At 43.1% G+C, this 143,504-nt stretch overlaps 5 protein-coding genes and 7 long non-coding RNA genes across 18 annotated transcripts; 9 read left to right on the top strand and 3 right to left on the bottom strand.

Moving 5' to 3' along the window:
• Positions 1–50,104: 50,104 nt before the first annotated feature.
• LOC115252211 (uncharacterized) lies at positions 50,105–51,199 on the bottom strand. The gene is made up of 2 exons (XR_003890626.1): positions 51,134–51,199; positions 50,105–50,316 (listed from the first exon to the last, which is right to left on the bottom strand). It is a non-coding gene; the product is annotated as an uncharacterized lncRNA (long non-coding RNA).
• Positions 51,200–52,332: 1,133 nt separating this feature from the next.
• On the top strand, positions 52,333–53,723 carry LOC115252213 (uncharacterized). Its single transcript, XR_003890628.1, has 3 exons — positions 52,333–52,517; positions 52,929–53,417; positions 53,485–53,723. It is a non-coding gene; the product is annotated as an uncharacterized lncRNA (long non-coding RNA).
• Positions 53,724–54,882: 1,159 nt separating this feature from the next.
• On the top strand, positions 54,883–58,380 carry chst1 (carbohydrate (keratan sulfate Gal-6) sulfotransferase 1). Its single transcript, XM_003969619.3, has 2 exons — positions 54,883–55,220; positions 56,319–58,380. The coding sequence occupies exon 2, from the start codon at positions 56,365–56,367 to the stop codon at positions 57,649–57,651; it is 1,287 nt and encodes a 428-aa protein (XP_003969668.2). The 5' UTR covers positions 54,883–55,220; positions 56,319–56,364; the 3' UTR covers positions 57,652–58,380.
• Positions 58,381–77,710: 19,330 nt separating this feature from the next.
• LOC115252216 (uncharacterized) lies at positions 77,711–79,072 on the top strand. The gene is made up of 2 exons (XR_003890631.1): positions 77,711–77,824; positions 78,710–79,072. It is a non-coding gene; the product is annotated as an uncharacterized lncRNA (long non-coding RNA).
• Positions 79,073–86,801: 7,729 nt separating this feature from the next.
• Positions 86,802–90,656, top strand: LOC115252217 (uncharacterized). 2 transcript variants are annotated; one of them, XR_003890632.1, is made up of 3 exons: positions 86,802–87,311; positions 89,943–90,231; positions 90,513–90,656. It is a non-coding gene; the product is annotated as an uncharacterized lncRNA (long non-coding RNA). The 2 variants fall into 2 exon arrangements; XR_003890633.1 differs by lacking the exon at positions 86,802–87,311 and adding an exon at positions 89,723–89,801.
• Positions 90,657–91,912: 1,256 nt separating this feature from the next.
• LOC115252212 (uncharacterized) lies at positions 91,913–92,818 on the top strand. The gene is made up of 3 exons (XR_003890627.1): positions 91,913–92,106; positions 92,189–92,250; positions 92,336–92,818. It is a non-coding gene; the product is annotated as an uncharacterized lncRNA (long non-coding RNA).
• Positions 92,819–93,103: 285 nt separating this feature from the next.
• LOC101070449 (guanylyl cyclase-activating protein 2-like) lies at positions 93,104–96,379 on the top strand. 2 transcript variants are annotated; one of them, XM_029846777.1, is made up of 5 exons: positions 93,104–93,160; positions 95,147–95,386; positions 95,460–95,609; positions 95,811–95,904; positions 96,021–96,379. In XM_029846777.1, exons 2-5 carry the CDS (start codon positions 95,189–95,191, stop codon positions 96,146–96,148), a joined length of 570 nt encoding a protein of 189 aa, XP_029702637.1. In that variant the 5' UTR covers positions 93,104–93,160; positions 95,147–95,188; the 3' UTR covers positions 96,149–96,379. The 2 variants fall into 2 exon arrangements, with proteins under 2 accessions (XP_029702637.1, XP_003969667.1); XM_003969618.3 differs by lacking the exon at positions 93,104–93,160 and having other exon boundaries at positions 94,869–95,386.
• A 634-nt stretch (positions 96,380–97,013) lies between these two features.
• Positions 97,014–122,030, top strand: LOC101068706 (C-Jun-amino-terminal kinase-interacting protein 1). Of its 2 annotated transcripts, none has more exons than XM_011609882.2 (12): positions 97,014–97,171; positions 107,043–107,154; positions 111,709–111,966; positions 114,494–114,575; positions 115,337–116,440; positions 117,227–117,302; positions 118,182–118,354; positions 118,525–118,628; positions 118,797–118,913; positions 119,230–119,300; positions 119,506–119,604; positions 119,735–122,030. In XM_011609882.2, the coding sequence occupies exons 1-12, from the start codon at positions 97,095–97,097 to the stop codon at positions 119,805–119,807; spliced, it is 2,346 nt and encodes a 781-aa protein (XP_011608184.1). In that variant the 5' UTR covers positions 97,014–97,094; the 3' UTR covers positions 119,808–122,030. The 2 variants fall into 2 exon arrangements, with proteins under 2 accessions (XP_011608184.1, XP_011608187.1); XM_011609885.2 differs by lacking the exon at positions 97,014–97,171 and adding an exon at positions 97,215–97,473.
• On the top strand, positions 97,897–101,172 carry LOC115252210 (golgin subfamily A member 6-like protein 6). Its single transcript, XM_029846772.1, has 2 exons — positions 97,897–98,998; positions 99,090–101,172. Exons 1-2 carry the CDS (start codon positions 98,862–98,864, stop codon positions 100,444–100,446), a joined length of 1,494 nt encoding a protein of 497 aa, XP_029702632.1. The 5' UTR covers positions 97,897–98,861; the 3' UTR covers positions 100,447–101,172.
• LOC115252214 (uncharacterized) lies at positions 102,167–102,884 on the bottom strand. The gene is made up of 2 exons (XR_003890629.1): positions 102,806–102,884; positions 102,167–102,705 (listed from the first exon to the last, which is right to left on the bottom strand). It is a non-coding gene; the product is annotated as an uncharacterized lncRNA (long non-coding RNA).
• Positions 122,031–122,035: 5 nt separating the features above from the next.
• On the bottom strand, positions 122,036–141,457 carry LOC105417262 (uncharacterized). 3 transcript variants are annotated; one of them, XR_003890625.1, is made up of 4 exons: positions 141,440–141,457; positions 122,472–122,580; positions 122,333–122,397; positions 122,036–122,262 (listed from the first exon to the last, which is right to left on the bottom strand). It is a non-coding gene; the product is annotated as an uncharacterized lncRNA (long non-coding RNA). The 3 variants fall into 3 exon arrangements; XR_003890624.1 differs by lacking the exon at positions 141,440–141,457 and adding an exon at positions 122,899–122,931; XR_965015.2 differs by lacking the exon at positions 141,440–141,457 and having other exon boundaries at positions 122,472–122,690.
• On the top strand, positions 123,610–130,966 carry LOC101068483 (N-acetyllactosaminide alpha-1,3-galactosyltransferase-like). 2 transcript variants are annotated; one of them, XM_003969777.3, is made up of 6 exons: positions 123,653–123,800; positions 125,041–125,105; positions 125,186–125,257; positions 125,341–125,433; positions 126,188–126,325; positions 126,434–130,966. In XM_003969777.3, exons 2-6 carry the CDS (start codon positions 125,101–125,103, stop codon positions 127,116–127,118), a joined length of 993 nt encoding a protein of 330 aa, XP_003969826.3. In that variant the 5' UTR covers positions 123,653–123,800; positions 125,041–125,100; the 3' UTR covers positions 127,119–130,966. The 2 variants fall into 2 exon arrangements, with proteins under 2 accessions (XP_029702633.1, XP_003969826.3); XM_029846773.1 differs by lacking the exon at positions 125,041–125,105 and having other exon boundaries at positions 123,610–123,800.
• Positions 141,458–143,504: the final 2,047 nt, after the last annotated feature.

The following is a 143,504-nucleotide window of genomic DNA, read 5'->3' as shown; positions in this document are numbered from 1 at the left end:
AGATTTGGCACGTCAAGAAATCATCATTTCTAATTACCAGTAAATGTTATGAATAAATAAAATGTAAATACATTTTACTGCAGCATTGTATTTTAATGTCAGTAAAACATGAGAAACAGGAATGAAAAGGGTTCTGTAAATGCTTGACAGGTTCAGTAGAAAGTCTCGAATACGGACTTTAAGCTGCCAAATGAGGTTGATGAGGATCTGCAGATGCTTTCAAATTCATGGAGGTGGGTAAAGGCTGCAGCCCTGCTCACAAACTGAACACCCGCAGGCACAGTTTTAGCATGTGTCTGCTAAAGACGCTCACCTGAAAAGGCATTCACATGCTAGCAAAATAAAGAGTGCTTCTGTGGTTGCCTCAGAGGATACGAATCAAAATTCCATTTCAGAGCTTTTAAAAGATATTGTCTTCCCAGTAAAGGGGTCTGGAGACCCTAAATGCGTCTCCAGTCAATTTGCTGACATTTAATCCCCCCCACAAGAACAAAAAGAGGAAAGGATGGACTTCATTGCAGTAGAAGAGCAAAACAGTTCATGGATTTGGTTTGCTGGACCATCCATCTTCCAATTCCTTAGATTATTTATATTTTTCTTTTTCCTTTCATGAGCAAGTTTAAGACTGCTAAACTTTACAGAGATGAACCTCTTGGCAGCAGATTCTGTTTCTTTCTGACAGGTGTAAAGATGTGTGGTAAGTGTGGAAAACATGAAAAGACATCATGTATGACCTTTAAAATATGTGTCGAATGGTTTTAAACCTCCTGACACTTACACTGGAAACGGAACGCAGCCTAGCCCCTCCCCGCTCTGCTGTGGCGCCGCGGCCTGTATCCCGCCAGGGTTTAATTGCTCGGCAGGGTAATCATAGCATTCAGAGGTTACGTTTAACAAGATGGCCAATTAATGCAGAATACTAATCAAGCAATAATGAACTGTCACAATGACAGCAATAATTCCAGGCTGATCCACAAATAATGACAAACGCGCAGTAAAACTGGAGCCGTCCCTCATCAGCTTCAGGATTTAAATGAGATGGGGCCCTCTTTGTGGGAAGAACTCTCTTCTATCATATTTTCATCCATATTTAGTCTTGTTTTGCCCTCCATCTGATCAGATCATGGCCATCATTAGATGTCAACACTGCACATTCTAATGCAAACCAGCAACTCACAAACCAGAAGACGTCTACAGCAAGGTTGGGCGAGACAGGCTGGGCGAGATGGGCAGGATCAGGCAACAGTGGGAGAGCTGCAAGAACAAACACCGTGAACACAGGGAAGGGAAACAGGAACAACCAGACACACGAGCCACTAAGCTGTTTCCGCTGAGGGAAGAACAACGAATCGGTAAAGATGGACACGTGGAGCAGCCTTTTAAAACAGGAGGCAGGTGAAGTTGATTGTCTGGAGGTGAGCAGCAGGTGTTTCCATCGTATGATGGGAGTGAACCAGGAAGCAGCCCTGCCCCGCCTGGAAATAGACAAACTGGGGAAAGACAGAAGAAACAGAAGGGAGGAGAAGGTAAACACTCGGGACAACTCTTAACACTCCTAGAGAGTCATCAAATTACACAGAGATACTGAAGACTATGATATAAGCGGGATCGTAGCTTTCAATTCAAATTCAATTATGTTAGGAAAAAAATACTTATTTAGTGATTTGTCCCCGGGAGGCAATTAAAAGCAGCAAATAAATGATGTAAATACTGTAACAGGAAACAGGGGACAGAAAACAGACAGCATGGAATGCAGTCAGTAATTGCACATGAAATTAGGATAATGTTTAAAATGCTTAAACACTAAATCCAGCAAAATTAACAATACCAGGGGAAAAAATGGATTTAATAAATAATTTAGTAAAGAAACCAGATAAAGAAAGCAATTCAGTCGAAACAGTTATTCTATAATATTCTGCAGCGATACCTTTCCACCAATACTCGTGTATACGTGTTTTTATTTCCCCCCTTAATTTTAACCCTGGAAAATGGATTATACATGACAGGAGACAGCAGCTCTATTGAAAACTAGTTGGCAATGCTGTTTCTCATTATTATTTGTATGTACACATTTACAGAATGTTCTCGTTCCACGTTGTTCAAATGCTAACGTGTAAGCTTAGGTCTGATGGAGAAGGTACCCTTTATTATTACTTTAAGAGACATTTGTGAGTGTTAGAACATTGGATGACAGCATCTATACTTCTCTGACCAGGTTTCCAAATTCACTTGGCTGAAATTGCTGTCAGGAGTCAGGAGTCTTTCAGTCAGGTCACAACAGGGCACGCTTTTCTGAGCTAATGCACACTTAGTTGCAACGAGTGCACAAAAACAGATTCTTTTTGCCGCGTGTTCGCGTTAGAAAATGCCATCAAAAAAGGAACTAAAGTGACGGCAGAAAACCCAACAACATGTCAGCACACTTCAGTTACCATCACATCCTCATATTTCTTCCTAAACAATGATCATGGGATGAAAAATTAGCAAGGAAAAGCATTGCAAAGCAGAAAATAAGCTTGCTGCTGTATGAACTCTTCTTTTTTTCCATGACATCCAGAATTGTGAGCTGCTTCATTTCATTTGCCCACAATAGCAACCGGAAGTGCAAACAAGAGGGGGTATAATCCCTCTTAAGAGCCCTCCACCCACAAATATGTATGATTTCCATGATTGGCTAATATCCATTTGTGCTTTTCATTTTCAGAAATGTCACTTCTCAAGGAGCCTAAAGCGGAAGTGCGGCAGCATCCGTCACGACTGTCCACTTGCATTTATAAATAGAATGATTACATTTTTGTTTCCAAACTGCAGGGTCAGAATTCCATTTTAAATGTGCAGTTTATCCTGTGCAGAAGAGCAATAATGAAGTTAATTACTGTCCTTTCCTGTCTTTGATGTAGGAGAGAAATTTTATTATTTCACCTGCTCACAAAAATGTCTTCCTGAAGCAAAAGTGCTGAACCATTTTATTAGCACGCGTAAGATGAAGCTTCTGACAGATAATGGGTGACATTTAAAGATCAAAGTGTGACTTTTTCCCACACAATAAAGCTGGATTTTCAGTGCTATTAATGCCGGGTGGGTGAATGTTATCTTGAGATGGCATCGTGGAACATCAAAAGCACCAAAGGACCTTTTCTTTGCCGCCAATTTTGGCGTTTGTTTTAAAATAGATGGCACTGCATTCCTGCCATTAAAAAGAAGTAATTAAATGTCATTAGCTTTAATGGAAAAAATCCTGGTGCTCATCCATTTTGTACTCCAGAGCCACATGAATGAGTTAATACACTGCTGTTGTTGGAGCCCAATTTCTTTTCTGCTGCAGTATTTGTTAAAGGATAGAGAGGGAGGAGAGGGGCAGGAGAAGGGAGTGATGCATTATTCATCTAAATTAGATGCTGCTACTCTGGTGTAAATCAGCATCCTGCTAAAGGAAATGTAGAGAGACAGGGAGATGGGAAATGCAATGTCCACTCCTCCCACTGGGCCCCAGCATCTGTCTCTGAACCGGCTGTGCTGCCAGTTCACCAAACATGAAGCATGTGCAGGGTCTTATCTGGTTCGCCTCTGATGGGCTGCCAAAACGCGGGGCTATTGGGATGGTGAGGCAACCATGCATCACCTCCCTGACTGCACACAGACCTCCTCCTTTACCAAAGCAACTGGACGGCTGCTGATATGGGCCGCAATTTCCTGTCAGGATACACACACGTGCACTTTTGGTTAGTGCAGAACATGGGCCTCACACATGGGCCCCTTTTTATCTCCAACTGCCTGCTGCAATCTCAGAAACGGGGGGATTTTCCATGTTGTGGCAGCTCCACTGGATTATTCTGCGCACACGCAGCTCCCGCACGCTGATATCTCTTCTCGGTCCAGCATCCACGCGACTCACTGGTGTCTCCCGCACTCGTTTCCATGCCGGCATTATCACTATCATCCTCTGGTCAATTATCAACATGCCACAGAGGTTATCAGCAGAAATGGCTGTGAGACGATGTGAAGCACCGCTGCTGTGGCCGTTCACACTCTAAAGGTGGAAGACACCTTTGACATCATCAAATGGTGAGGCGACACAGGGAAAAGTCATCCCCATGGGTTGCAAATAGCAGCGTCGCACATTTCTGGGATGTGCCTCTACTCGCACTATTCTATTTCACTAAGCTCACCTGCCGAGAAAATTCCCCCCACAACATTGTAAATCCAGGGAGCGAAATCCTTATCGCTCCCCACAGGCTTCAAACAGACCTTCTACAATGACTTTTCTCTCAAGAGGTGAATCAGATGACGGACAGCAATTAATCCAAAAATATACATACAGGGCATGTTCCAAAACCCAGGCACTGAGCAAAAACAATGCCCTGTTAGTCATATTTCAGAGGTACCCTTGAGCAAGGTACCAAACCCACAATTACTCACATATGGCCCAGCAGGGGTGATAGACTCCACTACCCTCCCAGCACCCTCCCTATGACCCCAAAAGGGATAAAGCGGTCGAGAAAATGAAATGCAGCATCCTACTGGCCTACTGACTGAGACTGTAACAGCAGAAACTTTCATTGAACCTGCAGGAAGGGAACATCAACAGTCACAGAAATCTGATGTATTTCTAAACAGAACACATTGCAAGGCTGATGATTGAGTGACTGCAGGGGGCAGCTTATTCATAAGGGAAGTAACCTATATGGGCGGCACAAGCAGATGAACTTTTACTAAATGTACGGGTGAGTTTTCGCTCCGCTACACATCATGCCTGTGCATTGACATTAACGGCTGATTGGTGTGGAGAAACACCCACACGGCTTCTCGCAGCCCCATTAAAGCCCACGAAAAAGCCTCCATTACTGGTTCTGACCTGCAGAGGCAGGGGATTTAGTCTCATGGTAAAATACTGCTGGGCTTCTCCCAACATCAGACACACACAACAATTTATAACAAATTCTGTTTGAGACAGTGAGAGAAAATCTGACAGAATTTGGTACCTGGGGCTGACTTACCAAACCAGGTACCGAACTCTGTATTTCTGGAGAGATCTTCAGTAATCTTGCAATAGATCCAGACTTCTTTTCAGGGTGAGTTCCCAGTTTTTTCTAAGTGTTCAAGTTGTTGATCTGACACCGCAACTTCTATGTGTGGAAGCTCTGAATCTCACTGCAGGTCACTGCCTCATCACACCCCCAGCAGACACGACTCCCTGCAAGAGCAGCACTCAGTGTGTACAAAAGCTCAGCTCCATGCTGGTGGAGTAGAACCTCCAAGCACAGCAAGCATCGCGGGCGAGAAGTGTAGCGAGTCGGAACGTAACGAAATGGAGGTGACAGACGAGCTGCTTTAGTAGGTGGCCTATAGCTTCGAGAGAACGGGCACTTGCACTGGTTCAAGGTTGGATGTGACAATCACAGCCAATAAAAACACAGTTTAGATTCCATTTCACATTCTGTCTCTCATGCAGCATAGCAAGCAAACAAATAAAAACAGATGTTTTGGAATATTTCAATTCCAAAACAAATGCCCTGTATGATTTCACTTCACTTCACATTTTCCTCACATACACAAATGAGTTTGTTATCCTAGAGTACAAGAACACATACTTTGTTAGTTGCTTTTTAAGACAAGACCGATGCAACATCTTTAATATTTTAAAATCCACTGTATAGAAATATCATGCATTCAATCATTAGCCTCTGCTGGAAAGCTAATGGGACCGTGAAGGTTACATGAAGGCATCTTTTTTTCCCTTTCATGAGATCCGATTGGTTGATTGGTTAATTGCATGCTTACACTTGTAACAGGAGTGTTAGGAGTGTTTACACAGGAGTGGACCCAAAAGCAAGCAAGAACGCAGTGATAAAAGAAAGTCCAAAAACTCGTTTTTAATTCAACAAACTCAAAATGGCAGTCCTCCTGGACCGCAAGCAGGCACTTGTTCAAGCTTCCAGGGCGCACAGAGCAGTGCAGAACCAACATGGGAGTTGGGTTCTTGCCCCCTGCAGGAAAAACCAAACACAACCCGGAACCCAGGACCCCAACAAGGAGCAGCTAATTTTTTTGAAGGGGGTTAAGGTTTGGTCGCAATGCAACCTTGTAACCTTGCTTCTGCACCCTCTTTATTACAGGATCAGGTTTGTATACATAACATTTCATATCTTCAGGAACCATGTCATGATATCTATATCATTTATATTACACTGGCTTTCAGCTTATCCGAGGTGCATTGAAGATCAGCTTTAGAAATGGGGTTTTAATATAAATGTTAGCCAGGAAATACCCAAGGCGATAGTTTATCCCTGCTGCAGCTACAATAACACCTCTACGTATTAAACAATCTGATAATAAAGTTAAATGATAACTCACAGCAGTGGGTATGGAATACCCCCGTGCATCCATGAGAGGCAGCATTTGCGGATCAAGTCCAGGTTAGTTCAACCCACACAGTGCTGATATTTACACCGATAAATGTGGCTGTTCGTGATGTATGCGGCTAATTCAGTCAGCCAACACGTCTAGATTTTATTAGCCTTTGCTGTCAAACTGCAGCTCAGAAAATACATTTAAGTCCATCTCTCCAGGGAAATATGGAGCCTGAACTGCAAATACAGCTTTTCCTTTTAAAACTGGTCCTCGCCTGTGCTGCCACGCCATTAGAATGAAGAGAGGACCATGATGTATTTACAACAGCCTCATCACGGCGGATCTTTGTTATCACTTGAAGGCAGCGTCAAGCAGAGTAACAATGCTATGCATCTGTTATTGCTGCAGTCTGGTGCAGCCTTATCAATTATGTAAATGAATAGCACTCATCCAAAAAAATCAATCTGGGTTTCTACCACGCAGAGTCAGAGACTTCCTTTTCTTATCAAAGCACACAAAGCCAAATAATGAAGAGTTTGCATTTCATGAAAGAAAACATACTTTACGCATGAATGCAAACCACTTGTTTCCCCTCCATATGAGAGAAGTTGTCAATTGCCTTAAAAGCATCTTTCCAACAGAATAACACAAAAGTCAACCATCAGCCCTTTCTCACAACAAATAAGGTATCCTGAAGTTTCACGGCAGTAACAGGGCAAAACCAGCAGCAGCGAATGGGAATCGCAGTGTTGCTGCACACATAAATTGCTTCTTCATTAAGGGACAATACACATAGTGTGTCCATTAGCAGTCAGAATAACATGCAGGTCAGAAGACTTTGACACACAGTGCAAGGTGACTGAATTCCTGCATTAGTTATTGGCCATGAACACATCATCCATAAGGAACCAGATCCAAAGACAGAAAATTAAAGCTATATGTTTACGTCTTCGATGAGATTTTCTATTCTGATGGTCTATTATCAAAGCTCCATTGGAATCTTCTCCAGCCAAACTCTGATGGGTAAGCAGCTGTAAAAAAAAACAGCAGAAGGCTCAGATCTTCTACCAACACTGGGGATGCTTTGACGAACACAGAGTGCGTCAGTGTCCCACCCATTGTAAATAATGACGATATCAGTTGGAGGCAGAATCTATGCAACCAAAAAGCAGAGTGATGACCCACTGACCCACCCACTTATCAGGAACAGAGCTTAGCTGGCATCATCATCAATAAGTATTTAAAACCAAAGAGGAAAAATCAGCAATCATGCGGTCTTGTATGCTGATGGGTTCACACATCACCACACCGTTGACTTCGCTCGATACATCTGCTGTCAGTAAATAGGTGAGAGAATCACGTCGTGACTGACGGCAGGCCTTATTTCTGTACAGCTGATGAGGTCTCCGTTGTAACCGTTCACCGCTGTGGCACGCTTGTCAACACAATTATTCAAATGAGGTGTTTAGGAGCGCAGCTGGTCACATGTTTTGTGGTCGTAGAGCAGACCTGTCAACGTGTTGCTGTGTTTTGTGAGATCCTTAATATTGCAATGGAATGGCCAGACTGAACGTGCAGGTGATAATCACACCTGTAACAGGATTACTTTTAGCTTTCCTTGTGGATACTGACACCCCCCACCACAACCCCACCCCACCCCCAACTACAACTGCCGTCTATGACAAAACTCAAGTGGAAATGTCAGTACCCTAAGAGGAATACACACAAAATCCATCACACATCCATGTACACACAGGCACACCATGTACAACGGTGACGATGAGTTCAAACTGGCCAGAGCTTATTAGGCCACAGGAACCTTAAGGAAAATGTTTTGAAGTATTCAAGCTATCTAAAGTGGTGAACAATTGGCTGTGGTTGAGCACTTGAAACCCTAACAAAAATCACAATTTGCACAGCGGCTTCAATGACGCTGCCTGTTGCAAACTTGTCAGCCTCAGCTGTTTTAATGACATCAGCTGCTTGGCTCAGCAGTTGCCATGGCAATGCAAGGAAAGGTTACCTAGGAGTGGCGGTGTGTCATCAGTTAAACCCATGACCCAGGATCGCAGTGTCACATTTGAAAGGCTTCAGGGTCCTGTTCTGCTCCCTCCTCGCTGTCTTCTAATCTCCAGAAATAAATCACAGTCTACTCCCTTTTCTCTGCCCTGAATTATACGATGGATCCTTTGGCTTTGCAGTGTCTGAAAAACAAAGGCGTGTGGATCACAATCTTATGAATAATGAAAACATTCTGCGGAAGAATTGCGTAAAATACAGAGGGGGGAAAAAGGAAATTCAAATATTGAATTTGTGTTCCTCAGCACAACGGCAGATGTTTGATCCATCCACGTTCTCCCAGTGAGATGAGGATCAGGGTAATTCGCAGAGATCGAGATGTTTGGCATGCTCATAAACAAGGAGGCGAGGCTATTCATCCGTCTGTGGGGGAGTCGAGGGAGTATCTGACCAAAGAGAGCGGGTGAGGAGCTCTGCTGCCCACTCCTGAAGCAGAGCCACACATCCGATCTAAATGCACTCTCAGAAACGAGCAAATCCGCTACGAGTTTATTTATCTGTGGAATACCTTAGAATTATACGTAGCTTTAAGAAAATGCTGTGGTGTAATTTATTTTGTATAATATATTGATTACCAGCAAGAATCCAGGAAAGCATTTTGTGGTTAAATCATCCGAAAATGCTAAAAATGTGGAAATGTAGAGCCAGGTGCATGTGCTTTGTCTCCATTAGGAGACCTAAAGATTTATGGGAGGACAATTCAGTTTGAGTTTTCAGTTCACCTGGTCATTTTCTCGTGTCCCACTTGAGAGAGAAGCACAAAGCAGAGCACTTTATCTTAAAAGTGTTAAGGTTACTATAGTCTATCCTCACACTTGGACTAGAACTGCACAGCAGTCTCTCTCTGGGGACGGTTTAAAGGAGCAACGTAGCTTAATTGGAAAGAGATTATATTTAAGGTCATTTGTCAGGTTTTCACTATTCAAATAGGTCAAGATTAAGGTAAATAAATGTCATTCATCTTGTTGGGACTGGTGCCATGGAGAGAAGCCTCTGTGCAATTGTTCAACATTCCAAGCTTTAGCGCCCCCTACAGCTTGTAGGTCAGGCGGTAATCACAGTTAAAAGCAAGAGGTATGATTCCAAAGCAACAGAAACCATTCTAGCCTGGGAGGGCAGTCTGATAGCTTATGAAAAGGTCAACTGTAACTCCAGACCTGCCTATTATCCTTCTCTAATTGAAGAAAAAGAAAAGAACTCCAGGTTTGTTTTCAGCACTATTCCTTCACTCTCTGATGTGAAGACTTTACTTATTTAGCATTTTCACTAATACAATCGGAAATGTTTAGATAAAAACGAGATGGGACACCTTAAGACCTGCTGAGGGCAGTCTCTGTGCTTCCAGGGTTTCCTCAGACCTTGCTGCATATAGAAGTTGTTAAAGCTACTCTTGGTATTCTCGAAGCTTCAGGCAGGGGTCTCCATAGTTATTTAACTGGACCTCAATGCTGCCTTTGATACAGCTGATCAGAGCATTGTGTCACTGGGATAAAAGGGACAGCACTGGGCTGCTTCACAGCATATTCATCCATTAAATCCACCAATGAGGTGCCCACTGAAAGCTCTTCTGAGGTTTTTTATAGAACAAAGAAATCTCTTTTTTCCCTCCTCTGCTGGACATCAAACACTTGGTAAAAAGCTAAAACAGAAAAGGAAACACAGTAAATATAGGTAAAGGAGGTGGATAACGGTGATAGGGTAGGGGGGAGGACGGAGAGAGGAGACAAACAAAACCAGTCAGCATAATGCAAATGCATTAGTTTGTTATCCTGTATTTGTAATGGGGCGTTTAGCTTTAACACTAATAATTTAGCTTAAAAGGAGTCTAATTAGGATATTTCATATCTCTTTGGGACCCGCCTATCTGTCTCTTCTACATCAACCGATTTGTTTTAAACTCATTTCAACTAATAACCATCATGACCACATTTTAATGAACAGAAATTAACATCAAGACTCCAAAGTGAGGTTTGTTGATTATGCGTCTTATCTGGAAAGCTCCTGAACAGATTGCAGTTTTGGTAGCTGATTATGTTTTCATCCCACACTTTGTGGCCTCATTGTTCAGGCTGTTTTTTTTTATCCATTTGGGAGGACAATTACACACAGAATAATTAAAACAATTTGGGTCTTTCTAAATGATTCCTAAATATAGCCTCCATTCAGACTAGGTCTCTCCAATTCTTTTGCTCAGAAATGGAAACGAACAAGAAAAGCCCAGCAGGCCCATGAAGTTCCACCAAATGGGAGGAAAAGGAATATTCTGGTTTGCATCAGGCCTGAGGGCCCCCAACTCACTGAATTCCTGTTTACCTGATTACCCCTCATTCACCTGGGCTACAGCCTGTCAGGGATCGCATCCTTGTTTCAGCCTGCCGAGCTGTTTAGCTATTGTGTAAGAGATATTGTCTGATTTTTTCTTATTGATTTTGAATGTAATCTGGGGATTCTCTTCCCTCCCAATGGTGCCATTCATCAGATTTTAATTAAAACTGTTTGGGAGACAACCCCATCAGGGAGCCAATCGCCCCACCTGCCTCTCAGAGGGCTTCTCTGTACACTTCCACTTCGCTGACTGGCTTTGTGCGCCTGTTTATATCAGATAACGTGTCAGGCAATGTGGCTGCCTGAACATGAGTAAAATCTCCTCATCTGAAGAGCGGGGCTTTCTGTCTTCTCTTCTAATCTCTCTCCACAAGTCGTGCACCAAGCTCCTTGTCTTACTTCATTACTCATGCAGACATGCAGTAGAGACGACCGGCTGTATCGCTCATTGACTTCCCCCGACGGTCGAACACAGAGGTCGCAAAGTGTGGATAAACCACTGAACCCTGCTGTAGCAACCTGCGCCTGACTCCTGTTTGTTCTATACACCGTCTGTTGATGAAGTTTCAGGAAACTCGCCAGTGGCAACAAACTCTACAAAGCACTCCAAGGGGGAATATCCGTCGCTTAAAATTGCATCGTGTTTCCGTCGGCTCTTTTAAAGATTAAATCAACTTCTCAGCATGAAGGGTTTTCTTTTTTTTGACTCCCTGCACCAGGAAAGATGAGGCTACCTCAGGGAAGAAAACATCCCCACTTCCACTTCGAGTCTAGCAAACGGCCTTTTATTACTCTCGAACTCTGGCCTCCTCCTTTGAGTCAACATCCTAATTTTACCCAAGTGGGCATTGAAACACATTTAGGAGTGGGGATACTGTAACACAACCCGGAGCCCTTTGTTCATGATATCGTGCTTATCTTAGTCACTTTGACATTGACAGAGTTGACTGCACTCGGGTTGAAAGTCGGAACGTTTTTAGTATCCTTCGAGAGAAGCTTTGGGTGTTGCATTTGTATCGTGAAACCAGGCTGTACAAACATAATCTTTCATAGAGATGATTCTTTTTGGTTCCATTGAAATCTTACCTGGTCCCCTTCTGTATAAATCAGTGTAAAAGCAACCGTGAGTGACCAAAGCCCAGGGGGAGACACAAGTGACATTTTCAGTCCTGTTCCAGTCCAGCCAATCTCCCCTCACAGAAGGTCAAGCTGCCACAACCGTTACCTTCTGAGGGTCATCAAGAAGTAATAAATACCTGCTGCCTGCTGAGTGTCACTGCTAAACAGGCAACATGTGGCCTGTTTAGCTTTGGATGTTATGTGAGGATTGCTTACTTTCCCTTTGAGAGAATTAACCGGATGCAGGCGATGAGCACTCGGGATTTTCTGCATTCTGGGAACCTTCAAATTGGCCGTGAAAGCAAAAATCAAAGACAGTGAGGGTCTCAAATTAGAATGATGGCCTTTTAGTCAGTGGCCTTTAGCACATCCTTGGTGATATCTTCCCTATGAGAGCATGGATGTCCATTTTGTTGCACGCTGGGAAAGTGCATCTCTTTGTGTTCGGCTGTTTATACAAGAAATGACAATATACCCGCTGAAAGCTGTACTGAGGGTTTACTAGAACAAAGGCATCTTTTTTTCCTCCTCTACTGGACATCAAAGCATTAGGAGAAACTAGAATCCCTGAAAAAACAGTATCGGTAGAACAAAGATTACCATGCCGGGGCTGTTTTTCAGTTGTGGTGACCTTGAAAGATCTGGTTGCTGTGACATCTTTTGAGGGTCCATTAGCTAATGGCAAATGGTTGTGCGATCTAATGGGTTTATCTGTTGCCTCCTTCCTTCGTGATTCAGTCCACCACAATTTGTTCAGCTTTTATTTTTAGGAGGACAAATTCATTCAAAAATAACCAAATCATTAAAATTTCCCATTTTTGGAAATGAAGTCAATGAATACTGTCTATATACTGTGACTAAATGTGTAAAAACTTGCAGTTACTATTGCTGGACTAATGTCTAAATATTGGAAGAGAGAGGCAGGGTGGGGGAAAAAAAGTGAAGTAATACATTTTTAGTTGTGAAGGTGGTTATATTAATGCTGGTATCGTGTTCCCAAAGCAATAAAGAAGAGCTGAGAGACTGAAATTTATCTAAAGTTACAGAGTAAGACAAGTTAGAACTTTTGCTGATTTTATTGGAGAATTTCACATTTAAACCTCATTCTGCTCTTCCCACCTATATTTTTCTTTATCTTTGCAGATCTCTCTACATAATGATGATCCACTTAATGGATGAGAGAATTCAGTAGATTTGATAGGGTAAATAAAGTTTATTTTAGGTTTCATTTACACTGTTGATGTTCGGTGAATCTGGAAAGAATCATTTTGAGCACATACTGAATCACCTTTAAATGAGTTTCCTCCATATTCAGAAAAATAAGGATTTAGTAACGTCACCAGCCTCATACTAAGATCAAACTCCCCATCAAGCACTGATTCAAACCAAGTTTCCACAGAGAGAGATCCATCCTCACTGGAAATGAGCAAACTGGGAGTTAAATTGTACAGATTTTAGTTGAGATGATAACGACAGTTCTGCCTTTGTTATCGTAGATATAAAGTGTTGGTTGTAAATCAGATGAATGCACTGAAGAGAACTGGACTGCTGATTGTGTCAATTGATTGGCTGCAGACCAATTTGAGCTGCTGAGAACAAGACAGATTAGAGACAAGCAGTCAAACAGTGGCAGACAGTGACGGAGGAGGAGAGTGAAGTTGAATGTTCATGAAACAAGAATTAATTGTCCATGAAAATTGTTTGTTGGTGTGTTTGTTTAAACCTCACATCGTTAACACTTATTAGCATGAACCAATTAAACTGCATCCAATTTGAAGGGACACATTATGTTTGTGTTCTCAATTAAGTGTTCACTATTGGCGTTTCCAATGCTGCTGACAGGCATGTCAAACTCGGTCCTCGAGGACCACGATCCTGCCGGGTTTTCTATCCCACTGAATGCATTTTCAGCCTGGTAGGACAGAAAACCTGGCAGGATCGTGGTCCTCGAGGACTGAGTTTGACACATGTGCTCCAGAACCAGTTTCTCTCTCTAATAAATGTCTAAATAGAATATTTTGGAAGATCTGGATTCAATTATCCGGAACAATTTAACACGAAACACTATCATCTGGCTGACATTTGAGAACCTGGAGGAGAGAACAAGTGTGCATTCAATCAACCCTTTATGGTAGCTTTACAAAGACGGGCTGATAAAGACATTTCCACAATCAATTTGCTTAGAATGTATATAAGTGAGAGATGTTTTACGCTTCGATGATGACTAATGAATGACCTTTCAACTGAGGTAATTTACTAGATCCAAATGTTATCTAAAATCACATGAATAAATGATGCACAGCACAGGGTGATTCACAACATCAGAATATATCCATGTTATTTGTGAAGAGTGCACTTGTTCAAATGTCTATTTGTGTGAAATGATAACCAAGGACGCAGCTGCAGCAATTGTTATACGCTCAATAGGAAAGAAGAACCTTAATTGTTCAATTTTGTTCTATTCAGAGGATCGCGACGATGGCAGACATAAAAACAACCATCCTTTATTTTGGCCGAGATGATGAATAATAAGCCACCAGTGTTTGTCAGAGGAATACTGATATTTCTTTTATGGATGAATTATAAATAATTCCTCTAAAAGCCAGTGATGAGTCCTTTGACAGTAAAACATTGACACATAGCAGTCCTCAGAGCCTGCAGTTGATATCAAATAAAACTGGCACTGAATGTGAAAGGTCCTTAAGCAAATATACACAAGGATGGCAGGTTCACTGGATCTGCTGGCAAGTCAAAAACAAACTCCATTTAGTTTTCTTCCTCTAGTTGTAGAAAGTCCTTTTAAACAGAATAACAACTGTTGCTGATGGCAAAAAATATGAATATTAGAACGAAACCATGATGTAAGTTGTATATACTTTGATCTTTATTACTATTACATTTTGAAAGACAGTCAGATTAAAGTGGATCAAAAGGAAATATAAGATAAAGGATATCTGTGAGATCCACAGTAGAGGCAGAATAAAGCAGCGAAGATCAAATTAAAGAAGTAAGAGTCTATATCTATATCTATCTAAGCACATGCTTACCTTCCATTTCCTGCTCCCGTTCTCAGTGCTGTTTAGTGCCATCACCTCTACTATCTCCCAGAGTCACAGCATGATCAAAGGAGCACATGTCCATGTTCCACTCATTTGTGTATAGCTACCGCTGTGGGTTTGGGACGTCCACATTGGGTCCAAACCGAAGTTAATGTATATTCTAATGTTTCTGGGGTTAAAACAAACAAACAAACAAAAATGCTTCTTGAATGATAAATTGTACTTAGATGATGAATCAAAATAGAATAATATATTTCCATTTTTGGGACTGTTTAAAGGGGCAGGGCTAATGGGGTTGTCCAGTTCTTATGGGAACCACTTTTATATACGGTATAAAATTACCAGTGACGGCTGTGATTCTAAAACAATAAAAAATATCAAAGATGTCCAATATTCTCTTAAATACTTATACAGTCATTCATCTTCATATTTCAGTCTCATACATCGTCCCCTGCCTGTTTGCCATTACCTGATTCTGACATTATCTGAATAACATCTCACTCTTGAGTAAAAGGCTCAATTCTTTTTCTTTTTTCGCAGGAAAGGTTGAAGTTGTACCAGAATTTATGAGAAACTGTGACAGTGTGCCAGCGATCAGCTGAGCTGAGCGTTGCCTCAGGACTGGAACTCTAAGACAGATGACACACTTTTCTGCACTTGAAACCGTCTCATTGCTGCTCCTTCATTCCTCATCAGCAGACCCAGAGCTTTTAAAACACCACCCATAGAGGCTGAGCCTCTGCTTCCTTATCCCTCAGCAGTCTTTATCTGATAATACTGACCTAAATGTGGGAGGCGCTCTCGACTCCTCCACTGCGTGGCCCTGTCTGCTTCACTGGTTATTAGACAGCGACAAATAGCTCTGGCCTCCTACTCACATGCACAGACTTCTAATGTGGAGGTGGATCACACATGGGGGCTCCAGAGGCTGACCATCAGGGCTACAGAATGCAGGATTTCTGTCCTTGCTGTTTTTTGTTTTTTTGTTTTTTCTTGTCAGAATAGGATTTCCACTGCTTTGCTAATGGTAGTGCAACAAAAAGTCCGGATCTCAACTCCACGTAACGATCAAAAATTAAAATTAATAGCGCAAGCTCTGTATTTAAAAGTATTCAAGGCGTGTTTTTTTCATTGCCGACAGGCTACCATTTCAAGGGTAGTAACACTAAAGCAGTGCTCAGCAGAGAGCATCCTTCTTAGTTTAGCATTAGAGACATTAAAGCGTGTCCCAAATACACAGAAACCAAGAGAAAGTGCTGAAGGAAAAGGGGCTGAAAGCAGAGAGCATCTCCACATAATCAGGATTCTGCAAACAATAAACCAGGTTGGACGGGGGCAGAAACATGAAAAGGAAGCTAAAGGCCTCTGAGAGTGAATGAAGAGCATGGGGGCAGAGCTGAGAGGGGGCCCTGAATTAGTAATTAAAGAGAACAAGCATTTGTGGATTGTCAGTGTTGTGTTTTAAGATCACGGCCTCAGAATATCTGAATTACTCTTTTATCTTCAACAACCTTAAGCTTCACACTTGCGCATGTTGAGACTGATATGTATAAATTCAAACCTACGTATGCTTCCCGCTTGGGTATAGAATAGAGTCGGTATAGGTTGCACTGGCTTATATTATCGGTAACGTGACAAAATGAAGGCAAATGGAGGAAACTAGCCAAAAAAATGAACACCTGCATGTTAGAGGTCTGTGTACGAATCACACACAGGAATCACTGATGGAGGGTCTCAGATGATTGAGGTAATTACCTCATTCTGACTTTGGCAGAACTAATTTCCCTGATGATTTGAAGAGGGCCCTATAAATGGAATCTTGTCTCCGAGGTCAACAGTTCACTGGGTTAATGACGGTGACTCTGACCTTGAGAGGATGATAAATTGAGATAGAAGAAATGGCGGGATATATTAAAATGACTTTAAAAAGTGGGGCTTTTAACGCACGCCGTGCACAATGCTTCCACATGACTCGGCCGTCAATTGCAATAAACTGTCGAGCTTTTAATGGAATTGATCATCGAGTTCTGTGCCTGGTGAGTTTCTTGAGGTCTTCAAGGACAAGGCCCAAACTGCCAAAATAAAGTATCAAATCAAGGATAAAACACGCAGAAACTAAATGTGCGAAACAATAAAACTGTCTAAAATGGAAATACATTTGGGAAATGATCTGCATTTGCATTCCATTTTACACTTAGAAGAGATATGAAAAGCTATAATTCTATCACTTTTTTGGACTTTTGTTGCATGAATATTGCACGTTCTCTGAGAAATGGAGCAAATTTTCTCATTTTCTTTTATATTGAGTCTACTCTGGTCAAAATCTGAGGCTCTTTAGGATCTGTAATTGATGCGTAGGTGGGTCTGTTCTTCCAGACAAGGCTGTTATTACATTAACAATGTTGGATTTATTTTCTCTTTCTGTCTTTTCTGTCGAGATTCTTCGGAACATTTAAAAACATCCCTTCTGAACTGAAGGATGAGAAAATTAGATGTCTGTTTGATACTGAGCCTTGTGCTTTCTGAAGCTGACAAAGTTAAAAAGCAGTTTGGCAGTTTTGATTTTAGCTTTTGGTGATATCGAAGCAGACTTTTTTGTATTTTTATGCTACAATATCCTCCCCTGGAGATGTTTTCCTCTGGCTGTTCTTGTTTAATTTGGTTTTCCTGCAGTAGTTTGCATGAAGCAACATAAAAAACCCAAACTCCCCCAGGGACCGCTCTTATCTGATGACAGAAGGATTTAATGATGTTATTTTTCTCTCGTACTTTCCTGGGAATTCAATAAAAGGAAGCTACTCCAACATGAACACGTATCGGTCAAATTACAACAAAACAGCTGACTCTGAAATGGGGTCTGCAGATTTCAAAAGTTCAAAGAGGAAGAGTTCCTTTTTACACAAACTCAGCAGTTGTAAATAAAATAAAAAAATGTCTTTAGGGGAAGTTATCCAGTCACTTGGCGTGAAATAAGAAACTCTGTCACATTTCAAAAATGGTTTATCTAACAACTATGAACAACTGTGCAATCCAAAAATTAAACCGTAAATTGTCAATTTGACACGTCATAATGAAAAGGCTCGTCTGGTCTGTGGGTCCGATCCTGAAATTTACATTCCTGGGTGGGGAATGTTCAGATGGTAATTCTGGGTATTTGGCTGGGAAGGAGACGGATGTAAATCTTGACAGAGTTTACAATTGAATCACTCACAGACGAACCAAAACACACAGAACCAAAGTTTTGTGGGCTGGCCATTAAACCTACAGCCTTAACTTACCTGAACATTTAAATGCAAGTGGCCCTTATTTTGCTAGATGGTTGCTGAAGGCACCAATCGATTACGGTAGTTAATCTGTATCACCATGAAGGTCAACTTGTTTGTATAAGAAAATTTGTCTTCGATAAAGACGAGTGGCCTGCATTTTATAACCTGAGCAGCCAGAGATCAACCAAAATATGATCAACGTTAGCAACATTCGAGGCAGATATTGATCAAGTTCAAGCAGCAGCTGTTAGCATATGGCATCATGCTAAAATGCCCTGCCCATGAATGGGGAAGATCATGTGTAATTACGTGTGTACAGTACGCATTCATGCACGCTGTTCTGTGCATGTCGAGGGCTGTAACGTGTCAGATGTAACTCTGGCTGATAAATTGAGCCCAGATGTGTGTGAGTGTGTGTGAGGCTTATCTCTGGCACTGAGGAATATTGGCCCTCGCTGCTACTTCATCACGGACTGGCAGCTGTGAGAAAAACCCTGACACAGAAACCGCTCCTCCAAAGGAAGCGTGGACAGCTCGGGCGTAATTAGAATTAATGCACAGACTTCGGAATAAGGAAATGAGCCATCACAATGCAGATCGACTCTTCATTTCAATTTTATGCTTCACTCGTTGAATTTCATGGGTAATAATGGATAGACCGCGCTGCCGTTCACCGCTGTTCCAGATGACAGATGTGTACACAGGCTCACCACTCTTTTGCAGGCAGAACAATGAGAGAGGGGTGGTGGGGCAATAAAGTAAGAAAGGGGGACAGGCGTATGTTGAACGGAGAGAGAAGTTTATTGTTTATTGCTGTGGTAGTTCTTTATTTTATTTAAACAAAATAAAGTTACAGATATCAAAATCCTGCAGCTAATGATAGACAAATATAGTATAATGTCAGGGCTAATTCTGTTTCAAACACTTCAAGAAGCTGCTTCAGTTGATGAAGCCGCTTCTCCCAGTTGTTGTTTGAGGAGGTTCATGGGTCTGGTCAGGATTCCTCCCAGAGGCCTACCTGGGGAGATGTTCCAGGCATGTACATCCGGGAGAAGACCCCGAGGCAGACCTGGGGCAAGCTGGACTAATTACGGTACATCTCTCAGCCTCCTTGGAAAGGCCTTGGGATGATGCCGATGGAAGTGACGGAGAGAGGAGAGCTTGGGTCTCCCTGATGAGGCTGCGACAACCACGACCTGGACCCGGAAAAGATACTTCAGTGGTAAGTGTCGGGGATTAAAGGGTTCAAACATACATTATATTCAACCTAAAGATTCGGAAGGATCTGTCCTGACCTCAAGCCTTATAATCCAGACACAGCAGGAGACATTTCCCTCACCCCCACCCCCCACCCCAACTGACTAGTCATTTTTGCTTAATGTTGCTCCTTTAATGCAACATGATTTATTACATGCCATTAGCACGCATATCTGCTCATGCTAAACATAGGTGTACACCTCCAGTGTGCCTTGGCTGTTCACAATTACATGAGTAATTCGAGTAAATGATTTTAAGTTTCAATTGTCTCTTCTTGTATCAGGGTCTCCACTCTCATCCATATTTAGCTTATTGTGGAGGTACCACATGTCGTTATAAGAGGCCATATTAGTGAGGCTCAGGAGGCAGCGTGGGCTGTGCAATAATGTGAGAGCGCGTGGGTGAACAAGTGGCAAATTGTAAAAACACTTTTGATAAAAGTGTTAGATTTTAAATCGGTGAAAACATGCAGTAGATACATTAAAACAAGGACCACTTATTTGTCTTTAAACTGTTGCTGTTGGAAATTCCTGAGTGCTCTGCAGTGGTTGTTGAGGCTGCATTGCACCAGATGCATTGCTCTGGAATGCATCTCTGCTGACAATAATTGTGGGTTTTCACGGGCACCTGTGAAAGCCCTGTTGGAGCGAATGAAAAACTTGATGGGGAGAAGGTTCACCCTCCAACATGACAAGCACCCTAAGGTCACAACACACGAGCGTCCCAGGTTCCACTCTGTGAAGGTCCTTGAGAGGAACAGGTGAAACAGTGACGCAAACCCAGTCACCATCTGTGGAGAGCATAGAACCACAACAAAACAAAATGTGATAAAAGGGTCTAAAAGATCTTAGCTGGCCTTTCTGATCATCAGCTAAGGATAGAGCTAAAAAGCTCCCATTCATGTTGTAAGGATGACAAGAAATCCAGAAATGAAAACCTTTTCCCTCTTATGGCGGGCTGCACTAATGGAATGGGTTGTGTTCCGCCTCTCTGTTTAGGGATCCGATCCCAACCTGAAAACAAGCATGACTGACTCTCTGAACCAGGAAGGATGGTTGCACTAGATGTCCTTCATGGCTCTGACCCTGGGGGAGCAAATTAAGATCTTTGCTGAGATCTTAATGTAGCACTTCCCAGTCCTACAGTAACAGCCGGTGAGATTTAAGTTGTCGGAGCGCGAGTCATGCGACATGAACGAGGCCTGAAATAGAGACGGAACTGGGAGCTCTGACTATTCCAGATAACACAATAATTTAATTTACCGTCCCTCAGTGCAGCACGCTGAATGGAGCTCATCTAAATTAAATGAGCAGCCTTCACACAGAGAGTAGAATGACAATACTGAAATATTCCTCAATAGAGCCCAGATTTCCATACTGTGCCTTACTAATGCGCCCGCATTCTACCCACGCCTGAGAAATGTGGAGGGTTTGCTTTTATTGGCTTTTTAAATATATCACAGGAGTGCTCAGGGTGGGTTTTTCTACTAAACAAAAAAAAGGTGCCCACGTTTCACATTTCCAACCCTAAATTTAAACCGGTCTGAAACCAGTATGCATTATGGGAAAGAGGGTGACACATGTGCCAGATGATGCATTATAATGCTGCAGATTTCTGTGTAATGGAGAGCAAACTTTCACACCGAAAGAGAATTTGAAACACGGATCTGATCACACAACTCTGACAAGCTCAAAAAAAGCCATGGAAATCCACATAAAACCCACAATTGTGCTTCAGGAAGGTGTCAAGTACATAGCGAGCTCATACAGGGCTCGGATTTTACCGGTTAAATTGATTCACAGTACCTGGTTTAATCCGGTTAATCACAATAATTGGCTCGTATTAATATTTACCACGGCTCCCTCAGCTCTATAAAGTTTGATTGCCTCTGTTTCGTGCCGTTCTCGATGTCAGCGTGACTTATCGTTTAAAGAGTTCCCCTCGAGGGTTCGGGTGGAGATTTTCTCAAAGATTGGAAAGAAAAAAAATGCTTGCATTTATTTCAGATGTGCCACAGCATGTGCACGTGATCCAACCAAAGTGTCTAATCTTGAAGAACTCACTCCAGGAAAGAAACATTTTCAGAAGTTTATCTCCTCATGAAAGAACAATTTCTACACTGCAAATTGGCTGTTTGGGTCCGTGAATGACAACAACCTTAAAAAATGCAATAATAGCATTTTGACAATGATGACATCATGTTCACTGTGGGTAAATATACCTTCATACAGTGTAACTCTTTATGAGACACAGGCTTCTTGAAAGAAACAGATGAATAATACAAGACATTGTTAAAAGAATGCATTTGATTTAGTTATTTGGGGAGTTTGTGTTCAGCCTTGACCACCATCACCAAAATATCCAGGTCTTATTGGGAGAACTGGTTCTGCAAATTGAGAGCTGAGCTTGTCCTCTGCAGGAAAAACTGTCCATTAAGTAGCGCGCCTCACACAACCGGAACCACTCCGCCAGCTTTTTAGGAAACCCGCTCACGTACCGCACCATCATGCAAATCAGGAGAGGTGAAGTCTGTTCATACGCTCAGGTTTGAAATAACAAATGATGAGTGCAGGCCTCAACATTCATAGAATCCTCTCTGAGAGCAAACTCAGATGCTGTTTTCCTCAGAAATATTTCAAACTGTGTTTAAAGATGAGCTAATGCTTTTGTAGTTTTTTGTTCTTCCTCCCCCTCATTTACTGCTGCTCCCGCCACTGCTTCTGAGGGAGCTCTACAGGCTTTGCAGTGGAACACTGGCCTAACCCACCCAGAGCTTCCACCCTGATGAAGGAACAAGTCCCCAACATCCATCTTCCATGGGGAGCAGGCTCTACGCTTTCAACTCTGACGGTCCACCACTGTTCTGAACCTTCTGAGGGTGAGGAGCCACTTTTCATTGACATGCTCCGTCTCCCACATCCTCCCAAAGCACCTCCAGCTCCAGAAATCCTTATTTTGCTTCCCCTCCAATGCATGTTCAGGTGGGTATATTGTTATTTTCTTTGCTGCGGGACAAAAAGATTCCTGCTTTGTGTTCAGTGTCGATTGGAAAGTAAATCCAGTGCCTCAGAACATATAGATGGTATGTTTTTATTACAGTAAGGCTCAGGATCTGGGCCTTTTGTCTGTTCTCCTGTATGTGTTTTTTCTTCACACAGTGCAAAAACATGCACATTAGCCTGAGGCTGTAAATTACCAATGAAGCAAAAAAACAGGTGACAGTGGATCTCCATTTTTTCACTCCTTTCTCCAATCTCTTTTTTTTACTCATTGATTCAAGGCTTTGTTTTTACTATTTATGTGACGTTTGTCACACCTTCTTTGGCATCGCCTCGTCTAATATGACCAATACAAGGAACCATTCACCAACCACAGAGCGACAAGGTCTTACAAATGCAACCCCCCCCCCCAAAAAAAAACAGTGCTTGAGAAATCAAGCTGCACTGAATCGGTGTATTTGGTACCTGAAGCTGTGTGATTGTTTATGATGGTCAAATTGTGACTCTAAACCCTTTTTGAACTCTCCCCATTTTAAATTTAGAGGTTCAGTCACTTTTTTAAGCTATGTTACACGACATTATTCTTTTTACTCAACAGTTCAACGTTTTTGTGGTGTTGTAGCCCTTGGGAATAAAGCCTTTTCTGTCCATGTTTAACCATGTAGAGCCTTCATTCATCCAGCTTGAGCATTTGTTCCAGTTCCACTAAAACCATTATTACTCTGTCCTTCAGGAGCAACAAAGGGTATCATTTAGCAAAAGTTCACAGCCACAGAGAAAGATGGAGGTGGAGTAAAGCAGTGAAACCTTTTAAATTGCTTAGATCCAGGGTCTGACAAGTCTTCTAAAATCTGGAGATGAGATTCATCGTCATCTGATCATTTTATGTTCTTCTTACAATCATTTTATAGAATTGATTGGGGGGGAAAACACAAAATACATAGGACTGGTTGACTAAATTAATTCAAACATTACATATGGTTAAATTGCCATTCTATATATGTACCTACACCACTAATATTAAAAAAAAATACTCTTTTTGACTGTTTGCCCTGTCTAAAATGGAGAGAAACACACACCTGCACCTACCCACACACAGATTACTTAAACACAACATTACTGATGACCATCTGCACACAGATCTTAGTATTCCAAGCATGTGGGCAGTGACTGGTCTTATTAACAACGAAGCCCACAGGGCTTACACTAGCTGGATTTCTCTGCGAGTCCTTTATCTCCTGTTGAGAGCTGCCAAGCGTGGATGCTGTGAAATAAAAAGACTCATATACCTACCTGCTGCTAAGCCCCAGTGGCTATCATCGCCCTGACTGAAAAAGACATCTCCGCAGCGAATGAAAGCAGATCAGCAGGAGGTGGGGGGGTGGGGTGGGGTGGGGGGGTGGACAGGAGCAGAACCCGAAGAAACAGCGCTTGGCCATATAATTAGATGCTGTCTATAATCTGTATCTATAATCTATAAAAAATAAGGTGGAATAAAGGGGAAGAAACATGAATAATAGCCCGTGCCTTCTTTTGTGGCCAGCGTGTGGCCTTCGGATTGGTTTTCAGTCACATGGGTGTCGCACGTGTGCACGCTATCAGGAGTGTTACATACAGCCCTCCTCGGTGACAACAGACAAAGCTTTATTTGATGTGGCTCAGGGGGCCAAATAATTAATCTTAGTGAGATAATAATCCAAGAAGTGACGCCACAGGTACCCCTATAGGAAATATTTAAGGGCCACTTTGATGGACATAATCTCCACCACTCAACCAACTGTTGGGTAACCTGCAGGTTTGTAATTATAACCAACAGAATGTTGATTTTTGAAGCCTGGCTGCACGCATTCGCACACTGAAGCGTTGGCCTTGTACCTAAACCCAAGGTGTCATCTGACCAAGCTTCTGCATTGGGTGAATTTAAAGTAGGAACGTGTTGCTAGGAGAATTATTTTGCGCAGTGTGTATTTACGGTGAAACGCCTTTAGATTTTTAAAACATCCCAGTATGAACTGGTGCGCGGGTGTGACTAAACTAGCAAAATAGCTCATGCTTCCAACAAAATTGCACCCTGCTTTGCTGTGACGATTGCATCTGCTAAAAGGCTACATGTAGTGCCGGATTGATCTGACCATCAGTAAATCAATTGTTATTTTTTGTGCACTATGTTCCTGCAGTCAAATCGTCTGTGGCGTGAATATCAACAGGTCATGTGAGGAAAGAAAAGACAGGAAGTTGCATTCTACATGAATTTGCGCGCTACAAGTCACATATAAACTTCAGACTTTGTCACTGTGAGCGTTTGATGCATCTGATGGTTTATGGCTGTAGGCTGCTAATCTGTCTGTGAGAGTTCGGCGCTCGCTGCTGCATCCCTGCTCTCTCAGATGATCTCCCCACTGTTTGTAATCTGGAGTTGATTCTGACCTTGTTTGACAGCTGAATGCAATTAACCACCCAGCGACAGAGGGAACCAGAACTTCTGTGTACCCTCGGGACTAGAATTACGAAGCACTTTATACTCTGATCAAAACAAGCCTAATGTAGCGTACAGACAGTTCTGGAGTATGGAGACAGTGAGGAGAAGCTGCACCGCAGATTTGTCACACTCCTCTCACTCCGGTGATAATGCATTTTTAATTGATTTCACGATTAACAGCCATTTCTTTCACGCATCCCTAGCAATAGCATCCACCATGCATCCAACGTCAAGCGCTTCCTGCTACCCCCTTTTCCAAATTTGCATTGAAATTTGACTTGTAAAAGCAAACTGACGGGAGACTGGAGGTTAGACTGGGGATTCAAATCTATAAAAATTTAGGTTAGATCCTGATCTGTCACCATGCCCGTGTGGCGCGTACGGCGTTGAAGTGATTTTTTCAATGCTCAACGTGCAGCACTTGCAATTCTGCAGTGGCGGTTTCTTGACCTCCGAATCATTAAATGCAACGTTCGGCTCAGCTGCCGAGGGAGGAGAGGTGATGTCAAAAGTTGAATCAGAAAATCACCAGCAGTCCAAAAGGGTGTGTTCCCTCACTTTCGTACGCACCGGAGACTGCTGAAATGTAGAAGCACACATATCACCTTCTCTTTATTACCTCACGGTTTGTGATACGCCATTAAACTCCCTCTCATTAATTATCATTTCGCTGGAGTACAGGTTCAACAGTTTGGTTCAAGAGGGTTTTAAGTGTCCCATAATTGAAATGCACTCTCCCTCTTATTTTAGAAATAGACTGAATGGTGCACGTAAACCGATCATGCTATACTGTAAAGATCCTCTCTGTACTCCATACAACCTGCTCATGCTTGACGGAGATATCAATTTAGAATCCAATTAATGATCATTTTGAAAGGACTGTTTTCTAATGCTCTGCTGTATGCGAATGCGCATCATTTGAAATTTAAAGTCTTATTTCGTCTCCAGGGATCCATTTATTGATACAGTGGACTGCAGCAGAGGGTCCTAGATGACGATTCCACCATTGTTAAATGTTTTTTACGCATTCCAGACATTTCTATTGACAAAACTACAATGGCTGCTCGTGTTGTTGTCCCCTGTTTGGTTGGAGGAGCGAGTCCAGAAAATAGAGAAAAATGTACAGTGAACAGTGTAACGGCTTATATTAACACCCAGAGCTCCCAATAAGAATCATTTAGATGCTTCGGCATATGTTAAAAAGTCTTTTGCAGATATGTAATTGGCTCACTTTGATGCATTAATCCATCAAATGCACTTCTTAAAATGGGTCAGTGATGAATAAAAAAACCCAAATCTTATCAACAGAGCAAAGCTTTAATGCTTTAACACTTTAACACTTTAATTTAATGCTTGTGCTGGAACCAAATCACACCTGAGGGAACTTGTTATGAACGACTTTATATTTGGCCTCTGCACAATGACAGCACAAGGGTGACTTTGAGGACATTGTAGCTGTCATGGACAACTGCAGCATGTCCAAAGTAAAAAATATGTAGTGACTTTTAAGACCAATCTACAAATGCCTAGCCCTTGAGAGTAACCTGTGACTGTGACTTCTTCCCTTCACCGGTTGAAGTGTAGCAAAAAACACTTGAAATGTCGACTGAAGGTTGCAGTGAGGGCCACAACTTTGATAGATAGACATGTTGCGTCTCCTTTAGATGCACCTACAACATTTGGGAGCTGTGGTCAGGGAATATGTTGAGGAGTCCGAAATGCAGGCATGTACTGGGCCGGGAGGGTGCACTGGCAGATGGAAACATGCCCCTAATGTTTCCTCAGCAGCAAGTATGGAGTGCTGTTTAGCGTTAGCATGACTGCACTAGTCTTACGGTGAGCTAATCCCACCATTGTGTCAGACCGTTGCTGACCCTGGGACAGAGTTACCGGTTCAATGAACTGAACTGACAGGTTACCAGAGTTCAGTGAGACACCAAGATGTTAACCTGATGTCCAGATACATGACCAGTCCAGTTGCTTTAATGGAAGAGAACGTCTGACCGGGTCTCGGGCATCAAAGTGTGATTTGATCTCAGGTGACAAACCAAGGTGTCAGAACGTCACGGGGAGTGCACGGACAGTGTGAGTTCAGAGAGTGGCCATCAGAGAGTGAGCTGTGTGCATGTCATTTAACGTCGCAGTGTACCACCCCGGGGCTCTCATCCGACTACTACATCTTTACATTCAAACCAGATAAAAGAAATCTGATTTGTTCTTCCAAGGTTTATGAAAAAGATTCTGAGCGATATGATACATTCAGCAAGGCCTCAGTGGTGCACCGATCTTCTTTAAGATCTCATTACCTCCTTCTGGAACTAATCTAAGTGCTTGTTATTTTTAAATACAGCATTTTATGGCACACAATTACGGCCTATTTGTGACTAAATGTGTTTGGTTACCATAGCAACATCACTTAGCTGAAGTTTAATGGTCTAGTACACATTCAGCGGAAGCGATATAAGCTGTCTTTATGCTACATCTACATCTACATCTTCCTTTATGCTTCCAGTCCTGTTTGGCTGCATCTCATCTTAATCCAGAGTCCAAAAAGACCACTTTCCTAATTCAACAAGCAAATGAACAAAAATGATGTGATATACTGAGGGATATCGTAGCTCGGTTTCATACAATTAGCACATAATTCCTTATGGCCAGCAATCATATGGATTTCTGCTGGTGGAGCCAACAGGGGAAACAAACTGTGATGAGGTTTTATTTGTAAATATGTGTATGCAGACACATACAGTCAAAAAAAAGAGTTATTAAAAAAAAAAAAAGAGTTATATTGCACATGATAGATTTAGCTTTTGTTAAAAAGAACAAAAGAGATGAGCAAAGTGTGCTCGTAGGCCATGATCTGAGCATAATGAGAGTGGGCTTTACATTAATCTAGCGTGAATGTGTAATCCTCTCTGAGATAATACAGTAGAAGATGGAAGTGGAACAACACACACACACACACACACACACACACACACACACACACACACACACACACACACAAACAGAATCAAACAGTTCCAGCTGTTCGGCCTTCATCATCCACCTACTCCTTTAATATACAGAAGGTCAAAGATAAAAACAAGGCACTCTGAATTACAAACAGATAGATTTTATTGCATCATATAGGATTCTTTTTGCTTTAGAAAGCGATGCTGAAGGGGTCCTTAAACTGCCTAGGAGAGACCAAAGCCACATTTACAACATTCGAATCTCTGATCCCTCGATCCAAGCTTGGATCATGCTAATCACATTTTAATCGAGCTTAGTTCTGAGGAACAGATCAAAGTATTTGTTTTATGTCGAAGCTCTTCCTAGCAAAGCATGAGGGCTACCACCTAGAAAAGACGAAAGCGGCATCAACACAAAGACAAAAATCCCTAATTAATGCTCTATGATTCAATCTAATGTTTATAATTTGTTTTTACACCATGTTTTATTAATCTCAGTGTGTGTATGTGTTTGTGTGTCTGCTCTTATGTATTTGTGACGGATTGATTACCAAAATCCTCATTTTACTAACAAGTGAGGATATTTTATGGAAGTGAGGACATTTTGGCTGGTCCAACTCCAAAAACCTTTTGAGGATTAAGAAGTGCTTTTAATTTTGAGGTTAGAATTGGGTTTTGGCTGGAATTAGGGGTGGGGGGTGAGTTGTAACGTTACAGGTAATTAGCTTTATGGGTAAAGCATTATGTCTGTGAAGGTCCTCACAAAGCTAGAAGTATGAGGATGTGTGTTCTAGGCTGGACAGTTGTTTGAAGTATGAGCTTGATCACTTAAGGTGCTATAAACGGCTTATTTTTTCCACAACTTGGCGAAATAAACTCATTCAACAAAAACTTATCCAAATATCTAGGACCTTCATGCGGAAAACTGGGAACACTATGGGTAATTTCATGGTTAGAAATGATTGTCGCCACACAAGCGTCATCAGCAGCTGTTAAAGGCAAATTTTGAACCCTCAGGAGCTCATCATCACCACAGATCTCCAAGGATCACGCTGCTCTCCATCGATTTCTTTGATCCATTCTTCTGCAGGATGATCGGGAGCCGAAAACCCATCAAAATAATTGATTAACACAAGAGTGAGCGACCCAACGATTTGACCCCAAGGTCAGATTTATGCCACCATCACGTGCAAAAACCCAATTTCAGAAGTCCCAGCTGACGTGTCAAACATTGAAAGTTACAGCAAATCTCTGAAAAAGGCTGAAAAGGTAAATAACCATATTGACCCGAAACTGATTGAAATTACCTTAAAAAGAGCCGTTTCCAAACGAGTGCCCGCTTTAATAAATAAGGTATTAAGGTATTTGGTGAGCTGGTCCAGTTTCTTAGACCGTTGCATTTTACAACGATTTTGATTCAAACCCCATCAACATGCAGCGTGCGGTATTAACCCTTTACCTCCGCCCCCATTCTCCACTTTGCCCTTTAGACTTTTAACGAAGCTCTTCAATTTCCGCCCGCGGTCCTTTTCGTCTGTGTGACTTTTACCTGACGCCAGTCACAAACACTGAAACAAAGGCCAGCCTCTGTTGATGCACTTATTTCCTCACGGGCATTTGTCTGTCAGTTCCAGCCCCAGCGATCGAGGCTGCTCATTGACCGAGAACCCAAGAAAATCTTCAACACATCAAAAGTGCCCGCAAGGCATCTCTTCCCTCTCACCGGGACCTCGTGCAGATCGGAAAACACATTAACCGCAATCTTGGAAAACACGAAAGAGATGCATTTATGGAAACGGCTTAGCATTTTACCCCCCAAACAAGAGTTCTGATTGATTTTGTCCGTAACCCACTTTCTATTTTGTGTACCACATGAGAGGCTTTGGTTTAAAAAAAAAAAAGCTATATATAAGTGAACTATATACTGTACAATTTATTCAAGCCAGCGACACCAGAACATTGCTGTGTTACAAAGTCAGGGGATTTTGCTCCGTCTGACTCACTTATATTCAGGATTCAGTGTTATTCTAGCAGCTGATTCCAGTAGATCAGTCTCTGTCTTACTGCTAGTGGGGGAACACTCAGGCCTTCCGTCCCCCCCCCACACACACACACACTCCTCTTTCTTTACCCAGCCGTCTATCAACCCAAGGCTCCACCCTCAGCCTAGCGAGCTCAGGGTTTCTTCCTGTTAAAATAACTTTTTTTCCCTGCCACTGATGCTTGTTTCAGGATCAGACTTTGGGTTTAAAGGGCCCAGAGATGATCTAGACGGTAACAGACGCTGTATAAATATAGCCGAATTGAACTGAATTGAAAGAGATTGCCGCACCTTCTTGCCCTCCATGTGGATGAAAATAAATAAATGTTGACTAATACTGTGAGAAAAATGTCTCTCAGTATTTACCTAATGAATAAATGAGTGTTACTTTATTGATCTGGGCAGGAAATTACTTTGTTACAGCAGGGCCCAGACATCGTACAAGCCCAACACGTGCTCAGGACTGCAGTGCACTGCTCTGGGGGTAGATTAAAACATCAGGAAGTGCATGTGTTATGAAACGAGGAAGTGGCAACTGCAAGAAATGGTAAAACTACAAAGATCGTTGAAAATGACTGGCTGTCTCACAAATCCATTTATAAGTCCCTTCTGTGGATAGGTCAGGTGATTAGTGACAAATCAATGCAGATCTGTGGATTATGATTAAAATTTAATGGGAATATTCATGTGGTATGCTTTAGGCGTTCTCTAGCATAAGACTGACAGTAGCTGGGAGAAAAATCTATGTGCACATTAAGTGCCAGACACAAATTCAATATTTACATAATATCTTTAAAATAAATGACTTCATCTTCTACATTCTCTGCATTTAAAACAGCCCCAGATATCATAAACTTGGGAACTTTGCAACCAGAACACGAAACTCTCCAAAGAAACTGATCACACGTGTATTTGGGTAAAAATATACGTTTTAATGATCACCTTTCACACCTTACCAATTTTTCTTTTTTAAATCGCAAAAAAAAAAGAACAAACACTCTTCATATATGCACTGGTAAACAAGTAGTGACTGTCTGTAGGCGTGTGAATATTAATTTGTTGCTCAATTAGCATCACGCCACCATTTCCTTCCCTGTGGTCCCTGAATCACCAGACCCTCACAATTACTTCTCTTCTTCTAATTCAGATATTAGAATCTTGTATTTTTAGTTATTTTCTTCACCCTTTTCCTAGAAATTCATTCTCCTGTTACTTTTCTGCTAAATCAAGAAGCAGCAGAAGCTGCCCTGAAGGTCCTCATGAAAATTCAATTATATATTTGCCGTAAATCACTTTATTTCTCCGAACTGCTTTGCACCTCTGGTAATGCAAGCTGATATCAACTCAAATCTCCTCTGAGTTTGTCTTAATCCATGGCCGTTATCACGTTGCGCTACTTTTTGCTCCCTCTGGATTGATTTGCTGCTGTGAAATAAGAAAACAATAATGAGAGGGAAAGCTAAAACACTACTGAACGCTCACATTAATGCAGCCACCGTTGTGAATTATTTTTAAAGACAGTTTGTGGGATTCTGCCCGTTACACCCTTAATTCCTGTGGTCGCTGATAAGATTCTTCTCAATCCAGTTTTTATTGTGAAGGAGTGCGACCAGGAACTGGTTCTCCAATGAGCGACGAAGATAAATGAAGTGACCGGGCCTCGTGACAACACCTCAATGACATCAGCTACACATCAGTGAGCAGTGGTTACAGAGTATATACCTGATCTTCAGAGTACAGTCTCTCCAAAGCGTATGTATTAGCACGCAGGCTTCTTCACATTTTATTTCATCACAATACAAAAGCTCTGCAAAGAAGGTTTGAGGGAAAAAAAGAGGTCAGAACTTCATTATCCATCGACCTTGTTCAAGAGTGAAAAATAAACATGTTCTGCTGCTCCCGCTGCAGTACAGATGGTGTTGTGAAAAAAGGAAACTGTATGTAAGTATATAATACAGCAACATCTCTTTGCACAAACACAAAGCATCAAAATTTGCTTTTTGCTGAGCAGAAAACTGAGGTGAAAGCACAGCAGACCTCAAATGAATGGATTTAGCTCTCAGGATCGAGTCTACTTAATAATAGCAGTGACTTGTAAGTGTTCCGAGAAACATCCATTCAACTTTAATTATGTTCTTGGCAAATTAATCCAAGAATAATCGCACCACAAATAGACAATTCACACCAGAGCTGGCGTGTGGGTGTGGATAAAACTAGTGGCGGGCCGTGCGTTTCATATCTAGGCCCTCAGTGACGTCCTACTTAGTCTTACCTAAACCTCATAATAGCATCAACATGACACCACAGCTTGAGAACCCACAACGAATCAAACAACATCTTAATCTACAATTTAATTACAGCATCACTTATTTGTTGTAGCATTAAAATATAATAGGCTCGCATTTAAAAAGACGATTTTAAAAGAGAACAAAGTCCACCAAAAGTACGCTATGTGTTTTTAAACGTGTAAACAGCAACGAGATGGTCGGATATAACAACAGTCCAAGAAACACGAAGGTAAACAGAGCATTTGTTTCTGAGAATATGTAGCTGCAAAACAACTGAACATGTTGGCTGTAACTGAAGTCATATACTCACGAAACCAAAGGAAAAAAACACATTTATTCTTAAAAAATCAAAAATAAATGTTTGCACTGACCAACACAGATCTCCACCACAACTTGTGCTTATTGGAAAATGAAAAATGTCCTTTCTCCTGTTCACTTGCAGGACAGGAGAGCTTCTTTTTTTGATTTTTTTTAGAGGCTGACGAAACAAGCTAGCTAAAATATGATACGAAGAGAACAGACTATTTTATCGACAATTGTTTAACAAAATGTATTTACTTTTCTGAGTATGTTTAGGCCAGCAAGGAAGGTCTTGTTCACCTTAAAGTTTCACACCAAAATACCAAAGTTTTTTGTTTTTTTTTTAACTTTTATACAGTGCAAACTAATCTTGACCAGCTCAATGCAACTGCAACGCGAGATGTTGCCTTGAGAGGAGTCAACGTTGCTCTTTCAACTGGCTGCAGGTGGCTGAGAAAGAGCAAAAACATTCTGCACCAACTGATGGTAAGAAACAGTCTGGCTGTGGACAGAAATCTATCTTGACTTGACTGGCATAATATCTAGTGCTGCGTCTCTTAAACATCCCATATCATCCACGAAGATCAATCTGTGGACTATTTAAGTCAATATAAGTGAGAGTCTATTTAAGAAGGTCTCCAGGGATACGTCACCACAGGACTAAAACCATCTATCAAAAATCCCAGTGATTTATTTTACATTAGGTTTTTCCAATGATCATGTTCAGGAAAATCTGTCCTCATTGAGCAGTTTGTAACTGGTCAGGACTGGTGCCGTTTAAACTATAAGGTGGCAGGGGGCAGAAATACTTAAAATACAAGAACTTAAACCAACACGGTTAAATCAAATATTCAGTGTGTTGATTAAGAAATGATTTGATTTTCCTCCCAGAATATAACTGGCACGGCTGTCTGGGTGCTCAATGATGCAGCTCCGTCATTAGTGTCGTTACCATCTGTCTAAGAGCCAAATTCCAGAGTAGATCCAGGTGTATTTTTCCCAATGAATCAAAGGATTTCACGAGCCTGTCTCTTGGTTCCAACGTGAGTTGATGGATCATGTCACCATGTTTGAGTTCAGCTAATGTACAAGCGAACGAGTTCGCAGTGGAAGCAGTTTCCCCATTATGAAAGTAACTAAGATCTAAAAATACACGCGCTTCCTCTGCCATCGCACCATTGACTGTAGCTCATTTTCCCCTCAGCTCTTTGGGGACATCAAAATTGATGTGTTTCACACCTGATCCATCACAGGGCCGCTTGCTTCACCACAGAAAATCACAGCGCATGAGACAGAACATTATGTATTTATTCTTTTAACTCTTTAATGCCCGCAGTGCTTATTCCATACGGCCCTGGAGCCGTTTTGGTCACATGCCGTAGATGCTTGGAGAATGATTTATTGGATTAATTAAAGCAAGCGATCAACTTGAAGGTAGGACCTTGTGAATATTTTATATCCACTGTTATATAACAGAAAAGCTTTGAGTTGGTTTACTGTCCCAAAACCTTCTTCCTGTGATCAAAGGACCTTGGACCAATTTGAGATTTCTGTTTAATCAGGATTATTTTCTCTTTTTTTTCCTCTTTTTAAATGCCTCAGACATTTTTAGTCCTTCCCAGTAACAGAAGCTTCGCTACAGGCCTTCAACTCTGCTGGATCTGAATTCATGCTGGCTCAATCTCGGCTCCTTCTGACTCACCTCAGTAATTGGTTTCACTGTGATCTACCGTGGCTGTTGAGCTATTCATAAAGGGGGTGCTGGCAGAGCTGCGGGGAGGCCTGACCGAGCAGCAGACCGCGGCGACTGGCCCCGGCCTCTGATGCCTCACTTCAAAATTAAAAACGAGAAAAAGAAAAAAAAAAAGGATAATTTCCGCTCATGAATGGGAAAGAGTTTCTATCTGTGGACGCAGAGGTGAGATGTTCATCCAATGTTGGATTTTGGTGCAACAGAAAATGCTTTCATAGCATTGTGTTGAAGTTTGACCAGATTTGGCTCCATAGATAACGTGGCTTCATATTCAACCGCGAAAACAAATTATACTTATACTTACCTTTAATATATCTTGGGGAAGAAATGGGCCAAATCAGAAAACACGTGTGAATCTTTCGTTAAAGCTTCAGTTTTAAAGATCAGGGTTGAAACATCCAGGATCTGGTTGGTCCCTCCCACAGGTCAGATCCGTCGGTCCCCTGGCGTCACGACATTACCACTGTCCTTAACATGACCCTGGGAGGCTTTGGCATCTGATTCCTGACATAGGAACAGAAATCATTGAGTCACCACTGATGCACCAACATTTCACTGGCGCTCGCGACGCCCTGTTGAATTGATTCTGTACCAAACGAGCATATTATGCATTTGCCATTATGAATTTTTAATCTAGTGCGGCACAATTATCGCTGACGGCCCGGCCTTCATCCCTCGGACAGTTAACGTCCTTGGACATCGTTGCTTCCCTCTGGCCGTAATTTCATCATAATGTCACAGTGATCTTTTGTAGTCATTATTTCCCTCATCCCAAGTTTGAGAGGAAGAATAAATTTGGGCTCATCAGAAGGTTTTTCTGTATTTGTTTCTTTTTATAACAGTTTTTTTATCGCTCCCTCTGCTGAGGCCCAAAACTTGCGGCTCTCATGTGTTGTCACAGCGTCCTTCTGGAGATGCCGAGCCAACCAGAGCAGGCTGAATGAACAGTCCTGGTGTTGCACGCGCAGTAATGAGTGGGGGGATGTCAAAAGCAAGAGAGGCTTGTCCTGATGTGCTGTCACATAGGATATTCTCAAGGCCTGATCAGCCTCCTCTGCAGGCTAGACACTCATACAGAAACATCAAGGGACACAAGTGCACACACACTGATGCAGACACACATTCCACCCGGATAACGTCCACGAGGCACAAACAGAGGCGCACAGCCCGTTTTCAAAAAGAGGGGTGACTTCACTGCTGAAGATCCTGGGGGCCTTGCATATGTCACCACGGTCCATCATTTGTCACTGTGCTGCTGACAAGGTCACAGTCTTCAGAGCAGCGTGTTAGCTTGTGCCAAGTGCACTTTTCTCTGGAAAGCGCTGCCTCATCCAATTAAGCCTCTCAAACCGTATTTGACTGACAAGTGGAAATGATAAACATCTCTAAACAGCCATTAACACCCTCCAAAGTATTGAAGTGAGGCCTCATGTGCAGCATTTCTTATTTTGAGCTGACTGAAATCTAAAAAAAAAAAAAAAAGATGGTAATATCCCACATCCAAATTTAAGCATTCATGTTGTTGACCTTGGACGTTTTACATGCACCAAACAGCAAGGCTGCAGTAAATTTCTGAGCATCTCGTTCATGCTACCTGATCAATAATAACAACTTACAGACGTAATGATTCATGGTGTTCCACATCAGCTCAAATAAGCAACAAAAGGCCAATAGAAATGCAATTTAGTCAGAGGTGCAAATTAAAGGAAGATCAATCAGGGCTTGAAATTGAAAATCCAACATCCTTCATCTATTACATCCATATTTTCCTGCACATGACTGGATCACATTTACGATAGATCAGCGGGAAGAACCGCTGTCTTGAAATTGTTAATCGTGGATTCATAAATAGGCCAATCATTTAACAATTTCATAATGTTAAATTAACATTGCCTCTGCAGAGCAGGAGGTGAATTCACCTTCTTCTATCTCTCCCTCACCAAACTCTGTCTTACAGGCTCCCGTCACGGCCTTAAAAACCACCATTCAAAACTACAAGCAGTCAGTCGTGTAGGTCAACTGCAGAGCTCCTCCTCGCCCCGCATGGCAGTAGATCACACTGGAGAGGCGCTGCAGCGGGTCCGGCCCCCGTGGAAGTGGAGCAGAACTTTGAAAGTATAAAAGAGTGATGAGGTTTCAGCATAACAGGAACAGTCACAGCCTGCAGTCAGAACCAACCATGCGCGGAGCGCTGCAGGTTGTCTCGTGCCTGCTCTTGCAACAGAGGAGCTGGAGTGACCTTTACTCATTTGTGGTACTTTCAGCGACTCAGTAGCTGCGTCTATGAGCCTGCGATGCAATTTTACTGTAAATAATGCAACTTGTTGCATTTGTTTGCCCAGAGTTTCAGTTATTTGAATGCTACAGATTAGGGATATTGCCTTTGTACTCACCAAATGTCGCTTAATACTTACTCATATGAGCCACTGATTTTTTTTTTCCTTTTGTCATTCATTTACCTCCATCAGTGGAAAAAATCTACAACTTCCCTGGAAAAGAACTGCTGCTCAAAAACAAAACCTAATTGTCTTCAGTGGTTTAATCAACCATCCAACCTGAGCTAATCACAGAGCAACAACAGGAATCGCAGCACGCTTCCAGGCCAGCGGTTATTTACACTATGATGACAACAGCGTTTCACTTTTGAATCCCTGCAAACTGTTATGAAGCTAATTTGACTTAGGCAGGAAGACATTTCTCTGACCCATCTCATCAAAATACACGTTTAATGTTACTTTAATGATGGTTGCTGTCATTTAATGCAAAGAGGATCACGGGGATCTCTACAGCGTACGACGATCTTTCATTTTTAATTATTCTACTGATGTCAGCTCATTAAAATGTAAAGAGTTGAAATGTAACGGATCAGCTCAACTCAATGGCTCCTCTGGCAGGTGCCATATACAGTATTGGCGTCTAAGCGAGTGACGGCAGGATCAAAGAAACAAAAATCAAAAAGAGGCAGAATATTTTATTTATGTTTTTTCCCTTATCACAGAAAGACAGAAAAGGAGAAAAGTAAATGTTATTCCCAAGCAAAGATCGATATCAACAGGTTTGCCCAGTAGGACTTTTTTGACGCGGGGAAGTTCAAGGCTGTTTTCTGACAATAGAGCTGCCCTGAAGCCTTCACTGACCTCTGAGTCCATATCTGGCAGCACAGCTTTCAGAGATGCTCGTCAGGATGAAGAGTAGGAGGGAGAGGAGAGGAGAGGAGAGGAGAGGAGAGGAGAGGAGAGGGAGGAAAGCATCTGTGAGAGTGACTTCTCTCAATCTCTGGCTGCCAGTGGAACAGGAACTGTCCTCCCACACAGTCCTATTGTTCGCAGGAGTGCAAACCAGAGACTTGAGGTCACGTCTCACTCAAGAATAGCAGAGGCATATGGAGCGTTTTCCGCAGTACAGAGGGAGCTGAGTCATTTGAGTGCCATTGTTCTATACATTCACAGCAGGTGCAAAGTGCTCTACTTCACTTTCAAAGCACTTGCGCTTTCATCAGTTCTCTTAGTCTCTGCTTCCTGTCATGGTACGAAATCACCAAATCAGTGTTGCTGAGTACAGAAGAAAGAGGAAATCATTTTGACCTTGCTCAATTGTCTGCATGTTGTTTTCATTTTTATTAACCCCGCCAAGGAGGTTATATGATGGACGGCGTTTGTCTGTTCGCTTGTGAACAAAATGACTGAAAAAGTTAAGAACGGATTTTGAAAACATTTTCAGGAAATGGTAAAATGGACCGGATGATTATCTGGGAGAACTTTGACCTGTGATCTTCCAGCCTATATATTTGTATACGACAGGTGTGCATCACAATTTGTGGGGAAATGAGCTGCATAACAGATATGCTCTCACTATCCTTCTTTTAGGCAAAATCTGTCATGAATAACAGCCACCGATGACATCTACACATTGCAGTGTTGCGAAACTTTCAGGCTTGTGGACTTTGCTGATGCAGCAATGTGCCACTGAGTGTGTCTCATTTTGGGATTTCCACAACTCATTTGTCTGACTGAGTGATGTAGGTGCACTAAAACTTGCTTTTGTGTTGCCTGGTGGACAATCTTTGGACTAAACTGGTACCACTAGAAAGGAGTCATGCTTGAAATGCTCCTCTCTGGATCTGATTTACATTTGCTGTATCTTTGTCCTAATTTATGCTGGTGGGTTGTTTTGTTTGTGAGATTTGGCAACTCTCCTGCAAAACTAAGTTTTACCCAGAAATCCCACTATTGCTCCTGTAACTAAGACCGTCATAGAACCGGGATTGCCTGTGGAATATCTTAGCAACCATTGCAAGTGTAGTACAGCTTCTATAGCGTTCCTATAGCACACAGATCCGAAAAATAGATCTGAAATATTGACGTCCATGAAAAAGCACAACTCTGTCCAACGTACATCTGTGCAGGGTGAGATCCTCTTACTAAGTTAAATGAATTTAAAATAATAAACCATCAATAATGACAATTTGTAAATCATTTTAAAAAGAGGAAGGCACAGCAGAATCTTATTTGCCACAGAGGCACCGAATGAGTTTGTGTGACAGCAAACGCCACCAAACCCATGAGGACTGAAATATTTATAGCCCGACATAATCCTGTTATGGGGACAAATCAAATAAACCTAGAAACTAATATTCTCATTACTGTCTGCGTCCTCTTTCAGAAGTTCTTCTCAAAAACTCTACTTATGTTGCTGCAAAACACACCGTGAGGTCAGAGAACCGTCTGTCATTGCTTGTATTGTTTGGCTGGGTGGAGCTGCCTGCCCTGCCCCCGCAGTGATACCTCGCAGGTGTAGGAACGCTAGTGTCAGTTTTCTTTCTTTGTGTATTTAGTCAACCACGCATTTCAGTCCTTGATCATCTGAAGGGTTTGAAGCATCACTCTAAACAACTTGTGCTAAAGCTGGATGCTATTTACTGTTTATGAGGGAGATGACAAGAAACACGTGAGTAAATTGCATCAATTCATATGTATACATGTGTATGAGTGCGTGTGCTCATCATTCATATGTCTGAGAATAAGCTTACAAAATTATACATGATACATTTTCTCTACGTTTCTTTCATATAAAAGTCAATTATCCACATAAATAGAATCTAAAGACTATTTAAAAAGATGTCTCAAGTCATACACCTATGACAGGTCTCACACCATCATATAACTTTGATTTAATAATTCAAGATTTAAGATTCAAGATTCCTTTATTTGTCCCACAATTGTGAAATTTATGGCACAATGAAACAGCTTTGTCGTCATTTGTCTTTGATGTCAAAACAGAGAAATTTACAGGGCCAAAGTTCAGCAGCTGGAAGAGGAAAAGCATCAACTGATCCTGAAAAGTGAGTTGGAGCAGCAACTCAAGGAACTGGCAACAACAGTTGAAAAGAGTGAGAGGTTAGTCCAGCAGTTGGAGGAGCCCCATGAGAAAGTGACCCAGGAACAATTAAGTTATGAGTAAAAAATGCTCCAACTTGAGGATCAAAACACCGTTTTGACTATGGCAAAAGCAACGTACAATACAGGGAACCAGCAGTTGGAGGAAAACCTGGCGATACTGTCAGAGAATGTACAGGTGATGGAGAGAAGCTCAGATCAGCTGAAGAAACAGCAGAAGGAGCTGAAGGACATCTGCCAGCAGCTGATTAAAAAGAAAAAGAAGCCATTCCGAGAGCAATGAGAAAGAAACTGCGGCCGATGAGACCTGCAGACGCACAAAGGAGGAGGCCAGAAGAAGAAGAGGGGGGGACTGGTGAAGGGGATTCAATGGGTTCAAAAGACCTGCGTCAGCCATCCTTCTTTCTTTTAATTATTTTTTGCTCCAGATGAAATAAATTAAAAATTCTATAAGAATAATAAAAAAAAATCATTCTTTGTTCTGTATTTTTCATTTGACTCAGCCAGCTAGTTGGAAGAGGACTGTCATCAGTGGAGGAGCTAACAGGAGCTCTACATGCTGGTTGACTACAGGAGTTAGTCTTTGGTCCAAACGATCAACCCAAGCTCAGAGTTCAATTCAGCTTTGGATACATTAGCACAAACCTCTTGAGATTACGTGAGCCGATCGGGTCAAGACGCATCATTTGTGAGATTTGTAAATCGATCTGTCAGTAACAAATGCAAACAAAACCCCAAAAACAAGTGTCCAATGCCATTTGCGTTCGAGATCTCAGCATTTCAGAGATTTCATTCTTAATTTATGGCTGCCAGATGTTTTCTAGGGCTGATGGTAGAGAAACAGCAGAGCCATAACTGCATTATCCAGCACCAGTTGACCTCTCTGGAACAGCATCTCTCCACCCTCGCTGTGTGAAGGAGAGGTATCGCACATCTTTCCTGCTGCTGTCAGACTGCACAATAAACATAACGCCCGCTAGCACAATCTGAATATTATATATTCTGATATGTATATTGTATTCACCCTCTGTACTATGTACAGGTATACAGGGGATGAGTATCCATTTATCTGGATTATTGTAAATATACATCCTCTTTGTATACTCCAAATTCTATTATATTCGATTTTATCTTATTTTTCTCTGCATGCTCTGCTGTTGTTGCACTGTAAATTTCTGAATCTGAATCTCTAGAATATGTCCCAGTTTTTGTTTCCCATGGTTTCATCATTTAGGTATCAACAAAGAAAGAAACACTCACTTTATGTTTAAAGGGTCGTTGACCTTTCCAGTGTTCTAAAATGTTGTACTGCTTGTGATTTATTTCTAATGAATTCACCTTAAAAAGTAAAAGTGGATTACCCCCATTCTCACATACATAATAAGAAGCCATCAGACCACTTGGTTGGGCTGTCTCTGTAGAGCTTATAATATCTTTTATCTAAAACCCCAAAAGACCCGTTTGACGAGGATAATTTAGAATTTTGCTTCTGCACATGATTAAAAAGTTGGTAAATGCCAAATAAGATGTTGGTGTCACAACATGTGTATTTATTTATGCACGCTACTAGCGTGTTGTGCAATAGCAGGATTTACCTATAGTTGGAGTGAGTGGAAACTAAACAGCTGCAACCCTGTTCTTCTTCAACTAAAGACAAATGGAGTTGTTCTATTGATTCCTTCTAATGTTGCCCTACCAACAAATGGCAACAAACATACAAAACATGGGGTGACATCTGCAGCCACATCCTCCAGATTCAGCCTCAGCAGGATTATTAGGAACATCTTGACCTATGAGTCTCAAATCCAAATAGACATTAATTGCAACCCTCTTTCCGCATATATCTTTTCCTGCATCCTAGTTCTGTCATGAAAAGAACTCATGATGAGTAAAACTGTTCAAAGGGGGGAATAAGGTGGCTGTTCTTCCGAAATGTCGCATTAAACAGCATCTCTAATGAGGGTGGTAGCTGTCTCAGACAGGTCAGGTGTCACTCGGCTATAGAAACCATTGATAGAATTGATCAGTAACCCATTATCATCGTAGGTCATCAGATACCTGCTTCACGCTCTGTCTGCATCTAATTCAGATGCACAAAGTCTATTAAAGTCAGTTGTCACTGTGGAGCAGCTGTGTTTTCTTTAGGTTGTGGATGTGAGGAGCAACATGCTAGTGTGCCCTAATCTACTTTCATTCTCAGAACCTAAAGCCAGAATGAGCTTATTTCATGCAAATTTTGGAACACACAAATCCAGTTTTGAGTGAATAGGAGATTCACTTGTGACTGAATGGAGAAGAGAGTCACACTTGTAATAAATGTGTTGTCATTTCATTGTGATGAAGCTCACTTTGAAACCCACTCCCAGCACCCTGTATCTTCACTTGTACACATTTGTGCAAATGATTGTTATTTAAGTGCAAGTCTGCTGTATAGGAGAGACATTAAATACAACATGGCCTCCTTTTGTTGCTGACTACCCTAAACACACATGGATTATTCATATAAAGAGATGTCCAAGGATCTTCCTTTCAACCTTACACCATTTGAAAGGCTTCCATTCAGTCAGTGCAAGGCTCCAATGAGGCATGAAACATGGCACAGCTGCAGAGAAAACCTTTACACTGAATTAAGTGGAAAAGGAAATATAAAGGCCCTATAGGCCATGTCTTGGTTGCTCCTTGTACATGTAAATGATACACTCTGAGTGGCCGCCTGAGTACATCCTCGCATTCATGCTGCTGCTGCTGAGCTGAATGTATTTCCCAAGGAAGGGGAGGGGTGATGAACTGCACATGGAGAGGTAGGGGTCTCAAAGGTTTATAGAGGGAGGCTGTTGGGTAAAAGGAGATGGTGTTCTGGCCAGGGATTGGCTAGAAGCTGGCAACATCCTGGGTTTATTTCCCTTCAGAAGACCACCATCCTTCCATTTGACTCCCCTACCAATAGCATTCCTTTTCACTCTTGTTTCAGCTCCTCAATAAAATGGGTTTGGGGTGGGCTAGCCCATATTTGTGTGAAAGGAAGAGGAACAAAGGACTGGTGGCAGCTATTGGACACCTGACTCGGCTCTCTCAAAGCTGGTTGTAGCTGATACAATTCACCCCCATCCTTGAAGACATTCCTCCTCTATCAAGACCATAGTTCAGTAGAACAGGATCTGACAGGTGATCACAGTCTTCTCTTAACCTTTGATATGTGTCACTTTATACATTATTTTTAGTTGAGTCAGCTTCAGTAGGTATGTGCAGGCATAAGCCTTTGCTACCTCACAAAAGTCAGTTCTGGAACATTAAATTAATCAGCACTCCGTAAAATGAACTGCTGAAAATCTTTTAGGACTGAAAAAAATGTTGTTTTTATCTCATCGTTTCTCCTAGCACATTTAACATTATGTGAACAAAAATTCACATTATAAAAGAATTCAACACACATATTTTAGCAGCGTCCGGTTTTCATAAGCCTCACCTTCAACAACATCCGTTATTGCCAAAGTGGGACGAATCCACATTTAAGCAGGTGTGTCCCATGCCTTTGGATAATCACTTGTAAGCAACAACAAAGAATAAGGAATGGGCCTTCAAGATGTGACATCATCAGTCAGCCGCCATCTCTGAGTAGAGCCGCACTTTTCACCCTGAATGGACATTGATGGACCTTAACTTGTCTCGCGCTCAAGAACCTAGCAACAGATTTGTGTACGAGTAGTGCGTTTACACAGCCGGGCTTCATGGGGTTGTCTTGCGCAAAGTAAACAAGACTTTGGAAGATCCCATCACATTTATAAATGGGAGTTTTTCAGTCTGTTTGTGTGGGTACATATTAATCTTGTACTCCCACAATATTTAATGTAATCTCACCAAAATTCATACAAATGCATTTTAAAGACTCTGGGCTCCAACAGGCACAATAATATTAGACATTTTTAAGTGGTTGAAATAAGCGTTTAAATACGGATGCGATTTAATGCTCTGTAATGTGTGCGTAGCTATACTGCTGGAATGGAGCGGCAACAGGGGACACTGGACGCTGCTCTGTGGTTGTCTCCTGACCCACGTTGTTTCATGTCAGGGATTTTAACCTCAATTAGTCTTCTGGTACTGATGGAGCCATGTGTTTCACTGCATGCATCGGGCACGTCTCTGAAAGTAGGCGTATCTTAGCAACACTGACTACTTTCTACTGGTCAAGAGATGCTACAGCATAACTCTGCCTCACTGGTCAATGAGAAGCTCATTCCAGACAGGTAAGAAACGGCAGTCATTTATTATTATAAAAGTCTTTTAACAATCGTTTAGTGTCAAATAAGGGGACTGTTGAGTTCTTGAAGGGGTGACAAAACCTATGATGGCAAACTAACTGAAGGTGAATTATCACCTTAAATTAGCATTATTAGCCATGATTATTTTAATTCAGAGTCACCAGAGAGGCTCAGTTCAGAAAAGTTGAGTGACAAGAATTATTTTTATTTGAACTAGAGCTTCAATTGATGACGTTCTTTGATTGACAGTGTCTAGTGATTAATAGCATTATTCCCAGGTTAGCTTGTACTCATAATGATAAGGTGACAGCAAAGTTGATAAGCTCACAACAGAAAAAGTATTCGATCTTTTTTCTTCTCGTCCTCTTTACCATCCGGTCCTCAGTGGGAAATATATTGACAACAGCTTTAAAGAAGAATGCATGATTACTCTGCTGCTAAGGGACAGGCTCCTGGAACGCAACACGATGGAGGTTTGCAAGGATTATAAACTAGATTTAGTGGAGTTAAAACCTTATATGTTCAGAAGGGAAATAACCTCAGTGTTCTCTTTTCACATTTGATCCATTTCACCTCCCATCAAAACATCAGACAAATCAGCCGATTTAAGCATTTAAGATGCCTTGAGTTGTCCAACAAAAAATGACAAGAAGTTTTTTTTTTTAGAGACATATTAAATGCTTTAAGGACAAGTTGTCTCATTGTCTTAACATCCCTGAACTTGTGAAACAATGTCTGTTGGCATATCTGGGTCAGGCAGTGGCCAATACAAAACATCCTTAAGTAGCTGTTTGCACCAGTGGGTTTCAGCTGAAGGGAAAACTGCTCAAGCATCAAAGTTTACACGACTTTCTGCAGACCTACTTTTGGGCTGAGAGCTTTAAACGCCCCTTTCGTCTGCTGATCACGTTATTCTTCCTTCAGCATAAAATAATCGCTCAACATTATGACTGAGGGTTTCTTTGTATGGCTGGAAGTTACCGCGGGACAACTGAAATGCCTCCGTCGACAACGTGTTTACTTGCAACTGCTCCAACACTAAAACCTACTGACTTCCACCACCACTAAATATAGCTGAGATATTCATGGCTGCATCCTTCGTGGCAAAGTTAAAGTTGAACGGCCTTCTTTTGGAGAAACGTGTAAAGTCCTGCTTACTGTTCATTTAAAAAGCACTTATTGATCAGCAACCTTGTTCTTTGTCATCCTAGCTTGAATAGAGCTTCAGCAACCCATTCATCTGAACAAAATAGTAATTTTTACTCTACTCTTAGTAAGTCTACAACAAGGACTCCAATATAATAGAATAGCGTTCTTTAGTATGAAACCTTCCTCACTTTGTTCAATTTAGAAGCTGAGGCTCGTACTATTAAGCAGCCTACGTGTGTCACTGTAAATGAAGGAAAACACCAGCGTGTCTTAAGATTCAAGGTTAATAATAAATAGAATGTGAGGATGCGGATAAAATAAATGCTTCATGTGTAGAAAGACATAAATATAGTGGAGCACATTTAGCCAGTCATTCTATGTTGTGGAATAAAGCTGTTTTGCTGCACAGGGTTGGGTTTTTAATCAAAATCGCAGGAAGGAATTTTATCTCTTCGCTCCCAGCATTCATAAAATCTATTTCACGTCCCAGAAGAGGTGTTTTGTTTGTTTTCCATTTCATTTAAAGAGAATAAGGACCAGTGCCAGACGCTGATTTAAAGCATCTCACATAATGTGTCACGATAATGCACATCCACCCATCCATCCACTCTCCAACGGGCTTGCAGGGACCCAGATTTTAGTCCGCTGCATTAGTCAGGTCAATAAGAGCAGAGCCCTTGAATTTCCCTTATCTCCATAATTACACATAATCTCCTCGTCTGTCGGTGTCTACGATAAAAATAACAGGGTTTGACAGGTATCCTGCGGAGAGAGAATTATTTAACTGGAAGGATTTTCATTCCCTTTCAGTTGTTTCAGATAAGGCCCAGTTCTCTAATCTAGCATTTAGGACGTCAGTCACACGGAAATGAGGCATTTCAAAAGCACATTACATGCCAGTCAGAGAGGCGTCATTCTGAAGCCTGTGCTTCTCGTGGCAACATTTAAAATGCTTTAAAACACACTCTCTCCCTCCAAAAATAGCATTAACCCATGCAGTATAATAGTTTGCTGTACTATATATACTGTATAGAGCCCATGCATGACGTGAGAATGATTCTTCTATTTTGGATCAGAAACTGTAAAGGATGTGTGTAGGCATTAATCCAAGCGGGTAATTAATCCAGTGATTATGAGAGAGATGTTGTTGAGATGTGAGGTAGTTCTTCCATACTCAGTTTGAGAATTTTCTTTTCCCTGCCAAAGACGACAGTTTAATCACAGTTTGTAAAGAACACTGGATGAATTACAGAGTGGGAATGTGGGGAACACAATGTGGATGCAGCGTTGTTTCCAAGGATTGTAATTCCAGGAGGCTGTTGGCATAGTTCTGGTCCATTCTAGTCAATCAGTTTTTCCTCACTTGGAATATGAAAAAGTAAGTGCATGGACATCACCATTTGGCAAAAGAAGAGACGTAATGAATTTCACCGGCTCTAAAAATCCCAGACACAACACTGTCATCTTGAAATAACTGTTTTACGTGCTATTTAATGACCACTTTAAAGCAAGTGCATAGGGGGAGCAAGGGACTGCTGAATGCATGTATGTATTTATATGATTGAAATTTGAATGAAATCGGTCTCTTTGGTATGACAAAAACTCCCAATTAAAATCAACAACCTCCTCCATGCTCTGCGTTATTTCATTTATGACTTCATGTGAGTTCAGCGTGTTAGTGTGCCACAACAGTTTTCAATGGGGTCAGCAAGGCTGGCTGTGCACTGTTTATGGGTACGAACGCACGCACAGCCAGGTAACGGTGTTCGTACCCTCCAGTGGAAGAGCAGGAAAAACATTTTCTGACACCAAACCGAGCATCTGGTACGCGTTAATAGACCCGTGTTTATGTTCGCAGTTGTTTATGTTCAGATCCTTTCACAAGCATTCACATGGGAAACGTGCAGAGACAGCCCAAGTGGCATTGTCTGGATGGCAGCGTATGTTGGTCCAAAGCCCATATGGAACATCAAGCATTAACGGTGCCATCACAGATGTGCGACTTACCCTTGCCATGGACATGAATAAACCCTCGCACCATCAAGGTAGCTGACTCTGAAGCTTTGTGCAAGTGCAATACAGGGCACCTCTTGCATGGTATTAAACACTGTAATTTGGACACATCAGCAAAAGAATATAATAAAAAATTAAACAACACGTGGGTTAAATTAACATTAGTATTTGTTGAATAAAGCATCTGTACTGTGTTGTCTCCAGGGTATTAACACATGCAAAGTCACAGTCAGAGCCAGAATAAAACCTATTCCAAGCATCAGGTGCTAAAAACACAAGATTGCTTGACTTCCAGACATGAGCTTCCTCCAGGACAATAAGAACACCTGTAGAATAACAATTGGAGTCCAAGGTGGCAACCAAATACATATTTATATATAGTTTTTATGACTTTCGAAAATCATGAGCAATTTTCCTTTTAAAGCCAAGTCCATGCTGCTGCAAGATTTACAGTTAAAAGCACATAAATCTTTTACGTACAGTATGTTTCTGGTACTGCTGGATTCTTCTGGGACGGTCATCCAGACAGCAGCAGCTGTATCAACACACCAGCCAACTGTGTGATGTTCAGTCCCCTGAATGATTAAGGGCAGAGGATAAGGATAAAGATGGACCAGACCCATCTAAAGCTCCAGTTAATCTTCTGTTGGCACTGCAGATTGTATTGCATTAGCTTTATTACAACGTGCATCATCTGGTTAAGAGGAAGAAAAATTCTCCTCATCTATTCCTGAGCTAGCTTGGATGAAGTATTCTGTGGGACTAATATTAACTTGACTACAGTCATCCCAACTGTATGAGTGGTCCAAATACAAAACTGGATCAGAATTCTGACACTTCCTGTGATGTTATGATGTAAAATAAAAAAAACGGGGTTCAACACTGCTGACATCCTGTCTGGATGTAGCATAAGTATTTTTCTTTGTTACACCTTCATTTCTTTCTTGATCACCAGCTCATCCTCCAAATAAAAATTCTTTACCTTTAACAAATGTTCCCAGTGAGTCCGATCGGACTTCCAGGCATTTCTTTCCCCCCCATGCAGCGAATGGCTGAGATAATGTTTCTGTGTTGTTGATCCATCTTTTCCAGCAGCGTGTGCCTAACAACTGGAAAACCTTCAATACTGCCAGACACCGCAATTCTCTACACAACTCAGATGAATAAACCATACTATCCTTCCTCCAACCCTTCGCTGTTGGGGGACTGGGCTGAGAAATGGAGGGTTACTGGTTCAAGCTCTGGTGTGGACAAAACATGGTCAGCATTCTATTAGTAAAGGAAGGCTTCAGAACACCTTCAGAGCACTGCTGAGGCGCCCTTGAGCAAGGTACTGAACCCACAAATGATGCGATGAACTGCGAATCCATCTAAGGTTGTACCTGGGTGGCTCCCCGTATGTGTACCCTCCCTGTGACCCAAAAGGGTAAAAGCGGCTAAGACACAAGGCAAAAAGTCTTTCCTCGCCACTAAGGTTGACGCTTTCCAACGGTGTGATTTAATTGGATGAGAACAGTGATTTATTAAATACCCGGTTGCATAGTGTCAATGCCCGCCATTCTTGCTAGATCCCTGGAACAGTGTGGCCACAAAAAAAAAGGAGAATGCATATCAGGCTATTCACCGCTGCCTTTGCCTATAATAAGTCTGAATAGAAAAAGAAAACAACACTGAATTTCAAATGCCGGAAGATTATTGTAATTGTGGTGAAAGAGGTTTTCATGCTACACCTGTTTGTCTCTCCAAACAGCATATTGTCATTGGTAGCCATTTATAAAATATAGGACCGTATAGATATGAATGCATGGACAGATTGATTATATAGTGTCTATCCGATTAAGCCGACCTTTGACTAAAGCAGTCAGCAAAGTAAACTGACAGTCAATGGTGTGTGTGTGTGGGCTCATGTTGCATAAATCTCCTCCCGAGGGACCAAAATCTAGTTGGAATTTCAAGCAGTGTGTAGGATACTCAATGGTACCGTTGCTGCTGGAGCACTGATGAGATGGGAGCCTTTCCGGGTCACTTACATATTCAGCAGAGGGGAGGAAGATAGGGTTGTTTTTGTTTGTGCAGCATGCCAAAGAGTAGCCCCAAACTTGCTCTTTTTCAATGGATCAGCTCTTCTGAAAACTGACAATGAGCTGAACGTCCACCAAATCTATAGTTGTTTGGGAAACCACTGCAATTTTGCGAAACCCCATTGAACGATCTTTTCAACTGATGCAAACCCAACTGCTCTATTTATCTACGCTTTAAAATGCATACAGGAGTTGGAGCATCAATTTTACAGAACAGGTACGCAATTATGGAAGTATAATGGGAAACTTAAATTGAAAACCATAATTACAAAAGCTAGCCAGTACACAGAGACACTCAGAGACGCTAGGCTTATCAATGAAGAAGCCATTTATAACACCATTACCAGAAACCCTGGTGTAATAATAATCACTGCCCTGTGGAATTAAAATACATGTCATTACCTCATTTATCCTGTTATAATTTTATCACATTGTTGCTAATTGCTACTTCCTGACGTCCACCTGTGAGCTGAAAAGAGGGCAGCCTGATGAGGCAGAGTTAGCCTCATCTGAGCCTCGCAGGCCTCGGTTGACTACTCTTTCAAAAACCTATTGATGAGAACAAATGAAGCACATTTTATAAATCAATGTTGTGCTTTTTTTGCAGTAACGTCATTGACATTTTAATGGGAACCCTGACTGGACCTGTAGACCTGGTGCAGCTATAAACATGTGAAATTATTTCATGAACCGTTCACGTCTACTTTGCATTTTGGGTAATGACATCAAGCGGTTGGTCTTGGGCACATTAAACTGTCTTTTGTTCAGCTTGTTCAGTCTGAACTGGAAGGACAGAGAAAACAATCATGAAGAAACCCATGATGATCAAAAGGGGCGAGGAAGCGAGAATGAGACAAACTTGTTGGTGTTTGAGCGGCAACCAGTTGCTGGCAACAGGTCTTTCTGTCTCCAGCTGTTCACAACAATCACAAAAACCAAGTGTGTAGTCTTTTATTCATTCAGGAGTCTCCATCCAGATGCTTTGCCTCATCAGCCTCCCAACCGGGTTGGTGATGACTGACCGAATCAGCCCCAAGTCGCTGATAGTGTCGAGACCAAAGTTCCTTGGGAAGATGTGTTCATCCACAGACTCTCGCTCATTCAGCTCTCCTCTTCTTATCTATCAGAAGCCGTGACGATGTTGTCGCCTTTAGATTGATAAATGCAACAAGAATCAGCAGAGTCTGGCCCATCACAGTCCTCCCTGGTCGTCTCCACCCACTGACTCTGCAGAGTGCATCATTTAGCTCTGACCCAGCCACCAACTTTAATCAGAGAACAGATGATATTCAGCCATGAACCGTGCGATCCCCCCCGGCGAGGAACCTTTAGCACAAGGCTGTTATATCTCCTTGTATGTGTTTGTTCTCTCATGCGGTTAATCTTTCACCCGTCCTCTTTTGTCTTAATGTCACAGCACTCGTGCCTCGTCTTGTCAAGCACTTCCTGTTTTATTTTGAAAGATAACCTCTTCTCACCCTCCTTTACCCTCTGCCAACTATGAGTTGGGCAACCATAGGGTGGGAAAGAGACCAGGCATCAGTTATATCAATTACCTTTACTTAAGTTTGGACGATTCTGTCTAAGACTATTTCACTCTTATGCCTGTGGATACATTACTTCTGCATGCAAAACAATGATGGCCAATATTCCCATTTTACATTGATGTTTTGTTTGTTTCAGCAGTGATTTATATCATAGGTTGTGTTGATATTTCCTTTTGCATTGCAATAAACAAGGTTGTAGTAACTCTTCAATGAAAGGCTGTACAGCTCAACACCTTTTTCCAACCCTGTTACTACAATACCGTAAAAAGCACAACACATTTATCACAAGACATCATCTAAAGACGGCATTTGGGTCTAATACTGGAAATAAAAGCACTGAATACATTTACTGTAAAGCTGCATGTCACAGCCAAATATGCTAATACTAGGGATTATCAACTTATTAATTCATAATTACTTCGCTTATGACCTCATCCCACGAGGTCATGTGACAGCCAACATTGGCTTTTGTTTTCAAAATAACCCAAAAATGTTAATTTTATTGAAATATTCAGGAAATGGGTCAGGGAAGATCTCATTAAATTTTGCTGATGTTCCAGATTCTGGGAGGACATTGACCTTTGATCTTACACAGCCAAGGGGCTTTGATCATAAAGTAACCTACTAGCTTATGTAACCTTGTATTACTACTGCATAAATATATCCTATACTAGAGGCCTAAGAAATTAGCAGCGGTGTTTCTGGTTTGAAGTAGTACTGACTTTGTTTTTGTTATATTGACTTATTTTGTTGGAGTTTGATAAAAAAGTAACTGGATTTTCTAGGAAACCTTTTATATTCACAGGCAAAAATTAGTCACTAGACAGCAACTAAAGCAGTAACAAGTCCAAGAATATGCAAAACGAGTGCAGAAGTAGAATCTCTTTTGTAATGCCTTGAAAACGTGTGCACATCTGCAGTGTTGTGTTGAATAAATTACACTTCAGATTGATGCACATGAGTTTTTACTCACAAGTTTTTTTCCACTTTGAAGTGTTTGTTCATCCACTTTTTCCCCCAAACAGAACAAAGTAATCTCTAAAAGTCCTTGCAAACCATCCCAGCTTGTGAATGAAGTAAACCAAACAAAAAAAAAAGCTTGCACCATGTGTAGATTGGCATAAAGATGAAGGGCAGACAGGCAAAGCCAGCCCTCCTCTACACACATTATTTAGCCTGACGTGTTATGAATCTATTAGAAATTCTTTTATAGCATGCTCAAATAGAATAGCCTAACACCATAATGTGCTGAAAGGCTATCACAACGCAGCAGATGCAAGGCTTCAGTCTGCCTCCGTGTCCCTTGGCAAGGTTGCCTCTAAGCTGGGTTCATTGTCATCAGTGGTTTATTGGAGAGCAATGGAATCTTTGGAGCCTGCTGCCTTTTTCTTTAGCTGTAGCAGCGACTGTGTGAGCACAGCTCCAGTGTTCTGTGAGATTATATTCCTCCTAGAATCCCATCAATTTTCAAGAGGACTGCGATGTGAAAGTGACTGATAAACAATGAAGTCACATGATTAGACGTATGGCACATTTCAGGCTGTACGTACAGACAACCATTTTTTAAAAAGTGATGCGACACCGACAGCATTACTCTCTTACATGTTAATAATCTGGCACATCGGGAAGGACAATGGGCCGACGCCAGTTTTGAATTCAACCTGCGGGTACCCTCGCAGCAGAAAGATCAGTCACCAAGCCGGCGTCATCAATATATCACCGCAGGCCTCCTGAGAGAAAGATTGCCCACCCATGATCTAAAATGTGCATTCTAAATAGTTCTTCAGAAGGGTCAGGGGTTGGTGAGTCAATTCATCTCTAAACCATCTATTACGTTTTATTGATTTGGCCGGCTTACTGTGACAGGCTAATTTAGTTCTCTGAGTGTCAAACAGTTCTTGAGATGGACGACCGAGATGATAATTCCCCAGTCATCAAGCTGCAGCCCTCCTGATTGGTGGCTTACCGCTGGGTTGGAGTTTCTGCCGTCAAATATCCTTTTTGAAACCCGCAACGAAAAAAAAATGGGTGTGATTTCCAGAGTAAATGTCGAGGAGAATGTATCATTAATCAGGGGGTGTGCGAGGATGTTATAGATAGCAGGCAGTATCTGCAGTATATACATAGAGCTCACCCCACCACCCCCCCCCACCCCTTTTTTTGTGGCCACCCACTCAGAAATGAAGCAAATGCTGCCACTTACCCTTTTCCAGACAGTCTGGTTCATTGTGATCAGAGGTGAACCCGAAAACATCCGCGCACACAGTCCAAGCTGAGCTCATCACCGCCTTCCTGCTGCTACTCTGGCCGGCTGCCTACCACAGCTCCGATGTCGTCTCTCAGAGCGCGTGTTGTGTTTTCCACTTTAATATTGTCTCAGGAGACTCAAGACAGCTGTCGCTGGTTACTTCCCCGGCGAGGAAAACCTTGTATTTGACCTTGTTAACGTGTCCATATGGTGATTTTTTAAAAAGATACTAACACGTACAAAGAGCAACACAGGCAGCCAAGGAGCTATAGTCCGCGTGAAAATCACCAAAGAACCAATCCTGGCGGCACGTACGGACAGGCATTGCTGCAAATTGAACTCCCATTTCCACCCACCAGGCTCACTTTTTTTATTGGGGCTGCAGGGTAAAATACCAGTAGGCCTTGGAAGTCTCCAGGTGGTGTACGGAATACCTAATCTAGATTGTTGGCAGGTAAATTTACATTTCACATGCATGTATTATCAAATTACTCTTATCTCATTTTCATAATTTTCTATAGACCTATTGACGATGACATTTCAATGCAACGGCCAACTATCGAGGACTTTTCGAGGAGGAAGGTTGGATTGATGATGGGCAGATAGCACGAATAGACCTATTTTCCTGCAATCAAGCCTTTATAATTCAAATAGATCATCTACTTTAGATGCTACAAACAGCAATAGTGGCATCTGCGCAAGGTTAATCACTTTCATCAGAGTGAAATTGTGTTCAGTGCACACAAAGCTGCAATTATAGTCTAACACAATTTTGATTAAACACAACTGAGGTTTGTAGCAAATGATTATTGTGCTGAATAACCATCAAGACTCACTAAACTGTTACTGACTGAGATGTCAAGCGCATTAGGAGATGCTGCTGAAGTTACCGAGAACGTCCGTGGAGAGCCTCGATTCAAACAACACAGAAATGTGGTCATGTGACCTGGCCAGATGTTCTAGTTTGTGTGAATAAAGAACAGCTTCAAATGTTTTCTTAAACAATGAGCCAGTTAGTACATCACAATTTCACCTTTATATAAAGCCAACAGAATAATATGATTCAAATACAATGTATTTAACATAGTAATAGATACATCAAACTATAAGAAGAACATTAAAAGTGTCACAAGAGAAAAAGGAACCTCAAAGCAAAAATAAGGAACTATTAAGATGTAAGTTCTAGGCACTGGCCCCGCAACTGCAAGGTTATGCTAAGCTAGTCAGAGTTGTGCGTCATCTTAGCAGAGTTATTAGTAAAACATAACATATTTCCATGGTCCATGGTTTAGTGTGTGTCTATTTTTATTATTTTACATTATGTTGCATAGCTAAAACTATCATTATAGAGATTGGTCTGGAGAAGGAAACTCAATTCTGTTGTTCTATTAGGATTTTTTCAGTGAATGACCTTCACAAACATCCCATTTATTTCAACACAGGTTATTATTCCGTGTTTATTTGATATTTATGTTCTTCAGTCCAAAAACAAAGAAAAATGGAAGGTATTACCATCAAGTTGCCATGGTGCCATCGACCAGTGTCTGTGAATCCAAAATTCAAAAACTTAATTACATCATTTTTTTCACCTTGTGTCGAAATCTGGGTTGTCAACTGTGAGGCAATGTTTCTCGAGTTCACGTCAGAAGCAGCACACCCACACACACACACACACACCCTCGTCAACAGGAAACGTTAATTTAACGTAGTGCAACGTTCTAAAATAGCGTAAATTCAACGGTCTGAGCCCTGCTGCGCAATGGGTTCGAATTGGTTTGAGACGAAGAAGATGGAAGATTAGGGTTGGTGTGGGTGTGTGTGCGTGTGTGTGTGTGTGTGTGTGAGAGAGAGAGAGAGAGAGAGAGAGAGAGAGGAGGGGGGAGGCAGGTGGGAAGGGGGAGGGGTTTAGGCTGGTCCAGACAGTCGGTCCTTGTGTTGGCTCCCTCACGCATTCGTCTTTGCGCATCATTTAAGGGGAGCCTCTCCGCCGCTTCCCCGCTCAGCCTCACAGCCCGGCGGCTTTTACAACCACACAGCTGCATCACTTTCCCCCTCGTTTCCTCTCATTTTCTCCACTTTCTGTCCGAAAACCCTCGTCTCAAAGCGAGTCCTTCCATGGAAACGCGGCTCTCGCTGACGCGGTTCGGGTCGGTTTCTGCGTCGTATGCGCGCCGTGGAAACCGTTTGAGGATAGAAGAAAGGCAGCGGTGATTCACCCGGACGTTCAGCGCATCATGACACTAGAGCCACTGACAAGGTACGCGTTACCCACAGATTATTTAGCAAGGCTTCATCAGATATTTAGCGTTTTTGGAACACTTCTCATTTGTGCCACGGCGTCTTGCGTTGCGCTGAAGATGCGTGCACAGTGGAGAATGTTAGAAATCCGCAGTGTGGAATATTCCAAATGTTAATTTATGCTCTCTTTACACAAGTGCGTTAACATCCGGTGTTTGATCAGAGTGAGAATCAGCCTGTCGGCTCGGTGACAGGCAGAAATCGGTGGTCTCTCCTCGTAGTCAGCCGATTTCATTACACCAGCTGGCGCATTGGACGGCAACAAAGTCCCTCCACTTCTGACTTTGGCCAGCTGATTCTCAGTCTGCTTGCGATTGTTTCAACAGAACAGCAATATTAATTTTCCTCATCTGGTGTTATGAAAGTAACGCTCCTCCATATTTGGAATCAGAAGAGATCCCTCGATGCGTTATTCTTTATTCTTCTTTTTTTATAGATCTGAGCCTCAGGAGGCCCGGTTATCACAGTGTTGTGTTAAAATTAGTTCTTCTTCCCTGAAAATGTGTCATCCATCACTCATAACAGCCATTTCCCCTTGATATGACATTGGAACTGAAGGTTTGATTCGGCTGGCTAAATTTTCGGTTTCCCTGATGAAACAAGTGGATTATTGCGTATGGCTTGGATTGTCCAATCAGGTGGAAATAAGCTCCTTGAATCAGATGCAAAGATGCAAGAGAGGACGTGATGCGCACACATTTGAGGGTTCTCTATAGTTTCTTTAACTGTAAAGCTCATTAGGAAGCTTTTTGAAACGTGATATGTTTAGAGTCTGTGCTCCACTTCCTCTTAACTTGGTCTGTTTTTGAAAGTTACACCCAGGAAATATGATTTTGCGAGTGCTTATTTGAAACAAGAGAGAGAGGTAGGTAGTTGGAGCTGTAGCAAGGAAGTGCATTAGTATTTTTTTTTTTTATTCAACCTTTAATCGCCAGCCTTCGGTGTAAGAATCTAAATAAGTGACTTTTTTGTGCTTTGTCGTAATAGAGTTATAAAAATCTGACAGTGAGACAAATTCATCTCATGACAAAACCCAAACCATCTGTTTGATCCGCAGGGAGGACCCGGTATGGACAGCTGTGTCTAAATGAAGTGGTCCAGTCATGCAATGTTCCTGGAAGGCAGTCATTCTGCTGGCCTTGGCCTCCATTGCCATCCAGTACACGGCCATCCGGACTCTCACCTCCAAGGCGTTCCAGCTGTGTCAGTTGCCCAGCCCCCAGAACTGTGGCCTGGGAGGCCAAGAGACAGAACCTCCTTTTGAGCGGGCGGCGGCCGGCAGCGGTGGCTGTGATGACTACCCCTACTTTTCCATCAACGCCACCCGTAAAATGCACATCCTGATCCTGGCCACCACTCGGAGCGGCTCCTCCTTCGTTGGCCAGCTGCTCAACCAGCACCAGGAAGTTTTCTACCTGTTTGAGCCTCTCTACCATGTCCAGACGACGTTGATTCCGCGGTTATCTCACAGCCGCACTCCTGCAGACCGACGTGTGATGCTAGGCGCCAGCCGCGACCTCTTGCGTAGCTTATTTGATTGCGACCTCTATTTTCTGGAGAGTTATATCAAACCCACACCGACAAACCACACTACAGATAAGCTGTTCCGGCGCGGGGCCAGCCGAGCCCTGTGTCAGCAGCCTGTGTGCGACGCCTTCGGTACCGCTGATGTTAATCTGGAGGAAGGAGACTGTGTCAAAAAATGTGGGGCATTAAATATGACCTTAGCCACAGAGGCGTGCCGGGAGAAGCGCTACGTGGCAATCAAAATCGTCCGGGTGGCGGAGATCGGAGACCTGCGCGCTTTGGTCGAAGACCCACGGCTGAATATCAAAGTGATTCAGCTCGTCAGAGACCCGCGTGGTATTCTGTCATCGCGGATCGAGACGTTTAGGGATATGTACCGTCTGTGGCGTATCTGGAGGGCCACAGGCCGACGACCCTACAATCTGGACCTGAGTCCCCTCACGGTCGTCTGTGACGACTTCCTCAGCTCCGTTTCCACCGGCCTCGGTCACCCTTACTGGCTGAAAGGGAAGTACATGCTGGTCCGCTACGAGGATATGGCCAGAAATCCGCTCTCCAAGACAAAAGAGATCTTTGACTATCTTGGACTGTCTATGGATAAAAACGTGGAAGACTGGATACAGGCAAACACTCAGGGCAGCAACGAGCCCTCGGCGAAACACAAGTTCGGTACGGTGAGGGACTCGGCCGCCAACGCCGAGAGCTGGCGTCTGAGACTGTCGTACGACATGGTCGAGTACACGCAGACGGTGTGCCGCAAAGTACTTCAGCAGCTGGGATACAAGTTTGCAAAATCAGAGGAGGAACTGAAAAACATGTCTATCTCACTGGTACAGGACAAAACTTTTGTACCATTTTTGTAACAAAGATAGTTCTCTGCCGACTATTTTTGATATGTTTCTAAACGTTGCCTTATCATTTCCGTACTCCCCGTACTTTTCTTTCTTCGAATTTGCACTAAACCTTAAAGATGTTGAATGCACCCAGGGGACTGCGGATCGGTGTCCAACACTGCGGACTAGCACAGGTCAAACGTAACAAAAGTAACCAAACAGGTCACACACTGGACTGAACGGGGAGGGGTTTCTTTAAAATCGTGTTCTTTTTGTTACATCTGTGATGGTAAATTTGGACTGTACAAGGCCAACTGTGCAATAAACAGTGAGACGTCACCACCACCGGTATGGAATTTCTGTCTGTTTGGGAGGATGAGCCGTGCATCTGACAGATGTGGCACTCGCAAAGTATAATTGCAGACAATTAATAGCAAAAGAGAGAGAGTCCTGCAGCACATCATGCGTGTTTTGGCAGCCATATGCTACGCTAATTGGAGTTAATGCCGGAATCCTCGTTCCTGAAGCTGCACTCCATAGCCGATGTATCTCAATCAAGTGCAACATTTATAACCTGAATATTAAGTTTCTTTGAATCCAAGCAGCTGCCGACACATTAAAATGGCATTTGTCGCGCCTCTTTATCATTTTGATAGAGATGCATTTGCTCACCTGCTCTGGTTTTATTTTATCTGAAAGCATCCTGATCCCTCGTGCGTAAACCACCCATGCCTTTTGTACACTTCCTGTTTATTACAAATAAAAGATTCATAAGAAAAAGATGCCTCTTTGCAGGAAACGTTCCGCTGCAGGAATCCTTACAGCTATGTTACACCCCGCTACTGGAAGTAATCCCATCGGGGATCAGTTCACTCAGTGTTGCATCTTCAACCAGCGCATGTTTGAGGTTAAAAGGTCAAGGTTGAAGCGTAGTACAGCAGTACGTCATAATCCCCCTTTTGTTCTCTGCTCCTCGGATAATTCGGAATTCACCGGACAGCTCTCGGAGCCCTGAAATCTCCATCAGCTTCAACATCCTAGAATTGAAGCACAAGATGAAACAGAGCTCCTTATAAGGTTTTCACAAACACGGCGCTGATGTTGTTTGTCATTAGTGCTTGGTGTCCGGCGTCATTACTGCTGGGGGGTGGAGAAAAATGGAATTGAGAAGCGAGACCACAGTTTGTGTTGATTTTGCCGCGTATGTACTGGGAAACGCAATGGTTCCTCTTCCTCCCAGCCAGCGTTCGGTGACGGGTTGGTGCTGCCCGCAGCAACCCAAAGGGCAGACGTTCTCACGGACGGGAGCTTCAAAACCCACGGCGAATGAAAAGGTCGCGTCGTAACATGCCGATTTAGGGCTTTCAGAAGAGAAGGCGAATCCGAAGTGCAGTTTCCATCCACTCATCTTTGTCTTTCAGCTGGTGTTGGATTAGTCAGTGAAGTGTGTTGAATTATTTTGGGTGTTTTTTTAAATCTCTGGACACCTCCACCTGTGTTCCACATGCGACACAGATGATGGTGCCGTCCAATTAAACGGGAGAAGACGTCGGCTGATTTCCAGGCAGTGACCACTTGTTTACCCATGAGATAGGAGTCCGTGAATGCAGCATCACATGGCCGGGCTCATCAGTATTGGTGACCGGATGTCCATTGTGATGCAGAGCACAAACCTTTGATCCGCCTCTGTGCTGAGGCTCCGAGGCAAACTCTCTCTCTCTCCTCCTCCCTCTCTGTTGGTGCTCTCCATCATCCTCTCTTTTCTTTCTAGCAGAGATCTCCAGGGATTGTTCCTTTGCTTCACTGCCAGTCTGGGGTGGGTTTTCTTTTGGGGGGGGGGGGGTCTCTCACGTTACCTATGATTTTATTATTTTCTTATGCGCTCGGCGTTCTGCCAGTCCTCAAGAGGGAAAAATACTGCGTAGCTGGGCTGGAGCGCAGGCCCACACTTGCTAATAGCACATTAAGGAAGGATTTGAAAAGGTACATTTACATTTACATTGACATTTATTTCTAACTTTATTGGTCGCATTTGCTAACCAGATTCTAGATGTTTCATGTGAATGTATTAGTTAATGCAACCTCTCAATTCAACCAACACATGGGCAGGCGGCAACGGCGGGCGTCGCTTCTAGGCACTGGCCTACGGTTTGTTTCTCGCTTATTCGACAAGTATTTCACATGTGCATCTCACACAATGTATGGAAACAGACATTTGGATGATGAATTTGTGGTGTCCAAACCTAAATAAATACTGAGCTCAACTGGATCCCGTAGTTTAGACTGCAGTGTTGGTGCAGCTACATGCTAACAGCATGCTAGTATAGTTTAATGCTGTTTTGGCATCTTGAAAACGTGCACTAATTGAAATTGTACATAAATATGAATTAACTTTATGGGTTCTGGCGATCCAAGGCTTTACCAAGCTTGCTGAATTAAATGTTCCAAAAACAATTAAACATGACTGTTTTATTTCCAATAAGGCCAGATGGCCGCAGAGCACTTCCAAGCTGTTAGAGACTGTCTCAGTATATTTTCCGTGTCCAGTAAATCTCCCTTGAAGGGATTTGAGGTATTAAAAAAAATAATCCACCTGGATTTCATTTCTGTTGCATCAAGTTTGCATTTTGGATATGAAATTAATGTGAAAGTAATGTGATTGTTGGACAGATCACCAAAAGTGCTGCTGCTTGATGAACGTGTGTGTCCTGATCGCGACACGTATGTATTAGTGATCTGGTTTCTTTTTCGTGTTGTCCCAGGGCTTCCATATGCTTCTCCACCCCGTAATAAAATCCATCTCTCTCTCTCTCTCTCTCTCTCTCTCTCTCTCTCTCTCTCTCTCTCTCTCTCTCTCTCTCTCTCTCTCTCTCTCTCTCTCTCTCTCTCTCTCTGTGTGTGTCTCTCTCTCGTTTTGCTTTTCATTTCTGCTCTGATGCGACCTCCATAATCTGACCCCATGTGACTGCGTGACACAGAAACATAATATTTGCATCCCCGTTATGAGTTGTGATGACAGAACATGTCCTTCCTGCTAAAGCGGCTGAAGAGACATGAATCTCCTTAAAGTGGGCACAGAAATAAAGTGACTGCTCTCAAGTCAAAAAAGGAACTCTGGTCTGTGCTTCCTTCTCTTTTCTCGCTGTAATTTGTGAGGCCGAGTGAATCACATCACTGACACTGCTGCAGCGCGAGCCGCTTGTTTCCGTAGTGACATGCACACGTTGTCCGACCCCTCGGCGTGTCCATTTTTTGTGCTTTATTCGAGACGTCATTCGCCAGGATGATTCAGTCGATCATCTCCCAGGTGACCCCCTCTCCCTTCCTCAGCTGAGCTCCACAGTAAAGATATGAAAATGGGATTTGGTTTTTAGTAGGTATGTTCTGCACTTTTGAACAAGTCATTACGGGGGGGTTGGCAGCTTAACTGGAGCTGTCAGCGTACAGCACCCAGGTCATTATGTTTCTGAGCGATGTAGAGTGCCATTAAAAGGTTTAATAAGCAGAGCAACTTCAAAATGTGCTGTGAAAATGGGAAATATTTCTCTGTAATTTGATAATTACAATAGCTCTCATTCTCACTCATGAAATGTGACGCTAATTTCATATTCTAGCCTCAATAAAAAAGGAACCTCTGCTTGTATGAACAGCTGTTGCCCCCTGGATATGTTGTGCCCGGCCAACTTGTCTCCCTTACCCAAAAAAATAGAACTTTAATCGAAACGTTAAGGACTTTTTTATTTTAACCCCAAATAACTGCAAACACGCCAGCAGCTTTAGTCACACACAAACACACACACAGACTAAGACTGAGGAGCTATTGATGCTGATCTACCCCAATAAGTCTGGGTCCCAGATACGTGAGTGAGTGTGAACGTCGGTGCACGCCGCCCCTCTGCACACTCGTCACTGTGGTCAGCTGCGTCTCTCTCTGCTCACCACAGTCGCTCAAATTCCCCCTACGGCTGGCCTGAAAATGTGAAGCAAGATTAACGCACAAGCAAACAAGTGTGCACAGTGATGAGCTGGAAATAAACCTCTGGCAGTGCGGGCTAATATAGAAATATCTGACCAGATATGGAGGAGCTGAAAACCTGCACCAAGGCAAAGCTGGCCAGACTACACCTGGGTAGCGTGGTTTGTGCTGATGTGTGAGCAAAACCTGAAGACCAAAGTCATATTTGCAGCTAAGATTTTGTCAAATCGACTGCTGCTGGTGATATTTTAGTTTGAAAATTGTCCTCATTTGCATGTGAGGCTTTATCTGCAGACTCGTGCTGCGTAGCATTCGTCTATTAGCCTCGTCGCTGCATCAAAGCTCTTCTCAGATGGGGGGGGGGGTCTGTTATCATGAATTTCAACATATTTGTGACTGTTGTGCATGCACACGCACATAAGTGTGAGCTGCGTCCATGTGTTTGATTTGAATTCAATATTCACTGAAAATGAGGCTTTGTTGTCTTTGGGCTGATTATATATTTATGAATATATTTTATTTTTAACGAGAGTAAAGAATAAACAACAGACAAATAACTATTTTGATGATTCCTCTACTAAAAGCTTCAGCAGCAAGCTCCGATTGAATTATTAACTGAGGTTTTAGCTGAAAAGCAAAAAACCTCCCTGATTTATTTATCAGATCAGCCCATAAATAATTCAGAAATACAGATGGAAATGCATAATAATTATAGCACCAACAGTTACCAACAACAGTCATTGTGCTTTTCATCATTGTTAAGGGACCGTCTATAATGGGCAGACTGGTGTTTTCCACACCGCCACCTGCAGAGGTGGCGTTGATGTAAATGACGTTTCCCCCTTAAGCTGCGCTCTCCATTTATGTTACATCATAATTTGTTGGAGTTTCATTGGTCAGACGTGTTGAAAATTGCTCCAAAACTTCTTTTAATTTTTTTTCTCCCTTTTTTGTCAGTGCTATCCATACAGTTGTTCGGAGTGGGTTTTTTTTAATGGAACAGCTTGTGGGATATCTTATTAAAGGGCCAGGACTCAGGAGTGGATTATAAACCCTCCACACATATCTGGGTGAAACTTTGCGATCTTACGTGTCAACAAGACGTGGAACAGTGCTGACAATATCGGGACATTTCACACATCAGTGCGGGTGAAACTTTCCTACGGTGATCTATAGATCATGACTCTAGGAAGGATAAATGAGATTCTGGCTCTCAGAGAATGAATTGTAACTTTTCTGCAGCCTATGACCACAGGAGGGTTCAGCCTTACATTTGGTGCAGAGTTGATGGTTTCCAGTCCAATATTCTTCCTCAACAAACCTTTTCTGTCTGGAAAAACAATCCCTAACGCAGTAACTGAAAGGAAGCAAAATATCGTAGGACATTTTTCAGCTTGTAATGGTCTCCGATCCCCCTGACCTGTGTCAAACTACCACTGTTTTCTTGCATCTGGGGTCCTGGCCAATGAAAATACTTTTTTCTCCCTTCTTGCATTTTTTAGTACCCAGAATCCTCCTCGCGGTCCTCTCGCTGTTCTGGATACCTTCTTAGACTGAAGCTGTGACTCAACCCTGACAGGGAAAACAGAGGAACTGAGTTTTTTGAGATGCAAAGATTGTGTTCGCCCGCTGGCCGTGTGTGCAGGAGCTGAATACACAACCATGTAATGGTACAGGGGTGGTAATATACATCCAGAGCAGTGTAGTAATGCATTCAGAGTTTTATCATTCACAAACACACACATGCATCCAGGCATGGGAGGGGAGCAGTTTCATGCATCAAAGCTTGCTCACCTCATTCACTGGGATGTTGAGTCAAAGTGGATGAATATATGTTTGATTCACGATGACTGAGATGGTAGCAGTAGAGCTCACGCAAATATGAAACTCATCTACTCCTCATTTAACAGGTTAAAGAGTCCAACAGACAAATCCATTAAATGCATCCGCAGTGCCGTTTAATAAGCTGAAAGCCCTGACATTCAAATGTAGCCACAAAAGGTTAGCGTTAGCCTGCTAGCTGTATTTTCTCTGCGCCGCTGTCATGTGGCGTTACTTATCATGGCGTTAAACAGCTTGAGATAGCGGGCTAATGTTGGATTTTTTCACGCTACATTTGGCATGAACAGTGTTTTGTGCGCTCAATACTTCACTGGCAAGAAGACGATGAGTTAATTTTGCCATTTGCGTGGTGTGTGTGTGCGTGTGTGTGTGTGTGTGTGTGTGTGTGTGTGTGTGTGTGTGTGTGTGTGTGTGTTTTAGTAACATCGCCGAACAATGAGCCGGTTTGATCATAGTAAGTCCACCATCTAAAACATCTAGGCAGGTGTTAATGTTATAGAAAAAAGAAAAGAATGGGGTTGAAAAAAAATTTAAGCAGCTTTTTTCTTTTTCTGACAACACGCTCAATAAAATTTAAAGGGGAAATCTGCTTTGCAATTACTCTTTGGATCCTCAAATGTCACAGGGCCGTGGATGAATTAAGGTTGTGGTATTCTGCTTTAATACCCCAGCCGCCACTGCTGCCGCCCTCCTGAGTTTCTCTTTCTCAGATCAATTTGTCGCGGCTGCTTTATTGGCAAGCGCGGAGACGGATTTGGCAGGGGAAGCCTGTTACATATAAACCACGTGTCGAACCACCCTTTTTGGCTGTTTTCAGGTCATCGCTGACGGCAACAGCTGTAGACAGGGATATATTTAGAAATTTGAGACAAGAGGTAAGAAAGCTTCCCAGATGATGTTGCACAGAGTAGAAGTGATAAAGCAACATGATGGAGAAATTCCAGGTCATCTGACATCTGACATCTTCCATGGCGCTGATGGAAAATTGGCAATTATTGTCTCAATCTTTCTTTGATTTCGCCCCATCCCCCCCCCCCCCCCCGGTTCTGAACGATTCTGGTCAGTACACGGAGGGATCAGAGAGGCTTCAGATGTAGGGATCTGCATTCAGTCAGGATCTGTCTGGTCTGAAGTGGCCACAGCATCTGTGCCAGTTATGCCACGTAACAGTTGCAATTGCATCCCGGCTGCAGCATTCAGGACAATCTGGACTGGACGTAAAACCATAATGTCCCTCATGTCCCTCAATCCTCATTGGAGGCAGCCATCACGAAATGGTATTAGCGATTAATCCTGTGCAAACTCCTTAAAAGGGAGGGTTAAAATCGACTTAATTGCTTGTTTGGTGTTTTTTTGGGTTTGTTTTTTTCAAATTTAAAAAAGTCTTTTCAGGGCTTTCATTCAACGCTATTCACCTTAAGTCTTGTTGACTTTTTATCTTCCACCAATCCTTTTGCCTCAGTAGGAATACAGAAGTGTGAGAAAGAACTAAAGAGGCTCAGTTTGTCGAGCACTGGGCCTCTGATCGTGTTCAGCTGAGGAGAAAACTCCGAGCTATGTTTCTTTTCTGCAAAATAATCGAAAAACTGTATAATTACGGGGCATATTGTACTTCACAGCTTTTGTCCAACACAGCTGAGAGCTGCTCAAATCAGCAAACAGATGTGGAATCTTGTTATATTTTGAAATGATGAATAATGGAACAACGCAATTGTTGTTAGGACTTTGGCCCTGAGGAGGCTCATGAAAGCTGTTCCACGTACACGCCACGCCGTGAGCGCCTCCACGATGACTTTCACTCAGGCTGACGTCCCGTCTCATCACGAGACGTCTTGTTTGGTGATGGTTAAAGATAAGCAGCTTAGTAACAGAACAGCCATCCTGCCAATCGGTGGCCCCCCTGTCCCACCAGGTTGTGCTGCTGCGGGGGGGATCTGTTTTTGAGAAACGTCATGCATTTACCATATTAGCATAATGGAAATGAATGCTTGGAGGCACTAAATCAGTGTGAATATCACTTATCGTTCCGATCTGTAATTAAGCATAATTAACAGTGTTGTTACTTTACAGTACTATATGCGCCTTTAGGAACTGCACGTTTTCACACACTTTTGCAGCGAATAACACATTTTTAACCTTTGATGCAGCCACAGGAAGTGAGGAGATGATGCATTACGTCGTTGAGAGGGATCCTAGGAGCCTCAGAGGAGCCGCTGGCAGCAATCATCAGGGAATTAGAGGTTTTTGGGGTGTTTTCTTTTTCCTTTTGACTGCGGGCTGAAGGAAGAAAATAAATGATTATAAAATATGACATTGATCAGACTATTAAAACTCATATCCCTTCACCATCACATGGGGACTTGAGCCGTACAAACGGATTCCATCTTTACGGACTCAAAGTTTGGATTTTGTTTCCTGAGCTCATTGACATTTATGATAGGCAGCTGTAAACTCGACTCATGTTGTCTGGAAGTCTGGTCAAAAAAGGACTGTTGAAATCTGGCCACCGGCACACGGGGGATTGGATGTTCCTGCAGAGCCGAGGGCTGCACGCGCTCGAGTGCACCCATCCGACATCAGCCATCACTCTTACATAGCTGGAGAACTTTGCCCATCATCCTCCCTTTTCTCCCCAACATATCTGGCAGACATTTAAAAGATGTGTTTTGCCTCCTGGGACGGCTCTCTCGGCCTACTGGAGAGAATAGTCTGCCCGGGGCAGCCGCAATTTCTGGTTTGATCTTGATCTGGCTTTTTTTTTTTGATGGACAAAATGGCGTTTCAAATATTCTGAAATCACAACAGTGAGGAAAACTTTGCGACTGCCAGTGACGCTTTTTTACGTGCCCACGGTTCCTTTTTTTTGCGTGATGTTTGCAGCATTTGTACACGACCAAGTCAATGTCTGAGACTCCCGGCAAACCAAAAGTGAGTCACTTCATCGTCTGAAGGCAGCTTCTGTATTCCAGGGAGAGATTTTGAAGAACACTAAACCAGTTCAATCGAGTGTTTCAGCTGTTGCCCCATGAATGGTGTCATAAAAATGAATCATAGGCAGGTTTATATGCACAGGTCTGTATTTATTTATTTTCTGTGGATGAGATCATTTTTCACTTCATCTCTTTGCTTTCTTTTCCCGACATCTCATCGCATATATTTTGCCACGCTTTTGCCACCCATATTTAATGTTTTTCTCTTGCACCTTTTTTTCCCCCCACTGATGGTAGTTATTAATCATTTCTTTATGTTTTTTAGACTGTGGATTATGAATCTCATGCTGTGCTGAGCAGCAGAGCAATTGGAGAAAGAAATAAAAATAGCTTGGTATGTCAGCGGGGGTTTCTGATGGCCTCGTTTCCTCTGAGAACTCATATTAGGTCTTACACACATCTCTTACAACTGACTAATAAGGAGCAGCCGGCAAAGTTAGTTCAAGCTGACAGGATGAGTCACATCGAGTCAGTGTTACTGCACATCTGATCCACGTGTCTCTACCTTTGTTGCACGACGTGCTGCGTTTAGAAAGGACAACAGACACTTGTGCCTAGAGTGCAGAAATATCAGCATGCATGCAGGCACACTGTCAGGGTTTGTTTCCCAGCTCTTAGTTCCCCTGCTTTTCTTCTTCCTGGCTTATTTTCAATTTTTTTTACAGCGTTAGAGGATCAGATACTGACTAATCCACCTTAATTTCATTCACCTCTGGTTTCATTGCTGTCATCAAGCTCGGCAACTGCTGCAGTTTGCAGTCAGACGTGCAGCCTTGTGACCGGTTTCCACCTGACGCGTCCAGTATCCATTCATCTGTCCGTCCATCCGTTTTCTGCTAAGCATCACCTATTCCCGGGGTAATGGAGCATGTCCCGGCAGTCACGAGGCAAGAGGCAGGAATAAACTGTGGATCCGTCTCCAGTCAAACCAGGATCCTCTCACTGTGAGGCAATCGTGCTAACCACTGCATCACCATGCTGCCCAGTACATTACTGTGTCTTTAGCCTATAGCAGTTTATATAGTTTTGCTGTACTTTTACCTATAAATCCCAATGTGAATCTCCCTTAGCAGTTTACATAGCAACACAACAATCTATCTATATGACCTGATCTAGATTCACACATCAAAAGTACAAATACAACCAATTTTTAACACATTTTTAATGCACTTTCATATTTGGGGTCCATAATTGCATCTAATGGTAAAGCCATTATGAAAATCAACCAATATTTGTGAAAAGTAGTAGGAATCACTGTCTAACGCACCGACTGGAACGGATTTAGTTGGTTTAGCAAACTGGTTAACTTGGAAAACCTGGTGTTGTTTAGTCACTGCAGTGAAAAGTGCTGCTCACCTTTGCTCCAGCATGTGGTGCACTGCAGAAACGTGTCTCTGCTCCCTGGTTTTTCTGCCGTAATGACGCCTCAAGGGCACTTTATCGTGTTTTCTCACACGTTAAACCACCATACCTAGGCACGCTTTATCATGTTTTTACCATCAGGGGGGACATTGAAGAGGGTGCCTCCTCACTTGTGTTTTTGAACAGGGCTGCCCTCAGGGACGCCATCGCTCATGAAAGGTTTTTGATGTTGTTTTCGCAATGAATTCCATTTTATGTGTGTGGCGACACGCATCGTGGGTATATTTTAAAAGTCAGTACATCAAGTGCTGTGTGTCTGGGCAGTGTGGGAAAGGATCCTGTTTATTACCTCAATATATCTTTTATATATGACTTTATTTCATGTGCATGCACGTACAATTCACAGCCTGATGAATGTGGTTATTCTCTCCGTCGATATTTCAGGTAGTGATTTTGTAGATGCGTCGATTTCTGGGATATTTCAGTAAGTAACTGCCCAAGGTAACAGATTCAGTTTTTTGATTTCGGGAACGCTGCGTGCTTTCTCTCTGGTTATTTGGCCAATGGAGCGTCTCTGCATCCTGTAATAAGACATTTTTGCAGCAGGCTGACTTAATTAGAAGAGTTAAAATGGATAAATTATCAGACGCATTTAAAGACAAGAGCTGGGCAGTCCTTTTTATTTTAGCTCACCTTTGTGCAGCTGACAGTGGAGGAAAGTGCTGCCCTCCATTATCCTCTGCTCGTCTGCATTCATCAGTCACGGAAATTTGGGCTTGGACGAGACGGAGAAGGTGGTGAGTGCTGACTCACCTCGAACCGGTGGAGAAAAGGCATAAAAATACTTTTAATGTTGGGACTATCCCCCAGTTACCAGTTACCCCCGTTTTAACCCACATCACTGAACTGTATTGCACGAGTGAGATGAGTAAGAAGCAAAGGCTCTTGAACTCTCGTTTCATAAGTCAGTCTTTTCTTAGGTTCATTTGTGGTATTGGTTCTGTAAAAACATATTTCCTGTGTTGTGCCTTTCAGTTTGTAGTTGCTGCCGTGCTGTGAAATCTGTTTCCTGCATTCATGTCTGCTTTTGTTCATCTCTGGTTTCCTGTTGTCAGGTTTTAAGTGCTGGCTTCCTCTGTCATTCCATTTCAAGGTTCTTTGTTGGGTTTTTTTTTTTCTTGTATTGAATTTTGTTTCCTTCAGGGTTCTCACAGTTGATATTAACAGATTTTCAGTCCTAATGATTACTGTTTTTGTCACCTTCTCTTCTTTTTCTGATCGTTACTTTCCTAAGTAGTCTTTTGTTCCTGAGCATTTAAAATGCTATTTGTCATGCATTAAACTGTTGTGACCCTGGCCTGTCTTTACCTTTGCATCTCAAAGACAAACCAAAGCCCTCTGCACTCTATAACCTTCATGTACTATCTTTTCTATAAGGAAAACTGCAATGGTCTGTTGATGGAAACACAAGATGCTTCCGAAATCGAATTTTTCTCATGCTGAAAAGGGTTTATTTCAGTCTATCATTTACTAATGGTCGCGGTACAAAAGTACAGGGCAAATCAATTATCCCAGCAATTGTAGCAGCACTGGACTCTCAGGATGGGTTCATGCAAAACAGAACAATTCACACAAAAACCAAGAAACTTGGAGGGTCAGGAAAACAAATGCTCTCTGGATATTCTCCCAAAACAAGATTAAGTGCTCTGGACAGCTGTCACTGCGTACACCACACATTCACCCACCTGTCATTTCTTTTTTTTATTCTGTGGACACGTTGCGAGGCCTCTTTTGCCCAGCTTATACCGGCTATTTCAATAGTCGTATTTAGTTTGCTACACTATGCCAACTGGATCGGCTCGATTCCAGCCCAAATAATAAGCAGCTGCCAAAAAGATTATCATATCATTAAAGGGGAAACTTTGTTGAATTTCAACCAGCCTGGCCTCATTACAATGTATATGCAAATGTTGAACTTTACTTCATTTTTTTCTGCACCCAGTGGCCCCTGATCATTTTCTCCCAGATGAAACTCTCTTATCACTCATCTCTGGCTCTTATTGCCTTCTCTCAAAAGTGGTGTATATATAAATATATATATAGTTAGTGCGGATCAGGGGGTATATATATATATATATAATTGTATCTTTCACCTGTTTTAATAGTTGTTTTTTATTTTTTTTCATTCTGAAGAGAGCTTTATGAGCAGTGAATCTGTCTGAAAACAAACCAGTGCTTAATGACTCTTTTTGTATAGGTAAACTCTTGGTGGTTTGTGCATCTAGTTTGAAGTTACAACTCCCCCAAGCGCAGTTTTAGTGCCTTATTGGGTTAAATTTTTGTTTTCACTATAATGCTAATAAATTGGGGTTGGGGTGTTAGTACTCAATGGTAATAATCCTGTCAATAATCCCATTAGGGACATGATTAAAACCACCTACATGGTTTTATTGGTTCATTTACAACCGGCAGCACAGTTCTGGGTGGTTGGGCCCTTTAGTTAAGTGCTGTTCTGAGTTTCCTGCAGTGTTAGTGGCCGGCAGGATGGTGGTGGGGCTGATTTCCTCTGCAGCATAGCAGGTGGCAAAGTGACCAGGAGCCAATGTAAGCACACCGCCTTGAAAAAAGATGTTTACTACTATCACATAAATGTTGTAGCTGGTGTCTCAAGTTGTCCTGTGTATCAGATCAGAAGGTGGCACCTTCTACTCCTTCACACAGCACTCCCAACACCCCCTGATCCTCACTAACTAAACAAGGGCAGCTAATACTCCCTTAGCCTGTTATCAAGCACCCCGATCAGTCCTTCCTTGTAAACCACTGAAGCCCACAGCCATTAGTGGTGACCCTGCAGACAGAGCTCCCAGTGTTTTAAAGGAGAGGAGCCAGAGGCCAGAGCCTCCCAGACCAAAGCCTGGATTAGTTACTAATCCCTGGAGGTATTTCTCTATCCCTCTGCCACCTCCTGCTTTTCAGGAATCTGCTTGCTGCTTGATTTAAATTTTCAAGGGCAAGGGAGTTGGACAGAATGATGTGGGAGTCTAAGGAGGAAGGGTGAGAGTCCAGGCCAGTTAATAGAATATTGGAGTAGCAGAGGAAGAGGTGTGCTGTAAAATCTACTCTGTGACATTCTATTGAGGACGATGGGAAAAAAAAATGTCTGAACCCCTGACTTTTGAAGTTTCACTCAGCTCTTCCAACATATGATGCTGTTAGAAAAAAACACTATATTATTACATAGAGAGTGTTTTGGGTGCACTCCAGCTTTTAACAGTACTGCACTAACGAGACAGAGCAGTGCATCGTCAGCGTCCTCCCAATCAACTCAAGAGGGATGTTTATATTGCTCTTCATGAAAAGAGGATGGAGGAGACTTATTAGCCAGGGACACACAGAATCTCTCACTACAACACTAAGTGATTGTCAGGACACCCGGTTGCTATCTGTAGCAGCTATCCCATGTTTTAAACTGAATCTATCGTACAATTACTTTGGTTGAAGATCATAAATGTTCTGAATGAAAGCTTACTGCGTTACCCCAAACTCTGGTCCCTGCAGCGATCAAGTATCCACACTGCATTGTATTCCCATAATCCACTGCAACACACATTTTATAGTCCACTTTACCTACGGCTCATCAACATTTTGATGGCATATGTGTCATCAACGGTCCCCCCTCCTTTGTGTTAACTTGCTCGACGTGGGCTGGCTAACAGACGTTGATGAAGGCACAATAAAGACAATCATCATCACGTAGCCGCTAATTACCGTGTCATAATCACCGCCAATAAGTTATTCATAGCAGGCGTCTCATTTGCAAAGGGGGGGAAAATAAAAATGCTGCTCTTCTGCTGGAAGTCGAGCAGTCTGAATTCTGAGATGATTACACTCTGAAAACCTCTGGAGGGGCAGATCCAATCAGCGTCTGTGTTTTTTTTTCCTGAATGTTGCCGATATAAAAGAAAAACAAGTGCGGCATGCAGAGATTGAGTATTTGCACAGCTGCACCTTCGATAAAATCGAATCAAATGGAAAGAGCGTGATGGGGAAATTTCCATCGAGCAGTTGTCACAAAGACTTGAGTTGTTTGTTTGTGGGGGCTTTCCTTTTTTTTCTTTTTTTTTTTGCCCATTCTTCCATTTCCCCAGCACAGAAGATTAGATTATACCGAGCACAGGCAGTAAAATTAGTGTTGGATCGCTGCATCGCATATGCCCCCCAAGGACAGATGGGCTTGGAGAAAAGGGTGTGCGAGTTAGAGAGCGAGAGGAATAAAATAGCAAAGAGAGAGGTGAGTGCGTGAGCGGATGGCTGAGTTACTCAATGCCCAAACATCCCTGGGCGGTGCTGGGGTGCACGTCGTTGACTCCCTGCTTGTAATAACTGCAGTCACATTTCTCACAGCCACATTTCGTGCTTTAGCGAGTGGATGATGAAAAACACATCCCTGTTTTAACTTTAGATGAAAACAATGCGACTCTCAAGCTCAGGAGGGGCACTTAATGTCCCCTTTTTGGAGGAAGTGGGAATCCAGTGCATCGCAATTTCAACCTGACAGTTTAGCTTGAATAAAAGGAAATTAAACTGTCTCTTTTGTTTTATATTTCTGGGCATTTTAGATAAGTGGTTTGAGCCTGAAAATAGTTTGACTCTGAAGATCTACATTCACCTGTAATGATTGGTGGTCACATTTGGCTGGTTTAGCGTCCTTTTGCTTCCTGCTTGTCTCACCTTGCTTGTCTCCTAAACGTGATCCCAGCTGATTAATGTTCCTCAAACTGGTCTTCCCTCACCACTGCTGCTGGTACCATCAGCGTGACGGCCATTAGGGTTAGTCTGCTCACACCTTTCGAATCAAGGCGCGCTTCCAAGAACAGGATCGGCTTCTATTGTGCAGCTTCTAAGCAAGTTAAATAGGAAAACCTCATGGGAAGGGTTTGGAACAAACGTTCATGTGGATGTAAGTAGGTGAGAGTAAAGTAAGTGAGAAATGTTTTGGGTTTTTTTTTAAACTTGAGGTTTTGCTGCAATTTTGTCCTTTATTGTGCAGTAAACATGGCCAGACATTAATACATCTCCATTACTGTGCAAATCAATCAAACAATGCAAACTCATTGGAAAAAAGAAGCCTGTTTGTGGAAGGTACTTTCCTGTCTGAATAAGCATTCAATTTCTGCTCTGTGACTCCTGGAAATGAGCATCACTGGCTTTTCCAAAGCACAATGACAGACTGAGAGACCCGATTGATTAGATTTCATGCATTAAACATCAGAAAACAGCCTTATTTGGCAGATGTTTACCCAAGTCGAAGAACAAGCTGCAAACTCTGACCGCGCCACACATGTGACGGAGGCACATGCGGGTGGGAGTAAGCATTTGGTGTGGCCGTCTGTTTTCATTCTGTGGTTTGTCAAAAACGAAAACATAATCATTGCAGCTGCATGAAATGACCTCAAAACAAAAACCAAGAGTGCTGATGGCAGCAATCCCCTCACGCTTGGTAAACATTAGCAAAGAAATGAGCCAATAACAGGCTGTCGCATAAATGTTTTAGGCAGAACATTTCATGCCCCTGCAAAAGAGAAAATATTGCAATTAACAGTCAGAACCTGTGGGTCTGAAGTGTGACATTTACGACTAGTAGTGGCCAATCAACAACGGACTCCACTTTAGGTCGTTCTTCTTTTACAACGGTTTCGGCTCTGAAAAGGTCAGACCACAACTATTTCATTATCTCTGCCTGCTGGTCCGATCATAGTCGGAATTTTAGAACTAGCCATTGCAAATGCCTTGAGATAACTCCAGAGAAGTACACAAACCTGCATATCTGTAATTAGAGATGTGGAACATGGCGAGCCCAAATGTGTGAGGAGGAATTTTATTTTAATGATTAAAACTCCTACCTTGAGAGATGGATGAGTCATGAGGGAAAAAATAACTGTTATTAATGCTTCTCTCAAATGATGAATATAATTAACTAATAATCTGATTAGTAGTGACAACTTCGCACCTGCTCAGTCTCAAACATGTCACGTTTTCATGGAAAATGATAAAATAAGCCACTGCAGAGCAGACCGCCTGGGTTTGGAGTTATCCTGAACATCAATAGCTGGATTCCCAGAGGGATGTCTGGAGTCACTCGGGCTAATCGAGCTGTCATATACCATCACGCTGCAAAACCTAAAGTGATTCTTTAATGTGGAACATACCATAACGGCTGCTATAGCTGCCAAAAAGGTATATTTATGTTGGACTTGGTGATGACTATGCTTATGAAAGCCTGTGATCAGGTGCAGATCTTTTAATGATTGCACTAGCGTGCACGAAAGCATCAGTTTCCCTTCCAGACTGTTGCCCCAGTACACAGGGGTGGGTTCATACATCATGACCCCCCCCCCCATCACTACCACCACAACTCAGGTCTGAACTTTTTTATTTACATCATCTTTTTAACTTTCAATTTAGTCAGTCTCACTGTTTTTCTCAATAAGCAAACAGGACTTAATGAAGCTGCAAGATTCCCCGTATTCCCATGAGAGCCGTTAGAGTAATGATTCTTGGTGATGGTGGTGGTTCCACCTGTGTTTCCTGTGGTTTTTTAAGAGTGGTCCTATTTAGCAGGAAATTTACCCAATCAGCAGATTTTCAAACCTGTAGTTATTTATTTATTTTTTAAATTCCATAAACTGAATTTCTGTTAATCACTGCTTATGCTTAATTAGAGTTATCAGGGAGAGAAGCCACCACAGGATGCACACACACACACACACACACACACACACACGCACACACACACACACACACACACGGTCTCTCGCTCACTGAGACCAGGAGCAGATTCAAAGTCTCCACAAACACCACAGAGCTCAAAGTAAAAGAAGCCGCTACTGCACCACCCAAATCTGCAAGACTTCCACATGTTTTATGTGGGCGAATTTATCAGCAGAAATGAGGATTCGTTTCTTATTTCAGGGACCTTTTGGATATTACCTCAGTGATTAGTTAAAGTGTTTTTAATGCACCTTTCCATGAGAATTGATCCTCCTCTGCATTCTCTCCACCTCCTGTTAGGTATACTGGGCATTACACATTAATCATGTCCTCTGTTTCCTTGTTCCCTTGAGCACCTGGGCCTACCTGATCGGGGGTGGCAGCTCTATAAGTGGCAGGAACTGTCGTTTTCGGTCCCGCTCTCCATCCATCTTTCAGCCAGCTGCCTGAAAAGGCTGCATTTCTCTTCATTCCTTTTGTTTGTGCCCTGATGCGTTTGTTCTTTTAGCCCCTTGCTCTTTTCTGTTTCTGTTGGGGTTTATGTGGTTGCGTCAGTGTCGGTCCTCTGGTCGACTAACTTTTTGTATGGTTTTTGGCTTTTGGCCTCTATTTTATACCATTTGTATGCAGCTTAATATCTTATATGTCAGGCGACATAATTCTGGCTGACGAATAATGAAGTTACAGATTTGAGTCAAACAATTGGACTTTTATTAATGTTTTGTCCCTGTTTCATATGTGAACCTTGAAAATATGCTTAATTATTTATATATACATATATATATACAGTATATATACAACAAAAAGTTTACCAGATGTCACAGTTAAAAGAGAATAACACATCAAAGGGTAAATTTGCTCGTGATGGCATGAACAGCTTTGATTGTGTTAAGGTCCAGGAAGTGCTGTTCTATGAACTCCTGCTCACATTTCCTTGCTTTGCTCTGGAGAACATAATTTCCAAATATTTCTTATCATAAAGAAAGAACCATGTAGGGAGGCGCTTTGATAGAATTCAGGTTCCAGGATCAGCAGATCAGATGTGACCTGTGATCTTCTCTTACTCTTCCTTCAGAAAGGTTTTCAGTGCTTTGTGCTGTCCTTCCTTGTTCTGCACATTGCACCTCATTGATCTGGTTGCAGATTTGATGTTAAATATTTCCTTGTATTGTGTCCCAACACAATGAGAGCTCCCAGTCATTTACACAGACAATCTTAAGGTCTCTGATGTCGAGGCTGCTGACACGATACACAGTATATATGCACCTTTATTACATATACATCTATTACATCTCCTTTAAACATCTCTTATGGGTAGATAATGGGAAGTATTGTGGGTAAAAGAATAGATAAAGGATCAGCAAAGATTTGTGTGTGTGTGTGTGTGTGTGTGTGTGTGTGTGTGTGTGTGTGTGTGTGTGTGTGTGTTTATGTGTGTGTGTTTATGTGTGTGTGTGTCAGTACAGTGCGTTCATGTCTACAAAAAGGCTAAATTACAGACACAGAAAAAATAAAAGGTTCTTTACAAATGCGTCCAAGCCTGAGCCATTCTGACTCAGTTGCTCATTCAGACACGGAACTAGCTGAGGCTCCTCGTATGAACCTGGAGATAAATCGCTCCTTCAAGTGTAACCAATGCCCTTTCAACATAAAGAATAAAAGGGTAAGGGAGAAGATGCCCACTCACTCCTGTGCTTAGGCCCATATAGCCTCAGCACTTAAAATAATACGTATTATTCGTCAAGGACTACGAATGTGGATTCTGCAGAGGACTGTATGTTTCATGTGCTATTCATTTTGCAGCTGCTGCATCGCTGGCCCTGAGCTTCTGAATAGACAAAGGATCAAAAAGGACTGTTGGAGCTTATATTTGTCTTAGTATAATAATAATATTTATAATCTTTAATCTTTATATCTGTTTAGTAATCTTTATATCTGTTTTTTCCACTGTAAAAAGTATACGAATTACCATTTTGTTCAAGGTCTATGCTGACATTCCCTGATCAATGTTCAGCACCAGGTCGCCTTTTGAATCAGTTAAACATTTATCATTACATCCACTATAGGGACAAAGTGCTACATAAGGGCTCTAAAGACAAAAAAGATTACAATATTACTGTGCTACTGTACAAAGATTTCTGCAATGTTTTTCCACCATTTTTATGCTTCTATAGAGTCCTTCCTGCTAAATATGCTTCTGCCTGTGCATCCAGAGACCCTGTTCTCGCCAGCATCATCTCGCTGGTGAACATCTATAATTTCATCTGCAGGAATTCTGCACCACAGTGCTTTAAGCAGACTGTAATTGCACCACCGCGCTTGCTGTGTTTTTAATCCTACGCCTCGTACACATTATGATAAATCGTATTCTTCTGATGGCTGCCTCAGTCATTTATTCTTCCTTTTCCTCTCCCTCCACTGAGCTTTGAGAACGAGGGGGCGAGAAACCCCAAAACATGAATCATTAAAAGAGTCATGTTTTAAAAGAAGAAGGGGAAAATAGATCGCTGCAGATGCACCTGCAGAAATAACAGTGCGCAATGAAGGAAGAGCGAGACGGGGACACAGAAAGAGGGGGATGGTAGTGTTGTTCCCTCCTCATAAGACAAAGGATCTGTCCTACTGTGCTTGGCTGTGGCAACTGCTGTCTGCAGAAGTACAGTCAGCAAAGAAAAGGCTAATAATCTCCATTAATAACACCTCACCTTGTCTTCACCAGCACTTTTTTAAAAAAAAAATCAGTTTTTGTGTTTTTCTTGAGAGTGTGCTGTTGCATGCTCTGTGTAAGGTGATGGTTGGGCTGGAAAAGGACCAAAAGAGGAGGGGAACAGGCATTTGTTGCTCTAAAAACACAGGATTCCTTTCTCAAATTGCCTCAAATAGTCATCAAAAGTCCCAGTCCATTGTGGAACACCTGAGTCGTGTATGGCAGAGTATAATTCATTTTTGTGAAATGTGTGTGTGGGGGGGGATTGATCACAGTTCCAAGAGAATGTTATTTCTTAGGTGGCCAGTGCACTGTTGTATATAGCTGTGCCACAGTGGGGCTAATCTGTCCCCCGACCCTCTGAAGCGTTGGGCAGAACACTGCACATACATTATTTAGTTGAGAGAAAGATAAAAGGGGGCGATGACAGACTGAGAGTTTGTCCCAGAACCAACCAACCGAGCAAAGTTGATCTGTTTGCAACGCGGGGGAGTCTGTTGTTCTTGTCTTGATTTATATTTGCCTCTCAGGATCCTCCAGTCCCTTCAGGTTTAGGTGAGCTTTAGCTTGTCGTCTCTCTTCAGTTTAAGTTAGCTGTACGTTCAGGTTGTTTGTGTTCTGCCTGTACTTTGTCCTCCCTGGTGTATTTGCTCCCCTCTCTCACCTGTCTAATTATTCCAATGTCCTCCGCATGCACCTAATTGTCTCCGCACCTTCCCTTGTGTATTAATGCCCCACCCCCCCAACCCTTAAGGTCGGATTTCTTCCTCGCGAAGTTGGAAGATCCTCCCGACCTCCAAGTTGCCTTACCAGAGATAGCTGTGAACATGTAGAATCTGCTGTAAATTTCCTGTAATTTATATTTTTCACGTTATGTGTGAGAGTAGCGCTCGTAGTGACGTTATCCGTCTTGTTTTCCCACTTTGTAGCTATACTGTTCCATTCTAATTAACAAGCTACCAAGTACGCTCCAAGTGACCAGATGTGATGTAAAAAGAAGAATTTGCTTTTTATCAAGGCCACATTAGATCTGATGGATGGTCTATCCAGAATATCAGATCATTTATCAAAGGCATTATTCTATGTAACCTGTTAAATACTTTTTTTTCTTTTATTTACTACTTAAATCTTCTCCACCCCAACAATCACGTGGAGACTCCAGGGCACAGTGATGTGATTATGACTCACCGCTGGTCCCTCGCCTGTGCCGAGCCACATGCCTGCCATTCTTTAACCATTTTCCTATCATTATGTATGGCTATATTTTACGAACAAACAGGCATTTGGCAATAAAAACGATTTCTGATTAAATCATTTTTTTTCTAACACTAATTGTCGCAATTTGGCATCAAACCACCTCTGCTACCTTGTTTTAGCTCATGAGGATTGTGACTGCTGAAAGAAATTATTTGCTCTCTCTCCCTCTGTCTCTCTGTGCAGGTTTCATCAGATGAGCCCTCTTCGTAAAGTACGGGAGACGTGGCTTATAGATGTCATTTTGTGCGGAAATTATTCAGGCCACAGAACTGAACTTCTGCACAGAACTTTCTCACACATGAATCCTTCATTACGTTCTGTTCTTATCTCAATGTGACCTTGATGGTTTGAAGTTTCCCAGTAGGGTAATGACTCTCTGTTAGACCCTCAGTAAGTTTCCACTGAACAACAAAGAAGTTCTGACTATACAATGTTGCTCATCTTGCACCTCCTCCTCCTCAGTGCAGGTGGTGGAGAGTTACAGGCGGTACACGCTGTCCCTGTACTCACTTTGCATGCAGATGTGGTTTGAATAAAACTCACAACAATAACTTGGGCTTTGAACATCTTTATTTGATCAAAAATTGCCAGAACATGGCCCCGACGTGCGTCCCGTACGCCAGCATGGTGGAGATAAACTTGAGATGGTTCTCCTTTGAACCAGCCTGAAAATACATTCATCCTATTTAGCTGAGCAGGGCTGCAGAAACACTGCTGGCTGGCTGTGTTACCACCATTGCATCACCTTGACTTCCTACTTTAGACTTCTTAATTGCTGCTCGTGCCTTGACTGTAAAGGAGGCGGGGGCGGGCATTCATCTTTGCTCGGCGCTTAATTCCAAGGCCGCTCATCGCCAGACTAATCACTAGCAAGATGATGTACATTTTGTACAAATTAAATAAATGCATTTAGAAATAGAACCATTCGGCATCCCAGATCTCCTCGGCGGTGCTATTGTTCCCGGTGCGAGTGTCTCATGGGGTTATCGGCCGTGATAAAATGGCATTTGACCAGCGCAATGCCGCTGTTTCGCATTGATCGCCACAGCAGCTCCACAGAGCCTTTCCATGCTTGTTTATTTAGAGGCTGCGTTGACGCTGTGTTGACAGAGTGGTGCAATAACCAGCCCGACACACAGGACAACCATGTCGAACCAGCTGAAGAGAGCAGCCCAGACCCCACGGGTGATTAAATGCGTTTCATTCACTGTTGTTAGCTATTGATTGATCAGGGGGAGAGCAGATGAGGGCGGGGTGTGGAATGTGGAGCCAAGAACAAGAAAAAATGACTCCGCTCTGATGAAAGAGCCGAGTGAAAGAGTCTAAACATTATAAACAACAGAATCTCGCAGCAGCAGAAGAAGATGAAATGTTGATGACGTTGGGTGGAAATGAAGAAGATGACAGAGTGAGACATCCAGATCAATAATTCACCGTCACTCAGATACCAACAACGTTCTCGTCCAACCTGAAGTCGACACAAAGGCTTCTATGAACCGGTGATCAAAATGAGACAGGGATTGATGCATGGGTCTTCAGGGACCGTCTGACAAGTGCAACACTTAATTATGCATTAACAAAAAAAAAAACGATCACATGATCATATTAATGGTGCCATTTTAGTTTGAGCATATAAGAATGGAAAAATATGTTTCTCCATTGAAAGATTAAACACAGCTCCTGCTGCCATTAAAAAAGTCTCACAAAAGCTCAATGGTAACTCATTTTCTACCTGAAATAAAATGTTGATTGCACCTCGTTTGATATTCAGCTCATGACATGGGGACAGCCTGATGGTGTACATGTTGAAATGTCCTTGAGCAGCACGTTGATCCTGAAACAGATCCTGAAGCCATTTAGGATATGAATGTGTGCGATAGGTTATTCCGCCCAATGACCTGGAGACAGCCCAGGATGTGGCTACAACCGCCGTATCGAATCCAATAATTTAGCAATGTTTTCAAACATGAAAAGATGCATTTATCCATTTAAAAAATTGGGGCCGTAGCCTCAGCCTTCACCCTTTTATTCTGATATCAGCACGTCAACTTACGCCCATCATGTCGTTTACACCAAAGATTAAATCTTACAGATAAGTGTTCAGACGGTGGCAGATGTGTGTTTTTCTTTGTCTCCTGGCCAGCTGCTGTTCTAGATCACAGGAGTAATGTGGAAATTTCTGCACCATTAAGTCTGACTCATGTCGGGCTTCGACTCATTAATTTGTTATCTTTATTGGGGTCCTTCGCTTTTTCTGCTGGGATGCCTGTGTGCTGCTCAGAGACACCTTTTACAGATGTTCCAGACTCTTGCTTTCCTTTTACCACTAATGATAAAATAATATCTCACTCACTTCACGCTTCCACCCTGGCGACATAAAGGCAACATTTATTTGTTTTGCCGGCGACTCGTTTGACGTTGCAACCCGACGAGGACTCTGTGACTCACTGCGGGACTCTCCAAGCTTCATTCACCGTAAAAAAACAAATCCTCATTCCAAGACACGTCTTACTGGCAGGGTCTTCCAAGTTGTCACAATACCTGGCAACTGTTGTGGCATTCAATTACTCCTTCAATGGCTGCCATCACCAGAGTGTCTTCCAAGGGCACGGCGGGTCGTGCCACCCCTCCTCTGATTGGATGGATTGCCACAGTCATGAGAGCAGGAATGAGACGGTGATCACATGTGACAGGGATCATGACAGCACTGCGACACAACTTGCTCTATTTGATAGTTCACACTTCAGCAGTTACAGAACGAATCTGCGACTGTGTCTGCGCATGTGGGTGTTCTTGTACTTGCTACATATCGACTACCAAAGTACTCCTACGAGCAAAGTGGGAACATTTCTGGGAAGTCAGGACATTTTGGCTGGTCCTCACAACTTCAAAGGACTGTTTGAGAGTTAAGGTATGGTTGTAAGGTTAGATTAGAATTGTGGTTAGGGTTAGTGGGTTAGTTGTGCTGGTTGGGGTTAATAGAAGTTCATCTTAATCTTAGAAAGAGCTGGGGTCGAGGATAGGGGTGTCTATAAAAGTACTCATAAAGACAGAAATAGAAGAATGCAAGGATTGTGTGTATGTGTGTGTGTGTGTGTGTGTGTGTGTTTACAATCACTCCCTAACAAGCAGTGACTGATATGAAGGCAAACAGACAAGCAACACGCTATATACGTGCAGTACTGGATCGCGTTGCCATGGCATTTTACAATTAGCATTTCACACCAGCCTTTTTTTTCCATTTTGCAGGCATAGGGTAAGGGATTTCACCGAGCTCAATTTTTCCAGCGTGTGCACGTGTGAGTGTGTGTGTGTGTGTCCGAGATGAGCTGTGTTGTGTGTGCTGAGCAGCTTTTTATAGATGATTGTGCTGTAGGTGCAAAAGGCATTGAATGTAAAATATATATGTGACAGCAACACTGTGAATGATACACCAGGTGTACAAGCAGACAACTGCAGTTTTTTCCAGGTAGTTTAAGTAAAGAGACAGTCTTTTTTTTCTCTTATTTCTTTGAATGTGAATATGGCCAGAGATGAAGATGCATGATGAAGGGGCTGCAGGTGTGTGCTGTTCTTGTAGTTAGCAGACTGGATTCTGCTAAATATCTTTATTGTATTGTTTGACTAAGGTATTAACATGTTCACTGCAGATATAAAACTGCACCCAGTACTTGTCTGTCCAAATTAGCACCATATCTCAGCATATTCCTCGATTTCAGCTGATTTTTCCTTATCCGTGTTATTTGTTCTACTTCTTTGGTCTTAAATGGTGGTTCGTGACACTAAACATCATGAAACAGAGAGGTGTGGACACGCCCTATTGACAGACCATGATGGGGTTGCTCCTTCTGATATGAGTGTTCTCCCTTCTTTCAGTTCCAGAAGCCTGACATGTGTTGAGTATAACACAGCAGTCTTGTGGCACCGTTGTGCAAAACTCTTCTACTTCCATGCTGGAATCATTTCAAAATGTTAGACAACTCACAGAATGTGAATCCATGCTAGTGAAACTTGTTTAGGATTGTGCACAATTTATGTATTTTGTGTTCTTACCACTAGAGGGTGCTAGGCCTCACTCAGAGGACTGTTAAAAACGTTTGAAGAATTCAAGTTTAATGACATACATACTTATGGAAAATATTTCACCAAATATTTCATAAATTACACAGCTACATCTGTAAATGCATCTTTTCTGGATGTCAAGCTGTACAAAAACACCATAAATGTAATGTAGAATAAAGAAAGTAAGGTTTTTTATGAGATTACAGCTGAACACACTTTCTTTGAAAACAATGGTGGACGAGGATTTTTAGAGAGACCTTTAGTAACCACTGACTGTATGTTCTTTTTTAAAGAACATTAGCTTTGATATCTGTGCTTCAAAAGTCATGTTGCATTAATGTCAACGCGGATAAATTGGGCCGGCCAGTTTAGTCGCAGCCCGTCATGACTGGCAGCCATTCAACATTTGACCCCAAAAAAACTAACTGAAGAAATGAACTTGCCACAAAAAACTAGGGATTCAGTTTCAAAGATGAATTCCTAAGAATGCGCAGATTAAAACGGAACATGTGCGTAGAGCTACAGCCCCCCCCCCCCCCCCCCCCCCCATCCCCGCTGATGTCACTGCTCGCTGACACTTGTCATTCCACAGCCTTCTGAAGTGTTAGCATGTAAAGCTGATGTCTGTCACCTCAGGGACGCAGCCGTCCTTCTGGGGTCGCTTTCCATCTCCCAACAAAATGTCCATCACGTGAATTAAAGAGCATTATGCTAAAATCTGAGCTTCTGGCTCAGCGTGCTGGTACAGAGCTACAGTGACACGGTTGTGTCAGATGTGCTGATCCGCTGAGTAAATGTTGAGATTTCTGATTAGTCGTTGAAACCTTGACCTGCTTGAGGTTCTGGTGAAAGGCGAAGGATTGCAGAGACTCATTAGCATTTATCCTTTCGGCTTTGTGGATATTTGTGGATATGTTCACGCCAATCCCTCTAATGCTGCTGGGAGATTTCGATGTAACCCGCCTTCAGTCAGAACTTTTTGATTCATTTTAAAGGGCTTCTCCGGCGGACTGGTTTAATCTCAAACGTGTTCTGAGATCAGAGGCGGCCTACAATTCTGGGTCAGGTAAAAGAGGGCCGAAGCCGCGTCCTACTGCGTGTCTTAAAAGTCTTTTCCGAATGTTACTTTTCCAAAGTCTTCATTCTTCTCTGTATTTTCTTTTTTTACCATTTTCTCTCTCCCAGACTCCCAGAGCTTCAAACAGCCAATGCACTGGTGACACTTTGCCCTTTTCTTGGGTAAACACCAATGTAATGCCATGATACAGACATTGATGAAGTGTTATGAATGAAGAACTGAAGAAAGGCTGAGAGGTGAAATGTCCAGAAACCACAAGGACGTCCAGTTGACCTAGTTCAAGCTGAAGCGAAGAAAAGTGAAGAGGCGTTGGACCTGGATGGCTGAGAACATTCGCATCAGACTCAGCGCCAAGAAACAAACCTCAGCTGATCAACATGGTCAACAGATATTGTGACATATATCCAACAGCCTCACATTTGCTGGTGTTCCTTTAATTTATTACATTTATTTTAGCTGGTAGTTGCTGCAGCAGGTTTTCTCGTTGCTATGACGATGTTAATAAATTGATAAAGCACCTATTCTATGTGTTCCTTAGAGATTCTTTCTCATATATTTATTCTAGGCTCCACATAATTTATCATTGTACTAATAATTGTAATTCTTTACCAGCCCAACATGTTTAATATATAAAATCAGGGGAAATCTTTGCTCCGAAAATATCATCTTCTTTTCTCTCCACAAAAGGGACAAAAATTTGTTGTATTCAAATTCTTAGTACAGGAGCTTCCTGGTCGGTCCTGTTTTTCCAGCTGTATTTACATTGTGCTACGAAGCAGGAGCAGAGTTGTATGGAACATGATGTAGAACACTATGTGTCTGTGCTCCAGAATGCAAATTTGTATCCCTCAGCAGTGTTTGGGGGTTGCTATAGATGGTTTTGGGCATCAGAGTGAGTTGCTGCTGCGCAGACTTGCTGCCATGTTGGGGTCTGAATGTCAGCCCATCTGACGCAAAAGGCTCAGACAGTACGATGCGTTCAAAAGAAAAGACGACTGGCAGCAAAAGGAGCTTAAGAGGGGAAAAACTGGGCAAATGAGGAAGTGAAATCTGGGCATACCAAAGAAGAAGGGAGACAGCGATGTCCGCTAATCCCCAGCTAGCTGGGATTTAATGTGTCATCTGTGGAGTTATGGGTCAGCTATGAATCAAGCTAAATGTGAGACATTACCACCCGGTTCTGCTTGTAAAATCACTAATTGACAAAATCTGAAGCAATGAATCCTCAAATACAGAGAATATGTTTTCCCCGGGTCTTTTAACGTGGCGCTCGTCATTATTTTATGATTTTATTAAGAGTTATCATCTTGCAAATTGTTTGCTTGACGAGTTCCACCAGCTCAATCTTCACTACTGATCCAGAAATACTTTTCCTTTCTTTACCAACCTTTACAAATACTTATGCATTAACAACTTTCACTCTGAGGTTTTTATGAGTCAGCAATATATGAAAAAACACCATTTTCATATGTTTAGCTGAGATTTCATATGCAGAATTGTGCACATCACAAGCCCAGCGAAGCCTTTAGATTCAGGGTTACATTATTATTGTCAAACTACGAACACTTCTCTTCTGTTTCTGCCATCTGAACCAGATGAAGAACAATGAGAAAAGTCTCAATGCCAAATAAGTTCCAGAGAACGAGACAACAAAGGAAGTGAGCAGGAGTGATTGGCTCCAAATAAGACTCATAAATAAACACTCATTAAATATGGACGCTCTGGGTTGTAGATGAGGAACGAGCAGCTGCGCCATTAATTTGCTCCAAAACAAAAATCGATAGTAATAGCACCACTTTTTCTTTTTTTTTTTATTTCTGCACTGCCTGGTTACCGTAGAGACCAGCATCCTGTGTTTGAAAGAGTAATGAAATGAGAAAAAAGGTGATTATGAAGGGCCAGCTGAAGGCGCCGGGCGCGTCTGAAGAGTTTTATTAGCATCGGTGTGCTCGTTTTATGATTCACAGCTGTTGCTTTGACTTTCAAATCATCTGATTATTATAATAACTTGTGTAAATTGTCTGCCAGCTAACATCAGCATCACTGTCCTTCACACTGACCGTGTTCCCCCGGCCCGCTGCGTCATCACCACGGCACAACTGAAGCTCTATAGTTTCCGCTTATATTCCCATTTTTGTCTCTTGTTTTAAACTTTTTTGCGTTTTATTGTTTTATCCGGAATCGTTGGGGAGCAAGTGCATCATTTCTCCTGTTAATTTCTTAGGAAACACTGCCGGACAGGAAGGCCTGGCGTCCTTAAATTCTACCCCGATCGATTTCTGTAATTCTGATGGTCGAAGGCCCTTAATGTGAAACACAGCGTCTAATCAGCTTTGCAACATGTTGACCTGTGAAATCAGAACATAATTTCGAGCCGTTTGTGTTGACAAATAAAACCCACCATCAATTTCTGCTTTTCCCTCCTCTCTGAATTAGCAGCTCCATTAATTATAGCACGTTATTGCAACATGAAGTACACAATGAGGAAATGAAAGAATAGAATTTCCTCCCTTTTGGCCCAGTGAAATCATACTATTTATAAATATTATAAACACAGCAGCTACAGAGAACATGTTCTTAGTTAAGCATAATGACGCATGTGAAATTAATGCCCATTTAGCTTAATAAACTCTACATATAACTGCCATTGGCACAAACATTTAATTAAGAAGAGGCAGAGCTTCAGACCTGCACAGTAAAAAGCACAACATTGTGTTATCATTTGTCTGTACGGGTGTAAACCTGCAAGGTTCAGAGAGGGAATTTATGAATGAACCATCTTAATTAACACTAACACACCGACTAACAAACCATTATAGCACCCGAGAAGGATAAAACTGAAAATGGCTGACCTGGAATAAGTCAGACAGTCAGAAAATACGCGGGAAATAAGGGCGGCTGCTTCTCCGAGTGTGTTTGCATGGCGGCGGTGGACGCTGGAGAGGAGGCAAACCGGAGCAAACTGAACTGCTGTCAGGCCGGTGTGCTGAAGCTGAGAAGACCAACTCCTGGTCCTAACAGGATGAACAGGACCTAAAATGTGTGTGTGTGTGTGTGTGTGGGCACTGCATCTCTTCTTTGCTCCTGTCTTTAGTCACCTTCATATATGATGCAGGTAATCTGCAGCAAACAAATAATAAGAGACTCGCAGCCAACAAAAGTGGGATTTGTCTCCACACACCAAATATTTTGGGTCGGTTTAAAGGAAACACTGCACTCATTTGCCGATGTTGATGCCACCAGACTCCACAGACGTGGAGAGGAATGACACCAGGGGAGGGTGGTGGAAACCCAAACCAATTACAGCTCTGCAGTATTGGTTTTTAGGGATTTTATGGGTGCCGGCAGAACGAGAGGGGAAGACGGCGGAAACGAATAGACAAGATGGGGCGAGCGAGTGACGGAGACGGCAGAGGAGAGAGAGGGCTCCTGTGAAAATCAGCAGCCCCCTGGGAGACCAGCTGAGCTCAATTACCAGGAGAATACAGTTGCAAAGGGAAGCCGAAAGGGATACAGCATCGATCTGTCACACGCTGACAGTGGGAAGAGTGTAGGTGGGGAGCGAGGGACGGGCGGCAAACGAGAGCGACGGGGGGGGGGGGAAAGATGAAATTGGAAAAGGAGCAAGCAAGAACAAATAGTGAGGTAAAGAAATGTAGGCGTTACAGAGAAAAACAAATCCCGCGGTTTGAAGGGAGATTATACGAGTGAGTGTGTGAATTTATAGTCTGCAGATTGATTCTGTTCTGTGTGTGTGTGTGTGTGTGTGTGTGATAGAGAGAGAGAAAGAGGTTTGGTGTGTGTGATAAGATATATATGCGCACATGGAGAAGTGAAGAGGGAAAAAGGCAAACAAAACCAGACGGTGTTGTTTTTTATCTGACAAAAGGGGGAATAATTCAGCGTGTGGAGTCTCTGTTAGCCACAGCTTGAAGTGCTGGACGATCTTATGGGGGATTCACAAAAGTGTGCATGAATGTTGTGTTGTTTTTGAGAGACGCGCCCACACAGGCAGGCTCTTCTCTGAATTTCCCTTGGATGTGTTAGCACACTGAGAAACGGAGATATTTCTAAGCTCTTCGGTCGCGGCCTTGCTGACTTGTTCCTCCCTTCGCCTGCTTGTCCTGCTTCAGAGGTTTGGATGTGATCAGGGATTCCGTGATGCTCCGGACCCGTGGCTTGGAGACGCTCGTCCCGATGTGACAACAGCTTCGCAGATTGGGTTAAAGTGCTCCTACTGCATCGTCAGCAAGTAGGCAATGGCCTTCTGAGTCCTGATGTGTGTCTCACAGCTGTAAAATTATAAAAAGGCCAATTATTCAGGTAAAATATCAGAAAAATGTCGATTCACTGCTGCAGGTCTACTTGATTTTGGGTGATTTGGTCCATTTCCATTCGAGATGAGCAGCAGTCGGACACTTTGAAAGCTCACTCCCGCCCTATAAAAGCTTCAATATTGCCCCTGCGGATGCATCCAGAACCTCCTAAGAACGTCATCAGCTCGCAGACCTGTTGCGTCCCGAAGGACGATGCTCGGCGGCCCGCTCCCCCCAGCCTGTAAATTTGGAGGAACTCGCCTTTTGCCTTCAGCTGACAGCGGTGATCATTTAGCGCCTCGGTTTACACGGCGACGAGGACAGAAATAGATCTCTCCAGTCACTCAGCTGCTCCGTCTTTTTGTCCGTACGCACGAGTCCAAATTTACTGGGCGCATGTAAAACGGATGGTGTCACAGCTGCAGGTGTCGCGCCAGCTCTGGGGCCTGTGCGCGTGTGTAATCATTTGCAGAAAATCAGTTTGGTTCCGACGACGCGCGCCGTCTCGGTGTGCTAAAGCGCTGCATATTCAAAGGTTGATTGGAGTGTGTGAGGCGGAGAGCGTCACAGTCGACCAGTGACTGATCCCCTGCAGCGCTTTGATTTTGATTTTAATGATCCATCTATCGCACAGGAAGAAGTCTGGGAAAATTGTGCTGTTTTGTTACCTTTAGCCAGGCGCATCTACTGCCAGAGGATCAAAAATAGCAATAAAACCAGGCAGTGCAGCACACACCCGTCCCATCTTTCTATTGTGGGTTCTAGAAAGGCAGCCAGTGAGGAACATGGGGGCGCGGCCGTGACAGGAGGTGTCCTAAAAGCATCCACTTTGAGGTCGCTCACTCCTCTTTTAGACCTTTTAAACCCGATGTGGCCGGTGTAAATCTTCGCTTCTCCTGTTCTTTCACTGTTTCCTGCTTCTTTGAACGCTCCTTGATTTTTGTTGATTCTAGCGGCCCCTCTGGACAAAAGCTAAATTACAGTGAGAGCACGCTGGCCACATAAAGACCCGACATAAATGCGTTGATCTGAACTTATGCTGGCGACTTCACCGTCAGTGAGCTAAACACCATCTCCTGGTTGAGGATTACGCCTGAATCCCTTTGACTCCTCTCCACTTGTTGAGCTTGTGCTCGTCCTGTCCTGAAGATGCGTTGCGTAACCTTGACCTCCTGCGTGATTTCCTGCTTCCTTGAGTCCAGACATTTCTCCGTCTATCCTCATCTAATTAACGCTACGCGTCTTCGTTACAGCTAAAGCACTTGCACACGCTTGCCTCCGCAGACGGCCAGCACAGCAAATCTGACCTTTGACCTTGAATGTCGTCGCACCCGTCTCAGTAGCAGAAAAGCGTCGGCGGCTCTGAAGTTCTCACCGCCCACTTCCACTTCACTTTCCTGGAGATGAAAGCAGCGAAGCTATTAAACACAGAGAGGCTGGTTAAAGGAAGACAAATGAAGTCGTGTTTTTGGTCCCAAATATGTTTTTTGTTCGTGCATAATAAGAAAATAAGATATGTTTCCACCGTCCATTTGAATGAAATAGAACTAGAAGCTAAAAGAGCTTCTCTGGTCACTGGTGTGCTAGCACGAAGCCTCGCTCTGCTCTTTGTTACCTTTTCATCCTCTCCTCCTGAGCTCCAGCTGGAACCGTTTCATGTGGCCAAAATGACAAAAACGAGGCGCTTTTGGAGCCACTAAGCTCCTGGACAGTGGCAGATAAGAAAAGGGACGCTCGATGGCCGGGCTTAACCTCTTCTGCGCTCTGAAAAACTGTGTTAACCCAGGGAACTACTAAAACCCTCAGAGTGGATGGAAATGTGAGCTTTCCTTTAAAACATACATGACATCGTGTTGTTTCTGCGACGGTTGAAAAAGCTTAGAATTAGCTTAGAATCGCTCGTACACAAAAACCATAATCGCACCGTTTCCCATCTCTCCGCTCACACGTTGTGTTTCAGAGCGCAGCAGACCGACCGATATTCCCGAGAAAATGAAGCGGGACCACAGGACCTCGATCACTGACCCCGAGTCTGCTGTAAGGGACAAAGGACACCGTGTACCGATAACTATCAGGAGTGTGGCGAGCGTCTTCAAACACCTACCCGTGTCCTCGGCCATGTGTTCCATGTTCGCCGGCGCGTGTCATTGTGTCTGGGGACGGGAGACGGAAGGTTAATGGCGAGCGGAAGGCCACACCTCACCCCTGCCTGTGCGGTCCTTGGCAACAACCTGCAGAGAGATAAACAGGTGCGTTAATGATGTACAATCTGTGTGTGTGTGTGTGCGTGTGTGTGTGTGTGTGTGTGTGTGTGTGTGTGTGTGTGTGTGTGTGTGTGTGTGATAAAGTGGAGCGTGGAAATCATTTCTCAATATCTGGGCTGTTTGACAAGGCAGATGTTAACGCTGCACGAGTGTGGAGGCAGCGACTTTTCACCGAGGAAGTTCTTCGGTTGCTCTTCAACTCCTGGATAGAGGACTTTTGCATTTGCCTCAGATGAAGCAGCTTTTCATTTTTGTTTTTCCAACAGCCTGATGTTGTACAGAGAAGAGCAGCACGGACCGAAAGAGGTGGCAAATCCAATCTGGATAAATGCGGACGCCAGCGTCGGCTCAACGTTAGCAACTGCTGTGGGATACGAGCTGCTGTAGCAAAGCCTCATTTCTGCATTACGTATTCATGGCTTTTTGCAGCGTGGTCCTCTTAGTAATCAGTTTTTGTCAACAGGAAGCTGTGTTCATGTTGGAATCGTACATCTGAGGGGTTTCTGCAGAGTTTCAAAAGTTGAGAAGTCCTTTAAACCAGTTTGTTCAATCAGATTTGTTGGAAAACGACTGGAATTTTTTTTAAATTGTGCACGTGTCCATTAACGTTAGAATCTTCTTTTCAGATGTCAATCAGGATCCTTTCAATCCATTTTGGCTGCAGCCTGTTTCTCATGAAACACCAAACCCAGCAGCAGAAGCGCAGCTCATCTCATCATTGAGAGTTTACATTGTGGAGCATCAGTGAGATGGAGAACTTTATATTTACTCATCGCAGCGATTTAGAACTGTCCCGTGGTTCTCAGCCAAAACGATGCCCCTTTAATTCCCACAGGGAAGCTCCTGCACAAGAAGCAGCCCCATAAACACACAAAAACACTTTCAGAGGCACTCCTGAACACTTCCCCCCCAGAAATAAACTGCATTCAGTATTTACAAAGCATGGCAAGTGCTGACAGGCCTCTGAAAGTGAGACGCTCTCTGCAAATGGAAGCGGCTGTAGACCTGGAAAGTGCCGCAAACTTTTAGAACTTTATGTTCTATTTGTGGCGTCCCAGCGCTCCCATGTGCAGGATGTATGATGAGTTTGACAGTAAAACAAATGCTACAGGAATCCGCACCCCCCCCCAAAAATAATAATAATAATACAACATTGCACAACAACCAGACAACTAAAACTGCACAACAACTAGGGCAATACATCTTATAGAAAGCAAGTCCTGTATTTGGAGCAAATGATGGAGGATAGCTAGCTACTAGACAGACAGACAGACAGACAGACAGGCAGCTAGACAGGCAGACAGACAGACAGACAGACAGACAGACAGACAGACAGGCAGGCAGGCAGGCAGGCAGACAGACAGACAGACAGACAGGCAGGCAGACAGACAGACAGACAGGCAGACAGACAGGCAGGCAGGCAGATAGATGAAAGCCTTTTTTAAGCCTTTTGCTGACAGAAGGTTGAGCAGAGGAAAAATTAAAAATCAATGTGTCCTCTCATCCTTGATATTCTTCTCTTTTCAACACTGGCAGCAACCTCCAAAGACTCTTAATCACACGTGTCGTGTCATTGAAGAACAGCCCCCAGGAGCACCGCGGCAACCTTGAGTTGTGTTTTTTTTTTTTTTTTTTTTAACAATGAAGATAGTTCGACCCAGAAATTAACTGCTCGAATCAAAGCTGCAGAAACAACCGAGGGGAATCCTGAACTGATTGGAGAATATTCCAAGAGAGCGGAACTATCGGAAAGTTCTCAGCAGGTCCGGTTGGGGTCTCTTTTCTTCTGTTCTTCTGCACGGACTGAACTCATCAGTCGTTCCCTGTCCCACCACTCATCAGAGAAGTGCCACCAGATGGGTATTGATCCTATTGATGCCTCTTTATTACCACGCTGATGTTTTTGACGGGAAAAACCCCCATTGTTTTTACTTCCTGACAGTCAAGTGGACGTAAAATCCTCTCCTGGCCCATTTGAAGCGACTGAATATGATAGAGATAGAGGTAAGAACTATCATTGTTATAATGAGGACAGTTTTACAGAGAGCCACTTTTGTGAAAAGATACCTCCATTATTATCACTCTGCAGTGAAGCAGGATGAGGACGCTCTTAGCTGTCAGCAGAGACACCGTCAGATGTCTGACAGGAGTCGGATGATGAAGATCGCGTCGCGTGGTGAATAATCAGGGCCTCTCCATCATCTATCATGTCCAATAATCTGCACATGCCGTGCAAATGACCTCAGTGACCTTGTCATCCCGGCACAAGGGTAAAGACTCACAACGAAACAGCCTCCAGAAAACCAGGTTTGCTGGCAAAACATCTGCGCTCTTACTTGGGGCAGTGCGAACTTTAATCTTAATCCAAAAATGCCATTAATTGTGTCCTCACGGAAGTGGCGCACACGCTTTACATTACCTGCTGTTCTCTTCTCCCATTAACGACTGTTCTAAAGAAATCCCAGAGGGAAGCCACAATCTCTGAACGCTACCTCTCGCAGTCGCAGTTTGAGCTGTGACATTAGAAGATGAAAAACCACTTACAATTTCTGAATAAAGCTTCTTAAGTGGTCACCATGATCCCCTGTGGATGCCCCCAGCCTTTTTGCAGCTTCAAATGAAAAAGAATAAACTGACTTTTGCTCTAGGGATGAATGTAAAAATGCAACAATTTATTTAAAAAAAGAATATATATATATATATATATATATATATAAAATCTTAACCCTTTTGAATCCAGAAGATGGTTCATTAGAGCCAATTTTCTGCAAGACCTGAAATGATCAAATCCTATTGCATACACCTGTTGACACATCATTTAAGATCGAATACACACAAACTAGACCCATCCCTCTTATATAATGAATGCTCACCTGTGCATGGATGCATAATTTATCATCTGAGCCTTTTTAAGGTAAATAAAATTGCTTTCCTCCGTATTGAAAAAGAGTAACAGATGGGAAAGAACTCTCTTATGGGACATGATGAGAAAGAGGTGATCAACGTGGCTTCGGACACCACACGTGTGAGGGTTTGTTGTCACCTAGTGGTTGGATTAAGGTATTTTTACCTATTTAATCAAAGGAGAACCAGAATCAAGTTTCAGGTTCCTTTCAAGATCACAGATTTTCCATGTGGCGTTTACATGGTATGTCCGTACCAGTATGGTTTTTTTTCTAGGGAATCCTGATTCCTTTCACAAGTCAAATTTATGAATCCGGTGAACGAGAAACTCTAAGAGGTGAGGAAGAATGCGGAATAACCGAGCAGGAAAACACATTTTATAAATATAGATATATACAAAATAAAAAAATATTTAATTTTCTGATTTGTAAGATGAGAAACTATATATTTGGATTTCTATATTTGTACGTGTAAAGCTACACTAGTGAAACAATAGCGTCATCTTCTGGACATAATGCTTCACCGCTCCCAGTTAATTAATCTGTTCAAATGTTTGTTTTAATTTTTATTTTACTTATTCAAATTAAAGAGAAAACTGACAACATGCTGATTTGCCAAACATCCGCTTGCACAAATACCATAAATTGATTTTATCTAGGTTAATCTGACTTCTTGTGCCAGAGAATTTGAGGGAGACGGGCTGATTATACACTCCTGCTCCAGTTAAACTGTGCAGTCTCGCTCTGGCGTTGTGACACGCACCGTTGCACCGTTTCTCAAGGGTAGAGTCGTACTAAAGATTAGAGACAGAAACCGGCAGACACTGAATTCCTCTGATGCAGATATTTCCTCCACTGGTACAATTGACATCTTCATTATTTATCTGCGCTCTTAAGGGCTTTTTTTTTTTTTTTTTTAACAACAAAAAGCTGCAAAAGCGTGCAACCAAATTGGTCTTGAAGCATAATAACATGCAGTGAGTTTGAATTAGTGTGGAATTAGTAGGAGTTGTCCTGAAACTCAGACAATTTTGCACTAAATGAAGCCAAAGCAAACAAATGATTTAGAGATTAATTAATTAGAATGCACTCAAGGAGTCTCTGTCAGTACCCTTGGAAAGATTTGGCAGCCCCCTTATCCGCAGGACTCATGCAATCTAATTACAAGAGACTGACACATCAATTCCAAACTAGGGAGACCTAATGCGACTTTGCAGCTTCTTTTTTAGAACCAGAAAAACAGCACAACATTCGATCGGTGTCACAATTTGGGAATCTTTATAGGGCATCTCAGCTTCAGCATCACAGCCTTAAAACAGCCTGTCTGGCTGTTCTGAAAGACAATTAATAGTGAAGGTGCACTTCAACTTTCACAGCCACTAGATAGCTAGAAACATTAAAATGGTATTTTATGTTGCGTTACTTTATCCTACATTGGGAAGAGCCTAGAGAAATAAAGAAAAAACCTGAGGAAAACCTGATATGGCCAAACAAACCTAAAGGATTAGCTGTAGATAAACTGTAACAATAATTCACGAACTGTACAATCCCTCATCTCGAACCCCTGTGAGTTAGCTCCGGAAACTAACATCTGCATTGAAAGGATTACCGGTAGTTTCTGTCACTAAACCAAAAACAGGTTGATGTGTGGTTAGAACAGCTCTCTTTAATGAGTTAATCCCTCATTTGGTTACTGTGGAGTTATAAGAATGCTCAGTGATTTGTGGGGAAACCTCGATTCAGCAAATTTCGGTGTTCCAAACATCCGACATTCCAATATAATCTGGTTAGCTAGCTGGTTATCAAAGTGGGCGCGTGCACACGCCGAGTTACTGATCTTATTACCTTAGAGGAAACCCCAGCAAGGTAATACCTGTGTAATCCCACAGCCACGCTAATCACCCATGTCATCGCTACACCCTGGAGGTTCTAGATCCCACAGCCTTACATAAAGCATAGGGACCAGTAAGTCGAGGCTCCATCCATACGTTATCTAGACATCAGGTGCAGGAAGATGTGCAGGTAAAAGAAAAGCAGCCATGGGGCAAACGCAGCAGACAGAGAACAGCAAGGAGATCGACATCAGAGCACTTCAGGACATGTACAAGAAATTTGTAACGGAGTGCCCAAGCGGACAGCTTTTCCTGCACGAGTTCAAGCGTTTCTTTGGGGTGGACCCAACGGGGGAGGCAGCAGAGTACGCAGAGAGAATGTTCCGGGCCTTTGACAAAAATGGGGTGAGAGATTGAAGCTGTCTCAGGTCAGCGGGTGGCAACGTGGCCCCGCTCTCATTTCTCCTGCCGTTCTCAGGACAACACTATCGACTTCCTGGAGTTCGTGGCGGCGCTGAACCTGGTTTTCAGGGGAGACCTGGTACATAAGTTGCGCTGGTCTTTCAAGGTGTATGACAGAGACAATAATGGCTTTGTGGACAGGACGGAGCTGCGATCAATAATCGATGTAAGTCTCCGAATCTACCCCTTCCAGGAACCTTTATATGCTTACCGTACAGTTGCTCCGTGTAGATATGAGGGTATGACAGGTCCACTATGACCCTCTGACTCTGTAGGTCTCCGTGGTCAGCAGACTCTCATGTTTATACACTTTCAGTGTTTTTTTTTTCTCTTTCATCACATCGTTCCATCTCTTTCTACTTCCCAGAGCATCCATCGGATCAAGAAAGACTCCGGTTCCCAGCTGACGGTGGATGAGGTTGTGGATCGAATATTCCAGGCTGCTGACTCTGATGGAGATGGTGATTAGTTATTTACTTTAAGTTTTAAGAAGTTTGGGAGCGTTGATTTTTAGAACACAAATCTTGTTTTGTTCTTTTGTTTGTTTGTTTGTTTTTAACTTTGACCTGTCTAACAGGCTACATCAGCGCAGAGGAGTTTATCAGAGGGGCCCAGCAGGACCCCTGGCTGCTCAACATCCTGAAGCTGGACATGAATCCTGCAGGATGGGTGATGGAACAGAGGAGAAAGAGTGCACACTTCTGAAACCTCAGAGCACGCTGGCCTGTCTCCACACGGGCAAATGGAGAACAATCAGGGCCAAACTACAGCTCAAATCCAGGACAAATAAGAAGGAATGCATTAAAGAAAGACAATGATCTTTTCATCAAATGTCTCAGCCTTTTCCCAAGAAGAAATGTTAATAAAAGTGTGCATTCTTTACACGTCAACCTGAACTTGAAATGTATTTTTTAAAATAAACAAACCTATAAATGGCTCTTTTTTAAAAAAAATTAGATTTTACAATTTTTATGGGTCATTATAGTTAAACTTCTTCCCAGTACCTTAATATCTAGTACTGCACAGTAATCGTCCCGGTTGTCCCCCGCTCCTCGTGTCCTGCCGAGTCCTGCTGCTCTCGTTGCGGCGGCAAACTAGTGACTTGGCCATCACTCTAGGCAACAGCGCCCCCTGTCTGTGCAGGCCTGGTGGACAACATGATATCCACTATCCAGTTATAAATTAGAGTATTTGTTGTACTTAAAAATATACTTAATTAGGACACACGCTTTGTATTAACACGAGCAGATTATCAGCCTCCTTTAATGAGTTATGTTTAAATTAAAGTTCTTATCAGTCTTTTTTTAGAAACCTGTGCTGCTTTCAATGCCTCTATGTAAATGGCCCCTCTTTCTAGATTCCTCTTTGTTTTCTGTCATTCTGCCCAACTGATTATGAAAAGTTCACAATGAAGTTTGAATAGAAGTGTGCGTGAACAGCATTTTGTATTTATGTGCGATATTTATCACGTTTATGAACGTACATAATTTATAAGTATACTCTCTTGCTCGATCGGGGGGCTGAATATTGTTTTTCCGCCTGTCTATGAAGGCATCGCTGTATCAGCATCGCCAGGCCGCTCAGGTGTTTACGGGGCGGCTGCTCGTGCTCGTGCTCGCTGGAGCTGATGGCGGAGGAATAGCGCGACGTCATGGCGGACAGAGAGAAGAGGAAAGCGAGCCCCCCGTCTGGCCGCAGCGCCCGGCTCAACTCCCCGGCCAGCTTCAGGTAAGAGCCCTGCTGCGGGAGTCGGTGGTGGTCGGCTCGGCCGGCCCCGGAGGATGTGCGTGAGTGAGGCGCAACAGCGCGGCTCAGCCCAGCCGAGGCTGCCAACGCTTCCTCCGGGGAGACGCCGCGGCGGGGCTCGCCTGGCCCCGCGGAATGAAGCGTGTTGCCGGGCCGCATGTTGTCCGTCTGGGCGTGTCTGCTCTGCTCCCGGAGGAGCGACAGAAGCTCTGGCAGGATCGTTTTTAATCATGTCGTTTACTTTTGGTGAGCTCGCCCGACCACAGTTCTGCTGTCAGATCTGGGTAAGGACTCGATGAGCTCCAGGGTTACGTGAAGACTTTTAATTTGTACTCGTTTTATTTTGTCATCAGCATGAAAAATATTTTTCTCCAATTGCACTTTAAATACTTAAGGTAATTACTTCAGCTGCTCCCCTGGATTGGTCCATTTCTACTTTATTATTATTTTCATGTGTAGTTGGTAAATTGATTTTTTTACATCTTTGATCATCAGAAATCAAATATAACCTGATCTTTATAATAATATAATAATTGTAATTGCTGTTTTTGTTGATGTAGGCACATGTTTACCTAAATATTGTTGTTGATCTCCCTCCATGGATGCTGGAATGCTGCTCTGTCATGTTTGCAGACTTAGATAAGAACTTGATATTTTTGTCCTGTAACTGGACAGTTTGCAGTCTTAATTTCCTAAAATACAACAAAACACTGAACACTGCCTTGCTAATGAGTCTCGTCAATGTAATTTCCTATTTATCTAATCTCTTTCGATTCTCTTCACACTAAATAATTACACTGCAGGAACTTAAAATGATCTCTTGCATAATTGATAGACGCAAATAAAAATAGCTCTGGCAGACAGGAGTTTATCGGGTAGGTGATCACCTGAACCTGCAGGGAGTCGGATTAGCTGCGTGTTGTTTGCTTCATAGCCTGTCTCCCTTGCAAACACACACTGGGTGTCTTAAAGTGGTGGACGAGTAGAAGCTGTGATTTGTTTTGATCAGTGCGACTGGTGGCTCCATGCGTGTGATCAAGATTCCCCAGTGAGGCTGCAACACATGCAGACAGGAACACACACCCTCCGGATCGGAGCTTCTCTGGCTCATTAGCTGAGCTGCAGATCTACAACCATCTCTCCTCAGACTTTCATCCCCGAGTCCTTTCAGCAGCTTCTGATTTATCTGATGTGGAGACAAACAAAGCTGGACAATCCCAGAGAAACAGGGACTGTGTGCCTATACCTCTGACCTGGGCCTGTTATAGAATGGAGCATTGCTGAAGTCTGGTAATTGCAACATTTGTTTGTGTGTGAGTAGATACTCCTATAAAATGATGTGTATTTGTTGGACAATCACAGGTGGTTTGGTAAAGAGCTGGTTTGGAGTTTGGTGTTTTTTGAAAGGAAATCGCGATTCCTCGGAAATCGTTGTCACATTAACACATTTCCAGAGTGAAAAAACCATTAAATCTTTTCACCTTGGGTGGCGAGACTGAATAATGATTACTTTTTTTTTTAAAAGCCCTCAGGATAACAGACTACCCGGCTTTTCATGCATAGGCGTGCAGATGCGTGTTTAGTTGCCATGACTACATTGATTTTTGATGCGACAAAATGAAAATAATATGATCAAATATAAATGATAAAAGGACAAATGTGGCTTTGACTTATGGCCCCAAAGCAGGGCCTCAAGACGGTTCTTGTTGGTATCATACAGCATTACGACTGCGTTGTTTATTATTGGCGGGAATTAATTTTGAGTACAGTCCACAACATTCTATATTGCAAAGAAATGCAAACCATGAGGTAAGATGTCTTTTCTTTTTGAAACATTTGACATGTTTGAATTTATAGCTGAGAAGCTGATTGAAAACCATGTTTTCCGTACATTGTTCAGTGACATGGAGACTGGTCAAGGTCAGGGAGAACGGCAAAAACTGAACAAGATGTTGGAGGAGTTGATTAAAGAAGAGCAAGAGCAAAACAGTGAGTTGCAGAGATCTAACAAGAACTGGGAAGAGGAAGTCAAACAGCTTAAAAAAGTTGTGGCTGATAAAGATAAAGAGCTCAGCATGGCCATCAAGAGGCAGCGGATGAGAACTGTGGGCTACGTTGATGATCTGAACCAGCTAAGCAGCACAAAGGCGGAACTGGAGGCCAGCAAAGAATATGCTCCACTTAAAGCAGAAAGGGGTCAAGAGCTGGATGAAGTACAGGAAAGCCACCAGGAAAAGCTGTCTGACATGGAAGAAAACTTTAGGACGGCGATCTCTGGGGAACAGCCATATTGTTGGCAGGAGATCTCAAATGAAGAAAACTTCAGGAAACAGCTGCCGGAACAGGAGAGAAAAATCAATGAAGAGCTGAGGCTGAAGGAAGAGCAGGTGAGACAGCAGCTCTCAGTGAATGAAGAGAGCTCCAAACAGAAACTTTCTGAAGAGTTGATGAAGTTCAAGCAGGAGCTTGCTGAACAAGATGAGGCCATTAGGAGGCAACTCTTACACAAAGACCAGATGCTCCAGAAAATGCTGTCTGAAGTGTGTCAACAGTGGGAGGGAAGAGCACAGCAGTGGAGTGAGAGGCAAAAGCAGATGGAGGAGATGCTGGAGCAGAAAGAGAAGGCCAGAGAGGAGGAAGAGGAGACCTACAAGCAGGAGACACAGCGTCTCCAACAAGAACTCCGAAAACTGCAAGGTGACAGTGCAGAGGAGAAAAAGAAGCAGCATAAAGTTCTGGAAAAACTGAGAAAGGAGGCAGAAGATCATAGGAGAGAGCTTAAAGAAGTAGTCTTGATAAGGATTGAGCTGCAGAGATCAGCCACGAACTACGATGAAGTCGTCAACCAGCTTAGAAAAGGTCTGGCTGACAAAGACGTAGAGCTCATTACAGCCATCGCGAAGTATCAGATGAAGACTTTTGCCTACAGCAACACCGTCGACCAGCTGCAAAGCACAAGGGCAGAACTGGACGAGGCCAGCAGAGAATATACTGCTCTCAAAGAAGAGCATCTCAAACTGCTGGAGGAACTACAGGAAAGCCATCAGAGACAGCTATTTGACATGGAAGACAAATTTAAGAAAGAGATCTATGAGGAGCATGAAAAAGGTTTACAGAAAAAGTCCAGCATAGAAAAATACTTCCGGAAACAGCTTCTGGAGGAGGAGAGGAAGTTCAGTCAAGAGCTGAGGTTGAAAGAAGAGCAGATAAAGCTGGAGCTCTTAATGAATGAAGAGTCCCAGGAAGATGTTGACTGAAGTTTGTCAACAGCAGGAGGAGAGAGCGCCACAGTGGCCTGAGGAGAAAGTTTTACAGTCAGTTTAGAAAGGATTTTCCCAGATTGTGCTGTTCTCTGTTTAATCCAAACCGTTGGGATACACTGTATCTGCACTCCCTAAGGATGCGCTTTCTGGAATTGGAGATTTGGTGTAGTCCAATCATTTGTAACGGATAATCATGCACAAATTCAGGCTTTGTGTTTATGTGCTGTTTAATGTGATAAAGGAATGATTGTGCCTGTGTTCCATGGGAAATTTTGCCAGAAAATTAGGATTTCTCAGAAAAACGCCACCGATTATTGAACAAATGTGGTAGAACACCATTTCTGGACATGATTGAATATGATGAGACTAGTTGGAACACCTTAATGAGCAACAATGACTGCAGCCATTCTCTAATAAAGTTCATTTTTGTTTAATAAAGGGTAAAAAATGAGTGTTGAATGGAATTAACCCATATCAATCAGGTAAGCTGATCAGCAGACGATCAGATCAGGGACAGAGGAAGCAACATTAATATTTTAGGGTTGTTGTTTCTGAGTGCACACAGAAATAGGTCAGAAAATCTATATCTCCAGGCAGAGCCAGTCTCAGAGTAAACAGATGTTACTGTTTTTTCCCCCCACATAATCTTCTCTGCGTCTGCACACTTGGTTAGTTTCTTCCTTTTTTATTAAAATTATTCACACTTATTTTGCTGTATTGTTTTACTATATTTCCTGGACTGTGAGAGACCTTTTACATGGCCATTAATGTTATTCTGAAGATGGATTCGGCTTATTTTATATGGTTGGTTTATCTTCTGTACAGTTTCTGTGCTGGATTATTAAGAAATGATGCCAGGAAAAACAAAAAACAGTAGTTGTCTGCAGAGCTGCTTGTGTGGGGAAATTCGCCTACTGATGAGCAGCTCTTCATCTTTGAGCTTTTCAAACCAGTGACCCCATTTCTTAGCCCCTAAATTTAAACTGCAGCGCTGCACGATCCCAGCCTGCACCTGCGGTTTCACTCAGTCTGACGCTGGATGACAAGAGTTGTCTTATTAAAGGTTCAAATGCAAAGAGCACGTGTATGCGGATCTTTGCATTTAAATGATGTTGTGTGTTAATGAGGTTGATAAAAAAAAAAAATTACCATTTAAAATTGAATCATCATTTTTTTTCCTTGTATTTAGAGTGAACAAAGTATAATGATGAGTGGAATCTTAGATGAAACATAAACTGTGATGAACAGTGACTTTGGATGTTCCTGCAGTGATCAGGTGTGGCACCAGGGGGCGTAGCGTAGATATCACGCGTGTGTGTGTGCGTGTGTGCGTGTTGCGCAATAAGGGTGCATGTGAAGTTCCAGCTTGAAGGCTTTTGCTGTTGTTTCCTACCACAGTCCAGAGTCATGCACTTTAGCCTGATAAGAGATTTCAAAGTAGGTCTGTAGATTATTCATTATTATGGAAATAAGCTTCCAAGTGCAATGTGTCTTTCTTCATTAAAGCTTTGAGCAGATAAAAATAAGTATAACAGAGCAAAAGAGCAGCAGCCACTGTTACCATAAATTCAGCTTCATGTTTGGGTCCAGCAATGACGATAACCTGGATCACCGTTTATAGATCGCCGCCGATCCCGTATTTGAAGTGACCGTTCTGACAGGTGGCATCAGGGGTTTGGGATGGTGGAGGGAAGCAAGAGGGGAGGCCGGGGTGTAAAACTGCTCTTTTATTTAAAACAAAAGAGAGAGAAAAAAGTAATGACCCAAGGCAGAAGCTGACATTCAGAATGGACAGTTATTGCTTTGGTTGGACTTCTCCATGATGATTATTTACAGCTGTTGCTCTTTTTTGCTGACATGGCATATTGCACTTAACGACACTCACCCCTCTGCACTCTCTCTCTCTCTCTCTCTCTCTGTCTCTCTCTGTCTCTCTCTCATTCCATCCCTGGCTTTAATTGAAGAGACTTGCATCCATGTTTGCGAGTGTTATCAGACCTGGCTATCAGAATCTCAGTCTTATCTCATTTGTACATGATTGTCCGTTAAAGAAAATGGTGGAATTGATGACAAAGGTGCTTCGTGATCAGTGGAGTGAATGAATAATTGAACGTGAGCGTGTGTCCAGGGACTGAAACACAGATGCGGCGTGGGAGGAGTCTCCTCTTGTGCTCCCGTTTATCCTGTTGGGGTTTTTATCCCATTGCATGTGTAGTATTTTCCCGCAGTGGCTCACATGGACAGCATACACATCTGAAAGGGGGAACCAGAGCGGAAGAGAGGAGGAGATTATATAACACCACTCACCTATAGCATATTCTGCTCTTCCGCTTTAAATAATTCCCAAACCTACCTCCTACCGTCCGGATGAGCAGCAGGAGCGAGGCTCTGAATCGGACACATCTCCCATCGACCCGGATGAGCTGCACCCCTCCTCCCTCTCCCTTTCCAGTTCTCTCTCACTCTCTCTCTCTCTGTGTTCGCTCCTCCTCTCGCCCACCCTCTTTTCTTCACTTTCTAACCCTCCTGCTCCTTCTTCTCCTCCTCCACCACAGCTTTCAGCTGTGGATGCCCTTCTCACTTACAGCATGGACTCAGGAGGGGAAGGAGGAGAGGGTTGGATGGAGGACCAGTGGGAGAAATGGTAGGGCAGCTCGTTCTTTCCGTACTGTTTCTGTGTTTTTTCATCATGGCTGTGTGTGACCTTGTGAGGGTGTAAGTGCTTACATGCCTGTTTTCCTGCTGTAGTATGCCGTCTCTTTGCATCCTAAAGCTCCTGCACGTCCTTGAATCAGAGTGGATGCATATGTTTATGTGGAAAGAGGAGGCGTGTTGACCAATATGGAGGCCAATTGTGTCCTGCTGATACTTTATGGGTGGATTGTTTCCACAGTGTGACAGTGACTTTGTGTTGTCGGTTGTTTTCTTGGCACATGATGGGAGTGTGCATGTTGTTGTGCTCAGGGTGAGGAGGGGGGGTCCCAGCTGATTGTGGTGAATTTGACAGGATGGTCCTGATCCCAGTTCCTGTCCTTGATGAAAGAAAATCGTGAATTATTGGGGGGAGTAAAATAAAACAGGAAGGAGCATACAGTTGCTGCTAATCTGACAAAAATGGATCAAAGCGGTGATGTTCATTGGCAGACATTCACCACACTCCTGCCTGCACGCTTCTGTACATTAGCAAACATTGCAGCAAATAACCATATGAAACCAGTAATGACCTACATTTCTGCCCAGCTCAGTTACAATATCTTTGTGTTTCTCTTTCTACTCTAAATACCTGACATCGTACCTCGCTGTATTCTGACAGTAAAGACTTTTCTTCTTCTTCCGTTTGAAAACCTCAGCATTAATATCTGAGAGAGAAAACATTTTCTGACTACACCAGCATCAATAAACCTGCTGTTGTTCACATTTGCACGTGCGCGGCAGGTAAATACAGTGCTGTCGGTGTGGGAGTCGTTGTCAAAACGAATGAGCTGGCCTGGACCGTCCTGGCCCAAGCAGGAGGTCACTATGCCCTTCGTGAACGCAGGCAGTGATGCAGGCCGTGCTTGCACAGCGTCCTGATGCCTCTACTGTCAGGACATTGCTGGAGTTCATCCAAATCTTAACTGGACCAAACTGAAACATGCTCGTAAACGCTGTGCTCAGGACCTGTGACAGCCTGACTTCATTTTAAAGGCGTAGTCGCGCCCCCCATTCCAGTAATTAAACAGTTTTGCATTATTCAGGCATGGCTAAATTTCGGCTCAGCTCAGAATCTCATCTGATTTCTTTCTGTGTGTCCAAAGGGCTCCACATATCGCTTAACTTGAATTAATGTCATTTCCTCAGCCCAGTGTGAGCCCAACCTTTAAGCTGCCCTTAAATACAGCAAACACCAAAAACAATGCTATAGGTCACTGCCGTAACATCTTATAACAATCCATAGGTGTAATATGTAATCTAAAATTGTTGAAAAATCCCTGAGAAGCTGATGAAAAATTAAAACCACCTTAGGAGAGGCTAATTCAAGGCTGCAGACACATTTATCAATGAAACTAACGACCATCTTGACTGCAGGAGGAAAGGATTTATATCCTCGGGGGATATTTTGGGTATTCTCAGATCAGGCCTGGGTTACCTCAGCGGTGCCGCTGTAATAGAAACACAAATCTATTTCTTCTAAACCGTTGGGAACGTAACCTTGAGTGGTGAAATTGGCGACGCACCACGAGTTTTGTGAGGTGACAGAGTGATGATGGCGGGGGCGCCCTGCCGTTACTACCGTCTGACTGATTTGCTGCGTCTCACTTTCAGTGCTTATGATGACACAGTAGATGTGCAGCAGGGTTCTCTTGACCGGGAGCACAACCCCGTCGCTGAGTCAGCCCACATTGATCGCTGGCGCTGTTGACGTCCAGGCGGGACCTGTACTACAATGTTTTGGTCCTGCAGTGTAAAACGGCACAGATCTGATAACTGTGTCGAAATCTGTCATTAGTCAAATGAGAGATATTTGTTGAGGGTTCCTAAAAGCCCAATGTTGTGATTCTTTGGATATATTTTATTTTGAAACCGCTTTCAGTTTCAACGTCAGTGAGTTTCCTGGATCAGGTTTTAATGACCTGGGGATTCAGGGTGTACGGAGCGGCGGCGCAGCTGATGTCGTCTAGGATGTCTGCTCCCTGCTTTATAGGCTGAGCTCTGGTGTGACACGAGGGAATTTTAACTCCCTCCTGGCCTACAATGCACCGCAGCAGAAGGGGGTCACCCTGTCCTGTCCTGGTGGTTTATCTCCCAGCATTAAGTGCTCTCACTTTCCTCTACACATGTTTCTCCCAATAACTCTTTGCAGTCTCTGCTGCATATGTATCTATATGTCCTGTAATGTACTGTCCTGCCATCATGACCTCTGTGTGGTTGTCCTCCTCTCTATTTATGCTCTCCTAAAGGCCTGATCTCACAGCGAACTACAGTTGGTGAGACTGATTAGCCTTGATGACTCACGGTGTTCTTATTATTTAATTTCCTGTACTCTCCTCTTCTTGAAACTTAATCTTTAATATCCTGTAAATTATGACAGTGGTCACTCTGCACTGTCACTGGTTTGAGGCCATATTTTGCTCGTAGGAATCTAAGAGCTTTCAACTGTGTTTCTTCAACAAATCAGGTTGGGGACAAGATATTTGCTGAGTAAAGACAGGAGTTAGAGGGAACTAATGGAACTGGATCGGTCTCTTTGGACTGTACGACGTTGTGCTTGGGAGCTTGTGCCTGATCCTGCAGTTAAGAACGACTTTGCTGAAGGTGCATTCATATGCAAATGAGAAATATCCGATAGTCAAGCACAGATGAAGGATGTCAAAGGGGCGAGGAGTGCTTGCTGAATTGTTCATATCTGATGACCTGTAAAAATGTCACAGGTTACTGGAGTACTTGGTTATTTTAAGAATGAGTTTGTTTGTCTGAGACCATTTGACCTTTAACAACTAAATAACAAATAATACCATCCTTTCCGTACATTATGTCATCATAGGTTGTCAGTGTTTTACTATTAATGTACACTTTTGCGTTTTTTAAGTGACTTCTTGATGTGTTTCTTGGTCTCAAAGATGTTTTTTGTAGTCTAACATCAGATCGTGGAGTTCACACCTTTAGTTGTCCTCCTTTTCCTTTTTCATGGCCTCTTTCAATCCTTCGCTCCTCTGCTGCCTCCTTCAGGGTCTCATTATAGATGTAAGCAGATGCTTCAACCTGGGCTATTTACCTCCTCAGCGCTCTCTGACGTGCAATGGCCACAGACGGCGGCAGCTGTATATACTCCAGCAGACAGATGCAGTGTCAGTGGAGCCAGATTTGGTATCAGCATCATGCGAGAACAGGGCGATTGTAGCTCTGCAGCTTCCCCATGTCTCTCTGACAGCTTGCCTTTATGCTCATTGTGGTCATTGTCATCTTTCCTTCCCTCCCTCTAATAACATTTTCCGGCTGTCTGCTGTGCCCAGGAGGTTGCAGTGTAAGGAGACAAGAGGCAGACATAATTACAGAAGGGGAAAACTGAGGCATTGTTTACTGTAAGCTAATTGAATCCTGACAGAGACAGCAGGATAGTCCACTTTTCTGCCCACGACCACGGTGACGTCCACTATACATCACTAATTAATGCAAAAACAGCTGAGACCTGTTTGTTTTTGCTTTATTTCAGCCTGCAGGGTAATTCCTTTAGCGACCAGAGAGCGACTATTTTTAGATGAGGGCAGGTGCTGCTTCATCGTGTTTCTCTGTCTCTTGATAGTTTTAATGGTAATAATTAATGACGCTAAATATTGTTGAGGTGAGTGTATTTACAGTTTCTGGGATCTGTGGAATGCATCAACGTCCACACACAGTTTAGCCCTCATTAAACCTTTACACATGCTGCAGGAGACCTGCAAGATCCTGGACAGATCGGCTAAGGCTGCATGTTCCCGGTCCTACGTCATTAATGAAACTCGGTCAGCCAGAGATTCTATGAAAAACTGTGGCTACGAATAAGCGTGAGATGTTTAATTTTGCCGTCCCATCTGTCTCTAAACTTTATCTTAATCTTCCCCTGTAACCAGGTTGACCCACGACATCAGCCTGGATGAGTTTGAAGATGACGACCTGTCGGAGATTACGGAGATCACCGACGAGCGCGGGATGAGCCTTAACTGCAACGGGCCGGACCTGAAGGTAAGCCCAGATCTGGCTCCCCTCAGATTTAATAAAATGCTCTTTCAATGATGGCTTTTCCTTTTATTAGTGTCACTCGCAGCCACTAATCATCTTTAACTGTATTTTGGAAACGCTGTGATTCAGAGGATTTTACACAGTGAGGTGCTTTTTAAAAGTGGAAGAAAATGCATGCGGCCCTTAAATGCAAAACTAGCTAATCCAGGTTGTTTTGAGTTTCCCAGTCACTTTGTCCCGACGTTTCAGTGACTCTCACAATCTCTGAGGGTCCAGATCCTCCACCACTGTCATTTCCTCCTTAACAGCAGTGCCAAACGACTTCCTGCCAGAGGCATGAGAGCTTTGAGTCTAATCAGAGTTGAATGATCCTCCTGCTTCCCAGTTCTCTAAATAATTGTCCCCAAGCCGTTTATATTTCTCCGGTTTGGTCAGAGACTTCAGCAGCATTCTGCGCCGTGCTATCAGCACACTGTAGATATAGATAAAAAGGGGATTTGGCATGAAGTGGTGCTGCCAGTGTGAAAAAGAAGCAGAGGTGGATTCATCATTCTGTCAGATCTCAGTCTATTCCCAGTGAAACCATCATCACCTCCTCCTCCATTTAGCTCCTGTAGCCAAGGCAACAGAAGGGTCGAGGGCCCTTTCCCAACATGATTTATACGATCTGTATTTTTTTATATGCCTTGTATTTGATTGTTTGAAATAAATGTGATGCAGGGAGTTGAGTGTACCTGTAGGTGTGTGTTCAGGCTGTGTAGTCGCTGGTGACATTGCAGTGGCTCAGCAGAGATCAGAAGTGGAGATGGGAAGAGCTGCGTCACCTCAGGACACAGAACCGAGGCGGTGCAGGAAACGAACGGCGTCCGCTGGTGCTTCTCAACAGAGTGTGTGATGATACAGTAGATCGGCGATATCCTGCAACAGCTTCTGCTTTGAGTAGCGTGAGGAACACTTCGTCCATCTTTGTTAGTCCAAGTCAGGCTTTTCAATGGGATGATGGTGCTTTGTTGTGGGGTTTTTATCTAACATTGGGTTTTTTAACACAGTGATGCTTGAAGCAGAGCATCCAATGGTTGGAGGTTTCAACTGAGACCTGATATAAAAAAGAGTAAAAACAAATGTACTTCACAACCAATCAGACAGTGATAAAATTATTGTATTGTTGAGATCCAGTACATACAATCGAGTTGCTCACATTACCGCTTCATGAAAACGTGCATTTCAGCACCAAAACGAGTCATCAGATATGCTTCTAATGAGCTTCTTCTGTTGGATTTTGATGCATCAGGTGGACAGAGGCAGAGCTAGAGTGGTGATACAGACAGCTGGTTATGAATATATTCAGGTCTGAATCTGCTTCATGTTTCAGTCAATGTGAAGATCCGAGACAACGACAAAGTGCTGAGTGTGATGAAGATCTGCTCTATTTAAAAATGCATGTGGGTGCAGCATCTACAGAACATCTCTGGGGTGGTGGGGGTGGCCGGCGACCTCGCTGTATCTGACCTCATGGGTGATCTCATCATCCCAGAGGAGGTTTAGGACACCTCTTATCTCATCAATAATGGGCATTCACAAAGATGGAGTGTCACTCAACACAGACGGGCGTGGTGCCTGCTTCCACGGGGAAGGGGGGGGGGGGTTAGGGGTTTATGGGAAGGCAGAGGGCATGTTACTCTTATGGTTGAACATTTATGACTGCTCACATATAACATGCACTGCTGTGCTTCTATACACTAACTGTGCAGCGTAGTAAACCTGATACTCGCTAATGTTGCTAGTTAGGTAGCTAGTGCATCATCATAGCACCATGTATAAAGGTTAATGCACAATTTGTGTCACACAGCAAACCCCCGCACTTGTTTCTGCCCAGCGATGTACGAAACAATTCAGAGAAAACACTGCCTGTGTGTTTTTCTGTGTCAATAAATTATGAGATGAGATTAGGAGCAAATCTGTTTGCTGCTGTTGTTTGAGACAAATAAAGTTGAAGGCAAGCCATGGAATAAAGGTGGTGAGCATACTCCAGAGCCATGGTTGAGAGATCTCAGAAAGCAATCTTTTTGTTCATAATTAGACGGCAAACAAAACCAAAATGGCTCAACCCATATTCTCCTCATTTTTCCCCACAATTACATGCTACAGGATCTAACACAAAACAAGGTGTTTTTTTTAGGTTTAAAGAATTGATTCAACCACAGGGTCATCTGATGTGGTTTTAAGTTTGATATACAACACACTAAATCAGATACAGTACATGCATAATGATTTGAACTGGTACGATGCATCCATCTGGAGTTTAGTGATTATATGGACTTATTAAATGGAACAAAGATAACCTCTGCTTCTATAATGTAGACATTGTGATTGGTAACTGACCAGTGACAAACTGTCTCTTGCCAAACTGGCTGAAAACAATGGTTTGTTGGCAGGAGATCCTGGACGTATTTTTAAAACGTCCACCTCCCACCCACCCGTTGGTCCTCAGTTAGCAGTTATCTGTCATGTCTGTCAGAAAATAAGCCAGTCAGATAGACACACATATTATTGGCAATACTGCCCCCTGTTGTTGGAGATGGGAAAACAATGTTTTATAATTGTTTCCAGCCGATTTAATAGCATTTAGGTTCAATGAAATAAGACAATACATTCATTTAATCTTGCAATAATCCTGAATTATTATTTACATTGTTATCATGAAACCATGCTTCTAGTTTAAAAGAATGTTTGAAAGGGTTATGCTGATAAGTGTTTTTTACTTGACTGTTTGCATCATGTTAACATAACATATTGATGCATTGACCCTAAGACAAGGGAGGAGTGCACAGAGAGGGAAAGCAGATGGAAGTGGGGCACAAACATAGAGACTGAGCAGAAAAAGAGCGAGAGAGGACTGTCCAGTAAAACATCATCTGTAACCATGGTAACAGCGGTTCCATCACCTCTGGCATGTGTCAGAGCTGAAAATAAGTGTTGAGATCCTCTCTCTTTCTGCCTCTGATATTCTGTCATCAAACACTCACACATACACTCTCTGCTCACGTCATCTCATCTGCACATGGCAACAACTGGGATGAAGCAACAGGAAGAGGTAATAAACCTGTTCCGAGCCTGATGTATGATGATGACAATAATATTGTTCCTGTTGTTCCTGTTAAAAACCCTTAATGTGCTAAATGAAATATTGATGCAGCTATAAGAGTGATGATCCAACAGAGAAATTTGGTCACAACCAACAACCCTCTTTGCTTTAAATATGTCATTACTAAAATCTAAATAAATAAATATATATATGCATGCATGCTCTGATTGGACAAGAGCCAAGCGTCACAGCATCTTCAGCACAGCAGAATCTCCTTTGCCTCCTTGTCCTGGCTTAGCCCGCTTGTCTCCTAGCAACAGGGGCTGAGGTGGTCTTAAAGGGACCAGGCCATCATTTTTGAGCTCGTTAAGTGGGAGAAGAGCAGGGGAAGCCTGGAGATTAGCAGGTATTGATCAGAGAGAGATGAGAGGAAGAGAAAGTGGCTGACAAAGACTCCTGACTGAGCGTCTTCCAGGAGATGGAATTTATCAAATGATGGTTGATTGTTAGAAAAGGCGTTTAAGGATATATGTTTAGCTGTTAAATATAATAAGATTAGCATCATACTGTTTGAAAAATCGTACATTTTGTGTAAAAAAAAAAGAAGAGTTCTACTGCATATTACTAATGTGCTTGAAGGCAGCTGCTGGAATTGGATTAACCTCTATTCAATTCACCAACTGCGAGTTAGCTTGCTACACACAGACACACACACGCACACACACATGCACACAAGATGTGTCTCTTGCTGGGGCTAAAGGCTGTTATGAGCTTAACAGTGACTCCGTGTAGAGACTTTCACACACAGTGTTTGTGTGTGTGGCTGCGGGGATCATGATGGGATGTGAAGCAGACTGTAGTGTCCTAGTGCACTTTGACATCCCGTCTGTCACATCACGGTGGTTTTATGTCACTTTCCAGCAGCCGTTTTGAGAAATTACTTTTTAGATTTTTCTCACGAACGTGTTCCCCAGCGTTACTCTGTTGTGGTTTCAAGGAGTATGTCTGCATTGTTTTTCAGAAGGAAGCAGTTTTCATCATGAAACTTATGCTGTCACATTATTATATTTGATGTTCTCATGAAGCTGAATGATGATTTCTGGCTGTTTTGTCTTCTACATACGTTGAATATCTGTAGGGATGTCAGGACCAATGTGTGTTGAGGCTGTAACAGGGATGATCAGAGGCTAAAATCAGGAATTAAACTGATTACCAGAGCAGAGGGAGGTCTCACGCTGACTTGTTACAGGTAAACACTGTCATGTGATGGAGCAGATGCTCAGAATCATCTCTGCTTGTTTCTGGGCTTTAAGGAGCAGCTCAGTGTTGGCAGCGAGCGTGGGGCAGCCTGTAAGCAGAGCAGAGTCTAATTGGCCAGCTCAGTCTCCTCATGCCACCCCCCCCCCCATGTGCGTTCTCCCTTCTTCTCTCACTGTGTTTGACCGACGTTTCTTTTCCTCCAATCGCTGCAGGGCCACATGAGGCGAGGAACCAATAGCGTGTCGGGGAGGGCAGAGCTGGGCGCCGTCGGCCAGCTTCAGGCAGAGATGCTGCACTTGGAACTCATAGACGGTGCTGACGGTTTCCGCGGCGACATAGACTCCTCAAAGCCATCCATCATCGCAGCCCCAGTGCTTATCAAGGACCCCGCAGCACCTGTCACCATGGATACGTATCGGCCCAAAAGACCCACGACCCTTAACCTCTTCCCGATTGTGCCACGTACGCAGGTAGGGCTTCATTCTCCTCACACACACACACCCATTGATCACATCAGGCGAAGTAAAGTTTTAGATCTTTGTTGGTTATGATTGGGTGTCTGAGCCAGTTCAGATGCGACATTTTATAATGGAAAACATGAAGGGACGGTCTGCGTGACCTCACCATCCGACCTGACTACAATTGTTTCTCTGACAGGATGTTTACTGGACCGAACAAAAGTGCCTGTTGTCGAGGCCCAGAGACAGAGGGTGTTTTTTTTCCTCTGTGTCCATCTCTGTTTGTTAGAGCTCGTGACTTAAATCCACCGTTGACTGTCTCAGGATTAAGTGTCTAATTCACCCAAATCAGCAGGAGAACAGTTCTCCGGAGGATGAGACGCGTCACTCCTGTACAACCATTTTAATGCCACATTTGCTCTCGTGGCACTGAAGGAGAGAAGAGCTGTTTAAAGCTGGATGAAAAGTGATCTAGTCGCCCGATTTAATCCGACCACCTGTTAGTTGTTACATGAAACAGCTGCTATTTTCATTATTGTGATTTTTAAACCCACTGCCCTCTAAATATGTCAAGATTTGTACTTAAATGGAGAGACAGCAGGTAAGACCCAGCTGCATGCTGGGAGCAGTGGGTTAAGAGTACTTAAGGTCCAGCTACTGTCCTGTCTGAGTAACACTAATCAAACCAAAACAAAGCTAACCAGTGCTGTCACCATGGGTGAACCTGTCTGACTTAATCAACTTTCACAGACCTGTTAGTCCCACCACTCCTGCTGGAGTCTCCTCATAGCTTAAGGGACTTAAGGAAACTGGTCACACACTGCAGCCACTTCGAAGGCACTACTAATTAACCTGAGCAGACAAAAAATGTGCTACATTTCTGTTCATGCACCTAATTTGTGCAATTACTGTCCAACAAATGGTCACACACACACACTCTTGCACACACACACACACACACACAAACCACACACATACACACAGCTTGTTTCCACTTCACAGGCAGGCAAAGAACAAATACCCAGTTAGTTGGGTGATCGGATTGACAGCCTGAACTGTGGAGATTGTGTGTTTGTACTGTGTGTGTGTGTGTATGCATGAGAGAGCGCGAGAGAGAGAGAAAGAGAGAGAAGAGGGCTGTCAGAACTCAGAAGTATGAGAGGAAATAATTGCTCTCCAATGTTTTGCTTCTTTGGAAGACGTGCTGTCCCCTGGGACAGTGTTCGTGCTCTCTTCACTGGAGTGTGTAGAAGAACCAAACCTTCAGCGTCCAATACACCAGGAACCAACAGACCACAGCTAATAGCAGCTCGTTCCTCACCATGGAAAGATCATCTTGATCATCATCGTGCACTTTGCACATTACACATTTTGCAGTCTTTCTCACTTTAAAATCCATTTTTGACCAATATTGTTGCGTTTGATTTTTCACAACAAATGAAGTGTTCTCATTTCTTTGGAATGGTGATAGAATATTGCAGAATACAGTTGAGTTGATTAGTGAATCTCTCCACATCCCAACAGTTGCTGAAATTATGGCTAACATAAACATAAACTATATTTATATATATATATTTAGATAATATTTATATTTATTTACTGTCAGGTTAATAAAACCAGCTTTTACCCCCCCCCCCCCGATCGCCTCCCACCTCCAGCCTCTCTGGTTCCCACAGCAACAGTCTACACGCATAGATGGGAAGTGAGTCATATGACGCTGTGGGTGGACTGGGGAGGTCTTATTTTGGATTCTGCGTCATCATCGATGGCTTCCATCCCTCCTTTTATGTTTGAAAATCTGCAACTGTTTATTACTCTCAGTCTCTTTCGCTCTTTAACCTGAACGCATCAGGAGACAGAAATAAACAGGATAAACACACAGTATCAGCAGCCACATCGTGGGAACCTCTTTTCCACCTTTTTCAGTGTGATAACATTTTCCATTTCTTTAACAGTTTAAAATTCCATCTGTCTGAATGTATCTGTGATCAGTGCCTTGGTTTGTGAGCGTTGGCTGTGACCTCTCGATCTCATCAAGACTCGAGATTTCAACATAAAATGAATCGTCCTGAACAAGGTTTTGAGCTCCCTTTACATGGACACTGAGGACAATCACACTCATTGAGTCTTTTCATCTGCATTCAAGCAGGTCTCTGGAGGATTTCTAAAGAACTAACAAGGTTCTCAGGTTCATGTATGTGTGTGATGGCTGTAAAAAGGCCTGGTTCCCTTTAAATCTACACCACATAACACAGACAAAAGAAGCCCCACTGCTTATTCAACAGAATAAAAGCTTTGTGTGTGTGTGTGTGTGTGTGTGTGTGTGTGTGTGTGTGCGTGTGTGTGTGTGTGTGTGTGTGTGTGTGTGTGTGTGTGTGTGTGTGTGTGTGTGAGTGAGTCTCCATTCACTTGGTGGATCCAGACCTCACCGATCAAAAATCTGTTTCTTTTCCCGTCTTTAACCTCCATCTATTTTTAATTTACTTCCCTTCCTTCTTCTCATTTCCTCCTGTCTTTTTTTCCCTCCCGATTCCCACAGGACACCTTAAACAACAACTCCTTTGGGAAGAAATACAGCTGGCAGGAGAAAGTTTCAGGCTCATCGTCGCCACTCAAAGCAGGTCAGTATTTCTATCTCAGCAGAGCTTCAGGAGAATTTCATACTTTAGTTTAAGGCACCATTTACTTCTTTCCACAGAGGAAGAGTGCTATGTGCTCGTTGCACCCTGAAGCTATAAGCACAGCAGATGAATGCATATGTGGTTCCAACTAGCTCTTTTAAGCTAACGCTGGCTTTGTATTAGCAACCATGGTGCCTAACTGGGATTTACAACTAGAAATGTGGAAATTTGGATATTATTTATAATTTTGGGATTAAATGAGGTTGTTTTTCCATGACATAGCTCCAAACTTTGCTCAGGAATTTGACCAGGTTATAGAGCAGAATATAGCTTTGTACTGGTCTGACCTCTCCCCCAGTCTCCCCTGGCGAGACCCGTCCCTTTTGGTGCAGCATCTCTCCATTCTCTGGAGCTGGATGTTTGTTTAAACACTGTTTGCCGTCTGTTGTCAGACACCAGGCGGAATCATGCAGTCAAAATGTCATGCTGGGACTTCTCGATGATGGATTATGACATAACAGACAATCACCTCTGCCCAGTAGCACTGACTCTGATGGGTAACGGGGCTTTGACAGCCTAATCCTGATGTCTGTTACCTAATCGTTATGTATTTCTGCCTCCTCCTGTGCTTTGCTCTGCATTCACCGCCATGTCTGCCTACCTGCTCCACGTTTATTCACTCTGGCCCTCTGACCTGTGTGTCTGCCTGTCTGTCTGCACGCTTGTTGTTCTGGCCGTGGGTGTGCTGCTGTCTCCTCCAGGGGAACTTACGCCCCCACGGGAGCACAGTTGTCTGAGCGACGAGGACAAGGTGCAGGGAAGCGGGGCCCAGACCAAAGACCGCGGGACCTCCACGGACGCCCCCTGCAGACACTCTCACAGCTCATCGACAGCGACCCGCCCAAAGCTTCAGGAGAGACCGCCCGCGCCGCCGCCGCCGCCACAGAACTACACGCCAGCTCCTGCTTATCCGGCGGGGAGAGCAGATGGGGGTGGGCACCACCGGGACAGAATCCGCTACCACACGGACGTTCAACTCGAACCTACAGAGGAGATATATCTGACTCCTGTGCATCGTTCTGCTGACACTCTGGAACCCCCCCACGCTCAGGACCGGCCTTTCCTCTCACAGCAACCCGAACATACCCGCATGTCCATCAGCTCCGACACAGAGGGCCCACCTCCTTATCAGCCCCTCCCAGACCGGACAAACCCATCTATCTACGAGGAGGACGAGGTCTACGTGCCCGCGCCTTCGTATGCCTCCTGTGTAGAGTCCCTCATCACGCCACCGAGCAGTTCTCTCCCAGCCTGCTCCTCACTTGCGTTGGACCTCAGCCTCAAAAGTGAGGGAACGGGAGCTGGTGTCATGCTGAGAGCCGGCTCATCAGTGGAGTACGTGGATGCCACTGATGAGAGCTACTGTGGGGAGGACGAGGACGTGGACAGGTTAATTATGGACGGGAGTATAGGAACAAGGGGAGGAAAGGTGGATGGTGGCAGTGGCAGGATCCCACGAAGGACTTCCATGAACTCGGAGGCCAGCGGCCTTTCGTACGACGCTGTCAAATACACACTGGTGGTGGACGAACATGCTCAGCTAGAACTGGTCAGTCTGAGGGAGTGTTACCAAGGCTACAGCGACGACAGTGACTCGGCCACCGTATATGACAACTGCGTCTCGTCCCCTTATGAGTCCGCCATCGGGGAGGACTACGAGGAGGAGGAAGAGGACGGAGCACACATGGGAGGCGTGAGGAGGGAGGCCACAGCTAGCCTCTCCGAAGAATCCACTCCAGAGCTCGACCTGCATTTCTCCAAGAAGTTCCTCAATGTGTTCATGAACGGACGCTCGCGCTCCTCCAGTAAGTCACCACACCACCGTGGCCTTGAATATACATGCTGACTACTCAGACCATTACAGGCAGCAATCCTCGTGTGATTTTATACGACTGTTAGCCAGTTAAATGCAGAAACTACAGGGCTTGTCTTCTTATTTTGGTGCCAGTTGCTGTCACTTGCTCTATGTGCCGTGGCCCTCGAGGAGTCCCTTCACACACGGGGTAAAACCTCGGCCAATAGCGTCCGACCACGGCTCAAAGCGGTGCGGCTGATTCAGCATATTCAGGGAGGCTCAGAGCACCAGAATGTTCGTGCGAGCCTGATCAGAGCTAGATTTAAACGTATTATTGTCCCAAAGAGACTATTCCAGATTCAAAGATTCCGTTTTCTATTTTACTTGTAAACCATATGCGCAGCATGTTACTTTTATTCCTTTTGGTCATGAATTGGAACATTTTAGACCTAATTTTCTTGTCTGTTAGATTCTCACAGAATTCCTTCTGACTCTGATGATTAAAGATGCAGAATTTCCCTGATTTACCAGCAGACACACGCATCTTGTCGTAAAGATGTAAAAAAATGTTTGCTAATGTGTTTGAATGGATTCAGTGACACAGGTCTGTCAGTTTTGGAAAATGCAGATTTGTGCACTGAGCAGCAAAATGTGTGTCCTGCAGTAATGGACAGGAGGAGGTGGAGGGTAATAGCTTTGTCTAATGGACGTGTGGTCATCTCCAACAGTCCTGGTGGTCCTCTGATGCTCATTAGAAACACCACAGCCATTAATCTGTGTCGCTCCGACTTTCCAGGTGCAGAGTCCTTCGGTTTATACTCTTGTGTTATTCACGGAGAGGAGAAGGATCAGAGCCACAGAGCCGTCTACAGGTGAGGAAGAGTGGCACGATGTCGACATCATTATTTGGATGAAGTTTTTATTGAGTACAATCTGTCGTGTTTCACTCTATAGTGCAAATAAAATGAAGAACAGCAATCTCACTTCCCTCCATTTGGCTCATTTCCTTCTGAAAATCATCACCAAGGGTCCAAAAATAGCATCTTCTGTATTTGTTTTGTGTCAGTAAGCACATCATCATGACTGCCATGGACAGCGATGCTTAAAGTAGCTCAAAAAGGAAGAAATCAGGATTTAATGAATTATGTATTATTGTTGAACTGCTTGGTGTCATAGAATCCACTGTTCTGAATTAATGCGACGATTTCAGCAGGGCGTTGTAGCAGTTGTGCTAAGAAGCTGCTCGTTAGTGCATCACTCGGCCCCCACCTCTGGACCCACATCACAAAGCACTAGATTGATCATCTGACTGTGTTTTTTCCTTGTTTTTATTTGTACTCTGGCTGTTTGGGAAGAGACCTGTGTCTTACACACACAAGCACACAAACACACACACAATGGATGTACAGAAGCTTTTGACCCCATGCTTGTAGATGCAATTGGTGTCACATGAGCACTCCAGTCATGTGATTAGCTGCATCTGCAGTAGCACAGCATCAGGACAAAAGAGATACAACAGTTTTAAAAGGGGTTTCCTTTATTTTGTATATATGCAGGATCAGTGTTGCTTTGTAGCATTTCATATGAATATGTGTTGAATCTCTGCAACACTATCAAACTTTGGATATAGCTTCAATGAGCGAGTAGAAATATAACACGTATGAGGGCCACAGTGTTGGTGAGCTAGATGGAAACAGTATCTTCTGACCCATAATAAGCCTGTACAATTATGGCACCTTCTGTGTCGTCAGGTTTGTCCCGCGACACGATGATGAGCTGGAGCTGGAGGTGGACGATCCTCTACTGGTGGAGGTGCAGTCGGAGGATTACTGGTACGAGGGTTACAACATGAGAACTGGGGCTCGTGGTATCTTCCCTGCATACTACGCCATAGAGGTTTCCAAGGATCCTGAGATTTACAGAGGTATCCCCCCCCACTCCCCGCCATCAGTACCACAGGGACTTAGCAAGACCATTACGATTTAATAGGATTGGCAGTTCATATTTGTAGAATCGATTATTTTGTGTAAAGATAGGAATGAAGACATTCGCCTAAGTGTTTCTCCCATTTTTGCTTATTTCATGCCCGTGCAGTGAAGAGCGGTGAGTGGATGGACCGCTACCGGCTGAAGTTCCTGGGTTCAGTCCAGGTGCCCTACCATAAAGGAAATGACGTTCTCTGTGCAGCCATGCAGAAGGTACATGTGTCGTGTTTGAACATTAAAAGCTGAAAACTGGCCATCCTGCGTTACTTTCATGTTATTGTACAATAAATTACAGATATATATATAATACCAGCCTAAAAATGGCAAAAGCTTTTTATAGCCACCAAAGGACCTCCTCACTGAGCTGCTTTTGTTTTCTAGATTGCCACTAACAGAAGGATGACAGTAGAGTACAACCCACCTTCGTCCTGCATCCTGGATATCAGTGTGAAAGGCATCAAACTTTCAGTCCAAGAGGATTATTACGCGTGTGACAGGGTATGACTGTTCTGTCTGTTGTGTCTTACGTCTGTTCAACGCCAGATGAATGAAGCTCAAGGACGTTGAGCTTCAGGTTTCTTCATCAACTTGAAGCTCGTTTTATCCGGTCACATGTCTCCCTCTGCTGGCCGCTGAGAAGCACTGCGGTTGTTTACTTGACTGACAATGACCTTTGTATCTGTTTTATCTAATTCAGATGCATGCATTTGTCACCCATACTGGATGAAAGGATTTTAGGTTTTAAGAAGAATCTTCACCTGTTAAACCAACTTGTTAACCAAATAACATCACATTTCTTCTTTCTTGTCCACAGAGCAATGAGTGCAATCACTTCTTCCAGTTAAAGAATGTCTCCTTCTGTGGCTATCATCCCAAAAATAACAAGTAAGTGAGAAGTGTCACATAGGTCATAAACGTGTTAGGTGTCCGGTTATCAAGGATTAAGGGCACAAGATGTCAGTCGGGGTCAGCCGCTGCTCTAGTCAAACTTTTTTCATGAGCACAAAGAGGAGGAAGGAAGTCTGTCAGACAGTTCCTCTGTTTACATTTCCTTTAGCTTTGAATGGTCTCTTTTTTTCCCCACATGCAGATATTTTGGGTTTATTACGAAGCACCCAGCCGACCACAGATTTGCCTGCCATGTGTTTGTCTCAGAAGATTCCACTAAAGCTGTTGCAGAGTCAGTGGGGTGAGCTATATTTTTTGGTTGTTGCTTTAAGAAGTCCCACTTTGAAAGAAATTCCATATTTCTCTTTGAAAAAACAAATGCACTTTGAATGGTTTTAAAAGTGGCTTAAATGCACCATTCTGTTTTGCAGCAAAGCCTTTCAGCTGTATTATAAAGAGTTTGTGGAGGCTTCGTGCCCAACAGAGGACATCTACCTGGAGTAACACGCCCTGCCTTCGACCACAGCCCTGTACAGTACACTGTATCATAGCATCATGTTGCATGAAAGACAGATAGCTCTAAAATAATAATTTAGAAATAAAGAAGAGAATGAGGGCTGGCTACTGGAACTGTGGGGGAGAGTTGGGCCAAAGAAGGAGCCTGATGATGGTGGAAAATATGCAAAAAGAAAGTGATGATGAGTTGCACTGATAAACAACAAACTTTGCATCACAGCAGCATTGGTTAGCCTGTAGCATCGACTCAATGAGGAGGACTACACTGGCTCCAGCCCGCGCTCAAGAAGCAGGTGCGTGCATTTACTGAATAACAGACTGTGCCACTTCAAATCTAAGGGTTGAGCCTGTCCACCCTCAGACCCTGGAAAGGATTTTACATCACTGAAACTTGTATGAAAGCGGAAACATTTCATAAGATTGTTAATCAAACTTCAATCACACCTACCTGATAGAATGGCGCAAGAAAATAGGATATTCAGGGCCAAAATATGCGGGCGAAACAACATATATTGCAGATATTGAAAATGCTCCGTGCAGTTATTAGTAAACTTATCATTGATCCATGTTCTCTAGCCCCATTTGGTAGCATTAATAAATCTGCTTTCCTTAATAAGTTAGAGGCAGAAATATAAAATAAGCTACTACATGTTTCAGCAGAAATGGGAACCTATTCTGTTTAGAATGACACCGAGATCCGTGAATAAAGTTCCTGGATCTGCAGAAATTTGGGGCCACGTATGACTGCGCTACATACAATCTTACAATAGGTGTAAATGTGAAGAATTTCCTCTAAAAGGCAGAATGAGAGAGCACAATTTATGCGTGTGTCGCAAAGATTTTGTGAGGTTTGGCTGTTTTACAAGTTACTGCAACGCTCAGATAAACAGCCTCCACCCCCTTATCCGACACGCAATTCTTTACCGTTATAACTTGTTAAACCAGTTTGGCCGTACTGACATGACACTACACGACAGCTCGGCTGCAGGTGCTGAGGGCAGAGTGGAAATGAAAGTCTTCTTTTCTTCACTGGGAGTGCCTCTTGTTCATCTGATTCTCACAACTTTCATGAGGAACTTCATTGCGATATTCAAGAGGGTTGCCGTGTTTGACGTTTGAACGGTGTCGAAGCGCCGCGCTGTACCTGTGATGTCACAATTTCTATTTTTCCACAGTGAAACAGGAACCTTCATCTGTTGCTCACGATTACACACAGACACGCACAAACCTGCTGGTCTCACTGATATCAGAGCAAAGTGCCATTAATATCTTGAGGCTTTCAGTATAGGAGTATAAGATTCAGCAGCTCTCTATCTTCAGATGCTGCATTCAATGTAGTGAAGTCATGATATCTGGAATGTTACTATAGCACTAAAATACATTTTGTGGTGGTTGTCATCATGCAAAGTGTGAATATTTTCAGATTCATGTAGGTGCTGCACAGGTAGTGACTAAAAGGCATAAAAAGAGAATATCTTTTTGTTGGGTCCTTAATATAGGTTGATCAGTAACGTTTATGTCAGGCAGCAAAAATGAGAGAAGAACCCACCATATCTCCTTTTAAATCCCCACCTTGACCTCTGCTCATCCTTGAAGCTGGAGGGTTTATAGACGCTATCTACCAACTGAAGGCAAAACAATAAAAAGTACCACTATTATCATGCACATAAACATAGCAAGATATCGCTGTGTCACCCAGGGAATGCTGAATTTTATCTGCTATGTCGACCTTCCAAATATCCTGAAAGTGGGGAACGGCACGCCAAACCTACTGACGTACTAATTCCGCATTTCCAAACAAGAGTAAGAATAAAAGAACTCGAAATCATTAACTTTCCTGCACATTGTCTGGCCTTTAAAGCTGCAACAGTGACATTATAAGAAACCAAAGGTTTATGGTTTTATTTCTTATGCCTCCAACATGGGTGAATATAGCAAAATATCTTCTACAATATTTATCACAAACCCTGATTCATATCAAATGATTTTCTTTGCATTAAGATTTTTGTCTATTCCAGTGTGTTGATGTCCCAAAAGTTTGTATGTTGTTGCCTTCATGTTCTCAAAGCTGCCACCACCTTTTATATTTCCCTTCTTAAGAGCCAATCAGGTGCACAGCAGGAAGCAGAAGGTCATGGAGGGTCAAAGGCCATATAAATATGAATAATTTAATACCTGTAAATATGAATATTAAAATATATATGGATTCAACATGTAGTGTGTGAAAGCTGCTTTATTTTGTTTTGTTTTTTAGGTGTGAATTTAAACATTTAAATGCAGATTCCAGTGTGTCCTGTCATTATTGAGCACAGACATTTACAACATATAAAGAGCTGATTAATTGTCCTTAGTTCCTCTCAGTAATATTCTTCATCCAGATTTGGCTCATAAGGTTTTCCAGCCTCCGGTGGCAGAGGAACAGGGAGCGGCCTCTCGCCATAGTCTGCACAAACACATTTGCACAGTTATTTTGAAGAATCATAAGCTTGGATTCATTTTAGAAAGCGACTTACCGTCAATAACGTGCTTAACATTAGGGTCATAGAGTAGCTGTAACTCTGCTGAATATTCATCGGGTCTGAGAACCAGCAGAGGAGCAGTGATTATTCTCATGTATCATGTATGGTGTTCAAATCAAGTCAGTGGTCCTACCTGACCAGCATCGGCACAGCCAGTCCTCCGCACACCAGCAACAACCAGACGAGCTGAGCCAGAATTTTCATTATCGTTTCTGAAAGGGGGCCGAAGAAAGGTCACAGCTCTGGCATGGAGAAAAAGATATTGACCAAAAGGTTAGATGGTCAGTCTGAGAAGTCCCAGTGGTATCACCTGTCGTAATGGGTGTGTGTGTGTGTGTGTGAGGGTTTGGGTGTGTTTAACTAGTGTTTATGACAGGCCGTTAAGTCAGGAAAAATGGTACCACGTCAGCATTCTCATACAGCAGAACTGCATCCGTGTGTTAATGCTTCCATCCTTTTCCAGTATTAGCTATAGCTTTACATCTAAATATTAGCCTAGGAGGCCCAGCTAATGATATAGTTTTGATGAACTGCATTTTTAAGGGCTGAATGTAACATACCTTAAGTGGCAGTAGAACTTTATATTTGTTAATATATTTTTAACATATATCAGGAGCAGCTCATTAAAACACAGGCTCTTATCTCAGAAAATGGCCTTTGATCTAAAAATGGCACAGAACATCAAAGAAATACGATGGATGTGTCCACTGTGGGTTTTTGTTTTGTTTTTTTAAAATTAATTATGAAGTTTAATTTAAAAACCTGTAGCGGGGGGAAAGTTGCAGCTTTTATACCACCAACTCAGCAGTCACAAATGTGTTGGAGTGGAAAATGTGCTCTGAAGAGGCTGTTCAGAAATAAATGGCTGTTTCATGTTGATATGTAGAGGTCTTTTTAAAATGTCGTGGATGCAATGGCTAAAGTCTGATGAGGAAGAAGAAAACAAAACCTCATGTCTCTTGAAGTTACAAGGCTTATTTTAATAGATCACATATGATTAAAATGGACAACCAACAGTATTAGAATGATAAACGTCAACAATGGCCTCAAACAAAGGCATGTCCTTCACAAATACAGTACCTGTTTTCCAACTAGTAAATGATTAATCATATAGTAAACATGTATATGTGTACCTTTGCACGTGTACCTTTCTTGTGCATCTTACACCTTTTATGTTAAGACATAGTAAGTAAAAGGTACATGTGCAATCATTCCAACGTGAAAATCTTAATTTTCCATTACACAGAGTAACTGTACAGTTACTTTTATTTTCACCCATGCAGCGAGACACCTCCGGAAGGCACATGACTGAAACCATTAACACACCAACTCCCCAGTGTGAAGATAAAAAGCACACTCCCTCTTCCTTCCTGCTGAATTTTGCCTGGCCTCTTTTGAAACAAACCACGGCAACACCTTGTTCCTTTTTAGGGATTTTGCAATTCATCCACTGCTGCTTGCGGTAAACATGTTTTAACTTATTTGAACAATTTTGTGCTGTGTTCTGGCAGTTGGTCTCTTCCTGTTTTGTTTAGTGTCACTTATCACGACTATCACCTTTGGCATCGGCAGCAGAGCTTGTTCTGCTTTTTCTTCAGCCCAGGTTGAAAGTATAGATTTTTTGACACCAAATTGCATAAATGTACATATAGTTAACATCTTTGGTGTCGTCTCAGCAATCTAAAAATGAATCTAATTTCTGTTTTCCTCAGAATTCTGAGTCAGTCTTGTGTTCAGATCACACAAAAGCACGATGGTACTCATCTAAACATTTATAGATGAATGCATCTGCATTTACAGTCAGGTGGAGGACCCAGTTGTAGAGTCCATTAGATAGGTGACTCAAGGTTGGTGGTAAATTCGGGTTGATTAGCGTGACCAGACCAGGGAAAAGGTTGGACTGAGCAGCTGTAAGTCAGAGTCTTGGACGTCATAACACGAGGAAGCCTCAACATTCAGCAACGACGTTTCCAGTGCTTTTCGTTTTCCTTCAAACTAGGGTCAACGAGAAGACATTCCACTATTTTTTAAATTGTCCTTAAACATTTTTTTTTAACTTTAATTGATGTGATATTAACAATCAGAAAAACATGGCAAGCTGCTACTATGAGACAATTGTTAGTTTATTTTTGCATGGATGCAGTCTTTGTTTTGAAGCCTTTGCCAGCACATTGCTCTTGTTTTTGTCTCATTTGATGTGTAACTGTTCATTTTTTGGTCCTTTTGAGTTCCTTGACATTTGTGCTGTTTTACTCAACTGTCAGCCTCAGATCTTCCTGCTGATAGCACGTTGAAATTCAAAGTGGACATACTCAATAAAGCCAGTCCCAGGCTGATTTTACACACATGCACACACACACACATGCACACACACACACAGACACACACACAGGGACAGAAAGTAAGTACAAATCTCCAGTCGTAAAATTAAATTTAACTGACTCCAGATTCGTAATCTGGATCTCTAATATTGTTTTTCATATTTAAAGGTTCAGGCAGGTTGGTCATGCAAGTATTAGTATATATTATTATACAGTATAAGATATAGTATACAGTATAGTATTTTCGTCATATTTAATTGTATAAAATAATTTCTGATTAATGTGCCCAGGAAGTGGTCACTTTTGGTATTACAATCATTTACAAAACAGTTTTCACTATGAACTTTATTGCAACATTTTTTTTTTTTTTAATTTTGACAGTTTCATGACCTTCTACACACCTGTGTGATTGGGAAAAAAACGGACAATTTTGTCATCAATATGAGGTAAACTGCCTCTCCTTCATCTCCCAGTCTGGTCTCAGTATGATGATCCCCTTTCTTTGCTTCCTTTTGTATTGGGGCAGTAACAAGGTGGTGATTGCTGGAGTCCTCTGTTGTCTCGTGTTGCTGATCGCCTTTGCATCTTTATTTCTTGGGTCAGTATCAATCTTTCAGGCTTATTGACATGTGACTAGTGTGTGACAAGTGAAACACCCTCCTCCGAAATGTCTTTGACCAGAAACGGGACCAGCTTGCTCCCCAAAGATAACACACAGACGCAGGAGGAATGGAGCAGGATGGACAGCAACTTCGACCAAACACTCAACTTTGGGTGAGAAACCAAAGAATGTTGGCTTCAATCATCTTGGTGTCGCTATAACAGCTAAATGATTTTGCAGTATTCAGGAGCAATTTTCACTGCTCTAAAGAGGGATCTACAGGAGCTTCATCTTTTCCATCATGTGTTCAAATCCAAAAAAGAGCTTTTGTGACCTGCCTGATTTCTGTGGATCAGTAAACATGATGCTGGGGGAACATCCCACCATGAGCTCCATCTGTCTCCACCTAGCATCTCGTTGCATCTTCTTAACCGCTTTATCCCTTTCGGGGTCACAGGGAGGGTACATAATGGGCATAATGGTCTATCCCATGTTTTGTCTGCAATAGGGCTCAAACCGAGAACCCTCCACTTCTCAGCCCATTTCCCAACAAACTGAGCCTGCTAACATCTGTTACAATGTTACAAAATTGTCTCTGACCTCACCCCAACAAGCAACAGTGGCAAGGAAAAACTCCCCTGTAACAGGAAGAAACCTCGAGCAGGACCAGGCTCATATGGGGGGAACCTCCTGGTGATGGCCGGCTGGGCAAAGAGGGAGAAGAAGGGGGGAAGAGAGATAGAAGAGAGAATGGACATAGATCATGGAAATACATTAATTACAACTAGCTGTCAGTGCAAGTTGTGTTGAGCAGGTCAGTGGGGTCAGAGGTCAGCAGGTCAGTGCACAGCTATGAACCAAACTGCCTCCTGAAGCTGTGTCTCATTGGATTAAGAAGTATGCCTTTTGTCATCTCTCCTTTTTTAGGGTCAGGCTGGAGGTCCCAACATGCACGCCTTGGAAAGCCCCAATCATATGGGAAGAGATGTTTGACCCGAAACTCTATGACCAAACCCACGCAAAGCACAGCACGTCTGTGGCCCTCACTGTATTCGCTGTGGGCAGGTTTGTTCCTCTGCCAGATCGGATTTAAGAGATTGTCCCCTTGGACTCAACTGTCCCAGCTCAAAACCATTCTAATAAGTAACCTTTCACTTTTCTGTTTCCTCTAAGGTACCTAGAGGCTTATCTCAACAAATTCCTCACATCGGCCGAAACGTTCTTCATGCCGGGATTACCAGTGACGTATTATGTGTTCACAGACCTGCCAGAGCAGGTCCCCAAAGTACAGCTGGGTCCTCAGAGAACGCTGAAGGTGATAGTGGTTGAAAAGCACTCCAGGTGGCAGGACATCTCAATGATGCGGATGAAGATCATATCGGAAACCATCGAGTCCGACATCCGCCACCACAGCCGCTACGTCTTCTGCTTCGACGTGGATCAGGAGTTCAAAGGCAGGTTTGGCTCAGAGGCTCTGGGAAAGTCTGTGGCTTTGCTCCACGCCCACTACTACAAACTTCCAAAGGACAGGTTCACCTACGACAGGAACTTCCAATCCACCGCCTACATGGAAACCGGGGATTTCTACTATCATGCTGCTATCTTCGGAGGCGTTTGGGAAAATGTGAAGAACTTGACGGACACCTGCTACATGAACATCATGAAGGACAAACAGAGCAATGTAGAGGCCCTCTGGCATGATGAGAGCCACTTGAACAAGTACTTCTGGCTCTACAAACCAAGCAAACTGCTGTCCCCCGAGTACTGCTGGGACGAGAGCATAGTTGACAAAAGCGACATCTTAGTCACGCGGCTCATCTGGGGACCGAAAGATTATGGCGCACTACGTAATAACTGAACTGAACTATCTTCAGAAGGTAGCTATCATATTCTTCATAAAAAATGTAAACAACAAAAACTGAACCTGTTTTACATTGTCTTTCTGAAACTCTTTTTCACAGACATTTTTTCAGAAATTGCTTTGACCAGGCAGCGTTCCTCATACACCTGTCAAGCTTTTTTAAATAGGGTAAAGTCCGATCTCTCCCCGAGAGATATTCAAATCTTGGTCTAGCTAGTGGCTTAGTAAGGATATCCGCTTTCATGTCATTTGTTGGACAATACTGCAGTTGTATTTGTCCATTCTGCACACATTCACAGATGTAGTGGTAGCGAATGTCTATGTGTTTGGTCCTGGAGTGATTCACAGGATTCTTTGCCATTGCAATGGCTCCTTGATTGTCTTCCAGAATCACTGTGGACATGGATTTTACTCCAAGATCACCCAGTAGTCGTTTCAGCCAGATTCCTTTTTGGCTGCTTGACTGAGTGCGATGTATTCAGCCTCTGCTGTTGAGAGTGAAACTGTTGCTTGTTTTTTACTGAGCCAGCTCACCGCTCCTCCACTCAGTAGGAAGATGTTGCCTGCTGTTGACCGGCGATCATCCTGATCTCCACTATTTTTTAAATTGTCCTTAAACATTTTTTTTTAACTTTAATTGATGTGATATTAACAATCAGAAAAACATGGCAAGCTGCTACTATGAGACAATTGTTAGTTTATTTTTGCATGGATGCAGTCTTTGTTTTGAAGCCTTTGCCAGCACATTGCTCTTGTTTTTGTCTCATTTGATGTGTAACTGTTCATTTTTTGGTCCTTTTGAGTTCCTTGACATTTGTGCTGTTTTACTCAACTGTCAGCCTCAGATCTTCCTGCTGATAGCACGTTGAAATTCAAAGTGGACATACTCAATAAAGCCAGTCCCAGGCTGATTTTACACACATGCACACACACACACATGCACACACACACACAGACACACACACAGGGACAGAAAGTAAGTACAAATCTCCAGTCGTAAAATTAAATTTAACTGACTCCAGATTCGTAATCTGGATCTCTAATATTGTTTTTCATATTTAAAGGTTCAGGCAGGTTGGTCATGCAAGTATTAGTATATATTATTATACAGTATACGAATAGAGCTAAATCGTACCACTGGTGAAAACGTTTCATCATAGTCAGCACCATACAACTGAGCGTAGCCCTTGGCAACGAGTCTACACTTGTATCGTTCCACTCTTCCATCACTATGATGCTTGACTTTGAACACCCATCTTGATCCTACTGCCTTTCTGTCTTTTGGCAAGTCAACTAAGTCCCATGTCTCATTTTCTAGCAGTGACTCATATTCTAAGTCAGCCGCCTCCTGCCACTTTTCTGCATTAGAACTCTCCATTGCCTCTTTCAGTGAGAGTGGCTCTGTCACACGACACGTTTGCATGATGATCAACAGTCACCACATCAGCAAACTCATCATATCCAAATCTGCTTGGAGCCTTTCTGATTCTGCCACTTTTTTGACAGTGATCTCATCATCTTTTGTTTCACTCTCATCTGTTTTCACAATTATCTCGTTCTCTGTGCAGTGTCCTTTCACTTCCTTCTCCATGTTGAAGTTTGATTCATCAAAGACGGCATCACGATGGATCAGAATCCTCCTTTTCTCTTCATCATACAGGCGATAACCTTTGGCACTGTTTGCAAATCCCATGAAACGAAGCTTCACAGTTTTTTTGTCCAGCTTCCTTCTCTCTTCATCTGGGACATGTGCATAGGCAATACAGCCAAATACCTTCATGTGACTCACATCAGGTTTTTTTCCACATCATCTCTGATACGGTGTGTCTCCCTTCAGGACAGAAGTTGGCAGTCTGTTCTGTAGGTAAGCTGCTGTGGCTACAGCCTCTGCCCAGAACTTCTTTGGTAACTTAGCATGAGACAACATGCACCTTGCTGCTTCAACTAGTGTTCTATTTTTTCTCTCTGCAACACCATTTTGCTGTGGTGAGTGAGGTACTGTCAGTTCATGGTGGATGCCTTGAGCCTTCAAATATTCTTGAAACTCCGTTGAGGCGTACTCACCACCATTGTCTGTCCTCAGTTTCAAGATGTTCAGTCCACACTCGTTTGTGAAGGTCTTCTCAAATTCTTTGAATTTGGACTGTACTTCATTCTTCTGTTTCATGAAGTATACCTTGCAGCATTGTAACAGATCCCTTCACAGAAGGGAACCTTTTCTTCTTCTGCAGAGAAGTCCATTCCTTTCACCAGACCTTTTAGTTCCTTCCGCTTGGTAGTGTGACCGAGACGCTGGTGCCACAAGCTGGCAGCTACTGTTGCATTGTGAAAGACAGATTCACCTCCTTCCACATCCAGCTGATATAGTCCATCGGCTCTTTGTGTTCCCATTCCTTAGAGAGTTCCACCTTTTCCACGGATGTAGCAACGAGATCTCTTGAAATGAACTGTATTTCCTTTGTTGGTAGCAGCTCCCACTGAGAATAAATTCCCAGAAGGTTTTGGGACATACAGCACATCACACATTGTGACATTTTTTACATCACTCGACTTGAAGGTCATTGTCATGTAGACATTTCCAATTCCTAGGGCATCAACCACCCTGCCGTCACCGAGTTTCACTGACTGTGCTTTGGAGTACTGTTGGTATTCCTGAAGAATTTCTTGATTACACGTCATGTGCTTTGACGCTCCGGAATCAATTAACCATTCAACTTGTGTTTGTTCAGAGCTTTCCCTTCTAGACACGAAAACACTTTCAAATGAGTCATCTTCATTCTCACACCTCACATTTTTAGCCTTGTGGATTTTCCTTTTAGAATTATTCTTCAAGCTCGGACAGTCACGTTTAATGTGGCCTTCCTTCCCACACTTATAGCATCTCCATGTGCTTTGTCCTGCTCCCACTGCTTTGGAGCCATCCTGCACATCGCCATGCAATCGTGATGACATTGCTGCTGCACCACCTGATGTACCACCACTGTTCTCATTAGCATTGACTTGCTTTTGTTCTTCATTAATGCTTGCTGAACAAATTTCAGTGTCAGGTTGTCAATCTTTGTTTCCAGTGCAGTGACAATTGTTAACTTGGTGGCAAACTTCCCAATAGTGTTACAACTTGGTCTTCCTCTTCAACTACAGCTCCTATTGCTGATAACTTCCGCTTTTTTTTTGAGTCATTTGATTAGGCTTGAGATAAAAATGTAGAGTTGCAGTTAATAAACTGACCACTTGAGTGCGCTACTGTTCCATTTAACATGAATACAGCAACGTCTATCGCCAGACCTCTAAAAAAAGAAAAACAGAAAAGAAAAGAAATGCAAAATTTAAATTCTTAACAATAAAATATAGAAACAAGTCATCCAATGATATAATCATTGCACTAATACAAACGTCAGAGATGTGTGATAAAGTAACTAATGGCAGCAGATTTCACTTGTGGATGAGGACCAAATGCAGGACGTCCATGTGCATGTAGGTGTCAAAGTCAGATAAATAACAGGCTTCGGGTTTTTCTGCAGGCAGACAGCAACAGCAACCAAGCTAGATGATGTTTATTTACTCTTTCTTTATCTCAACTAGTGTGTTCAAACCAGTTCAAATAATGTGAAAGCCTCCGTAAGAGTTGAACATACATTCCATTTATATTTAAAGCAAAATTCTTTTCAGCTTTACTTACTTAAGGCCATATTTAAAAGTATTTCAGGCAGTATTTCAGGCAGTAGAAATCTAGATGTGCAGTTAAACGTTGGCTTGAAAAATAAATTTAAGATTGAAGTAAAAAATAAATTTCTTTTACAAAAGCACTTTGCTGGAGAGTTCACTAAAAGAAACTGTTTTTAAAAGGTAATGATTCTTCTTTACTGCACTGGTAATGTAAAGCGTTGTGGCCCGGAAAGGCTGCACGGTAGCAGAAGCCGCCGTTTCGGTGCGTCGCCATGATGACTTCAGTGTTTTACGAGAGGTGAGTCTGGTGCTGAAAAGCAGCTATGAAAACATGAGGCCAAAAAGCTGCAAGCCTCCTAAAGGTGCGTTCAAACAATCAGACTTTACCCATGAGGCTTCAGGCGATGGCTGCATTTCTAAACCTGTGATTTTAAAACTCAGGACCGTTCCTGGGCATTCTGGCCTCCGAGCCTCCGTCAGCTGTGGCAGCGGTGTTCTTCTCTCACCCAGACCCTGGTTAGTCCGGGATGATGGGACTTTTTTAAGCAGTTTCCAATTCAGGTCCAGCAATTATTTACAAAGATTCCTCCAACTGTAAGGTCAAAGGTCATTTACACTCAGGTTTGGCGACGGGTGCGTCCCTCCCCGCCACTCCAGACTCCCACCATACTGATGCTGGTCTTCGAAAGTGGAGGAGACGTTCTGTAACATCGTGCTGCAGAATATCACTTTCACACAACACTTCCATGGTGTCTGGATGGATTCGAGAGAAGAAGACAAAAGGATAAAAGTCTAACAGGTAATCTTTATGATCCTGCACATTCCTGTCAGACATCGTTCACCAAGCACCAGGAACCGATGATCTGCTTGAGATCCTCACCGCACATGTGATCACGCACGGGTTTAATCCCAAATGTGAAGGATTCTCCGCCATACAGGGGGGTGAGGAGCACTTCAAGGGTCCTGGAGTTGGAGGGGGGCTGAGTAATCTGATCTAATGTTAACAGAACAGCAATGCCCACCCCGGGCTCTGGCTAAAGTCATCTTCACTGGTAAATTTTTTTTTTAAAAAAATCATCATTATAACTGCAAAACTCCCTATAAACACAATCTGAGGTGTTTAATGCAGACAACTGCCTCCATTACTAATGCAGAATTGTTACATTAAAAAAAAAGTCTTTAATGTTACATCCAGCAGTGAAACACTGTCAGGATTCTGATTCACTCACAGGAAACTCTTGAACGCTACAAAGAAGCCCATCAAATCCATCAGAATGCCGTGCCTTCATTCCACACATTCAGGATATTGGCTTGGATGCAGGAAACAATCTCCTAAAGATTCAGCTAAAATCTGCAGATTTGTTATTCTCCTCATATTAAAACAGAGTTTAAATGACACCTGCGTTAGTCCTCTCACTGGGAGGGGCCTGCACACCTTTGCATGTGGGTCAGACGTCCCCCTCCAGCGTGGAGGCGTGTGTCTGTTACATGTGACAGGAGAGAAAATCCCCTGAATTCCCCGTGTGAGTGACACAGAGTAATTAATCTACAGTGAGTGGGGGTTACATGAGCGTGAGAGAAGGCCTCTCCCCCAGGCCTCTTTCATTCTCTGATCTCTCTCTTTCTTTTTTTACTGGCTGTTGAGCTCGCACTGCTCCATTATGTTACTGTGCTTGTCCAACATTAAATATTAATTAAATCACATAATAATTAGACCTCTGGTTGAAGCGGCGCTTGCATTATCTTTCAAATTACTTCTAATTTAGCCTCGGCAACATTTGTGCCACAGAAACGCCGCAAAATGCAGCACACTCCACAAATGAACACTGGACAAAAGACACACCTGTAAACTGGAAACCACACCTGTAATCTGGAAACCGCTGCAGGTGGATCTGACTGAGAGAGAGTAAAGCTGCCAGTGAAGCCTAATTGAAGTTTTTTGGGGGGAGTTTATATATTTTAGTATATTTTCATGTGTGTGTGTGTGTGTGTGTGTGTGTGTGTGTGTGTGTGTGTGTGTGTGTGTGTGTGTGTCAGTACTGCTGGGAAGGACAGAAAGATCCCGCCACATTAATGGTGACCACGCTCAGTATTTATAGGCTCAGCTGGGTTTGACGAGGCCACAGTTTGGAAAAGTTGTGACGCACATGAATGCACACACAAGTAAACCCACACGCACATGCACATGCACATGCACACATTTGGTCATGGCAGGTTTTAATTCAGCATTTAAAGAAACACTTTGGATGGTTAGCGGTGTGTTTTTTTCCCCATCCATATATGGTGTGACTGAAATGGACACAAACAGTTGGTTTTTCAGTTTGAATAATTAATGTTGGTCCCCTAATGAATCCGTCTCTAACCTGCACGCCACATTAAGCCTGTGCAGGAATCCCCGCAGAAGGCTGTAAATCTCAGGACATTCCTGCAATGTCCCAGATCGCCTTTAAAATGGTCGCCTCCACATTTACTGGAGCTAAATCTGTGTTTGCAGAGTGGCCTCGGCGACTGTATGCATAAACATGCACGCCGGCGGTGGCCCACGAGCTGCCGCCTTGTTTTCCCATCATGCAATGTGCACTTTCATCCTTTTGTTTTATGTTTTCCTCCTCCTGCCAGCTCATATGTGATGGTAACGTGCCACCGTGGTGCTGCGGTGCAGTTATGACCCATCCTTGACGGCTGATGTCAGAGCTTTCATCGGTGTCCTGATGCAGCCAATTATTATTCAGAGTATTAAAGGATTTGTGTTGAAAGATTAATGTCAACACAGGGTCTAATTTTATGAGATAGGCAGTGGCTGACTGCACTCGGCCTCCATATTAGCTGTGTTAAGCGCGTGGAAAATAGAAATTAGCATTAAAATGCAACCGACTCATCAATACATATGGAATTTGAAATAGTACCTAATGAAATTGGATGGCTGTTTTTTTTTATTTAACATAAAACACCACTCCATATTAACATTTAAAGGCTGTGAATAATCTGAGGTATGGTTTAATAACATGTGACGGCTTCAACATACCATCGACGAAAGCCAAGAATTCTCTATGGAGAATTCACCAAAATGACATATCACTGTTGTAAATGTTGCCTGAACATGTTTCACAGCATTTATGGTCCCACATTCAAAGCTGCTGCGCTCATCCTGACACCGTTGGGCACTTCCCGTTTCTTTGAAACTCATCCTCATTTCCTCTCTTCAGGCTGGATTTCTTCTTCTCCAAAGAGAAGAAGATATAGAAAGTGAGAAATGAAGGAAAAATGGGGAACAGCTGGAGTTTCTCCTTGTTTCCTGGTTCCTCGTCTCCTCCTCCTTCCAGACTCTGTGTGAAGGTGTGTGAAGGTGTACCTAATTCTGATCAAACACACCTGTTCTTCATCGTCAGCAGGTATTAAAGGCGCTCCTCACTGTCGCGTTCTTTGTGGCTGTACTGAAACCAGCTGCTCCCAATGGCTGTCCTTCTACAAAACCTGCAGAAAGTTGATTTAAACTAGAACATCTAAGATTTACTGAATTGTTTGATTGTTTACAGTCCGGCTGAGTTTCTTATAAACCCACCGACAGTTTGTTCATACTCATTGAACCTCTTGGTATCAAAGCAGATAAAATGCAGTAGATAATTAAACAAAGAAAATACATAAAATGGGGGAGTCTGGGGGGGAAGTTGTTCCTCAGTCTTTAGGCAAAGGCACAATAGTAGAGGATTTGAGGCAGGTGGCAACTTTGGCAAGCAGGGGAGGTTGAAAGTGTTCTGCACATGGAAGACTGACATCACATAGCCATGGTGATGCGTTTCCTCAGTGAGGATCTCACCTGAGGACCAGAGTCTGCTGCCCCCCAGGGTGATGCAGCCAGGACACCCGTGCTAAGAAACACACCAAGATATCAGAGAGGCTTCGGCTGATCTGATGGACCTGCTCTTGTAGCCCATCTTTCTTGAAGCCTCTTCACATGCGCTGGGGGGGGTGTAAGCTCATCATATCGCTGGGTAAAAACTGGGTAAAAAGAGTCTCATTGTTTTTACTAGCCACACAGGTATCAGGCGGCAGGATGTGCATGTTACAGTCCACATTTCTGGCCTCCAGAGAGCAAATAACCTTCACCTGCACCATCCATCTCGACGTGTTCCTGAGCATTTCACCCAGCAAAGATCTGTTTTTACAGCTGTGATATCCATTCGTGCCGCAGTAGGTTAAAGGTTTTTGCACCACTGTGAACCACACACGTGCACGCACACACACACACACACACACACACACGCACACTAAAGCGTACATACAGTTATATAAAGTCACACTCATTTCCTGAAGACTTGTTGCTGTAGCTATACTTACCTAAACCCTAACACCCTATCGTTAGCCACACCAAAACATGAGGGCATTTACTCTACACACACACACAAATAAGCCTGCCATGGCAACATGTAATAAAAAAAGAAGCCTTTCCATGTGAACCACAAGGACAGACCAACAAACACAATAAAAACACCAGTGTGTTTGTGCAGTCTCATTCGCCGCCGTCCCCTCGGCTCTTTTCCGCCTCTTTATGACCATATACTCTTTTCTGCATCCCTCAGCTCTGCAGGTGCACCATGGAGAGAAGGGTAGCTTTATCCTGGTGGTTGGGCTTCAGGGAATTAGCTTCAAGCTGCCTGAAGTTCAAACGCCCCCCCCCCCATCCCCTCCCGAGTTGCCAGGACAAACACAAAGTCGAAGCGTTCTCAGCTTTCTCCGTCAGAGTTTCAAGGCCGGCTGGGAGTCTGTGCTTCAGCCTGATCATTATCATTCCGCCGCGTATCCTCCTCTCATTTTAACCTCCACATATATCAAAGATTAACCTTTAGTTCCGCTTTGGCATCCATAACATCCTCACATCAGTTCTAATCTATTCAGCCCAAGTCACTGTGGAATTATAGAATGGAAAAGATGTGATTTTAATAAACTGATTATACATCATTAAAAATACTGAATAATTAAGAGAGGGCTGGAGGTCCATAACAAATAATGGGATGTCTATATACTGAAATATCACCTTTCTGCACACTCTGCACATATCAGTATACATTATGACACAAACATCACCATCAACATATGCCTTTATCTTGTTGGCTAACCTCATATCATGGAAAACATGTTTCTGTTAGTTTTTGTTATTGTGTTATTAGAATTCCTTCTCAAAATGAATTTGACTGCTGTCAAGAGAAAGGAGTCCAGTTACTATGGGTGACACATTGCTGCGTTTCCAAAAGACAACAAATGGAGGGGTTGAATCAGTGGATTTCCCCTGTTTCCCACATCATCCTCCCCCACACTGCCACCACGCAGCGGCGAGAAGACAAAGAGGTTTTCCATCTGACTGGTGCCTTCAGTCCTGTTCAAGGCTGTTCTGGCTCTGAGTAGTTCATCAGCGGAGAATATAACAGGTGTGTGTGTGTGTGTGTGTGTGTGTGTGTGTGTACAAATTTCTTCATACACTCCAGAAATAAGAGATTCTGTGATCCGAGGCAGCATTCAGCTGCCACATTCAACACAAGCAAACATCGTGATTCAAACGCTTCTTACCTGAAGGGAACTATCGTGATCTGCCATTCAATGACTCATTAATGCCTCATCTGCAACACTTTTCACATCTCAAGTCAGAGCATCTGCCTCCGGACGGAATAACGACTGACACGGTCAGATAAAACCTTGAAATGGCTGAATTGTGGTGGAGACCAACACAGATGTGGGGCCAAGCGTGTCCTGATACCTGTGCACGTCTAAGACCCAAGAATATAGATGATTCTCCTCCTTTCTATCAATGCTGAACTCCTCTGTCTGGGTCGGTCCATTGTGATGTTCTCGCAGCAGCTGGGGGGGGGGGGGGGCACATTAGTCATGGTTTTGGACTACCGGGGACACCACAGGGCTAATTGGAAACAGATCACACACACGGATTCACACACACTTGTGGTTGCTTTCACGTGTGCACTCGCGCGCACAGGCGGATCAACCCAAATGCAGGCCTTCACACACACCATATCACACACTTAATTACTCAGACCCTCACATTAATACACTCCAACAATGTGTCACACACACACACACTCAGGGGCCCCTCTGTGTCCCCAGAGGAAGGCACCTCAGGGTGAGAGGAAGGGGGTCAGCGTATTGTTTCTGAAGAAGAGCCTGTGAAACACAGCACAGATGGGTAATGAGTGGTCGCCGGAGGGGCAGAAGAAGGAGGAGAATGAGAATCCTCCACCTCCATTAATGTGTCTTCCATTTATGTATCGGGGGAAATCTCCGTCACTGCCCGCATTGTATGAACCCTGCCAAAGTGGACGCTTAATTACTGATACCAGTGCCCACACACACACACACACACACACGCGTGCACACACTAAAATCAGAAAAATAGCCTCTTATTTAGCCCATCAACATGTGACAGGCATTCATCCTTCATCTGGACATGATTATCAATGAGGTCAATGTCACATTTTGTAAAGTCTCTCCGTTCTCCCTCTTTATCTCCACGTTATATTTCAGCAGCTTTTAAAACCGAGGGCAGGATCCTGACACAGCATCATTGTTGATCAGGTTCCTCTGTTTTTCAAGGGGTCGTTTTCTTTAAAAATGAAGAAAAGCTTGAACTTCGTCCTGTTCAAATTCAAAATAGGAATTTTTCCGTTAAGAGCGACACAATTTCTGTAGTTTTGGTACTTTACGCTCAATCCAAATTGAACAAAATATCAAAAGAACATCAGATGGTAGTGCCGACTCAAACCCTGCAGGAACAACCCTGCATGACCTGAGGTGAGCTGTCATTAGAATCATTACTAAAGTGGATGGTCTGTAAAAGGCCTCAACTGGGACCGAGGTCATTGGAGGACCATGTAACCCCAGCAGGAGGGTCCGACCTCCCGCCGTTTGCTTCTTACAGGCCCGAATGTAAAATATGTGAAAACTAACGGAGGGGGAATGTGATGTGTTAAATGACTGAGGTTAAAGCCTGTCATCTCTGAGCCAAGGTGATCTGAACCTCTGCCTGGATGAGAATATTCCAGTCTTGCTGCCAGATAAAGAAGCAGGGTGGAGGGTGTTATTCTGTACCTTCCAATTAAAAGATGCCCTGCAGCGTGCCTTGCTAATGCAGTTCATTTGTGTATATTAGAGATAGCGGCTCCACAGTCAGCGGGGCAGCCATGATGGACAGCAGCTGATTAGGAAGAAGTTCAACGCGGCCTGGATTCGCTCTGGTGCCCCCAGGGTCTGTCGTGGCGGCAAACATCCCAGCCCGCAGCACAAACACGCCCACCATTACTTATTTATCCATTCCCTCTGGATGAGGTGTTGACAGGCAGGGATCGTGGTCGGTATTGTTGTCGGGAGATTATTCCATGACAGAGCGGCGTCCACATGGCTGAGCTCTGGCGCCGAAAACACACAGAACAGACACGACACTGATCCATCAGGTAGCATCACCAGACAGGTGATCTGCTGTCAGGCTTTCCTTCTCTGATCAATTATACATTCGTTTGCACCTATATATGCGACACGTTCAGGGAAAAAGCGGATTTTTCTGCTCCATCCCCCATCAAGGGATACGGGCAAGAATGCACCTACACTGTGGAGGACATTGAAACCACCCCTTCGTTTGATGGACTTGAGCTACTATGATCTTGATTTTGATCGTACCAGGATGCATCCTGGACGGGTCACTGACCCATCAGGACACACACATCCGTCTCTCACTCATACAGTTGATGTGAAGAGTCCCCGATCAACCAAATGTCCATGTGAGTTGTGCACGTGTGACGTTTGACCGATCTGAGGGGCTCTTGATTGTAATTGATGCTGTATGAATAAAGGTGAATTAAAATGCAGACCCTAAAGTAAGGACCTTAATAAAAGTAAGGTGTCCACTGACACACATTTATGGGACATTTCACAGCTGGACTCTGACCAGCAGATAATTCGGATATATGTTCTTGGTTAAAAAAGCTGTCCCCACTGAGAAGCCTCCATCTTTTCTTTGCCATTGGGTTTTAATAAAGCGACAATGGCTGAACTTCTGTCCGGTGTCAGTGGGTTACACGTCCTTACAGCTAAATTATTTTATGGTCACTGGGTTTTTTGAGATCATTCTGCTGGCGACAAGTTAGAAAAAGTGTCGCCCGGGAGATTGCGTGTTAATGGAAATAACCTCCAGGGCGGAAATGCTGTGTGAAAACCAATGCAGGGAATAAATGTTGCAGCAAACCGGTCGCGCTCCCGCCGCTATAAATATTAATGCTTGCTTGACGTTTCTGATCAGACTCTGAAAGCCACTTTAATCCTTCTTTTCTTCATTACAGATTCCTACATGTCATATGTGACTCACAGAGCATGAAATTGATTTGCAGATGGAAAACGTCTTCTACAAACGCAGACGCCCAGTGGTAACAATCCAAGCTAGCTGGTTTTTAATTACTGTTATTGTGTTGTGAGTATGATTATACGTCATTTGAAATGACTTATTTAGAAGATTTTTTTACATGTCCATACTACAGTAGACACAATCAAACATGGTAAAACTCAACTGTATTTAAAGTAAAAGCCTTCACAGGAATGGAAATTTCTTGGCTAACAGTGAGAAGACACCAAACCAAAGGCTGAGCGCTCCTGCTCTGGACATGAAAAACCCACTGACTTGCTGTTCTGCTTCTAGACTTCCTCATTAAGGGATGGAACAGGGTTCTGAGCAGCGTGGATCCAGTGTCCAAAGTCCAATTTATGGGCAGACATGTCAGGAAAATTCCTAAATGACCGCAGCCATGAATCCGTCTCTTCAATGGAATCATTATTTTTAACCCTAACTTCTCATAACAATTAAAAAAATAACTAATAATCCACTTTATTCTAACAGCATTTGTTAAGAAAACACACATCCGTCAACAGAAATAACCCGTTTGTGCAACTGCGTATTATTCCTAAACACATGGCGAGTGTTTGGTTTCCTGACCTATTGTCCTGCGTCTCTGCAGGATGAATATTCAGCCGGGGTCACCCTGCACACTTGCAGTGTAGTTTAACAATGCCAGCAGTCTATTTAGGTTTGACATCAAGTGACCTCTGCAGGCATGCAAAGGAGTACAAGCAGGGATTTAATAAAACATGAGTTTTGACATTAAAACAGTGATGCTCGATGGACAGCCTTTCTCCAGTGGCCTGCCAGGATACTTTGACTTTTACTGAGGCCCATACAACTGAAACCTGTTAATCGGGGTGAAAAATGGTCCTTCGGCTGAAATATCAGGTGGGAATAACTGTGGAAGATGCTCAGATTTATGCTACAATATGAGGCTGTACACAAGGTTTCAAAGCGCGCCACCCTTTGTGGACACTCCAGCCAGTTTAGTGCTTAAATCTTTGCTGTTCAGGTGAGCAGATGAGTTGCGACGGGACTCTTCAGAAAAAGACCGGCGTCTCGAACCACCACCGAAGGTGCTCCAACACTTCCTCTTTTAACAGATTTGCAAAAACGTTCTGGTTTCACTTCGTCATTCTGGGTTATTGGGAGTAATTTGATCAGAGTATAAGGCCGCAATGCGCCTAACTCGAAGAGTCAGCTAGTGACAGCGCTGAACACGCAGCAGAGAAACCATAAAAAACTCCAGAAAAGGAGACACAGCGCCAGAGACCCTCCGGCGCGATGATAGGAAAGAACGTAAGCAGGACAGCAAACATCAGAGGGATGATTCCTCGCTGCCAAACCACTGTCTCCTCCCTCACTTGACATAGACGGCAAACAGTTTGTGGCAGACACAGAAATGAAGTCGAAGGAGAGGGACTTGGCGAAGGAGAGCGGCGACCTGGGGTCACCTTTAAGTTTGAGCCAGATGCATATGCTTCATTTCTACATCCCTCATGTTCTGGATGTGCAACGGGTGCATAATTTTAGACATCGTAGACTAAATATTTAACGTCTGGATTCAAAACTGGCATCTTCTTTTACAGTAGAAATTCAAACAACCCATCATCCATGTTTGTGGTGCAAAAAGCCGGACATATATTATGTAGTCATGCTTTCCTTTTAGGTTCTTTGATGACTTTTCATCAGTGAAAGAACCATAAATCATGACCATCAGAGCTGAACCGGGATGTTTCACTTCCCCTTTTTTATGCAGAGCAGCTAAAAAAGTACAGTTTTCAACAGTTTTGGACAGAAATGTCTCTCTATAGTTGTTTGCCTTGTTTGGTTCCGGCCTTCACATACTCACCCATAATGACCGCGCTGCACAGAGGCACAAATATAATTGATTTATCACGTTTGTTGGGGCCACAAAGCTTTGCTGTGAGGTGGCACAGTCGGAATGGTTATGAAAAAGAAATGTTATAAGTTCAACAGTTTAGATTTAAGTCTGTGTGGGAGGACTTTTGAACCAGTTTACAGGATTATCGCTGTGGACAGTCTAATATCATTATCTGCATAGGCACACACATGCACGCACAAACACATGCACACACGCACACAATGCCCCACTGTTGCCATCGCTGTTGCTGTAACCACAGCAACTAATGCACAAGCACACATGCCTAGGCCTGTGTTTGCTCTTCCACACACCTCACACCTCTCTCACACACACACACACACGTGCGCGGATGGTGAATGGCAGTGCTCTCCTGACCTTGGCGGCTCTTGCAGCGTCTTCAGGCAGGAGGCAGCTGGAGGTGTTGAAGCCTGAGCGGAGCGGCGAGGTGGAGGACGGCGCCGCTGCGCTCTCATCCTTCGCTGCACATTCCTTCTCCAGCAGGACCGCTGCGTCATTCACTCACACACACCTTTGCTTGTTCCAGAAACTGTTTCCTCCATCACACGTGTCGGACACTTTCTTCCGAAGACGTCTGTCTTCATCCCACTGAAACATCTTGGGATTTTAAATGAATGTTGAATTGAGTGAATTAGCGGTTTCCTGCAGCCTGAGAGCGGCAGAGAGGGTGGTAACAGATTAATGATTATACTTCTGACTCAACATTGATAAATGATCAGTCCGTTTAAAGGCCTTCTTTGATAACCCCCCCCCCCACACACACACACACACACACACACACACATACACATACACACTCTTTCAAAGCCATGCTGTTTTGTGCAGCATGGCATAGGGATGCTGTAACACTGATGGATCACCATCAAGCATGTCCTTGCAAGTGGACGCTCGTGACATAACAGTGAGCTGACATCATGGTTGCCTGAGCGATAAGCTCTGATAAATCACGGTTCTGTGGCAACACATTCGCTGTCACTCCGTTTCAAAGCTTATTGAGCGAACCCTGATCTCACCTCAGCCTGTCATGTTAGCACAATATTACCGAGTCATTCTGAAAACGAGGACACATCCCCGGTTAGGTAAGCTATTGGGAGCATCTGACAGCAAAGATTCAAAAGTAGATCCTTGCTCACTTTTCTGTGTCAGGAAGTTTGCGGTGAACTCCAGGGCAGAAGCCGACTTTGCTGTCTCCTTCTTGTTTCTTTGCCTTTTTGCTCTTTGTCAGCATGTCAGAATAATGAGGGTGAGAGAAACACAACTTTTCGCTGGCCCGAGCAGGGACAGCCGGCTCCGTACCCGCATGAATATTCAGCTCTGCATATGGCGCCGTGCATAAAGAGCTGCATTCACTTAAAGGCGCTAATTAGAACGCTCAATTTGAATACAAGTGCCTGCAATTGCTGTCGAGGAGCCTCTAGAGTTTGGTTCGTTTTTCTCTGCTTGAGAAGACTGGAGAAGGTGGATGTTCCCTGGAAGTGTTGATTGACCTGGATCGGAACACCAAGGAGCTTTTACACAGGAAGGAGAAAGATTGTCATGTAAAATCATGTCACGGATCACGGGCCTTTAGCCTTGTGGTTTTAAAAATGCACCCTGGGCTCTTCACCTCCTCAGTTACACACCCTGGTTGATCTTTCCTGATGTTTCAGGGAACAGGTATTCTTCGATCACGTGTGGAAAAAGCGGAGGGAAGAGATCCTTGTGGGAAAAAGACTGAGAAAAAGGATGTTAAAGTTACTTCACAGCAATATTGCGTTTTATTGTGAAAGAAGCAACTGTAAGTAAACCCGATGTGACATTGTCACATTATATAGAACATAAATGTCACTGTAGTCGGTTTAATTTGGGGTGTCTTTGTCTTTGTGTGTGTCTTGTTTATGACACACGGCCCAGAATGTGTGTGACAAATGGGTGGTGGTGTCTCCTCATAGATAAACAATGTTGAAAAAGGAGTCCTTTACTTAACTCGGTTCTTTAAAAAAGAATCTGAAGAAGAAGAAAAAAAGCATCAGTAAAACACATTAGCAAACCTGTCAAGTAAATGGACAAAACAGCTGTCTGGCTAAACATTAGTCGTTATAGTCCCGAGCCCTGGAATGCAGAATATCTATTCATTGTTTATTGGGTGTTTCTGTCAGTTACAGGCTGCTCCCTAAACTAGATTAAATGCATCTTAACCAATTTCAATACTGACATCCTCCATGTCAATCAGCCGGCAAAGTCATGGCTGTACTGGAGCAGGAGGCATCCAACAGCAGAACCTTTAGATTCACCTTCATGTGTTAAACCATTATCTGAGGCTGGGACAGGCTGCCGATGGAGAGGCTTTCACTGGACGTGGGATTTTACAGTCACTCAAACAATGATCAAGTGCATTCAAGACAGAGAGCCTCTCAGTTGAAGAGCTTTCACTGTGATGGTT

This window comes from Takifugu rubripes, chromosome 13, assembly GCF_901000725.2.
Source record: "Takifugu rubripes chromosome 13, fTakRub1.2, whole genome shotgun sequence".
Classification (NCBI taxonomy): domain Eukaryota; kingdom Metazoa; phylum Chordata; class Actinopteri; order Tetraodontiformes; family Tetraodontidae; genus Takifugu; species Takifugu rubripes.
The sequence above is the reverse complement of the archived record's forward strand: the minus strand, read 5'-3'. Positions and strand labels throughout refer to the sequence as shown.

Coding starts and splice junctions, on each gene's coding strand:
- chst1 (XM_003969619.3), top strand. CDS start 56,365: ATGCAATGTTCCTGGAAGGCAGTCATTCTGCTGGCCTTGGCCTCCATT.
- LOC101070449 (XM_029846777.1), top strand. CDS start 95,189: ATGGGGCAAACGCAGCAGACAGAGAACAGCAAGGAGATCGACATCAGA. Junction 95,387..95,459: donor GGGCCTTTGACAAAAATGGG/GTGAGAGATTGA, acceptor TGCCGTTCTCAG/GACAACACTATCGACTTCCT. Junction 95,610..95,810: donor AGCTGCGATCAATAATCGAT/GTAAGTCTCCGA, acceptor TCTACTTCCCAG/AGCATCCATCGGATCAAGAA.
- LOC101068706 (XM_011609882.2), top strand. CDS start 97,095: ATGGCGGACAGAGAGAAGAGGAAAGCGAGCCCCCCGTCTGGCCGCAGC. Junction 111,967..114,493: donor CGATTGTGCCACGTACGCAG/GTAGGGCTTCAT, acceptor CGATTCCCACAG/GACACCTTAAACAACAACTC. Junction 114,576..115,336: donor ATCGTCGCCACTCAAAGCAG/GTCAGTATTTCT, acceptor TGTCTCCTCCAG/GGGAACTTACGCCCCCACGG.
- LOC115252210 (XM_029846772.1), top strand. CDS start 98,862: ATGGCCCCAAAGCAGGGCCTCAAGACGGTTCTTGTTGGTATCATACAG. Junction 98,999..99,089: donor AAAGAAATGCAAACCATGAG/GTAAGATGTCTT, acceptor TACATTGTTCAG/TGACATGGAGACTGGTCAAG.
- LOC101068483 (XM_029846773.1), top strand. CDS start 123,616: ATGCAGCGAGACACCTCCGGAAGGCACATGACTGAAACCATTAACACA. Junction 123,801..125,185: donor TTCATCCACTGCTGCTTGCG/GTAAACATGTTT, acceptor GTATTGGGGCAG/TAACAAGGTGGTGATTGCTG. Junction 125,434..126,187: donor GACCAAACACTCAACTTTGG/GTGAGAAACCAA, acceptor CTCCTTTTTTAG/GGTCAGGCTGGAGGTCCCAA.